A 144,179-nucleotide genomic window follows, 5' to 3' on the forward strand; every position below is an offset into this window, starting at 1 on the left:
TGCTAAAAATAGACACCAGTTTTTGGCTACAGTACTAGAGTACCACAGCATCACCAGGTAAAGATTGAGTTTAGCCATGGGAGACCTTGTAGGGACCTGGACCTGTTGAAATCTTTTGAACAGTGTTACACTATGGCAACAAATATTATCTCTGAGGATTGGGGCAGCTTCATAATTCCACCCTTGTAAGAAAGGGAGGATCAGGGTAAACCAAGTCATCAATGGGATTTCTGAAATGGATTCAAGGCATTTTTAGTGAATATCAGAGACAAGAGTTTTATGATTCACCATGTCCACACACACACACACACACAAAATCACATTCAGCTATTTCTCCTCCTTTTGAAGACATTAATATTCCTTTAAATTCACATAAGATAGCAAAATGCAAATTCCCATATTGTACACTTCACCTGTGGTCATCCTATCATTAGGTTTAGAATAAAATGTGGCAAAGATAAATGTTTAAATTACGTGGTAGCAGTAAGACTATAGCCCATTGGTCTGAGCCATTTCAATACTGACCCTTGCAAAGAACCAAATGTAAAATATAACCCTGCAAATGTGCATGGACATACGGACAGAGGTGTTCCATTAGGTATTGAGATGCAGATAAACAGTTTCTGGCTCACCTTCCATCTTGATGCCTGTCATATAAATGGGAGATATACCGAGTTCTGCAACAGTCAGCCTGGAGGATTCCTAGTTGTCATAACAAGAATGACATAACATAATAATAAGAATGTTATAACAATAAGAATGTTTACCACTCGCCTGGTAAACACTTTGTGGTGAGCCCAGGATTTCCCAGCAGTCATTGAGCAGCATCCAAAGAGCATGGAAGTTGCCCAACCCACCCTATGCCACCTCCCATGTTTAAAGGGTTTTTTTCAGTCTGGCTTCTAATGGTTACATTTTTGTCTTTCCCATCCTGTTAAGCCTTCCCTTTTGTATCCAATCTACCTCCCTTCTGGTGACTCTGTGAAGGTCAAAACACCCCCGGAGACCAACTCCAAAGGGCCAGTCTTGACAAAAACAGTTATTACTTTGGGATGCAAGAAAGAGAGTGGCTTCTGTAGAAAGATCAGGAGGGTTGAACCTGATGTATTTACTAACAGATTTTCTTTCTCCTGGGTGAGAATGGACTTATGAGCTTACTCTAGAAGCAGTCCTGGGAAATCAGCCTGGCATTTACAGGAGGCCTCGTATGATCAGAGTGCTTAATGGGGCAGTGGAATGTCCCGGTGCAGCTGTGTGAGAGCAGTTCAGGCCAAGGCTCCTACAAATGGTGCCGAGACAGAAGGAAAGCAGAGAGAGGCCCTGGAAAGACCAAGAATGACAAAGGGGGAATGCATCCAACACCCAATGTAATGTGACTTACAGAGAAAAGTACATAAAACATTCCTCGTGCTTTTGGCCCTAAACACAGGTGTCTTTAAAGATAGCAATTTGCCCACAGGAAACATGAGGTAATTTGCAATCAAATCATTTCTGGCACTGAAGTTAAGACTTTGAGGCATGTACTCATGTAGTCTCTTTCCATCAGTGTGAGGTCCATTTCCATAGAGCTGGGTGGAAAAGTAGGGGAAGCAGTGGTACAGTGTGATTTGGAAGAGGAATGGCAGCCAGAGTACTGGCCTAGTCACAGAAAGCACTGGATTTGCAACGACTATGGTCAAGAGTTTTTACTGGAAGGGGAAAAAGAAAGTTTGAACTCAAAGAGAGTGCATGGAAAGTATCTGAGGCCTTTCCTGGCTGTTTCCTGTAAAGTATGCAGACTTTCCTCCTTGCATATGCCAAGTCAAGTTCGCCTTGTGCTCCACAGGGTCCTCCTCCATGCCAGCCATAGAGAGGGGACGCATGCCTCTCAGTGGAAATGAACTGTCCATCAGAGGAGTACTACAGGCCAGGCCCAGCTCTCCTGGAAACAGGAACCTGAAAACCCTTGGTGATGGGCCACAGACACAAGGAAGGAGAGGCACATACTAGGTACACGAGCCTTCCGGAATCTGAAAAGCAAAATGTAGAGAGCGAAACAAACTCACCTATTTACAAAGTAATGTCTACAAACTGTGCCTATGTTAAAAAAAAAAAAAAGAAAAGAAAAGACCCTTTGATGGGTTATAAGAGTGCAGGCAGGCTGGGATGTGGCTCAATGACAGAGCACTTGCCTAGCATGTGCAAGGCCCTTGGTTCCATCTCCCACAATTGCCAAAAAAAAAAAAACAACCAAAAAACAGGCAGGTTTATGTATCTCTTTGCCTCTCTTAATGCTTCTGTGGGCAGGCTGCGGATGCTGCTCAGACACTGTGGGAAAGCTCAGAGCTGTGGCCACTCCAGTAGGTTCCCTTACTCATCATGTGGGCCAGAGGCTGCTGATGCTGTTCTCCATGTCACGTGTGGCTGCGGGAGCAAGTCTGTGGGTGGCTCTGAATCAAGGAGTTGCCCAGAGCATAGGATGTGACCCTGCCTTTGCATGATTCATTTAACCCCTTCACCTTAGAATTCTTTTGCAGACAAAGAAAAACACAACACTCTGATGGTTGAAAGATTTCCTTAAAGGGAGAAAAGATATTGAAACCCTTGTGCTCTGTGAAATGAGGAAAAGATTGCTTTCGGCAAGTTTATATCTGTAAGCTAATTAACTGGGTATGGGCCACTTATTAGAGGGGGAAAAAAAATTCCAACTCAGTAACCATGACCATAGTGAAAAACAATAACTGTGCTGTTCACTTCCTAAGGATCACTTGGGAAGGTTAAAAAATAGGACATATGAGCCATTTAAAATACACACTCTCTGTTCTTTCTTCTCACCATATAAAACACACACACACACAATCCTAAAGTCACTTGAAAAATATAGAGATTGCTTACAAATGAAAATACTAATAAGATGCAAAGAAATGAGCATTTTACAGAGACAGACCTTTGACGGGCTTTAATGTGAATTGTTTTATTTCAAACAGGGAACCATCAGAGGTGGTGAACTATCAGGAGAATGTTCTAGAGCATGGCACAGATGAAAGGTAATACTCACCAGCACCTCACTTGGGACTAAAAGACAACGTGGGCAACACACGGTGGAAGGAAACCAAGCACGTGTAAAAGGCACCTGGGGGGAGGCGCTGCGGCGTCTGCTGCCCCTCTAGCAGGGCGCTGTTGTGTGCTGTGATAAGTCTGGACAAAGGACATTTGGAATGGAACAAAAAAGGTTCTGATCTTTACCCAAGTTCCCACTCAGGCAGCTGACCCCTCCTCAGCCTGCTGCTCACCTGCCACGTGGCTGATGGTCTTGTACAGGGGGCTGAAGTTGCTAAACAGGAACACAAAACCTTCCCCCAATTTCAGTTTCAGCAGTGGATTCTGAAGACCTTAAAGCTTCCTAACTTGAAAACAACAACAAAATAAAAGATGGAGAAGTAGCCTGAACTTAAACAAATCAATCAAATGGAAAGGCAAATTCATAAAAATAAAAACTAGTGACCAGTCCATTAACAGTCCAGTTAAAACTGTGTCTGAATGAAGATGTTCACGCTGTATCCACAAGACGCACCAGCACAGAGCGGCTCTTGACTGTGGCAAATAGCTACCTTTTCCTTCCAACACACTGTACTGCTACTGGTGACCGCATGCCAAGTGATGAAGTTAGGAGAGACCCCAAGTTGGCAAAGGACCCAGGCAATGGTCTGCCTGATGTGGCAAGGTCTATGGGAAACAAGACTTACACTCTCAAATGATGACCGCCCCCCCCAAGTTCCCTCTCCTCTTCCTGTTTGCTCTGTACATTTTGATCTCCTAATGGAGGGTCCAAATGAGGGAGGTCCAAAGGAGTTCCGTTTCCCTTTCAGTTCTAGGCACTCTCTGGAGCATCTTTGATTAACCAGGGTCTTTCATTTCTTTCCAACTCCATTGGTGACTTTTGACTTGGAATGTCGGTTCCTTCTCCTGGAAGAATGGCTTTCGCTGTTGCCTGAATGCTTGGGTGGGCTGTCTTCAGAACCTGGCCAAAGAAATTGGAATACACCATTACCTTGGGCTGCAGGGCTGCCAGGGCTTACTCCTATGATTTATAGCTCTCCCTTTCAAGTCTACCCTGGTCTGCCAGCTAAGAACAGGCTCTTTCCTGATACTCGCTCTCCCTCTAGTGGCCTCAATAAATTAAGACCAGGCACTGAAAACCAGCACTGAATTGAGTACAGTGGGTGCTTCAGGTGTGTAAGCCAACAAGCCTACAAAATCAGGATGGTTCCTGAGGAACTTTTACACCTGCACTGTGTAAGGTAGATTGTGGTCACAGTGATGGGGACCGTAAGTGAAAGTACAAATGAAATCAAAGCACAGAGGAGGGACAATTAAAATTAAAATCACACGGTGTCCATTTTAGCCTTGCATAGGACAGATTTACCTGAGTTTCTACATCTTGAGGGGCTATACACCAAGGTCTCTAAACACTAAATTGCAAGGATTCTTAACTTTATAAAATTAAAGATCTTTTCTTTTTGGACATAGGATCTTATTATATTGCACCAGGCTGGGCTTGAACTTCTGATCCTCCTGCCCCAGCCTCCCCAGTAGCTAGGATTACAGGTGTGCACCACCAAGCCTGGCTAAATTAAAACTAATATTGGGAGGCTGACACCTTTACAAGCCAGTTCCCTGCTGCCCAAGATGTACAGCCCTGGAGTCATACAATCACATTGGGCTGGCTCTGTCTTCTGATGGTATCTTCAGTCAACCCTTAACCTAGCAGCCAGGCCAAAGGGTCCTCTGGTCCTGTGCTTGGATCCAACCTTGTGGGAAATCTCTAAGATAGTCATAAAAAAAAAAAAAAATTCTGAGTTCTGTCTTCAAAGTATCATTGGTCTTAGTCAAAAAGACTATTTTACCATTCTGAAGATTTTCTTTGACTGTTTCATTTTTCACCTTTCCATGTAATAAATAAATTTATCACTGCTCAATTCTTCCAATGGAAAAACTAGAAGATCTCAGGATTACCTCTGTAAGGGGATAGCTCTCGAGAAGGCAGGTCTATGCCCACTAACATCAGCATTCCACTGGGGCTCCTGACTGACTCCTTGATCTGGGAGAAACTGTCCTTAAGAGGGTGGCCAGCAACTCAAAATGCACACTAGCATTTGCCCAGGGTGATCTCTAATGAGTGTGGCCCTGGAAGGACTGAGGAGGGTAATTGCTCAGGAGAATTTTCTTATTCTCAGGCCCCAGTTTCCCCGGGCAACTCTGGGAACTGTTTCTAGTGTTCATAACTTCCTCCCCCAGCCACGCCTCCCATCAGCTCAAAGGAATGGACCAGTGGATCCTCTTAGTGTCACTATTATGTAAAGCTAATTCTTTCACATAACCAAGTGGCCCCAGATCTTTCCAAAACATATCCTTGAGAGAGGCCAATGGGGGTCGCCAACTACACTACTGAATTCCCTCTTGCACTGCTCCGCCTCCTGAAAAAATGTGATTAAACTGATGCACCTCTTCTGAAAGTCTTTTCCTCCCCGTACACAACTCTTCCTAACTCTTACACTCTGGACAAAAGCCAAGAGGGAGAACATTCCCATTAGGGTGCTTGAGATGGCGCAGGCCTTGTTCCGTCTCCTGCCTCCGGAAAGGCACAGCCACATAAGCCTCTTAAAAGCAAGTGTCTTGGTAGATTCTGTGAATGCTTCTTAACAGGTGACAGGCGGCTCTCAATGAGCAGGTCTGAGAACCTTCGAGGCTTATGCCACCAACACTCAAGAGGATGAGTACTGATCCCAAATCTACTGGGCCTAACAGGGGCAGAGGATCCAGTAAGGTTTTAAACAACGAACAAGGCAACGATACCTTTTGTACCTTTCCTGGGATGCCAAGAGATGTCTGGACTGTAGGTGCTGTCTTCACACTCTGAATAGGTCTAGAGAGAGAGATGGCTCAGTGAGGGGATTCAGGTGCGTCTGGGAGGAGTTCAGGGCAAAGATGGGTTCCGAGGCTGAGATCGCCAGGGAGTGACAAGAACCTCATGACTGCTTCTGGGTTAGAAAATCAAGGTTTTTCTGCTAGGTCATACAGAATCACCTTCTAGAAAGTGCCTTTAGTTCCTGAGACTAAAGATATGAGTAAAGGATGAAAGCATTATTTTTACTTTACAAAAACATTAGTAAACCCATTCACACTTATTCCCTACTTTCATCTTCCTAGATACTAAGAGGAGGGCGGGGCAGGTGTTCTGCAGATGGGAAACCTTGGCTGGGTCACAGGAAGAGGGCTGCTCAAAGCAGAAGATTCAGGAATAAACCCAGCCTTCCCAGGATTGGTCCAGGCCTCTTCCACCTTTTCCTTTCCTTTTATTAAACATGTAGTTAAGATTTAAATTCTTTACCAAAGGAAGATAAAAAACAAACATTGACCAGGCCAGCCACAGCAGGGCCAGTGCTGACAAGGCATGAACTCTGACCCAGTCAAGTTCCCACAGGGTAAGATGGGCAGAGCTCCCAGGGGCCACCCGCCACCTTCTTCCATCAGTGGCTTGGGGCCAATCCACCAAGAACAGGTGGCTATTTTAAACAAAGGCCATCTCCCCTCTCCTTCCATACCTTTTCTCGGTGACCATAGTGCTCCGCATACCAAACCATGCCATACAGGCACAGGAATGTGGTGAAGGCCTGGAAGACAAAAAAGCAGGCATGAAGCTGCTTTATAAAAGCTGGCGCACGGAAGTTCCCCAATTCCCAGAATTGCAGGGCTTCAATGGGAATTCACAGCAGACAGTTCAGCGCGTTTCTGCCACCTGTCAAAGGGTGCTGGTCACAAAATGGCTGGATATGGCAGAGATGGGACCCCAGGGGATGAGCAGGGGTTGGGGAGGGCAGTGAACACCCAAAGCTTCTGATAAGAAGGGTTACGATGAGGCCGCTCTCAGAACGCGAGACCGCCCTCAGATGTGGGAGGGTGGGTGCGATTCCTAGCAGCTGTGCAGGTTCTGTGGGAGGGGACATGTGGGGCTCTGGGTTTCCGATTTGCGTGGTCCATCTTCTTCACCCTTCCGCATCGCTGGGGAGAGTGCGAGGGGCTCAGCTTCATTCGGAAGAGGATTGCTGAATGAAAAGGAAGTTCACTCAGCCAGGTCACAATGGCGCTTGAGGGCAGGAGGACACACAGTCCTTGTGTCCTGGCAGAGCTCGGCAGGACAATGCTGCCCTTGCTTTTCATGGCTTTTCTATGTCAGGGGCCCCACCTTGACACTGGTTCTTTTGTTTTCTTTTTTTAAGTAGACTGGAAAATAAAGAGGAAACAAATGCTCTGTAAGGCCCTGAGCGTAATGAGAAAGGCTGATCAGTGGGCACCCAGAGGCAGGGTCAACCTCTCCCCGCCTTGCATCGCCATCCAACTGGCACAACGCCGGAAATGACACTCCCGAATTAAGGAAAGAAAAGTACATACTCTCAGCCCTCCACATTCATAAGTTCTGCATCTGTGGGTTCCACCCACAACGGACCAAAAATGCTTTTTAAAAACCCGTGTTTGTACTGAGTACCCACAAACTTATTTTTCTCATCATCATTCCCTAAACAACTACTTGCATACTATTCACATCATGTTAGGTATCATAAGTCATCTAGAGATAATTTAAAGAACACAGGAGGATGTACCATTGGTTAGGTGCAAATATTACACCATTTTATATAAGGGATTTGAGCACTGGTTTCTATGGGGTGTCCTGGAACCAATTCCCCATGAACATTGAGGGACGACTGTACAAGAATCCAAAATTTCAAAATATGTCAAGAAACTGAAAGTCAAGAAAAGTTTCTGGCTCCCCAGAGCCAGGGGAGAGAAGAAGGGTAGAAGGAGGATGCGAGTGGGGAGAGGGAGGACCAGCCTTACCTTCCAGGCTGCAAGTGAGGCAACCAAAACAAAGTGACAGCTTGTCCTCAGAACCCAAGCTTTGGGAACCACTAACACCAGACAATCCCATCAACCAGTCTCATTTCTCCCACTGCCTGTGCACCTGTTATTGCCTGTCATCTCTCCCCAACCATGGGACAACTGTGAAATCATGGTGGGATCTTCTCTTCTTAGGGGACTACTTTATTCCCAAGAATCACAACTTCAGATCTAGAAGGTCACCTCAGAGGTCATTGGTTATTCCCCTACATTTTGCAGAAGAGGAATGAAGGCTGCAAGAGGCGAACGGCCTCCTAAGGATGCACAGGCTTGTGCACAGCAAAACTGGAGCCAGGACGTGGTCTCTTGATAACCCTGGGTCCAGATTTTAGGGATGGTTATTGATATGAACAAATATTGATTTTATGTTTACATATCTTTATATCTCTATCCATTCATCAAACTCATCCATCCCCCAAGAAATAAAAACATCCTGAGAAAATCTAATGCCAACCACATCTGCTCTGTAAAACCCATAGTCTGGCGGGTGGAGCAAAGGCAGGCAGGGGAGGGATGGGCTGTGAACCCTCGTCACTGCAGCTTGGAGTCTGGTTTGGCCCAGTTCCTTTAAATGTCAGCAGCATTTGCTGAGGGTTTGCTGAGTGCACACTGTCCTCTTAAGTTCCCAAACAGAAAGGAGTCCCAGTGGCTTCCCCCTCCCTAGCAATGAAGTGGGAATAGTGACATGGTGGCAGGAGAACATAAAACACAAGAGCCACTGGTTCATTTTATATCAAACCCACTGAGTCCCAAGTTTTCAATTCTGTGGATATTTCAATGAAATCAATGAAGGTGCATTAAAGTAGGTTGGAAATCATAATCTAGAGCTTATATGTCCTTTTTATATATTTTCATGTTTTCATACACACACACACACACACACACACACACATATATACACATACAGTAATTATTTACCTAATGGTTAATAATAATAGATTTCTAAAAACATATCAATTATTTCAAAGTTACCATAGATGGTATATTTGTTGCTCAATTTAAGTTTTTCTAGGTGTTTCACATGTAGGACAAAATGGGTTAAATGCATATGCAAGCTGGCACACATCTATAGATTAAGAAAACTCATATTCTCCCGTTAGAGAGTTAGGCAGTGAATGAATATATTAAAATTGTAAAATGAAAATGACTTCTAACCTTTACCACACTCTAATATGTGCCCAGATTTCTAACACATGCCAACTTTAAATGTGCTGTTTTCAAGGCATGGGATGAGTGGCAAAAGATACACTACGTGTGTGTTAGGTCCTTTACAAAGAGAAACCAGGTCATCCTGGACTTTATACAGGGGAAAGGCACTGGCTGTGGGGTGGGGCTGGGAGAAGGATGGCAGGTCACACCACTAGGTTGTCATTGCAAGTTCTGACCACCAGAGGTCAGGAGCGCAGGACTCGTCCCTTCCTTGGTGCCAGATTTGGAAGGGCAGGTGGCGGTAGTGGGTCTCTCCAGCAGCAAGTAGCAGGCAAAGCTGGTTTTACAGAGGGGCCAGGCAAACACTGGCAGGTGGCAGCAACAGTGCTTATCATCATGATGGCTGCACAAAGGGCAAGCTACGACTGCCAAACCTACCACTTCACCTGGGTACATGGAGCCCATTTTATAATGCCAGGAGACAAAAGTTTGTAATTTACAGGTTTGCAGTCACACCTCTTGAAGTCTAGGCATGTACCCACTTAAAATGTCAAAGCCCAGGTCTAAAATAGCAATTGTACAGATTTTGTTTAAAGAGGGGTGAAAAGGGAAGGTAGAAAGGAACACTATGCAGGATGACAGCCAGGAGTTTGACCATGGGTGTTGGAGACCATAAGGGTGCAAAACCCAGCTTGGCTTCCATGGCATGGGAATGAGCATTAAAATTTATGATGACTGATTAGACAACGGTATCAACCAGCACCACATTAGTCTCAAGCTCTGTGTAAGTTCTTTTAAAAGCAAGTGAAATGATTAGGGGCTTTTGTTTCTTCGAGTAGTGGGGGAGGCATGGCATAACTTAATGCTCTCTTGCTGAATCATGAGCCCCCCTCACGCCTACATCAGAGATCAATCTTGCTCTTTAACAAAGGCTGTGGATATGAAAAAGAGCCAGGACCTTGTTTCCAGGCTTCTCCAATCAGTAAATGTGCAAGGCAGTGGGGACCTGCTATAGTCTGGAACTTGAATCGCTTAGTCCCCATCTTGGTACTACTGGGAGCTGGTGGAAACCTTCAAGTGGTGAGGTCTAGTGGGAAGTCTGATGTCACTGCAAAGCTGTCCTCAGAAGGGACCCTAGACCCTCTCTCTGTCCTTTCTTTCATTTCCTGGCCATGAAGTTGTTCCACATGAGGTCCCACCATGATGTGCTGCCTCTCCACAGGCCCAAGAGCAATGGAGCCAAATGATCATGGGTTGAAATCTCTAAAATGTGAGCCATATAAACTTTTTCCTACTTTAAGTTGATTATCTATTTGTTAGTAGTAGAAAACTAATAAAGGACCCCTACTCATCTCATCTAGTAGCCTCTTTTTGGGCCACATCCTTCTCCATGTCTCTCATCAATCATCACTCCAATCAGGATTCTGCTTGTCCTGGGGTTACTCCTTATGTGTCCTCTGACCTCTTAAATGTGGCTGCTGCCTGGAATCACGCTCAGTCAGCTTCTCCTCCCTGAGATATATCTTGTACCTCTTCACCTAATCCTACCCACAGCCAGTGCCTAGTTGGGGAAACACACAGACATGGCTCCTGAGCCTTCCCAGTGTTACCAGACAGACAAGAATTTCCAAAGAAACAGGATGACTTTACCTGTAAATTTGAAAGGTCTCTCCAACTCCAACTCTAAACCAAATCCACCTTCTCTTTTCATGGGCTTCTCCCATATGCCCCAGTCTGTTACTAGCACAAACTAGAAACTCTGGTGCTGCCCTCAAGTCCCTTTTCAGCTATCACAAGAGGAACAGTGTCCTGTTGACTCTGAACGACTCTTAAGCCAGACCTCTCTCTGCATCCCAACGCCTCTGCCTCAGTCCCACCTGAGCTACTCCTTACCTACTTCTCCACAGCCCCCTCTGATTGCAACTCTGGCCCCCACCCATCTTCCCTCTGGACCTGCCCAACACCTAAAGGTGTTTCTCTGGTACACAAATCAGACCACATTGTTTTAGGGGTTCTATTTACAGCCAGCAAAGCCCTTCCTAAACAGGGGTCTGATCCTCCTCCTCCTCTAACTTGCCTCCCTCCCTCCTGCCCCTCAAATAGACCCCCACCCTCCTAAGCCACTGGGCGCTCTCACTGCCTCCAGTCCGAACGTCTCAGTCCACCTGGATGTCGCCTCACGTTTGTCTCGCCAGCTCATTCCTTCTTCCCCACCCATTTGCCAAGTGTCTCGTACACATCGGCCCCTGTTCTCAAGACAGTGGGGGCATCGTGAGAACGATTCCAACTTATTCTTTGTAAGCAAGAAGTGCAAGGTTGAGGAGACAGGTATGAACAAAACAAACTCCATCACATTGACTTAAGGGGCAGGACTAAAGGTTATGTATAAAATGCACCTCAGAGGCCCAGGAGGCAATGTGGGGAGAAGGACCCTCTGCTACTTCCCAGGGACCCTGCCAGCATTACCCTTTCTGTGACCCTTGTGGCTCTCTGGTTCCAGGCAAGCATAGCAGCACCTCAGCCCATGCAGCCAGGCCACATTCCAGTCCAAACCTGAGGTGCCCATGCCAGAGGGAAATCTAAGAACAGCAGAAAATCTCCATGTACATCTGACACACACCTGGTTCCCTACATCTGGTCTCACTAGGATAGAAAAATACTTTTGAGCAGTAATTCTTTAAGTACAAAAGAGATCATTATTCCCTGATGTTGTTCAAGATGAAACAGGATGCAACAGGTTCAAGTTGCCCTGGCACAGTTAGGATTCCTAAGAGGTAGCCCTAAAAATAGACTCCACAAAAAAAGACCTGAATCAGGATTAAGCCTCTAGATCCAACTGCTGATATATAGAAAATACAGAAGACCAAAAAATATGTTGAATTACAGAACAAGATGAAATCAGTATGATTCAGACGGTGGGAAAATCTAAGGGACAAAAGAGATGGTTTCTTCAACAAATACACTGTAAGGAAAGAGACAGGAAGAGAGAGACAAAAGGAACGCCTACATAATGGGAGACTCAGGGGCATGGCATACCTGTGAAGAGTGGATAGAGATCCAGACAAATCGTTAAAAACATGGAACTTAAGTAAAAATCAGAAACTTGAACACTGATTAGATATTTGCTACTACTGAAGAATTACTGTTCATTCTTTTACAGATGAGACAATGCAATGGTAGTCATAAAAGGAGGAAAGAAAAAAAATTCTTTAGGATATATCCTGAAACATTAAAGTTGGATCTGCTTCAAAAATACTTCGGGATAGGGATAGTGGAAAGGACACAAATAGACAGACTGCCATGAGCTCATCACTGCTGAAACTAGATGACAGGTACCTGAGGAGACATCTATTCTCTCTACTTGCAAACGTCTCTAAAATATCCTAAAAAATTTTTTAAGCCTGAATTAATTTTATAGACCAAGTAAAAGTTCTTAAGTTCAAATGTAAAATAAGAACTCTTTTCTAAAATAATAACTTCAAACAAATTAAGAAGTACAGTGACAAAATGTTTAAGCTCAGAAGAACTTATTTCATTTTAAAACTGAGGAAAGTGTGGGGATAACAGAGCTGGAGCCCTGGGCCAAGGTGACGTCCCTTCTGGCCAACTCCCTTTAGGGCAGAGGCTCCTCTCACACAGACTGGTGTCCTCAAGTTAGTCCCTGGGACAGAAATTCCATGATCTTATCACCTTCAAAAACTCTTATGTTGCCTACCAACCACGTCATTTTTACATAAGCACATGTACACAGTGACATACAGTGACATGCATGTTAAAATGTACAAGGCATGATGACGAGATGAAGGAGAGGCAGTGGTTGTCTTGTTCCTTCATGGCAGTCCTTAAATGCTTAGCACCTACTGTAGGTAAAGTCCCGTCCATGAAATAAGTGCACAGGTGCTGCACCAGCTGAGGGCACCTGTCTGGAATCTGCCAGGTGACCCAATTCAGATGCTAAGTGGTCATCTGTGTTTTATTCTTGAACTTCAGACTGATGGTCAATCTGGGGTTATTATAAGAACATCTTCCTCTGAATTTCTAAGGAAACCTGATGCACAACAGAACTTCATTCTTTTTGTTTATTTCCAAGACACCAGGGAGTTCAGCTATCGCACACCTTGGGTGAAGACAGTGACTTACCACACAGAGAAGCCAAAGCACAACATAGAGTATCTGGGTCTTAGAGAAGAGATCTTGTCCAAATTTTATGCAAACAATAGCTTCCAGGAAACCAATGACCCTAATGAGATAGGAAACAAGAGGTCAAATATTAATTTCATTCAACTTTCTTTCCTTCCTTCTTTCCTTTCTTCTTGGGTACTGGAGATTGAACCCAGGGGTGCTCTACCACTGGCTACATCCCCAGCCCTTTTTATTCTGAGACAGGATCTCACTAAGGTGAACCTTGAACTTGTGATCTTCCTGTCTCAGCCTGAGTTGCTGGGATTACAGGTGTAAGGCTTCCTAACTTATCTTACCAGAAATATGCACGACTGAATTAAAAACTTAAGTGTTCACAGATTTCTGCTCCAGATACAGGTGGCAGGTACCCTACCAAATAACACTGTTCTAGCCTACTGTACTCTCTTTAGAACAATGTTTTTCATCTTTTTCTTCCTCCCACACCAAAATCTTGACCCATGGATTTGAATAGCTGGTGGCACCTGGAGTCATGTAATTTGGAGCCTCTCTTACCATCTGGGGTGGCCTCTCTCACTTCTCCTGGGGCACTTTCTCAGGCACAGGGTACCTCGCATCTCTGCCAGGCAGTTCACCGTTCAGGGTGAAAGCCTTCCAGCAGGGTCATTCAATGTCTTGAAGGCATCCATCACCTTCCTTCCCGCCTTCTAAGAACTTCCAGTTAAAATCCTCTGTGTTTACTGATAATGCAAACCCTTTATCCTCTCGATTCATAAATGCTTCTAAATAAAAAATGTTAACACACATACACACACACACACACACACACACACACACCTCTCTTCATGCTTTCCCTTTTAATTAAAATACTGAAGAATATTAGGCCTTTAAAAAGACTCAGAGGTGGAAGGCAAGAACATAGGAGGTGAGGGTTATAGGGCTGGCCATATATCCCCAAAGAGGCAGAAGAACACCACTTTCAGATGACTCCACTGTTGTTTTGTTGGTTTGTTTGTTTTTGGTGTTCCTTGCTTAATCCAGAATCTGGACATGCAGGAATTGACACACTCACATGGATATTCTCTAAAGAGGCAAGAGGGAACCAGATGACCTTGGTCCCTGTCTACTGACAAACACAAAGGTCACACATGGCTTGTTCCAAACAGTGAAATGCCTGGAATTAGAACCACTTTGTCAAAGCAGAGAGACTGACGTTACCTTTAGAGAGCTGGGGACTGTCTTTTCTCCTAACCCCAACCAGACAAGGTTTAAGGACAGCTCACTTGAATCTGTTTGCCCTCTCTCCCCAACAAAGCATGCCAGGCGTGGGAAAGTTCGTTTTGGTTGAGGAATACACACAGAAGGCTTTTCATTGTAATCCTGAAGTCCAGAAGACTCCTGTTACTTCAGCCTGCACAGTGCTGGGAAGAGAGTCTCTGGCTGAGACTTTCTGAAGAACTCCTACAATGGGGCCGGGTCGAGGATACAGTGCGCTGTCTGTCCTTAAGGTAGACAGAATGTCCTGGGTTTATTATGCTAGCTCTCTGAAAAGTCAAGCAGACTTAGGTCCCCTTTCTAAAGCATGGTGACAAAGGACTAGAAAGGGCAGGAAACATATCTTCCATTGTGACCCTCTACCCTCGAGCCACACCACTGAAATGTAAGTTTCACAAAGCAATGTGCTTCCTTTGTCGAATAGAAATTTTAGGAGGCCATTGTTTTCAACTAAGTTCCTACCCAGGTCCCAACAGGTCAAGCTAAAAGTCAAAATGGAGTGACTCATGCTCAAGTTCCAGGAGAGATAAAAACCAAACTTCCCAAACAGTCCAGTTTCAACGGGCATGATAATGAAGTTCCTTCTGCCTTAATCCTTACACACACAAAAAAGGTAAATGGAAGTAATCTGATGTTAACCAATCAGTTAGTTTCCTATTGCTGTCTCCTTGTCCACCATTGCAGGGAGAGGGATTTTGAAATGACGAATCCATTTTTTCTTTTTTGTTTCTGTTTTTTTTGGCCCTTTTCTGTCTGTAAAATCAACCTGTGCCTTGCTCATTCCAACACTTGCTCTGTTTTATAGAATGAAGTGTTACCTGATTCTAAAATTGAAAATAAAGCCAATTAAGAACGTTAACTGAATTGTTTCCTCCTTTGACATTCTGGCATTTTTCTATTGCATTTCATTTAAAAATGTTGATCAGGACCCACTCAACTGACTTCATAGCCACCTGAAGTGTTTTCTAAAGCCCAGTGCTTCTGAATCTGCCATTCCGGGTCGGATCTGCTTCAGGGTGTGGAGGAGTCTTAGTTAAACAGTTGTCTCTGCTTGTGGACACATTTCAGTGAGGAGGTGACAGCAACACAGGGACTCCCCTAACCACCAGCCACTGCCCCCCACCCACTAGGGGGAGTCCTAATCAACAGCGACCTTCTAGAAGGTTAACATTTCTTTCATACCAAGACTCAAATGGCAGCTAGTCAGAGCTGAGACCAGGGCACAGGGAGCCTGTGTTGAGCCTGCCAGCTGAGATACCACCTACCTCCACCCTGGGTGGGGGCCTCCCTCTGCACAGCTCTGCCACATGTCCCTTCACTCGGTTCCAGTGTAAATATCTGTGATCTTTCCTGGGCTGAGCCTGGGGGCCCAGCTGTAGTTCCCTGGAATCAGTCAGAGTCCCCCTCCCTCTGGTGCCTGCTACTGTCCTTATCCTTTGCAAGGTTAGAAGTCAAATAAACACGTGGGCTGCCTGAAGAGCAGGCCTGGGGGCAGGCACTAGGGATCCCAACTTGGTCCTGGTCTGCAGACCCTCAGCTGGGTCTGGCTTTGGAGCCAGCTACACTGAATGGGGGAGAAAAGTAGCTGTGACTGGCAAGGCAAGGGTCAGAGATCCTCAGCGTACAGAGCAAGACTGGAAGTAGGGTCACCCCTGACACTGGGACACAAAAGCTCCAGGCTCATGTGAAAGCTGGGTCTGCCAACAACGCCTGCTCTTGGATTCTGTGGATGCCACAGTGATGCCATGGCCGGGAAGGTCACCAGCCTGGATGCCCAATTCCCACAAATAGGCTCTGTAGACGTACAAGAACCTCAGGGGTGGGGGACCCACCCTCCAGCCAGCCAGGAGCTGCTCTCCCACAGTGGGAATGAGATGTGACCATGAAACACACTGATCACACAGTCCTACGGGAAGCCAGCAATGTCCCTGAGGTTTAGGAGTGTGGTTCCAGTTCTGATCAGGGTGAGCTAAGACAGGTTTTTGGAGGAAGTGAGAGATACACTGGACCTCAACAGAGATAAAACTACAACTGTGCTCTGGCACTTTCTTTCAGAGAACCCCTGGGTAAAGAGGAGAGGGGCAGAGGGTCCTGGAGCTGCTCAATAGTTTATGTATTTATTAGGGGTTAGGACAAGATGCCATTTGAGGAATGGGAATGAATTGCTAAAGACATCTTAGTAACTACTGCAGAGGTTTTGAGTTGTCAGTGGGGGTGCTCTGGAGTGAGGAGTGAGGAGTGGGGAGAGGGGAGTGGCAGGACACAGAGTGGGACGCAGGCGAAGATCCTGCAGAAGGAGAACTGGCTCTGAGGCTGCCCGGGCAGTGAGTGCTCAGAGCCTGCAGCAGAGGCCAGGCGAGAGGCTGAGGCCACGGTTGGTCAGCAAGAGGATGACGGTGACCTGGAAGTGCTGGACAGGGTCACAGAATGGACGAGGACACCCTACCAACATCTGTTCCCTTCAGCTTCCTTGTTGTTCAGGAGGAACGAACAAACTGTTTCATGGCTGCATGAAGAATGATAGCAGTTATGAGAAATTATAGGGGGAGAGATGGGTGGAATGGGAAGCCAGCATAGGAAACTGAGAATGGAAAAGAGGGGGAAATCTAGGTCAAAGTTTTCAGAAAAAGAACAGTTTCAAGATGGCAGATCCTGTGGAGAAGATGAAAGAGGTTAAGGGTTCTGGTCTGGAGTTGACTGCAGGGTGGAAGCATAGGTGACAGGGCGTGAGCAGGATGGGTATGACAGATGCGGAAGGGAGCTGCTGGAGGGGGCAGCTGGGACGGCCAGGCAGGTTCTGGTCCTGGGCCTCATTCTCCCCTTGAAGGCTCAGCCCAAGGACTCAGGAGGAGGGGTCACTAGGCTCCCTCCTGCCCCAGCTCAGGTGCAGGAGCCCACAAAACAGCTGTTTTTTTTTTTTTTTTAAAGCCAGGTTAATACTCTCTTTTTAAATTGATCACTCAATTATAATCAAAATGGGGAAAAAGATAAAGAGGATACTAACTGCACTTTTGGGGAATTTGTTCACACAGTGTAGTCCCCAAACTCCTGAGACCTCAAGGAACATAATAAGATCTCTCAACAGGGGGAGACCAGCTTCTCCACAGTATTACCTCCTCCCTGCTGGGGGTCCCACTCCCCAGCTGTGTGGAGCCCTGGCCACAACTTGTGCCACATGATTAAGTACCGAGCTCAGAATAGCCTTTCATCTGTAGGGGTGACATGGAAATCTGTGTTAAGGTAAATGAGCAAGTAACTTACACAAACATTTTTGGGATGTACTACTTACAGATCAGGGGGAAAGGATGTGGAACGGTGGGAAGGAAACCTCAGGTGGGTGGTCTTGTTTGCTTTACCTACCCCTCCCACTTCCCAGAAGATGAAATCTCTCTCTTTATAGGGCCAACTCTCTCACATGTTCACACCTGGCTAAAGCCTAAGATCACTAAAAGAGATAGTCATAAAACAGTTTCTGGTTATTAAAGGAAACTAGACATTTAAATAAATAAAATAAAATGAGGGCAACAGGGTCATGGGGTGAAACACAAGAAGGGAGGTGGGGGCCTGGGTGGTGAACACTGAGAGAAGAGCCTGGAAGCTCGTGTGCCCCCATCTTACCCTCCCTGGTCTTGGCTGGGTGCAGACAGCACCACAGGAGGCGCCTCTGGTCAGTGTCCATGCAGGCACACAGGCGGGATGGGGAATGTGACTTATGAAGAGGGACTTGTTCTTTTTCAGCACAGACTGCTAGTTCTCACACAATTCACAAGTGTTGGCACTACTGGTCTGGGAGTTCTCGATTCTCAATAAGGCACACTGAGTCAGAGTTTTTTGGATTTTACTTTAACCACTGTCCAATAAGGCACCACTTTCTATCACAGCACTTACTACCAGTCTTGAGCCCCGTTTACCTTTGCCATAACTACACAGGGGAACTATACTTTTTGGCTGCCCAGTCAGAAAGAAACTGTCACATCACTCTCTCTGACCCATACCTCCTTTTCCTCCCCAGGTGAAATGGTGAAGACCTTGCTGAGTACTTTTAAGCAGAAAAAAACACACATGGAAGGATCCTGTAACTGAGAAAGAAGGCCCCGACTGCTGGGGAGATCACTTCCTCCTCGGAATGGCCCACATGCCTCCTTCTAGAACACCATTCATGGGAAGTGCAAGGGCCTCCTTGGTTCAGTTCATTGGAAAAGGGAAGATGTGTGAATTCCCTCTCTTGTTACATATCACCAAACACAGGAAACCTAACCTACCTGGAAGCTGCAATGACTTGGGAGGAAAATCACCTTCCCCTACAGAATTCGTTAGAATCAAACAAATGGCCATTTGTCTCCTAGGGGAGAGAGGGACTTGCCTAAATCTAACTCAAAAATCAACATGTTTAACCTTCAATACTATAGGTAACCCCTCAGAATCTGGAATGAAAGCTCACACATGTGCGTACACACACACACACACACACACACACACACACACACACACACATTTTGAAGGACTGAAGAATTGCAGCAATTATCTCTGAAGGGTTGACTTCTTCGGGTGATCCTGAGTTTCTTCAATACTCTTTTTTGAAGTTTAATCCATGTACCTGCATTATTTCTTAACTGGAAAAAAGTCTATTCTTTTAAATTCCATTTAAAATTCTGTTGGAATTAGTCATTTCTTTTCTACTATGGGTTTTCCTTAGATTTTCTCTGTATGGTCACACTTAATACAGAAATTGGATTAGGTCTTAAATGTATGCTACCTCAGGGAACTAATCTGTATAGATTTGCTGGACATCTTGGGAACTCTGGTTGCTAAATAAGATGGTAAACTGTTAATATTTAAGTACAGAAGGACTTTGCTGAAATACTGAAGAGGGGATGGAGGGGCTCAAACTAGCTAGTTAAATAATAGCAAATAATGAGAAAGCATTTGTGCATGTAACAAAAAAAATAAGTAATAACCATGTGGCTGTATGAATTCTTTGAACAGTACAATTATAGTTTGGTATATAGCAAGTAGCTGTCTTCAGGGGTCATTCTGGTGTCAAGGCAACATGAGCGTGGGTAGGCACACGTCAGGATGAGGCCCCAAACTCAAGACACATTTGAGGAAATTCTACTGGTCCATTCTCTATGTAATTTATTTCATAAGACAAGGTATCTGAGTTCTATGTGGCAAATAGTCTCTGATTTCCTAATATTTTTTTCTAAAAGAGAGCAGTTTCTACACCATGTTTTCTATAATTTGCCAAGTAAGTCAGGGAAGGAAATGTTAAATGAAAGATATGTAAAAAACAAAACAACAAAGAAAACAGCAAATCTTGTTCACCTGCCTTCATAGGGAAATGACACTGAAAGGCACTTAACACAGGGCCAAAAAATACCACACGAAATTTAAGGGCTGACATGTTTTCTACAGTTCCTCAAAGTCAGATACTCACCCAAACACCCAGCACTGTGTTCCCACGCGTTTGCACTGTGTGTCGGTGAGGTAAGCATAGTACTGTCTGAAAGAACAAAGATGGAATTCATTGGGAGCTTCTGGAAGACCGATGAGGCGATACCTAATAAAAATCACTTTCACAGTGAATGTGAACCAGGTCCCACTTCACAAGGTCGTGCCTTGCTCCAGGTGCTCTACCTGGTCTAGTTCTATTTGCTGGGCTAGAGAGCCAGAGCCCACTCAAACATTCCTGCAAGAGAGTGAGAATTCAGAGGAGGGAAGCAGAGCTTAATGAATCACACTGCTGGGAAGGTGGTCTTGTCTCAGCAAGACGCCCTCAGCCTTGAGCCAGAGCAGCCCAGGCAGCTCCTTCAGCCTCCCTCTAAGGAGGCGATTCCACAGGGTTGGCTCCGCTATTCATTGGTTGCCTCCTCTGGCACCCTCGGGACAAGGCTGCGGATCATAACTGGGCAAATATACACATCTTTGGTTCTCAGAAACTTATGGGACCCCAGATGCACCTCACTGTCACTGAATGCCAGTGACTTTGAATACCGCTGACAAGATCAGAAAAAGGAGCTGCAATACTCAGAGTAGCACTGTCCAACACAACTATAGTATGGGCCACTGATGTCATTTTAAATTTGCCAGTTGCCATGTTAAAAGAGTAAAGAGGACAGACAAAATTCATTTTAATCATGTCATTTAAATTGATATTAAAATATTATAATGAGGTATTTTATATTGCTTTTGTACTAACTCTTTGAAATCTGGTGTGTAGTTTACATGCACAGCACAGGGCACTGGGGACTGGCTACATTTCTAGTGCTCAATAGCCACACGTGTTGAGTGGCTGCCAAACAGCACACAGCGCAGCTTAGTCTCCTGGGTACCCCCAACTCATCCCCCTCTTCAGAGGTAGCATCTGAAACAGGAGCTTATCATCATTTTAGGGTATCAGATGCTTTTGAGGATTTGATGAAAGCTTCATGATAAAGGCACATAAACAAGCACATAAAATGATGCATTTACTGTGGGCTTCAGATACCTGAAGCTCATCCATGAAGGAATGAGCAATCGCTTCTTTACCCCAAAGACCCAAGAGAAGGATCCTTGCCATGAAGAACGCAGGCTACCTTCTCACTTCACACGTGTTTTCATTACCCAATTTCCCTTTGATCGTACCTATCCCCTTATATTGCACCTTATGTTATCAAATTAAGAGTGTTCACTCAGTGTCTTCTCAGAGCAGATTTGTGTGAGCCTTTAATCAAAAAAGAAGAAAATGATGTAGATGATTTATCCTGAACCTGTTAGGGTCTGGCATTTGCTAACTAGGATCTGGGTTGAAATTCACTAGAACTGATCAAGGCATCCACTTCCACCAGCACTACCTCAAGCAGTGTAAAAGCACACAAAGTGGTTGATTTTTAGGCAACAAAGAATTATGTAGAAATCCACAGAATTTGGCAAAAAATTAAGGGGAACTCTTAAAAGGTCAAAGCATTGAATTTTCTTATACTCTAGGTTTTCTTGTAGAATGTTTAATACTGAGATTTCATGATAAACCAGTTGTGACTTGCTATTTTGTTTTGTAAAGAGAATTCCCCTTCCCCCCTTATTGACTTTGACGATTACTCCAAATTTCCAAATTTTATATAAGAATTGCTCTAAATCTTTCCTGAAAAGAATTGGGAAGCTGAAGAGTAAATTACATTTTAAACAAGGAAGGAAGTCTCCAAACTATCAAGGGAAACAGCATCTATGAGACAAGGACTTCAACAGGTCACTGGCTTATAAAGTTTCCAAGGGCTGCTGGCTTACCAACTGTCACTTTCCTATTTGGTTCATAACAAAAAAAGAGAGATGGAATTTGGGGTATTAATTACACAAGACTCAGAGGTATCTTATTTGGTTGGTAGTTCAGTTCAGGATCTGGGGATTTTTTTTTTTTTTAAAGATAATGAAGAGGTGCTGGCTAGGGGTCTCTTTGACCAAGGTGACCAAGGTGAACATCTACTTTACTAGGCAAATGACCCCTCTACTTATGTGGCTTACCCACACATCAAAGATAATGAACTAGGTAATCTTATGCTTTCTGAACTCTTTTAAATGCTTTAATTTACATGTTTCTCTGGAAGATCTTTAGTACTGCGGCTGATCAAGGCCTATACTCCATATTGCTTATAAAACCTAAATGCTATTTCTTTTTTTTTTGTTAAATATTTTTTTTTAGATGTTGATGGACACTTATTTCGTTCATTTATTTATATGTGGTGCTGAGAATCAAAACCAGTGCCTCACACATGCTAGGCAAGTGCCCTATCAGTGAGTCACACCCCCAGCCCCCAAATGCCAATTCTAAATAGGAAAAATGAAACAAATGAAAATGTTTTGCGTAGAGCTATGCTGGGTCAATGTCAGTAAGGGACAGTCTCTGAATAACATCTCTCTTTCTAAGGCCCTACCTCAAGGCAGGAGAATAACAGTATGAATACCCAGATTATTGCCGTGTCTTTGATGACGATAAGAAGGTCATTTTCAAAAGGAAATTAGTTTAATGGGGTCTAAAAAAGTTAATAAAGTATCATTATAAAAATAATACCATTTATGAATTCTATCATAAAAACTTTTGTACATTCCAATAATTTCATTTTAAGAAACCTCACTGTCACTACTACCAATTTTTAAAAAATAGGTCATGAAAGGATATAAAGAAAAAAAAAAAAAGACCAGCAGTGAAAGACTATGAAGGGGTTTGAAAATAATGAATAGTACTACCAGTGTGGCATTGATTATTCACTTTTTTTTTTTTTTTAAAGTCACAATAACATGCTGAGGTTTTCTTAGAACAAAACATTTTCTTCATATTCTGGATTCTGGATGTGTAAGTCTTTAGAATGACATTTTCATGGGAAATCTGCTAGTTGACATGACTTCCCTTATGCCAGGAAGGAGAACTTAAAGCAGGTTAATGTCCTCAAATGATAGTCGGGCTATACACAATTACCTCACTGTGGGAGCTGTGATGCAGCCAATGAAGAGAATTCTACACCAACTTAATGGATGGCTGGCTTGGAACACAAAGATGTGCTTCAAGAAGAAGGTATTCAACTCAGTCAGCTGAAAAAAGGAGGCGAGATTTGTCACCCTGGTATGTCATGTTAAATCATATGCACATATTCCTTAAGCAGACATTCTATAGCTAAAAATAAGTGGTATGTTCAAAGCATTTTCAGAAAATGTGTAGGGTCTTCCCAGGGTTGCTGTTTAAACTAGTAACCACCAGTACAACATGAGCACTCACCAACTGGGGGCCTGAGGTTGGGGGTGGGGCACATGAAGGCTCGGAACAATAGCTATTGTCATGTTTCCTACTTTGTGTGGTTGTCACTTGGTTCATGTGTGTGATCTACTGGGACCGTAAGAGAAAAATGCTTTAAGCACAGCAGAACATGATACAGGTGCTGTGGAACACCTGCATAGCCTTACAGAAACCAGGCCAGGTCTAAAGGAAGCCCAGCTGTAGACTGGAAAGCTTGTATGGAGAGATGACTATGTGCTGAGGGAGCACACACCTGGGACAGGGCAAATCCCTGACTACAGCATATGGGGGTCATCCAAGTTTCACCTGGGGCAGGGTACTTTTCCGGGGTCAGCACCTTAGTGCAGTGCACCATGATGAGCCCTTGGCAGAAGCTTGGAAGACTGGCTGAGATGTGCTACCCTCTGTCCAGAGCTGGGTTCCAGATATCAAAGGACAGAGACCACAGAAAGGTCACACTGTGCTTTGCAGTCACCATCAATAGACTGGCAGGTGCTTTTCAGTTACATAAAACATATGCTATTTTCCCACAGCACTGACTTCGAGGATATAAAATAAAAATAGCACAATAATTCACACCACATATGGGGAGCTGATGGTAACACGGGGCTCAGAGCCCTGGGAAAGGTGTGCTCTATGGAATGCTGCCAAGGTATTCCATTCTAGAAGAACCACACTCTCTCTCTCTCCCTCACAAATCCAATCGTTCTTCCTTCTAATAAGAGAAAATTCAACCTTCTTTTGTCACATTTGCTCTGTGACGAAAAGCTTAATCCCTATCCATCTTATAGTCCCGTTTTATAGAAGTATTCCTTGGTATCTACGGGGGATTGGTTCCGGACATCCAGGAACACAGAAATCTGCTATTTATATATAAGGTATGCTCATCTTCCCATATACTTTAAATCATCTCTAGGTTACTTAAAATAACTTGTACAGTGTAAATGTTATATAAATCATTGTTGTTCAGGGAATAGTGACAAGAAAAACTTCTGTACATGTTCAGTATACACATGATTTTTTTTTCAAATATTTTCCATCTGCAGTTGTTTGGATCTATGGATGTGCAACCGGAAAATACGGAGGGCTCTTTGTATTAACTTCTCCAAACCATAGTTACTTAACTATTCATTATACTTCTGTATACATAAACTCCATTTATTGAGATGGACATTGCTATTCTTAGGTATGAATAAGGAAGACTGACTTAAAAGTGACATATATTGACAATTTCTTTTCATTGGGAGTATTTTGTGCTTATGTGTCCAAAATATAATTTCTGTTGATGCTGAAAGGTCTTTCAGGCAAAATCTGGTTTCCCTTGATAAGTCTCCAAAAGTTGAGAAACCACCTAGGGATAGGAGGCTCAATAAGAGGCTCTCCCTAGAAATGAGAGATGTCTGAGAATCCTTTGCCAAGACTGTTGGCCGTCTGGATTACTTTCATTATATTAATAACTCTGCACTGGGGACAAAAGCTTGTCACCATTGGGAAAAACACACTGGAAGACTCATCATTAAAAGTGTCCCATGCCCATAGGCAGCAGAGAGCTGATTCAGCTCCCTGCACACTGTTCAAAGCAGGAACAACCGAGGAACAATTCTGAATATCACTCATAAATTAGGGATGGAAAAAGAGCCTTCTCATTTGTTCCTTTGGTACTGAAAATTATCATATTCTAAAAAGCAATCTGCTACCTAATTCATTGGGTAATGGATACCAACCGTGACCTTTTTCAGGGAATCTGTTTCTAACTTGTAGTTCAAAGATCCACATTTTAAAATGTCTTCAGAACCAAGTAAGGCCTTAGAAGTGACAACATCATGCTGCTTAATTATTCTATATGCCAAGCTGGTATGCAATACAAGTTAACATCACTTCTAAATTCCTGGAAGGTCAATGTTTTTTCCTCTAGTTACGGGCATCTAAAAAAATACCTGCCAGATGATCATGAAAAGGTATATTCCAGCCACTCTCTGAAAAGAAGATTTGGGGTCAAACCATCTGACGTAGGTCCAGCTAGCAGGAGTGAACTGCAGCACAGCTCGTTTGATCTTCCCGGTGGTGGTGTGAATGTCCCTGTAAGGAGAGAAAGGCTTCAGTGAAAATCCGAAGAAAGAAAGGGGGCGGGGCAGGGAGAGGACAAACACCAAGAGAAAAATGTGCATTGATGATTTTATAGCAAATACCAGAACTGAAAGACTCCTTTCTATTTGAACAGTCTCAGACAAAGGTCTGAGGTGGGGCTGGGGACAGAAGCACACTGGATGGGAATTTCAGCAAAGACAAGAAGGACCTGCTTACTGTCAGGGTCAGGGTATTGTGGAGCTAGAAGAGGTCTTAATTTACAAATGGGTGACAAAAGAAGCAGAGGGTCGGTAAAGACAGCAACCTGGAATCAGCCCAGAAGAACTGGGATGCCAGCAAGGACACTCTGTCTCACTAGGGTGTGTTCTGATTAAATGGCACCTGCTCTCATGGTCTTGAGACTGCCCATGTCATTTCTCTACCTTATTTTTTCTCAAGAGATGTGAACGATTTGGGTGGTTGAACATGGTTCTAACATTTCTTAGTTTTAACTCTAGAAAGCACTCAATTAAAAATTTCACATGCCCATGACAAAAATAGTCTTATATTTGAGAGAAAGAAGCTGGCTAATGTAGACTGACCTTATAAACATCAGAATGGTGTAAATTCCAGCCCTCTCAGACTAGTACAGGAGAGCAGAAATCCAAGGCAAATGTCATCTAATACCTGGCAGAGAGTCTTTAGTTCAATAAATATTGACATCAAGAATCTTTATGTCTCAGACATTGTGCTAAGTACAAAAGGCACAGGTACCAATAAGTCAGGCATTTTCTCTGGAGGGGAAGGAGACAGGGGAGAGTGGAGGAAACCAGGTCCATCCCTTCACCCATTTACCTATCAACAAGGACATACCGGGAAAATATCACAGTAACAAGATTTGCAGCACAACAGCAACAAAAACAGAGACTGCCCCGAGACTGCCTGTTATGGTTTGGATGTGAGGTGTCCCCCAAAAGCTCACATGTGAGACAATGCAGGAAGGTTCAGAGGAGAAATGATTGGAGTATAAGAATCTTAACCCAACAGTGGTTTAATCCCTGATGGGATTAATTGAAGCGGTAGGGTGTGGCTTTGGGGTATATATTTTGTATCTGGAGCATGGAGACTCTCTCTCTCTCTCTCTCTCTCTCTCTCTCTGCTTCCTGATGATGTAGGCTGCTTCCCTCTACCACATTCTTCCATCACGATGTTCTTCTGCCTCATCTCCGAGCCCCAAGGAATGGAGCTGGCCCTCTATGGACTAAGACCTCTGAAACTGTGAGCCCTCAAGTAAACCTTTTTTCCTCTATAATTGACTGTTAGTCTCAGCAGCAGAACAGCTGACTAAAATGCTGCCCCAGAACTCTAAAGGATGTATGTTTTAAAAAGGGCAATAAATGCATGGAAAGACCTAGAAGACAGACATAGAGATACGGCAGGATCCAGAAGCAGAATATTCAATGTAGTGAAGGGGTTCATTCAATTGAAATTAACCTACATTCATTTATACATTTAATGTTTTGTAAGAAAACACTAAGATTTCTTTTGTTTAGTAGTTGGGTTTATATTTTGGTAATTTGGCAAAATGATTCTGGAGTTGAATTTGAAGCATAAATGTTTAAAAACAGGGGAGCCGGGTGTCTATGTTTAAGGAATCTGCCTGATACAAACCCAGACTCCACTGTTTCTAGTTGTGTGTCCTCAGCAAATCACTAAATATGAGCCTCAGTATCGCCTTCCTTGAAATGAAGAGAACAGTGACCACCCCGGCACCGATGGAAGGTTCAGAAAAGACGCTGCTTATAAAGCTCACCTGTAGCAACGTCTAGCCCAGTGATGGTATTGTCACATTATTTATTGCCTTTCAATCTTAAAATGTCTGGTCAAAATCAGTGGCCAAAGAGAAGACTAGACAGGAAAACTGGTGAGTCAAAGGCAAAAACATGAAATCTCCCCTCATACCACACAACAAAATAAATGTGAAATATTTTATAAATTCTTTTAATAAAAAAGTAGAAGAAAATATAGGTTGACATTAATAAAAAGATGAAAAATTTTCTGTTATTTAAATAAAAACCCATGAAACACTAGATTACAAAGGGGATAACAAAATGGAAAATAAAGTCACAGTTATGGCAAAGTGATAATATCCTTCAAGCATAAGAAACACTAATAAAAGAGAAAACAAAAAAACTAGAAATCCATTATCCCACAAATTTATGTGGGATAAAATTGACAAAAGTTTAAAATAAAATTCAAGAAAACAGTGAATGTAATTATGTGTATGTGTTTGCATATATATAATATACACATACACAATAGGTTAGAATATAAATTGGTCTACTCTTAAGTATTTAGTCTTTTAAAAAATCAGAGACACATACAAAAATATGTCTAAGAATGTTCACTCTAGCCTTTCTGAAAGCAAAAACCTTGAAGCAACCAAGTAACCATAAAAGGGAACTGGCTAAATACTTCATGGTTCATTTGTACAACAGGATATGAAGAATCCCTTTAAAATCATGTTTTAGAAGAATATTGAATGATATGGGAAATGCTCATATTTTGTTATATGAAATAAACAAAATTCTAAATACAAAGAAAACAACTACTTTCCTATCACCACCACGGTCCTTCTCCTCAATGGCACATCGCTTGCCACATCCAGTTGCACTAAGCAGAATAAAGCAAAGATGGTGGCATGCACTGCCCTCCCCAGAAGCACAGAAGAGGGGCATACAACTTAACACAGAATCAAGGACAGCTTCTGGAGGGGGTGGCAAGTGAGGCAAGTCAGCAAAGAAAAGCACAAGCAGCCTGGTCCAAGAGAATATGGGCCAAAGCCCAGGTACAGAGGAAGGAGTGTGATTTAGCCACAGAGTATCAGGTGCCCAAGAGGGCATGGAGGAGGGTCCTCCCCTCCCAGTCCATCAGGTACACTTTGTCCTAAAGACCATAAGAAGCCACCACAGGGACCCAACCCAATGAACCTGATATTCTGAAGTAGTCCACTCAAGCAATGGTGTGAGAAGTGTTGTCTCTAGGGACAGGAGACCAATTAAGGTAGGGATGGGAGTCAGACTGCAGGCTGAGGCAGCAGGGAGCATCCATCTTAAATGGATGGATTTAAGAAACATTTTGAACCAAGAGGGTGTTAGGACCCTCTAAATATACAAGGGGAAAAAGAGAAAATCATAAGTGACAGCATATCCTGGACAACTGGTTGAAATCAGGTGTATAATTTTGAGTTTCGGCTGCTGACAGGGAATTTCCTTCCTCGGCATCAAGGATGCCACTACACATGACTTCTTGTAAAGCACTTAAACATATATTACAACACTGAGACTAATGTCCAAAAGGAAGAGGACTCACTTGAAGCTTGCCCAGTGGTAAGTCCTCATCTCTAAAAACCGGCAAACCACCATGCCCAGCCAGATGCCGCCGCCATTGCACAACAGGATGTCCAGAATGACTTGGTCCCACCAGCACTCGGCAAAATTGGGCAGAAGATGCATGAAGAAAAGCTGAGGAACACAAGAGATGAAGGTTGGGAAAAAAGCCAAAACCGAGATGCCATACAGAATGATACATTTCCTCTTAATAATGCATTGTTTCAGAAAAAGTGGTTTATTTTTTTCTAACGAATAAGAAAACAACCATAATAAAGTCTGGAATCTGGTCCTTCCTTTTTATAATGCACATGGTTTACAAACAACATTTATCCGCATAGCTCTCCTTTTTTAAACATTGGACTTTAAAGAGAAGACAGCACCTCTTTAAAAATAGATTACCAATGAGTTACCTTGGCTGATGACAACACAACAGGATCTGAGAGGGGAACAGGACTGAGTTTTCATAACTGACAACAAAGTACTGGCAGAGTTCTCAAAATTAGCAGACTGAGAATTCAAGCTGTGTATTTCAGAAATATTCCATAGGTGTGTAGATAAATCAGGGGAAAAATTACAAATGCTGAAATATTAGATCTTGATGACATGATACAGGCATCTGACAGCTCGCCAGGATTTCTCACACTAACCAACTCCCCATGATGACAGTCCTTTTTAAGCACCCATGATGTGCACAGTGGTGAGACAAGGTAAGCCACAGTAGCTGATCTCAAGGGGAGAGGCCAGATGTGCATCCAGCTATCCAGAACTATAAAGTGAGGTAGATGGAGGCAAGTGTTACCACGCTGACATCATTAGAACAGCATGGGGATGCAGCAGATTCACTCTGACTAAGGGCCACTGGGGAAGGCTTCTGGAAGGGAGACATATTGGAGTCACAACATTAGGCCATGAATGACTGATTTCAAGAAGTACAGATGGAGATGAAGATGGTCCAGACAGGGGGAGCAGTTAAGGGTGTTCGAAAGGTGAACAAAAGTCTCTCTAGATACTGTTTTGTCCAAAACAAAGGTTGGGCTGGTTGTCTCCAGAGCAGCATGCCCTGCTGTGTGAAGGCCCAACCTAAGAAGGAAGGTGAAGTTACAAAGCCCAGGTCAAAGAATTCTCTGGAAAGACACATCCAAGTCATTGCAAACCTCTGAAGTAACAGAATAAATACTGCAAAGTTAAGTTTCCACAGAGCATTTTGTAACCTATAAACAATATACACACATGAGAAACTTTTCTTCTTGATGCATCTGTCACGGAGAAGCTACAGGACAGCCATTACATGTGATGACTTATTGCTGCATTCTTGCCCTGGTGGGCCTTACACTACCCCTGAAGGGTACTCCCAGGTTTCAAGCACAAAGTGAACTGAAACACTGGCCTTTCGACAAGGAAGAGGAAAAACTGCAAAAGCCAGCAGCTTGTTTGCTGGAATAAAACTATGTACAGGAGTAATGGTGGAGAACACCCTTAGCATAGGGGCTTTCTGGAAAGTACCAGATTCTGGGGCAAGATGGGCCCCAAGAGACTAAGTCTGAGGAGCTGGCAGTCACCTTCATTCATTCACTATGGAACCATGGCACATCCACCATATGTAAGGCAGAGTACCTGGGTCTGGGAAAATGCAGGCATGAGTCTTGCCCTCCAGAAGCTAAAGAGACACCCATCACATGTCCAAATGGAGCACAGCTAGCAGAGAGGCAGGGAGGAATTTCTTTCAGGAGCTTAGCTCTGGCACAGCAGGCTAAGGTGAGGGGAGTGAGGAGCGGTGGGGCTAGGTGAAGGGCTCTGGTGGGGAAGGGCACAAGATCTTTGAAATGGAGCAGCACAGAGGTTAGGAGAGAGAGGCTCAGGGGGCTGGGCTGGGAGGCAGCTGTCAGGTCCCCTTCCAGCCTCTCTGGCTGGCTCAGAAGTCTGCATTCTGTTTTAAGAGCAAGGGACAAACAAAGAAATCTTAGAAGGAGGGGTCTTGATCTGAGGAGGACTGAAAAGGAGTTCTCTGGCAATAAACAGTGTGAAGACAAGTGCTTCAGACAAGAGACGACAGTGGATCAGAGGGGAGCGGGAGCAGAGGGGTGAAAAGACTCCTCTGCACTGTAGAAATGTTTTAAGAAAGAGTCTCAGGACCCGTGCACCACAGGACACTGGGGAGCAGGGCAAGGAAGGGACAGAAATCTAGAGAGCCAGTGAGGGGCAAGGAAGCTGGGAAGGCCAGGTGCCTTACATACACAAGGCCAGGCAGCTGGATTAGGATTTAGAACGTGGTGCAAGGACACGATCATGGTTGAGGAATGCAATCCTGGCTCAACCAAGGAAGCGAGGCTCAGAGTTCTAGAGGATTCCTTGTCCATACAATGGGAGTGGACAGATACCCACTGCCTTTCCTGTCCATCCTGAGGATTCGTGGTGACATATAAGGTGTTGAGCTCTGTCATGAATGATTTGAACTATGTCTCTAAAAGTCCCTACACTTGAAGACCTAAAGTCAACTCCTTGGAAGGTGAACTTATTTGGGAGTGAAGTTGTTGCTGATGTAGTTAAGATGAGGTTGAACTGGAGTGGAGGAGCCCCCAACCTATTATGACTTGTGTCCTTATAGAAATAACAAGAAGGAAGGCTGAGAGACACGCAGGGGCAATGCCAGCTGACCAGGAAGGCAGGGTGCATCTATGAGTCAAGGAATGTAGAAGATGGACAGCAAACCGCGAGAGGATGGGAGAGGCCTTGGAAGATTCTCCACAACAGTCCTCGGAAGAAACCAACCCTGCCCGCACCTTGATCTCAGACTTCCAAGCCTCCTCAGCCATGAGAGGTAGGGTAATAGAAGCCATATCTAACTGGCACTCTTCTCTAGGTTGGGGTTGGGACAATGACAGGCATTGAGGAATACACTGGGCACGTGGTCAAATTTTGTTCTCTGGGAATGATGAATAGTAATGTAAAATTGAACCATAATGAATTTGTTCCCCAAATTTTACTAAGTTTTTAAAGAGTATATCACTTTCATTAATTAAATGAGACAAAGTTTTGGTCACTGAGGTATCGTAGTTTCGATTGGGAATTCATTTTTCAGTTACAAAACCCTTTAAGTGCCCTTGTAATGCCTGAAAACCTATTTATCTCAGACTGGAAAATAGTGAGTGGGTTATCCAACCTATTTACTTCTAAGCAGATTTCCCTCATTATCATTCATGTGTCTCACTTGGGAATTTCGCTTTATTCTTTAGTTTGATTTCATTTGTTTCTCTTAGGACTGTTGGAATAGAAACACATTTCATTAAGTAAACAAGGCAGCTTTTGTATAGTTTTTGTTTTTTTAAACAAAGGTATAAAATAGTCTCATGGGATGATGTAAATACAGTTTTTCACCATGGGGGCTGGAGAATGGATTGACTACTTGACAACCTTTTTCTTCCTGCACATGAAGTATGTACAGTGTTAGTCTTGGAACCCTCCTCCCACTTCTTACCTCAGTCAGCTCCCAGGTAATACTGATTGTCCAGCAGAGACCATAACTTCGGATCAACAGGGCCTTCATGGCCCAACCCCAGAAATGCCCGAATGCAAATATATCAAAATGGCTGACAATCCTCTCCCAGGTGATCACATGGCAGTTCACAGCATATTCCTGTAGAACATGAAGGCAAACAATCAATGGAACTCCAGAACCTACGGGCTTTCCAGGTTCAGAAGTGAATAAGAGCTGCTCCTGAAAAATAATGTATGTCCTGATCCTTTAATAGGAAAGTTTAAATAATAAGATTCTTGGAGTAAATGGACAAGTCCTGCTTTACTCTGAATTGCAAATGCTGGGTTATAATGGGAAGCAAAATAATTTTACAGAGGCTTAACACATCTTAAAAAAGTTTCACACAGATCATGTCATCTGACCACAGAGCAACTAAGTTAAAGCCAGTAATGAAAATATTAATTAAAGAATCCCAGTAGATTTGGAAATTTAAAAACACATTTCTAAAAGTCATGGATTGAGGAAATCATAATAGAATTTTCTAAAAATTGAGTACCACTGATAATAAAATACTACATATCAAAACTGAAAGGATAGTTAGGTGGGATCTGAGGAAATTATAAAGCCTTAAATGTTTATATTGGAAAAGAAGAGCTGACTCACTAAACTTCAGAAATGGGAAGAAGACAGAATAAACCCTACCCAAACTATCATAATTTATTAAATACTAAATAATTTAATACTAAAAAATTCTTATGCTTGTAAGAATTTTGGTTCCATTTCAGTGTCTTTTTGTTTTGAACATATTATATATTTATGAAAACTATAGGACAATATAACATTTCCTAGGACTCTATTTCATACCCTTTCTTCCCCAAATTATTCTGATAGAAAGTAGTAAAAGCTATTACATATGACCTATTACCAGTCAAATGGAAAAATTTGACTTAGGTATCCCCCAAAGCTCATCTATGAGACAATGCAAGAAAGTTTAGAGAAGAAATGATTGGGTTATGAGATCCTTAACCTAATCAATGCACTAATCCACGGATGGGGATTAACTAGGTGATAACCGTAGGCAGGTAAGCTATAGCTGGAAGAGGCACGTCATTGGAAGTGTACCTTTGGGGTTTATATTTTGTCCATGGTGAGGGCAGATCTTTCTGTGCTTCCTGGTGGCTACATTCTGTGCTGCTGTCCTCCACCACACTTAGGCTATGATGTGCTACCTCACCTTGGGGGCCCCAGAGCAATGGAGTCAGTCATTTGTGGACTGAGACCTCTGAAACTGTGAGCCCCAAATAAACTTTTCCTCCTCTAAAATTGTTCTTATTAGGTTTTTTGGTCACAGCAGTGAAAAACTGACTAAAACAACTATAACGTTCTCAAATTCTAGAAATCACACTTTCTGAGAAATCAAAGCAAGCAGCTCAGTGCTTTCTTATCTCTCCTAAAATCCACTGCATCTAATGTCTTCTCAGGTCAAGCACATTTTGGTTTGCAAAGCTGAAAGGACTCTCTTATGCCTTGCCTCTGGAACACCCCTCAAACCTCATGTGTTTGAAGCTTGGTCCCCAGTGTAGCAAGGTGCAGAGGTGAGGCTCTTGGGAGGGGACCCTGAGCACCCTGACCTCATCAATGGATCAATCCATGACAGGCCTGTAGCTGATGGCATTACTGGGAAGTGGTGGAAACGGTAGGAGGTGGGTCCTAGTTAGAGGAAGTAGGTCACTGGGGTGTACCCTGGAAGGGTATTTCTGCTTCCTTGTCCTTCTCTGCTTTCTCTTTGCTGGGACCTTCCACATGATGTTTCTGCCTTGCTACAAGTCTAAAAGTAAACCTCTGAAACTGTGAGCCAAAATAAACCTTTCCTTCAGTTGTTCTTCTCAGGTATTTTGTCACAGAATTTTCTAAAAAGATCTACTTTTTGAAAAGCAGTAAAATGGAATATGGAATATGGAATATGATGTGGAAGTGGGGAATCTGAAGAAAGGAGGATAAAAGCCCCAACTGCTCTGAGATGAAAGTTTCTCCCTAGATGCCGGAACAGCATGTTCTCATCACAGGGAATTCCAGGTTGACAGAAACATGTTGGGGCTGATGCAGGTTATATAGTAGGTTAAGGAGAGTGACAAGGTCCCTCCATCCCCAAATTCTGCAGCCTCCTTACTCTCTATTTACTCTGTAACAGGCTGCTTAGGGAAAGGTAAAGAAGGGGAAGCTCTGCTTTCAGAAGGTTTCTTTTAAAGTAATCACAGGTTGCAGATGGCTTTCTCCAAAGAGAAATATAGGGCGATTAAAATACAGGGCATTTAAAAAAATCACAAAGAGTGAAGTGCATATATTAGCAGAATTATTAATGAGCAGATTTGCCAATTAACTACCTTCAGAAGACCCCCGAGTGTCCTGCTCCTGGGAAGCCCCCAGGACATTGTAGTTTACAGTTGAGCCTTGGAATGGGAAGGCATGGGTTGGTTCTAAGATACCCCAGAGATACAAAAATTAAAGACACTCAAGTTCCTCAGGTAAAATGGTGCAGTATTTGCATATAATCTATACAGAACTTCTTATATCTTAAATCATCTATAAATTATGACATGTACCTAAAATGATGCAAATGCCATGTAAACAGTTGTTACACTGTGCTGCTTATAGAATAATGTCAAGAAAACAGCAATAATTTCTCTGAATGCTTTTGATCTGCAGTTGGTTCAATCCACGGATGCTGACCCACAGACAGAAGGTTGGCTGGCGTGCTGCAGGAGCCTCGCACAGGTTCAAGCATGACAATCAGGATGAACAGGCTCTGTGGACAGGCCGGAACCAGGGCGTGGAAAAGGACCAAGTATGTGTGTGCCTAGGTGTGTGTGTGAGGAAAGACAAATTGTGCTTACCTCCCGACTGGTCTCAGGATGATCTTGGTGACTCCTTCCCTCCCTTGCTTGCCCAACAGATAACCAAATACCAAGTCCCATTCATTTTAACTTTTCAACTTTTTCTTTTCTCCATCTATCTCATTGCCACTAATATTTCTTGCTTAGACTTCTTTGATAGTTTTCTGAATTCGTGAAATGTTTCAAGAATACACACACACACACACACACACACACACACATATACAATAGTATATGATACTATTAATAAGTACCTGGGTCCCTACCTCCACCAACTTTTAACCACCTCCAGCTTAAGAGAGAAAGATGTTTAAGTGGTCAACCTGCATCCACTTGTGCTTCCTGTAGTCAGTTCTTTACAAACAAAATGATCTTGAGTCAGGTGTGGTAGCACACACACCTATAATCCCAGCTGTTCGGGAGGCTGAGGCAGGAGGATCACAAGTTCCAAGTTGAACTCAGCAAAAGTGAGGTGCTAAGCAACTCAGTGAGACCCCATTTCTCAATAAAATTCAAAATAGGGCTAGGGATGTGACTCAATGGTCAAGTGCCCTTGAGTTCAATCCCTAGTACACCTCCCCCAAAAGGTCTTGAATATCATAAATCAGAACAATTGCATAAGTATGTATGTTATATGTATGTGGGTGTGTCTGCATGTGTGTACATGTAAAGACATGTATGTGTGTGTGCTGGGGAAGGCGAGGTGGTTGGATAATGCATCCTTCTCAGTATAGACAGATCTCCACTACTGCACACTGTGGCCTTCTAGTCCTGTTCTTTGAATGAAGTGGTGACTTTAGAAAAAGGATTTCAACCTCTTTTGGGTCTTCTTTGGAAATTATATGCCTACTGACAGCACAGGTTCTTATCTGCTCCTTCAACCATGTGGAAATCTTGTGGGACAAGCCCTGCCTTGTGGAAGAAGCTTTCAGTTGTCCAAAGGGCCATGGGAGGACAGGCCTGCTTAATCTGTGGGTGGGAGTTCTAGCAAACCCGAGTGGTCCAGGTCTACAGCCATCTGCTCCACTTAGCGTTTACAGGAAGAAATCAGCTGATGTTCTGAACTCTTTCTTCTGTTTCCAAACTCAGCTACAGATCAGGGTATTGACTGACCCTTTAAAACATCAGCACAGATCATGTAACTGTTCTGTATGGCTTTTAAAATGACAGCCAAAGTCTAAATTGTAGCCAGCCTGGCCCTGGCAGCCTCCCAGCCTCAGGCACAGCTCTCCGCTTCTGGATCCCCACACTCTTCAGCCCGACTGCCCCGGCTGCCCTGTCAGGGCCTTCACAGGGGCTGTCCTGCTGACTAACGCCTGCCCTCCCTTGTGTCTGGCTACTCCCACTCGCCCCTTAGTCACCAGCTTGAACACGGTGCTTGGCATGGCCTTCCCTGACACCCTGGCTCGACTGGGTCCCTGCTCTGTTAACGGCTCCCACTCCTTTCCCTTTAGTGCTGTAACCTCATGGGAGCATCATGCACCCTGGATTTGATGGCGTGCCCTTGTCACAATGTATTATTTTGAGAATCAGGATGCATATTTCAATGTATTAAAATGTATGATTCTTTAAATACAAGGCTTCTTTATTCCCCTTCCAAAAGGCATACCTATAATTGATGGCTCATCTTAAGCTAGATGCTGACCTCCTGAACCCACAATTGATCTTAAGCTTATCAGGAGAAAATGGCAGACATCCTGTGCCTCCTGACACCTAAGAAGCAGTACACCATAAGAGCTGGTCTGGAGTGTGGAACCCCCATGGTTGCTACGCTCAATTTTTGGTGTATAGGAAATGCAAGGGAACAGGGAGACACTCGAGATATCCTGGAAATGCAAGCTGCAAAACCCAGATGTGAGAATCTCTATGGGGTAAACAATTTGGTTTATTCAACAAATAAACCTTAAGGAAAAAGACAATGTGTAGAGGAACCTACTGATCAAAAAGGATTTAAGAGACACATTAAATTCACTGTGTGGACCTTGTCAAGGTCCCACTTTGAATAAGTCAGTTGTAAAATACACTTATATCTGGCAACTGGGGAACTATGAACACTGAATGCATATATTGAATTGCATATATGAAGTGGTTATGTTAAAAAAAAAGATTCCATGTATTTTCAATTTAATATCTGAGAACTATTTCAAAATAATCCAGGATGGGGGAATGAAACAAGATTGGGCAGTGTTGAAGCTGGGTGATGGGAACTTGGGAATTGAAGGTTCTTTCTACTCTTCCCCACGTTTAAAGACTTCCATGAAAAAAATTTTAAAAATCATTGATACTGTCTTAGGGTTCAACAGACAAGAGTTATTTCTTTAAATGTGCCTATCCCTGAGCTCCAAGGGATAGGGAAATGACCACCTGCCCCCCACACCCCACCACCATCACCACTCTAACCAGCAGCATGCCAGCAAGTTGGAAAGGTTCAGTCAATGTTAACTAAACAAAAGACTGCTGCTGCAGACAGACTGATTTATAAATGAGTTCTGCCCTCAGAGTTTGCCTCAAGTTTAGAACACATATTTAATAAAAATCAGTATTTTATTTTGGTGCTGGGAATTGAAGTCAGAGCCTCGTGCATGCTGAGCATATGTCCTACCACTGAGCTACACCTCCAGACCAGAATCAATTTTTAAAAAGCAGCAAACTGTCCAGGCAATTAGATGAGAAAATGCCTTTGATACAATTTCAATGATCCCTCAGTCCCAATTTATAAAAGAAATTATAAGGGAAAAATGGGAGTCTGGGTTTCAATGTGCCAGCATCCACCAAGATCAGGAATGGGTAGCAGGGTAAAGGAATGGGAGAAGCAATGACCCTGGGGACCAGTGAATCAAAGACATTTGTCACACAGAAAAGAATTTCGTTCCATAAATCCAACGAGGTCAGAGGCATTTCTCTCCTGTCACCAAAGAACAGGTCCTTGCAATTGTGAAAGACTGCTTTAAGGAAGTAGAAAGTGATGAGTGATAAAGAAGAGGCCCTCAGCCAGAACTGCAAAGAGCTTCAGCTTTCTTTTGCTTGGCAACAGAGAATTAGCCAATATGGGACAACTAGGTTTTAAAGCCACTTGCAGCTATTTTGGAGCTGTAGTCGTGACATTCAGATGTCCCTGTGAAGTCAAATTCCTAAGGAAGCTAGATGTCAAGAGCATTATTCAACTGAACCTCCTTCTACCAGCTCTGAGAGCTGGATCAGCAGAGACACCAGGTCCACAGACTGCCTGTCAATTTGCTTTTGTAATGGGACCACTTTTGGTCAAAAGCCTAAAAAAGTTGTTTGGGAAAGTACTGTACCTGATAAATCATTCTCCCAATTTCTATTTCCTAAGCCTTCTGTGAACAAAAAGGAGTAACTATAATAAACAATCCATCATCAGGAACTGTTATTATCCTTACTATTACCATCTAGAACCACCATTTTCATTAATGTTACAGTTTGGATCTGAACATCCCTCAAAGTCCTTGTGTTAAAGGCTTGGTCCCCAGCTTGGTGCTATGGAAGGTGGTTGAACCTTTATGAGACGGGGACTTGTGGGATATTTTAGGTCACTGGAGGCATGTCCTAAAAGGGGAATGTGGAATGCCAATCTCTTCTTGTTTCCCAGCTGCAAAATGGTGAGTACCTTCTTCTGCCACCTGTATGCTCCTGTCACAATGTGCTGCTGCCTTACCACAGGCCCAAGCAACAAGGCCAACAGACCACAAACTGAAGGCTCCAAAACCAGGTGGCAAAATAAACCTTTCTTCTTTTTAAATGATTATCTTAGGTAACTTATTACAGTAATGGAAGGCTGACTAACACAACCATCATCATTACAAGCTACTAAGTTTTGCCACTCTTCTCCTTAAGTAAGAAAACCCCAAATGAACTTTGCTTATAATTTCTGCAGTTATTTTTGCTTTAATTGTGTCTCTTAAGAAAGTTAAAGATAAAAATTTAGAAATGCCCTTTCAAGAAGAGTCTTACCAGTGTCAACCCTGGTAGAATGATTACTGCTTAGATCGTTTATTAAGTCCCTCATATTACTTCCTATTTCTCAAAGTCATTATGTCCATGATCCACATGCGTGATCTCTCTCCTAAGTACCACCAGGTTTTAGGCATTGGAAAGAAAAAAATAGAGAAAAAAAAAAAAACACCAAATATTAGGAATTGGAAAGAAAAAGAAAAACAACAACACCTTTTTTGAAAGGAAGCATACAGTATAAAATAATGGGATATTGATTTTCGTCTTTGTCCTTGGTTCCTAGCGTAGAGCTCTTTTTAAAAACCTTATAATTTTCTGAGCAATAGGGCTGCTAGGTGTCTCTTTTGTTTGGTCTTTGACCCTAGTTCCTGACACAGAGCTCCTAATCCCTTTGAATTTCCTGGGTAACAGGAGTATTTTTGTTCTAATTGGGCAACTCCTAATGGGCTCCAGAACGGGGACTGGGCACCTAAAAGATCAAGTCACAGCCAGAGGCTTGACGTTTGCAGCTCCACCCCTCATCTTCTGGAAGAGAGGACCTGGAGATGTTAATATCCGATTAATAATTGACTGTCTGGTGACAAAGCTTTAGTCCCTGAACTGTGGGGTCTGGAGAGCTTCCAGGTGGTGAACACACCCATGTCCTGGGAGTGGCCCACCCCATCTCCAGGTTAACAGAAGCTCCTGCATGCAGACCCTACCAGGCTTCGTCCTGTGTACCTCTTCATGTTTCTATTCCTCCACATTCTCTTACATCCTTTACAGTAAACTATGTAAATGTGTTTCCCTTAGTTCTGTGATCCGTCACAATAAATTAGTATTGGGGCAACCTCCTTCTTGTGGCTGCTGGTCAGAAGCACAGGTGACCATGGAGGTTTTCAATTTGCATCTGAAATGTAGCTAAGTACTATGGGACTGAGTCCTTAACTTGTGGGAGCTAACACTAATTCCAGGCTGTGTCAGAATAGAACTGAACTCTAAGTTCTAAGCTGGTGTCAGGAGAATTGTCTGGAGTGGGAGAAACTCGCACATCTGGTTAGAGAAGGGTTCCCTGTGAGTGTAGAGGAAAAAGCAGTTGATTTTTCCATACACATAGTCTCTTCAGTAAAAAAGTCAAAATACAGCACAGCCAAGAATAAAACATTTGTGTGTGTGGTTTAATAAAAATAACAAACGAAATGGCCTAAATCATGACAAGGGCCCCTTCGTGGCCAACAGGTGGAAGGCTCTTTGCACTGGAGCTGAGGCGGTGAAAGCAGACAGCTGAGGATGACGGGAAAAGCAGCCTGAAGGCCTGTGCACCTGAGGCCCCGTGCAGGCCTGGGTGGGCCTCAGGAATAATACAACTTGGTTTAGCTCACACCAACTCTCCAAAAGAAGTGTTACTATCCTCACCTTATAAAAAGGGGAACAGGATGACAAACGCTTTGCCCAAAGTCCCATGGTAGACAAGTGACAGACAGAATCAGGCTATCTGACGACACTCTTTATACTCTTCCTAGCATACACCTTTGCTTCATGGGAAGATTTAATTCCCCTTAACTGTGTCACTTCTGTAAAACCATGCAACTCAGTGGCCTGCCCAGTGTCCTGGTTTTGAGCTATCTACTCTGGAAAAAGGAGAAGGAACAACTTAAAATATGAAGTCTACTATCTCCCATCCCCAAGATGCTACCAACTTCTCTACTGGGTTACTGAAGAGTACATACCATGATATCTGCTTCTCTGGTGGCGTACCGAAGATTTGGATCTAGCCAATACATTAGGGATTTAACCTGCTCGAAATTCAGGAATAGGAGGAATACCAGGAACAGGAAGTAGAGTACGCTGAGTCCTGACAGAAACAAAAACAGGTTCAAGTTTAGGAGAGATAGGAATACACATCAGACTTGAATGACTATTTGCCCAAACCTGCACTAACATTGCAACACAGACGGTCGAGATTCCTATCACCGACGGTGTGCTCTTTGATGAAGGAGCCTAATAAACAGTCCTAACTCAGATTAAGAGAGGTCAATAAGACTGTCACTGAGAAAATCATGTTTAAGCCGAGCCTTGAAGGACTGGCTGCCAAAGGCTATGTAGGGAGAGCGTTGTGGAGTGAGTGTGATGTTTAGGTAGAGCAGAGGATAGGTCCCTGGAGGGAGATGTCGAGGACCAATATGTGGCTGAGGTGCTGGCAGGGAAGGAACAGGGCAAGCAGCAGTGAGGTGAAGTTAGGGCTGAGGCCACAGCAAGGATTTCTGATTCTTCTCTTCAGGAAAATAAGAAGAAATGAGATGACTTTGGTGATATTTTCTGAAGCAACTGAGTAGGCAGGAGGTGCACATCCCCAACCTGGGGACCACTTTTGTACTCCAGGTTGGAGCTCTGAGGGGGCCCAGGGCTACTTCTCTAAGATTTGTCCTCCATTTTAGTCCTTGCAGGCATGACCTTACTGTCATATCACAGCCTAACTGCCATCCCAATAACTCCACCATGTTGCTTAAAAAAGAAAGGCCAGTAATACATTTTAAGAAGGTAAAAGCCTGTGTATTATATTACATTTCAGAAAGAAGAATTCAAAACCAACCACTGGGATACTGTCTTTTTTTTCTGTTGAATGCATTAGAATTAAAATGTTGAAGTAGGGCATCTGGACACTGTGATACAAATGACCTTGGGTCACAATGCCCATCCAAACGGGGCTCAGCAATAATCTCCAATGAGCCGCTCCAGAGAACGTTTGATGCACAGAGCGCCAGGCCACCTGGCAGGGAGTGGGACTCAGTCCTCAGGGAGCTTGCAGAGGCCTGGAGGAGCAGGGTGATGCACACGCTTGAGTGCCAAGGCCCAGGGAACACGTTTTAAGGCACACTGGTTTGAGAGCTGTCTTAGGTGTGCACTTATGACCCAGACACTTTTACACATTTTCACCTTAAATGACCCCCCGCTGCACCTTTTAAAATAATCATCCTTTTGAAATAATTATTTTAAGACAGGAAGCAATCATTTGTGGTATGGGGGTTCTTAAAATGACCTTCTTGGTTGGACTTTGAGTTCTCTGAATCCCCCAATACTGATAAGCAAAATTGTGTATATGTGAATTCATGTATTGGGGAAGGGTCAATGATCTCATCAGATTTTCAAAGGGCCCCATGTTCTTGGGTAAGAAAGAAAACTGCTCATTACCTACAATGATTCATTTGAAATAGGGAAAACAAAACAAAATAAAACAAAACCCTCAGATGTGCCCGACTAGTTGAAAATAACTTAGAACTTAAAGCAGTAATATTAAGTCCATAGAATATAAGGAAGATACAGCCAGAACTGACTATCTATCTATCTATCTATCTATCTATCTATCTATTCATCCATCTATTTATTGGTACCAGGGATTGACCCCAGGGGCACTTAACCACTGAGCCACATTCCTGGCCTTTTTTACTTTGAGACAAGGTCTCCCTAAGTTGCTTAGGGCCTTGCTAAGTTGCTGAGGCTGACTTTGAACTTGTGATCTTCCTGCCTCAGCCTTCCAAATAGCTGGGATTACAGGCGTAATTACAGGCTACTGTACCTGGCTCAGGATTGGCTGTTTAAAAATGTAAATATAGCCATGTCACTCCTCTGGGAAAAGCCTCTTTACATTTCCCAGTGTCCTTTGCCCCCATACTCCGTATGCTGGTCCACAAGCCCTGGATGCATCTGTCTGTACCCTACCTTGTGATCTCTCTCTTCTCCCTGGGTCCATGGCTCTGGGACCACAGTGGCCTGGAACACACCACCTTTCTAGGTGGGGGGCTATTTTGGCAGTCTTTCTCTTCACCTGGAACACCTCCCAACCTCGTGCCTCTGCAGAGTTAGATCCCTCTTTACAGCCAAATCTTAGATTAAGTATCACTCCCTCAGGCCTCATGCTGAGGAGCCCACCCAGTAGCTGTCACCTCACCTGAGATTAACTAACTTCCTGACACTGAGTGACTGCTGATCGTGATTACTGATTTAATAGTTCATTCACTATGGCTGCTCTCCTCCCCTGACTGGATAATGGCTCCCCAAGGCAGGCTCCCAACTGACTGGTCCTCCTCAGTGGCCTCAGGGCCTGTCACAAAGCCATACTCCATGAATAATTGTTCAGTGAAGGTTCACTGTTAAATTTAGAGATGAAGAATTACCTATGATCTCTGAAGGGTGAAAGAAAAAAACAAACCAAAAAATAACCTTTAGTGAATTTTCAGTTTTCAGAGTGCTTTTGTATTTTTTACACAAGTTACATTTTCTAAAAGTGCCCCCTCAAAAAAAGTTATTTGATGTCTTATTTAGGTAACACTGAAGTCCAATGCCCTATGTTTTGAAGCTTTATTTTAAATCCACTTAGGTGATTTGACCTTTGAACCACAAAATCAAGTCAATTAAGATACTCAATATTTAAATGCTAATCAATAAGCTTTAGTTCAAATCGGGGCTCTTAGTCAGAAGACTCCTCCCTTTTTCATCTTTCCTGTAATAACATCAAAAACATTGAATTGCCAGGTGTCCTTTCTCTCCTGGATGCAGACAAGACAAACGTGCTGACAGGATGCACTTCAGCCTGCACTATACCAGGGGCAACGGGAAGATGCTCATGGAAAACACGCCACGTTTGCTTCAGTCAATTCTCGGGCACATGAAGAGACAGCAGTAGCAGGAGGGGACATGTGGAGTGGAAGCAGCTCACCTGTTCAAAACATCATTACCCTATGTACATGTAGGATTACATGAACGGTGTGAATCTGTATCATGTACAACCACAGAAACGAAAAGCTGTACCCCATTTGTGTACAATGAATCAAAATGCAGTCTGTAAAAATAAAAAAGGATCAAAAAAGGAAAAAAAATCAGACTATTGGTGCAACTGTGCACCTAAATAAATATTCAAATGGGAATGAAAAAAAAAAAAAAAGAATCTAAGCCACGTAAGTGTTTTATACTATGTCAAAGACGTTTAAGAAAAATTTATACCACGAATACCAAAAAAGCAAATATCTATCATAAAGTGTTAACTGTAGAATGGTAAGTCAAATTGCTATAATGATGCTTGAAAAAAAAAATATTTTAAAAAGTAGAATCTATTTTTACATCAATTAACAGAACTCACCAAAAACCATTCGCCATAAGGCTGGATGAGGTCGGGTAAATGGACCTGCAGAGAGAAGACATGAAGTTAGGGTGAAGTGGTTTAAAACAGAAGTGTTTTCTACATACAGTTAATAAAAAGCTCTCTACTGTTTTTTTTTTATTTCCCCTACCTACATAAACACTTTAAGGTCAAAGTCTAGGTTGAAATGTTTCACCCACATTTCACCCATTACCATGGTGGTCCCAGGCACCAATCATAACAGAGACTTTTAAGCTTTGTCCTTTAGAAGTGGGAACATAATTTTCCTGGGAAATGATGTTGTCACAGTGAAGAGGTCACCAGGCTGGCATTTGAGTGTGTGTAATACATGTTGTACCTTCACAAGGAAGATCTCACACACTGTCCCAGAGCCAGGGACAGAGGTTCAGGACAAGTCCAGCTGTGTGTGTGCACCTGTGCACATACGTGCACGCTCACACGGGGCTGTATATAAGAGAGAGTGGTAAGTGTGTGAGAGAATGAAAACGAGAGAAGAAACACTGTGCTTTGAAAACAAACCCTGAAGCACTGGCAAATGCCAGCACAGGGGCTTTTGATGATGACCTGTGGCACCAACACACCTCTAACGTGGCAATCCAGTTCAGTTACAGATTCCGCATTACTGAAACAAGATTCACAGGACACGGCGGCCTTACTCAAATGACACACCAATGCTTTCTCTTCTCCTGAAGATGGAGGAGGGGCGGGGGAGGGAGAAGGAAAGCCAGCTAGCTAGTCAGCTCAGCCCTGACCTACTAAATCAATTTATCACTGCTCCGGTGGGCACTGATTCTATTTGGGGGCCCCACACCCTTTGAACAGGCTTCTTATACTTGGAGAATTGCCAATGCTATGAATCCCATGCCCAGGGAGACACCAGAGCTTGTTTTCCAGACTTCTCCAGCTAGGGCTCGTCTTCGGTTGCACCTGGGCTGGACTTGGCCTCAGCAGTTGGTGATTGTATGGGGGTGTGTGCAGAGCTCTCCCCTCTTGTCTCCAAGTCTGATGAGCAGGGACATTAGCAGGACAGTGGAAGCTCCACGTGGGATACCCTGGAGGCCCTGGCAGTGAGAATTTCATTAGGGTCCATTGCAGAAATGACAGTGGAGCCGAGTTTAGCTAAAGCTGGCTGAGCTTTCCTCCTTAGAACATTTCTGGGTGCAGTGCCCGTTCCTAGAAGTTTGGCCTGGGGCCTGGTTTCTAAGTACTCCTAGCTTTGTGAACCAGTCCATATTCTTGAACTGGTTCTTCAATGAGCAGAGTAAGCATCTTTGCTTGCAACCATGAATCCTGTCTAAGGCAAACATTACATTGTTATTTTTATTCTGGAATTTCTTCTAAAATCACCTATGAAGATGGAAGGGAAGGAGGGAGAAGTAAGTTCAATTATGTTTCAATACAATCCAATGAAATCTTAAAAAGATTACACTGAAACATAATTGATCTTCTTCCCTTTGAGGAATCAAGTTCATATTATGAAAATCAGTTACAAGAATTCCCCACCACCCTTATCTGTTCAGTTCCTGAGTTTAAATAGGGACAATTCAGGGTGAGTGGGTTCGTGACAGACCCTACTTTATCCAGATGTGCTCGGTTCTTGGGTTTTGGAGGACAGTAAGTGAGTACTTGGAGGGTCAGGGATTCACTGAAAAAGTGTCTCCAAATCTATTCCATTTCTCAGTTCTGGGGGTGAGGGTTCAAATAAAAAAGAATACCTGCATTCCTTTTTAATCAGCTGCTCCTTTCTCAGAAAAATCACAGGAAAGCATATAAACCAGAATCCCCTTCCAGATAATATAACACGATTGCTTTTCATCAGAAGTCATTAGGAAAATGGTAGCTAAAATTGCCCTCCTCTAAGCAATTTTCTAAGTGCTCTTCCTCAGTGTTGGCTGATGGCTCTTGACTTGTCACCACAAATGGCTTTTATATTATGGTGGCTGCCTGGCTTGCAAATATTACTTCCTCAATGCCATTAAATTGACCTTCTTGATGTAATATGGGGACCACAGCTTTCTCTATGGTTTCCTTTTAATAAGATCCAACTTGAAATTTTAGGACCTGTTATTTGGCTTGCACCAGAATTCCATGACTGATCAACATTTAAAATCATAAAAATGGTGTTATTCTCAAGGACCCTCATAATGAAAATAGTCAGCAGTGTTTTTGTGACTATGCTCCAAGCACCAGGCTGTGGGAGGAGACATTCCTTCGAGTGATCTCCAAGTTGTCCTGAGGACTGGGTGATGAGGGTGCCACCATCACTCCTGCTGTGCAGATAAGGACACTGGCATGTGAAACTTGCACAGGGTCATGCAGCTCATCGGTTTTCAACCCAGCTGCCAGATTCTACCCTGTCAGCAGGCTGAGTGGTGAGGAGGACCTGTTTGCCTCCAGAAACTCCACAGAACAGGTCAGCACAGGAGGAGAGGGAGCAGGAGTCAAGGGTATGAGCCAGAAAGGTTTCAGGGACAGCAGTACAAGGGAGAGAAAGGAGAAAAGGGAAATTCGAGTTGGAGTCCCTGGAGGGAAGCGGGCAGTGGAGGGCTCATCACACCTTTGCCTTAACAGTATGAAATCCATAAATGATGTCAGGGAGAATGGGGAGAACCAGGGAAAGGGCAGGAAAGCCTCCACATATGCAAGCCAGGGGCTGCCCTGACTCGGCAGGTGGGAATTACTAGGGACTTTTGCTTCCAAAGGGTAACAAAAGCCTTTGGATATAATAGTAACAAAAACCCAGCCCAGGCTTTATTTCAGTCATGGAATCTGCCTCCCCTAAAGTTGTTAGGCTTGTCATAACTGCCTGTTTTTAAAAGTACTGAAGTTTTTAGGGTGGCAAAATTTTTTATTGCTGCTATATACCACTTTAGTAGCAATAACAGTACCATCTTTACCACCAAAGACAGTAATAGCACTTAAAAAGAGAAGTCCAGGATGAGGCTGGCTGGTCTTCTATATTATGAACCTTGACACCTGTGCTTAGTAGGTCACCCCCATTGGACACCTCAGTCAGGTCACCTCTGAAGATCCTGAGAGCAGGGGAAATGCACAGGAGCAGGCGCGCACTCCACAGCACGGCCCGCCCAGGCAGGTCAGTGCTCCTTGCACAACCCGAGAATGCTGACTTTATCTCAGCGCCTCTCCCTCAAACCTGGCTTCCCAACAGACTTTCCTCAGGGGGTTCGTAAAGGCTGAAGTTTTCTTTTCTTCCCTCTGACTGTTGTTATGGTTTTGAAATTATTAGCAGCTGTCCACCTCATGATGGTCTTTCAATGGGGAGTTTGTGCTTTCTTTCTGATTTAAACAAAGCTTTGGGCAAAAGTGAGGACCTTTGGTGAGTTTGCTCATTTTCTCAACTGTGCAGGAGAAATGAGGAAGGTTTTTAGGGCAGCGATACAGAAACAAATTCTGTTTTGTTTCTTCTAGATTATAGATTTTTACATTTAAAAACTACATGTTTTGTTTTATCAACCTCTCCATCTAGAACACATAATTATCAATCAGATATTAGAGGCAAGCTTCATATCAAAATAAACCAAAGGCAAATGTCTTTGTCATAAGAACTAGCATTTAAAACTCCAGCTCACAAACTATAAAATAGGATTATTGCTTGACTTACCAGAAACAGTTACAGCTATGAATAATTAAGTTCAAAGGACTACACCTTAGGAAAGTTTAATTCTTTTAATGAAAATCAGAAGTTGCCTGTCCAACAGTGACACATTAGTATCCTCAGGTCAGAGGCCCCCTGGCAAGTCCTCTTAGCTGCTTCTTCTCTTGATGATTATTATTTTAAAGTTTAAATTCTTTTAGGAAAACCTAGGATAAAATGATCTTTAAGCAAATTTCAAACCTAAGAATTATTTAAAAAAAAAAAAGTACTGAAGCAGGAGGCAGAATGGGTGAGAAAGGAATTTTTTAATTTTTAAATTAAAAGAGAGCAAATCTGGATCATTTTTAGACTGTCAAGATACAGTTAGCATGATCTCAGCTTAAAGAAGGCAAATGAGGCAGAGAACACATGGAATGACAAACTCAGGACAGTCAGGAAATACTAGTATTTAACTCTCCTCAAGACACCATTCAGAAGTGTTAAATGGTGTTTCTCTTGCAGATGAGAAGAAGCTACTTCTGTGACCTTCTACCCTAGAGAATTCATTTCCTAATTCAATGTATGTTTCCTGAGAAATGCCTGTGGATCAGGCACTATGGGTATAGACGAGGTTGGCTGGTTTGGGTTGACAAGGACAACTGGCCTCAGGGAGCTCTCAGAAGCTGGAAGAGAACACCAGAAGGTCAGCAGCTGAAAGAAATCTCAGGACTGACATGGACTCAAATGGGCTTCTAAGTTTGACAAGGGGGTATAGTTGAAATTACATGTGCACTTGAGGGTCATTTTCTATAATGGGACGGAGATAGCATTTAATGTTTTTAAGAGTCCAAGGGGGATAAAGGAGAATGGAAAAAAAAAAAAAAAAAAGATGGTAGGAGAGAAGCATGAAAGCATGAAGTAGGCACGTCTCCTCCCCTCTGGGCATTTCCTGCTAGTCTTCTTCCAGCAGTAGGAAGGAACCCTGAAGTCTAGTCCTGCCATACACACTGCTGATTGCCTAGTGAAATTTTAAGTGCCCACTCCCTTCTATTTAACTCGGGTGAATTCTAAGCCAATGGAGGCAATACTGGGCCTTTGCTATCTTTCAGTCAATAAGTATCTATTGAACATGTACTTTTCTGAGTTCTATAAATGCCTGTCCTCAGATCTAGCTGGAGAAGAGGCCCAATTCTAGTCCAAGAGACGTATTAACGAATGTGCTAGCAGGCTTCTAGAAAGGTGTCTTCTCTATTAAATAAGAGATACCCAAGAAGAGTTCATGTCTTCTTCTGTTGGACGCTGCCCACTGCTATATGTCCAGTTTGAGAACATTAGAGCAAAGAGGCTCCGGCTAGGACCACCATGTTGATGTCAGAAGAGAAAGAGGTGAAGACCCTGGGTCTTCTCATGCCGCTAAGCTACTCAGTTAGCCAGGCCAGGAGTCACCCTGCCTTAGAACGTTTTGTTCCATAAGAAAGTAAACATTTTCTTATTGTTTAAGGCATTGTGAAAGGGCTTTCTATTACTTGAAGCCAAAAGTATCCTGACTGCTATAAAACCCTGTGGAGAAAGTCAAGGGCCTTCTTTGCTACTTAGACTCTACAAAGAGAATCTCAGAGCTCCTTTCCTGTGGAAGTTGACCAGTTCTACACAGATAGCACACATGAACTCCCACACGTGACGTGAGACACATGGTCGTAATCAAATTTAGGCCTAGACACAAACATGCAGGGCAGCCTTTACTAGGTCAAGGATAAATGCCTCAGAAGTTGCCAAAACAGATTCATTCTGGGCATGCCATCCACTGCAGACACTTCCCCAAAGCTGCCTTTGAAAGAGAAGGCAAGTTTTGGGCTCCATTTCTCCTACCGGTTTTCATTACTTAATTTGAAAACATTTGCCAACTGTGGGGAGAACAGATGATAAGGTAGCAAGCCTGAAGCAAGAAGAGGAAGGTATATTCTAATCAGAGAAGCGGTTATTCCGCACATTGGCTTTTGGAAAGGCCACAAGTGTAAAAGCTGGCATTTGGGGAGAGCGCAGCAGCTGAGGAAGACCTCTTCCCCGTGGCCCTGCCAGCTCCGCTTCTCCTCCACTGGCACCTCCCAAAGCTATGCCTGATTTTAGAACATTCAATAACATTCTTTCATGCAGAAAATGTCTATTCCTACTAATCTAATATAAAGTGTGAATAACTAGATCTTTAGAAAACAAACTAAACACAATGTGTGCCTCGATATCCTCCCTTCCCTAATGCTGTAGTTTGAATGCCATTTGTCCCCTTGAGACTCATGTTGAAATTTGACTACTACCGTGACAGTGTTGGGAGGAGGGGTCCTTAGGAGCAGGTGGGGTCATTCATGCCACTCAAGGCCTGGGAATGGGTGAGTTCTTGCTCTCACTGGTCTGGATTCGTTTCCATGAGAGCTGGTTGTTAGAAAGCTAGGCTGCCCTTCCCATTCTCTCTTCCACTTATCCCTTCAGGCCCTTCTAACTTCCACCAAGTTCTGATGAAGCATAAGGCCCTCGCCAGATGTAGCCACCCCATCTTGGACTTTAGCCTCCAGCACCGAGGGGCAAAATAAATTTCTTTTCTTTATAAATTACTCAGTCTCAGGTATTTCAACATAGCAACATTTCAGAACTAAGACGCCTAACTAATGTTCCAATTTCTACCACACAGAATAATGAACTGCCATAGTTCTTTTCTCTACCTATCTGAAAGCTTAGTTTTGGCATGTTCTGCCTACAGAGTGGCTGAGGGGAAAGGACGAGAAGGCAGGAACAGAGTAGAAGAGGAGAAGTGGGAAGGCGCAGATCTATATGCTAGCTTCTGCCAGTCATGGACCACACCGGGGCAACACAGAAGCATGGACCTCACTGTACCCAATCTGCAGGATCCAAAACACACTGGGTACAGACCACAATCTGAGGTAAAGGAAAAGCCAGAGACTGACAGAAGGAGACAGAAACATTACATAGGAAGACGGAGGTAAAATACTTCACAATGGATGTAATATGAGCAAAGACTAGAGCAACCCTGAAGAAGAAAAATGCAGAGCCAGGGCCCTAATACCAGGCTGACAGAGTGGCCAGGTGGCCTCTGTGGATGACTGAAGGCTCTGGGTTTCAACTTTCTCATCTGTAATCTGAGCAGCCTGAACTAGAAGAGCTCTGCAGGTCCTCCTCCCTTTGTATGTATCACAAAGTCACACAGCTGGGATAAGCACATGACAAACAGCATCAGGCAAGCTGACAGTTTTGTCTTTCCACAATCAACACTAAAGCACACCCCACAGTGACAGACTGAACAGGCTTGGTAAACTTTGAAGATGAGAGCGTTTCATCAGGAAATGGAGGACTGAACCGCAAAAATCACACAAAACATTACTTCGAATAGATTTAAGGCCCTAAACTTCAGTGCTGTTGGTGCCTTGGGAAAAACCTCTGTGAACGAAGCCCCAGTACTCAGCTCCTGCTGCAGCTTCATCAAAGGGATGGCTATAAAATTGGGGCAATTGAGAGACTATCTTTTATAGTCCTCAAACTTCAAAAATGGTTCTGAATTTAGAAATAGAAAAAAAAAAAAAAAAAAGGAAAAAAAGTAATCTTTAAGCCATAAAGAAATAACCATTGAGAACTAAGCAACAGATAAACTGGGTGAGAAAAGCAAAGACTGGAGAATGAACCTGATATCTCTGGACTCATGAGTTTCCTGAGCATATACGCATGTACTGTGCTCTGCTGAACTCACATGGAAAAAGAGACAGATGGAACAAGGGGACAGAAGAAATAAGAAAAATACAGGAATAAGGGCACAGACCAATAACAAAATGCCACAGACTAGCAACAGAGAATAAGCAGTAGGCCTTTATGGGACACAGAGGATGGAAAAGCCAAGGAGTCATCGCTACCTTAAGTCAACTGTTCATGCTTCTGAGGCTCCAAAACTTCCCTGGAGGCTCTGGTCCTTAGCTTTGTGTCAGTATCTAACCTGAGAGGAGGTCACCATCACCCTGCATCGAGTTGTTTCTTACGCCACCCTTTGTAGGAAAAGGCTGGTTCCAGAGCTCAGAGTTGCAGCTGGCCACATCTGCCACTCTACAACATGGTACCCTTGAGGGAGAGGATGTGCTGTGTAATGTCCAAGTTCTCCTTCCAAACCTAAAATTCTTGTATGTTAGAGACCGGAGGGAAAAGAAAGTTGGTAAATCACCAAAAAGCTGTTTGACAGTAGGGAATTTTCTTAGCAAATTCTACAGCAAGGTGGATAAGGTTCACCTTGTCTTCATGTCCCAATAATTGTGCATTTTCAGAAACATCAATCATCATGGAAAAGTCAAACTATATTTGTCATATTTGAATAAGATATGTAGGTTTCTATGTAGTGAAAGGTTTTCATCAAAAGAAATTTAATTTAAACGCTTGAGTGGTTGGAAAGTTAAATTCAGCTTCCAAATACCTTGGTCATCTAGAACAAATCATTCTTTAAGAAATTCAGAGTCATGAATTACTGGCTCAATTGCTATTTTACCGGCAAAAAGTCTATGTTCTTATAAACACAGTACTTCAAAAGAGAAACAAAACTATAAAACAAAATTCCACAGCTACCATCATGGGAAGCCTAAAGGACTTGCCATGAAACATTTCTAGACAGCATATAGTAACATTCATGATGAGCTTCCTATATTACACGTTACAGTCTACTGAACAGCATAGAAGGACAGAGACAAAATGTATCTTGAAGCATGACATTTAAAACCCACACTGGACCCTGGAACATAACCCAGGAGAGAAAGAATGAAGTACTTTTAAAATATCAAATACAGGAGTGACCATTTATAAATAGTTATAGGGAACATGGACAAAATATTCTACGGAGGTCTTTCAGGAATAAGAAAAAAATTGAAGCAACTGTAAGAGGCGATTTAGAAGAAAGGTATGAATCAATTGGAAGCGTGGCTAAAGAACAAATTATTATTATTATTATTATTTTTTTGGTACTGGGGATTGAACCCTGGGTACTCTACCCTGAGCCACATAACCAGTCCTGTTTTTTATTTTGAGACAGGGTCTCACTAAGTTGCTCAGGGTCCTTCTAAGTTGCTGAGGCTGACCTTGAACTTGTGATCCTTCTGCTTCAGCCTCCTGAGTCACTGGGATTACAGGCAACCAACAACAAACTTATTTTTATAAAAATAACAAAGGCTTTCCCTCATTCTCTCTATACTCATTATGAAGGGGAGATAAAATTCACCAGTAATAATTATCTTTTTTTCCTAAAGATAAAAATCATACTTCAAATGTATAATCAACAGAGTTGTGAGGAAAGGTCATTTGGGATGACAAATTGCTTGAGTAATTCTCATTACAGCATTGACCCTGTCCTTAGCAAAAAAGAGTAACTCAATAGGAATTGAGTATTGTATGACTCAGCTGATAATAATAAAAAACAGTAACAGAAAGAACAGCTGACATTTATCAAGGGCTTATAATTTGTCAGTCACTGTTGAGTCTGCTATGGGTTGAATGTGGTGTGTTCCCCAAGGGGTTCATGTGTTGGAAGCCTGGTCCCAGCGTTACCACACTGGGTGGTTAAGGGGTGGTAGAACCTTTAAGAGGTGGGGCATAGTGGGAGGTCACTGGGTGCTGCACTCAAAAAGAATTAATGCAGTTCTCAGGAGCCCTGGTTAGTTCTCTTCCAAGGGTTATTATAAAAGACAAATCAGGCCCCTCCCCAGTCTCTTGAGCTTCCAGTCTCACCATGTGATCTCTTCATCTCGTAAGTACTACTATGATGCCATCTGCCATGATGTGAAGTCAAGGGCGCCTTGATCACAGACAGCACTGCGCTGTGTGGACCTTCAACTCCCAAAACCGTACTACATCAAGTCTATAGCCTCAGACGTTTTGTGATAGCAATGGAAAACAAACAAATACCACAGTGTTTAACATATATTCATTTAGCTAGCCCTCGCAACAGTCTCTCCCTATTATCCTCTTTTTATAGAAGAGAAACTGAAGCACTCTTAGAGATTAGGGGGCTCTTCTAGGGCCACAGAGCTAGACAATAGCAAAATGGGCCTCCGAACCTGTGCTCCTAACCACTACACAAAAACCGGATTATTCTTTACTCCATCTTCTAGTTTCATCTTCTAGATGATTCACATCTCAAACGAGTCAGAAGGACACAATGCACAGGCGAAATGCGATAACATTACATCACTTACCATTGGGGAAAGCCAATACGCTGATGATAAGGAAGAAGAAAATGACAGAGAGGATGCCTCTCCAGATGTTGTCTTCTGGAACAGAGTCATCCCTGAAAACAGAAAAACAACGTTTTCAGATTCGCACAGTAAACCGAAAGGAGTCTGATCTCTGCACTCTTTAACACTAGGAGGGAGACTACTAACTTTGCTTTACTCAGTAGAGTTATTGCACACATAAATTACTATTCACTAGTATTTCCTAAATCATAACTCTCATAATAAAGTCCAGATTTTAAAGAGAAATAGCTTGGGTCTGGAGTGTAGCTCAGTGATAGAGTGCATGTATGCACAAAGCCCTAGGTTCAATTCCCAGTTCAAAAAAAAACAAAAAAAACAAGGCAATTGGCAACCTTATACACCAACACACATTCTACTCAGACATGCATTTAAAAGTCACTGCTCTTGAAAAAAGAAATATGCGAAAACCTAAAGTTTATTTTGGCTTTTGGTTTGAAGAAGAGCTAAAGATGACCCTCATGGTATAGAATGTGGCAAACAAATTTTTCAGGAATCAGAAAGGAAGCAAAAGATCATAAGGAAGAAAGCAATGCAATAAAATGATATATCTATTCTTAAAAATGAATATCCAAGACATGCATGAAGAAGGGGAGAAATGCTGGATCATAAGAGAACTCCAGGGAAAAAAATTTGCTAAAAGAAAATCAAGAGAAAACAAAATACAAGATTTAAAACCAGATCAGAAGCAGAATTATAAAGAAAGGAGATAAGCATCAGTTTAAAACAGAAGTGAAATCAGGTATCAGCTTCTGTTTAGCCAAGCTAAGTTTCTGCACCCAATTAATTAACTTCCAGAGTTATGACAGGTTTGAACACAGATTCTGAAATAAGAGATAATACAAAAAAAAAAAAAAGAGATCATACAATGTTTCTTAGATCATCATATGCCCCAATAGCACTAAGGAACTAACATTGTTAACCTCATAACAAAACCAAACTACAGAATCAGACTTCATCTTATAGAAAAGTGCAATTTTACTTTAATGGACACCATAACAATTATTTGCCCAGAGGTTGTGAACATGGCCATAAAAATGCCAGCCTAATCATTCACAGGGTCCTTGTGATACCCCTTTGGCTTCAGCAGGGAAACTCCATATTCACAGGTGGGAACACCAGCTTTGACTAAAGAATGGCTATACAGAAAGGACCACAGTGTTCTCATACAAACCAACATCACATCACTGATATCAGTAATGCTGGTGACAATAATAACAGCTCCTGTTTATCAAATATTTGCTGTGCACCAAACATCCAACAGGCAGTTAATCAACATGATCTCTGTCACAACCAGTTGCAAAATATCAAAACGAAGTGACAACAGCCCAGAAAGGTTAAGTTACTTGCCTAAGGCTACATAGGTTAAGAAGCTGCCAAGTTAGCATTCAAACCCGGTCTGCTAGCCCCCGAAAATGATGTTTCTCCTATGCCAAACTGCCTTATGAAAAGACTGTCACCCAAAATCAGTCTGTGTCATATTAGAGGCAAAGAAAGGGTTGGTAGGAAAGACTTTGATAAGATACACAATATGTAAGTTACAAATAAAAAGAAGTCTAAAATTAATAACTGCTGTGTGGGAAAAGAAAGAAGAGTCCAAGATTCACACTTCTTAACAAAATATATTCTGGATGATTGGAAGGATTAAAGATTAAAAAACAAACAAACAAACAAACAAAAAACACTAGAAGAACTAATGAGAGACTTGACTAACAAATAAAAGCCAACAATCTCAGAGTGGGAAAAACTTTCTGAAGTATGGTATGAAATCCAGAAAGAACCCACACGGCAAAAGAATCAATAACAAATACAAGGAAAAGTGACAAATGTGAAAAAAAATATTTGCAACTCATAAAGACAAAGGACTAATTCTTCTAATACACAAAGCACTCCCTCCAAAATGGGTTCATAGAAAGAACAATGGACATATAAAAACAAAAATCTGAGCAAAGCATAAAGTGATTACTGACAAGTTGGGATATCCAATGGCTCTCAGACAAGGGAAAAGTTGTTCAACTTTACTCATGGGAAGAGATGGACAAATTAAAATAACACTAAGAGGCCATTTCTTTTTATCTACCTCATTGATAAAGAAAACAATGACTGAGCTGGTGAGGATATGAAGAAATAGGTAAATATGCACTCTTATATGCTGAGGGCAGTAGTATAAATTTGAACCTCTTTTATGGAGAGCAATTTGGCAATATATTACATTTACAAATGCATACACCCGGTGACTAAGCTATTTCACTTCTGGGAATTTATCCTTCAGATATATGTACAAATAATATACGTACCTGTTTGTTCCCTGTGAAATTGTACATATTCACAAAAGACTGGAAACAAGCTAAACACTCGCCAAAAGAACACCCCAGTCTCATGGTGGAAAACTTGGCAGAGTGAAGACCATTTTTTAAGAATTGACCATTATGAATAATTTCAAAGATATCATGAAATAAAGAAAACTGCAGAACAGTGGGTATAACAAGCAACTATTTCTGCATGTGAGGGGACATGTATAAGTTATGACTTGTGCTTACAGCTGCAACGACTATCTGGAAATCTACCCAAGAAATGGTGACACTGATTTTTCTACAGAGAGAAGAAATGAGGGACTGTATAGGAGATATGGAGGGAAGACTGTCACACACCCTTTGGAACAACTTGGATTTCAGTGAGCCCATTTTAAAACAAAATAATTAAAATTTGCAATTAAATAAATGGTTACAAGAAATCAGCAAACCAGTCTCTTAAAAATTATCTACTAGTCAAAATGCTTAAAAACATACAGCAGCACTAAATTTCAAAGAACTGGAGGTCAGTAATAAATAGGACATAAAACCAACAAAACTGCAACTTTGTAAATCTTGAGCAATTTTATTAGAGAGAATCAGATGGGTGGTCTAGTTTCAGATAGGAAAAAAGGTGATGAAACAACTAATAAGTCTGAAAAGTTGGCAGTTTCATATTTGTCCAGTTAGAAAAAAAAAGCATCAAAAATGGACTAAACACACAGTACAGGAATATCAAACTTCTGTGAAGATCAGGGTGTGGGTAGGTGATCTTGGGAGGAAACCTGAGATCTACCTGATTGGGTGCCCCACCTTCACAGCCTTGTAAGTTTCCTGAGTGCAGAAAGGGTGCTTCTGTGGCACCTAGCACAGCCCTAGCTGACGGGTGCACCCTAAGTGATGGGTGCACCAAAGAAGCCAAATGCACGGGGATGAGGCTGCCCAACACCCCTGGCCTCATAGCAATCTGAGAACACGTGGCCCTTCTGTAAGGCCTGGTATGAGTCCATTTTTTCTAAACTCCAAATACCCCAGAGATATAACTGTATACCAAAGTATACAGAAATTTCCCATGGTTAATCATAAAAAGGAACTTGGCCATAAAGGCCACATAGTGACACTAGAAACCCCACACTTAGGGACGAGAAGCAGTATTCATGAATATCCACTATATTCTGTGCCCCACTAAGCATGCTAACTGCTTTGCACGTGAGTTCAATCTTTATAGCACCCTAAAGGGAGAAATGATCATACTCTGCATTTTATGATGAAGTTTGGCTTCAAAGTGCAAGTTCCCTCCCTTGTAGGAGGCCTTGGTGTGGTGACAAGGAGTATAAGCTAGGGCAAGAAGGCCAGCTGTGTGACCTTGGGCAGATTACTTAATCTCTCTGTGCCTGTTTCCTCCACAGTTAATAGAGGCTGGTAAAAGTCCTAACTCACAGGATCATTGTGAGGCTTAAACTGCTTAACAGAGGTACTTAGAACAGTGCCTCACACAGAAGCGCCTACTATTACTAGTTCTCAATTCTGAACATTCTTCGTTTATGTCCACTCATTCCTTCATCTAGTTAGTGTCTATCACTGGGTAGGGACTATGTTGGGGGCTGAGATGAGAAGACATGGCCTTATTCTTACGGGGATCATGATTTTAAAAAAAAGACAAGACATAAAACATTTCCCATCTTGCTGTGCAGGAAATGTGTTTGATTTATAGGTCCTGAAAGCTAACAGAAACAGACAAAAGCCCTACTTGGGGTGTTGGCATATGCCTGGCCCCTCTCACACAGGCTTTGTGAAGGGGCAACGAACGTAGTTCCCACTTCTCAGGGGAGATCATGCATTGTGGCCCTCATCTTGACTGTTCCTGGCCTCAGGATTCTCCTGCCCTCAGACACTTTGCCTTATGGCAACAACAAAGAAGGAGGAGACTTTCAGTCCCCAGTTGGGGTACTGTGTCTACTCCCTGATTTCTATTCTGAGTCTGCTGTAGCTACTAACAAGACAGCTCAGTCTGCAGCCCCTGAGCTTCCCAAAGAAATTCCTGGGAATTTCTTTACCTGCCCCCACAGTTCCAAAGGGAAAGATAGAGCCAGGGATACCTTTGAAGGATGAGAGAAATGAAGCTTTTGGCTTCACATCTTGCCACAGCCAACACTCTGAGAGGTCAGTGCAATTTGGTGCCAGGGACTGGGGAATGCTACTTCTAGGTCAAGGTTGCTACATTCAACAGTCATCACCCAAACTTACAGACTCAGGGAGGCAAAGTCCTCTTCCCTCTCTGCTAAACTTTGAGGGTGCTCTCAATGTGTCCTGGGATGGCACTGACCACAGACGGTGAAAATGCTGAAAATACAGCTTAAAATAAGCCTGCAATTGAAGTTCCACAGGGTGCAGGTCCTCCCTGTTCCATGGAGATACCTCCCATGCCCAGCGCAATGCCTGGCACACAGCAGGCATCCTCAGCATAGTGGGTGGTAAGAATGTGCCAGATGATATGGCAGAATGGGCCAAGCGACTCAGGGAATGTGAGGGGGAATCACAGCCAGAGTCCATTGACAGTGACTTCTCTGTTTCCTTGCAGAGGGTTAGCCACAGGGGCCGATGGAGACCACCAGCAAATAGCTATAAGCCCAATCAGGTTTTCAAACACCTTGATCTCTTGTCAAATACTGCTTCAACTAGTACAGGGAACTACCCAAAGACAATGTTCTTAAAAGCAGAGAAAGTGTAAGGAAAGCCCTGAGAAAAGGGGAGGGAGGGAGGGAGGGAGGGAATGAAGGAAGGAAGGAAGGAAAGAAGGAAGGAAGGAAGAAGGAAAAAGAAAAGAAGAAATTCTGCACTCGGAACAACTTTTGGACTCAAAAGTCAGACTCAGATCCTGTATCAATTCAGATTCCATGTCAATATAATGTCTAATGTCTGACTATAGGCAGTAGATACGGAGACTTCACAAAACCAAAGCCAATTCCATTCACTTCACACAATCTTTGGACAAGTCTCTCCTTGGCCAGTCAGCTGAAAATGTCTAGCTTTCATCATGACTCCCAAGGCTTCTAGGCTAATTATCCTTTCCTGCTCCCATCTTCTCCTTCATTACCTTTAATAAGAGTCCTTGAAAAGACATACAGGGTCACATCTAGCCACCCAGTCACTGTTAAGGACCTCTCTCCCCATGGAAAACATAATTTTGGGTGACACAGCAGATCCATGTCAACCAGCTCTGTTATTATCTTTAATGCCACATTCAATCAATTTTAAAGGAAGCTATGATGTTTTTTGAGAATTAATGCTGAGATATCAGCTAAAGAAGAATGGGTTTCTTTTCCCAAGCTCTTATTTAATAAATGATTTCTTGCGTTCTATTCACTCAGCATTTACTGGGCACCTATTACAGAATGATTAAGATATTTGGCCTCAAGAAATTAACATAGAAACAAATATTACAATAGGAGAGATACCATAATAAAAGGCATTTAGAAATATAATAACATTTCTTCTGTGCTTCTTGGAATATAAAGAAAGATGTCCAGGAGGGGAATCATCCAAATGGGTTGTAAAGGGTGCCAAGGGCTTGTGGGTGGGCAGGAGGCGCCAGGAGGTGCTTTCCAGGGAGAGAGAGAGCCACACTGGGTGCAGGCCAGGGAGCTGTCTGGGCCCGCTGGGTGTGTTTGTGTGGCCAGTGGAAGAGTGAGTTGGAAAAGGAGACCTACCCCTTAGAGTTCAGAATCCGGCTTGCACTTTCCTATAATGTAGTAGGCTCCAGTGAATGATTACAAGCAGGGGACAGATGAACTTACGGTTTTGTCTTAAAAAATCATGAGGGCAGATGTGGAGGATGGGCTGCAGGGACATGGAGTCAAGGTCTGGGAACATGCTATTCCAAAGGGCTGGGGGTTTGCTGAGCTTAGGCTTGGACAGAGGAGAGCAGCTCCACAAGCTGCGAAGGCCCAAGGAGTCCTTGATGAAGGTAAGCCAGATGGTGAACCCCAGGATGGCAGAGACCTGGCTAGGTGTAAAAGGGACTACTGAATTGAATTAACTGGGATGCCAACACTGAGGAAGCAGATCAGACTGACTGGACGAGTTCTGGTTTTTGGATTAGCCAAGATTGAAAAACAGTAACTTCCCTACAGAAATCTGGAGCAATAGGGATATCACAAAATAAATTGTGTTAGGTTTGGTAACAGGATTATGGCTGAAGTGCTAAACACAGTTATTTGAAACAGACCAACTTGAATTAAGGTTGTTTACTAAACAGGGGTCTGAGAGGCAGCAGCTCCTAGAAATATAATCTCTCTGGGGTAAGGCACCATCTAACCCAAATAAATACTGAAGTCACCCAAGTGCCCATTCACTGCGGAGGACCCAAAGAAATATAGGGTACATTTTTCCCTTTAATAAGTTTATAATTTTACTACAGACAAAAAACATTAGAAGTTTAAGAAAAAAATATTAAAAGATGATTATTTAAATCCAGTTTTAAAACTACGACTCAAATAGTAACTAGGGAATAAAAATAGTAAAGATCAATGTTAACTGGACCTCAACTGACACCTAACACAGCACTGTATGTTCACCTCCAGTTTAATCCCAGTAGTCCTATAGATGATCAATGAATACTGCTGGTGTTAGGGAACAAGGACATCTAGGACGTTTGTTCTTGAGAGAGAAAGAACATGATGTATATAAGGAAACAATACCAAGACAACTGAGTCAGCATTATCAGGAGACATTTTCTAATAGGTGTTTATATGGCCAGAAGGGAAAGAAGAGGGAAGGCTGGCAAGGACCCACAAGAGAATCACACAGAAGGTCAGAAACATGGCCCAATGATAAAACAGCAAAATTGGAGAACCAAAGCCAGTAAAAAATATTACTGACAATTAACTAAAAACAAATAAATCAAACATCTGTCCATTTCCCTGTCCTTGTCTGTCTCCTTAGTTCCATATCCAGGAGAAAACTAGCAGAGACAAATTGCTAACCATTGAAGTACAGTCATCTGCAGGAAGGCAATCAATCTCTTCTAGGCATGGAGTAATTTTTGTTGGGCAAGTGCTAAGAGAGGCTGATTGACTCTTTGATGGCAGGTGCCTCTAAATGAGAGGTGGGCTTCTATTAATATGATTTAGTAGATTTTTATGTTTTCAAATCTAAAGCTTGAGTTTTGACAACTAAGGCCATTCAGTATTTCCAAGTTTCCTCACCTTCAAAAGTACCACCTTAAAAAGGGAGTATGAAGGTACTCAATAATTATTACACACTAAGCTGAAGGCAAAGGTTTTCCTTGCCTCACTTTGGCTAAACAAACTTATAAACATATACCTAACCATCTACTTTACAGAAAGATTTATTCTAAAAGATGGCAAATGGGCTCTTTTGGAATCTCAAGGAAAGGATGAGGGGGCATCTGACACTTCTAAATGATGGTGATAGGGACAGGAGATTTAGACACCATGGTTTAATAGTGAGTTGATCTAGTTGCTATTTGTATCGGTTAGCTTTGCATCACTAAAATATAATACCTGATACTTATACAGAGGAGGCTTATTTAGCTAGTTTGGGGCATTAGGAGTCTAAATGGAATAGCACAGGTTCCATGGTGAGGAATATCCCTTTGCCACATCCCTTTAATGTGGGTCAGTCATGGTGAAGCATATATGATTACATCTCAAAGCAGAGGTAGAAAGTGGAGGACAGGTATACTCCATTTAAAACTGGTGAGATTTCAGGGGGTTGCACAAGAGCAGCTCCAAGTGACCTAAGAACCTCCCACCAGGCCTTACCTCCTAAAGGTTCTAACACCTCCCAATAGCAACATCCTGGGACCAAGCTTCCAGTCACAATGGATCCTTGGGTAACACTCAAACCACACCCAAAACGTATGTGGTATCACTATCTAACCAAAGAACTACTGACAACTACTGTCCGACTTCCATGCAGAGGATCTAATCCTTCACAATCTAAATTTGTGCTGGGTCTCTGCAGCATGTGACATCACCCAGGTACTGCTTCTCACGTATCAGTAATGATGCCCCCCAAATAGTTTGTTGTTTCAGAAATTAGTCTTTGCAAAACAATCTAAAATGTATTTTAAAGGCTTTACTGAAAGAATTGTACCAGAAAGTTATCTAACTAAAAATCCTTATAAAATAAGTGTAAGGTACTACAGATAATCATTATGAATGATCATGTAGTGAGTAATTTTCAGTTCAATCATTACTTTTAATCTTTCTGAAGATAAACCTATCATTATATTGTCCCACTTAAAAGTGACACAAATTATAAAAAGATATAATAAGTATTAACTATATTAATGGTGCTTATGATTTTATATAAGGTGAAACTTCATATTAATTATTCTTCATTATATAATTTTTGTCTCTTTATGAAATTAACATAAGAAATAAAATTGTTATCATTTTGAGAAAAGGCCAGAATCTGAGGCCAGAATCAGATTAGGGTTTTTAAATTATTTCTGACAAATGGTTAAAATTCATATTCATTTTTCATACTTTCACTGCTACAATTTATCAACTGCATTGGCAGAGTAGGCCATAAAAGAGAAATTCCAGAAGAATGTGACTTTCAGTATTGAAGATTTATTTTGAAAGGGTCTATAAAAATATGAAAGATAAAAGGTTGAAACAAACTGCTCATTCTTGCTTCTAATCATTTAAAATAAAATAGTATAATTACTTCATTAATTTCCAAATATACTTCCTCAAAATTCCACCATTAAAAACTCACATATAAAATAGTTAAATTGAAGTTTAACATGTATATTATCCAATGTTCATTTTTTTAATGCCTTTATCTTTTTGCTCAATTGCAGAGAACACTGTATCTTCAATCGGTAACAAATATAGAAATCATGTAATAATAATAATGTCTCTAAGTACTTAACTTTTACTAAGCACTGAACTAAACACAAATTATCTAAAAAGGAGAAGTTAGTTTTCATGACAACAATCCTGTAAGGTATTGGGATCTTCATTTCACACACAAATAAGGAAACTGAGGTTTAACAAAATTAAGTGGTTACATAGCTATTGAATGGTAAATCAGGTGACATGTTGAAGCATTTGAGGATAACCATAATGAAGGTTAAGAATAATTTCTCTCCAAAGCTAGAAATACAACTGGTTAGATAATGTGAAAAGGTCTGGTCTGCATAGCATTAGGAGTCTTTACAGTAACAGTAGCAGTACCCTCAGTTATTAAAGAGCAAGTGTTACCTATGCTTTGTACCTTTAGGTGATTCCTGAAAATAAACATAAGAAACAAGAGTCAAATGGACTATGGAGGTAAAAAAAAAAAAAAAAAAAAGTGTGATGTGGGAGGATATTAGATATTTTATGAAAATCTGACAAGTTGCAGTTATTCCCAAGAGAGGCACCTCTGACACTTGGGGGGGGGGGGGCATGACAATTTAGTCTTTGGGGTACAAATTTGTCCCATATTTCACAAGACTTTTAGTAGCCTTTACTCTCCCATCCACTAAGTACCAGAAATCTCCTCAATACATGTGATCACCCAATGATATCCCTAAACATTTTCCCCCAACCCTGATTAAGAAGCACTGATTGCTGGGAAAAAAAATCAGTAGAAAAGAATGGATATTAATTGGGCATGGTGTATCAGGTACTCTGCTCAATGCATTCACACCTATTTATTTAGTCTTCTTAACCCTATATGAAGGTAAACACATATTTTATTACCTGTATGAGGTAGATACATATTTTATCCCTATTTTACAGATGTAGACTCTGACACTCAGAACAACAACAACAACAAAAAAAACAAAACAAAACAAAAAAACCAGCCAGTTTCAAAACCAGCAGTCTGGTTCCAAAACTACACTACTCTGGGTTAGTCCTTAGAGCCTAAATGGTGTGGCAAGCATGACTTTTCTTTCTTTAAAGAACTTCATTCAGAAAACAGAAATTGTTTTAAATAGGAACCAGGATGTGTGTGTGCCATTAGGAATCAGGCACCAATTAGCTCCCTGGTTGGAGCTCAGGGGCCACAGGTGCAGTCCAGAGTCACATGGTATGGGTGTTCAAGAGTTGGGCTGGGCAGCTCCTGTGAACAGATATTAGAAGTGCTTTTGAGCATGTGAGTGTGTATGTTTTCAGGGGGATAAGCGTTGGGTTATGTTGTGTGAGGCTTATGTGATTTACTTAACACGTTTTACGAGGCACCAGGCACCATTATAACTGCCTGACAACATCGCAGTTTGGCATGTATGTCAGGTGAGGAATGGCTAGGGTGTGCACTACATGGTAGGGCTGGTGCCCGTGCAGCAATGTGCATAGAAGGTGACAGGTGTGCTGTCTACAGCAGCAGTTAGTGTTGTGGTATAGCTGGGGTGGGGGGACGGGACAGTACACTAGAAGATGTGTATGCAATGCATATGGGAGGTGCTGCACCCAAAAGACCATGCGGTGCATTTTATGTGTGTGTGTGCCAGATAGTGCTGAATACTGGAGGAGTTACACGGGAAGGGATCTAGGTTGTGTCCCGGGCCTGTGTGGTGCGTGCAGGAGCTGTGGACTGGGGTGTTTTATGTGTGTAGTGGTGGGTGCTGAAAGTGGTGCAAACGAGATGATTCATGCGGTGTGCTGAAAACGGACGGGGGCTGGAGGGGCTGCAGAGGAGGACGCCAGTATCGTGACGTGTGCGGAGTGATGCTGAGTGTGAGTGTGTGTGTGTGGACGATCGTGCTAGGCGGCCCGAGTGTTTTCCTGATGTGGCCGAGGCGCTGTACAGGAGAGGTGGTATTGAGAGGTGGGGTGTGGGGAGTAGGCTGGACGTACAGTGAGACACCGGGCGGGTGGAGAAGCTGTGTGGGCGGTGGGTCTGCGAGTAAGTGTGCCTGAAGCGCCAGCCCGCTTCCTCACCCCGAGCCACTCGGGGCCACCCTCCCCGAGACCGCCTCCCTCTCGCCTCTTCCCTTCGCCCTCCCGCGCGCCCCCGCCGCGACCGAGCCCGCCCCACCTGGTGAAGGCGAAGTACATGAGGCTGACGATAGTGAAGCTAAGCAGAGTGATGGTGTGCGGCCGATAGAAGAAGTCGATGGTGATGTCCTCCACTTGCTGCTCGTTGATCATCCGGAAATGCATCTTGTAGTTCACATCATCCTTGCTCAGGGTCCGGCTCCCCACGCAGGACGCCATGGCCCGTCTCCCCGTTCTGCCGCTGCCGCGGCGGCCCCGGCCCGCGAAGGCTGGGACCCCGGCTGTGTTGACGAGCCGCAGCGGACGAGCAGCCGGATGGCGGGGCCGGGTCTGGCGCCCAGCAAAGGCTGGGAGCAGAGGGAAGGACAGGCGCGGGAGGGCGGGGTCGCGGCGCCGTCGACTCGACCTGGGGCGGGGGGCGCTGCCGGTTGGCCGCCAGCGGGCCTTCGGGCCGTGCCATCTCTAGGCACTCTGCTAGCCTTCAGACTGCCACTGCGCGGAGCTCAGGGAAAGCATGAGCGAGAGAAGCGCAGCTGTGGTTCCCATCAGGCCTTTTCCCCGGCTTTCAGGGCGCTCCCCCCCCGCGCAGCCGCCAGATGGTCTCGCCCACTCCGACCGCAGCCCACGTGGGCCCAGGAGCTCGACTGCTAGGCCCTGCAGGCCGGCAAGCCGGCGTGCTGGGCGGCCGCACGGGGCGCGCGGCCCAGCGAGCCCGACAGCCACCGCAGGACCCGACAACGCACACGCCTCGCCACAGGTAAAGCTAGAGCCCGGAGCTGGAGGGGCGCGTCTCCGGCGGGGCTCGGGGCTCGGGCCCCGGTCTCTCGCGTCCAGGTGGCGCTCGCCAACCTGACGGCCTTTAAGTCTCCCTGGCTCCATGGAGGGAGTTTGGTTCTGTGTGGTCTATATCCCCTGGCCGATGAGTTGGAAACGCAACCATGCTTGTTTAGTAGTGGCTCTGGGAAGACGCAGGAGGCCCAGCGTGTGAAGCGGCTTCCTGCGGAAGTTCGGTTTGAGGAACTAAAATGGACTGATTTTAAACGGCCTAGCGGGGGCGACAGCATTGAGAGGCCCTTTATTACGAAGCCTCCCCTTAATCCCTCTTTCACCTCCTGAATTCATTTATTAGTTACAGAGGTAGAAGTCTGGAACCCTGAAAAACAGTCTACTTCAGTTCTTAGTCCTGTTCCTAAAGAAGCAGACAGTTGAGAACGAGTGTACGATCTATTAGTGTTGAGTTTTTCAGGGTGTTTTCTTCCATCTTCATGATCAAGGGCCGTGTTAGAAGACTTAACCATTAAACTTCACAGGGCTTATATACACATTTGCAAATGCCATGTCCATTTTTGAATACTGTGTAGGCAAGGAAGTTGACTATACTTGCTGTTGATTCATTTCCTTTCAACAAACACTGAAGCATAAGACTCTGGGCTGGTGGGGATAGTCACTGGGAGGGTGGATCCAGAGATAAGACCCAGCGCTGCTATCCTGAACGAATAATAATTAGGTGTTAGGACATATAGATAGCGGAGAAGTGGTAATGTAAAGATAATGCTTTTGCAAATAAGAATGGAAGGTTAAAACCAGTTATATTCACAAAGGTCTTTTAACGCATGTGGATGGAATTTAAAAGTGAACCTGGCAGATGTGGAAGGGATATTAATTTGATTATAGAGAGAGACTCGAGTGAATTTGGGCTGGGGGGGGTGTTTGCTTTGAGGCAGGACAATTGTGGTTGGACAAACTTTAATGTCTAAAATGCTAAAGCTGATAAGGACCTAAAGATCATTTCATTGTACCCTTAGCTTTTACCAAAAAAAAAAAAAAAAAAATGTATATATATATTATATGTATACACACACACACACTATTTTGGCACTGGGGCTGTAGTTCAGTGATAAGAGCTCTATCTCTACCACCCATTATTTGAATAATGGTAATTGTACCACTATCATGGGCTAGACATTTGTTAGACCCCTATCAAGGTAGCATAACTACCTTGGTCTTCTGGCTCACAATTTAGTGTCCTTATGACGGGGGCAGAGACAGATTTGGAGGCTCCTTTCCTGCCAAAATTTAACAAAAATCACCTGTCCCATAAGGTTATTGGGAACACTTACTTCCTAAGACCAAAATGAAACTGAGACTTTCACTTTTAAAAACCTTTTTCAACAAACTCCCCCAAACCACAAAATCTCCAAGAGATTAGACCTTCAAGTATTTAGTATAATGCAGAGCATAAAACAAGCTGAATTCCACACTATAGAAGAACAAAGCACAAAGTTGTATGCAGGAATTAATTCACAGAATTAATTATTTTTGGTTGACTAGTCAATAACAATAATGGTTAACATTTATTAATCATTTCCCGAATGCAGAACTCCATGCTGTGTTTTATATGGATTATCTTTTTTAACATAAAATTTACCTTTCTAATTAGCTGGCTAAGTGTAAAAATATTTCATATTCCTGGAGTTTAAAGTAGCAACAGTCCTTCCTGTTAAAAACAACTTTTTCAGTCAAAATATACATTTGTGCCTGTCTGCTTTCTTATTTGTTTCTGTCACTTTGTTTTGCTTTCTATTTCGACCTTTTCTTTTGAAGGCTGTTCTTTTTCTTGTTTCCTGCAGAGAAACAGAATTTGACAAAACTATTTTTGTTCAATTCCACTTTTAAGAACAGCTTCATCTGTGAAATAATCAACAGGGACAGCTCTAAGAATGAAGCAAGAAATAACCTTCCCTGTTCTACATAGCAATAATTATATTGTGATGATTCATTTAAGACAAAGTAGGTTTCTTTCTGTTTCTTTTGTGACTGTATACATAAAATGCATTTGAATAATTCAATATTATTTTGATTAGCAATGTTCTCCTTAAATGTCCTTCAAACCAAATTCAAAGAATACTTAATTACCTCACTGTATTTAAAGAAAAATGATTAGCAGATGATTCCATTCTGTGTAATTTGAACATTTACAAGTTTTTGTTTTAGTGTTTTTGTTATACCAATGATTTTACTTTTTGCTGTTAAATTGTAAATCTTATCTTTATTATTCCAGTTCAGAAATTCCTGGTTTTTGGCTTATAACTAAGATGCCTTGTTTGTGACTTTTCTTGTATATAAGAAACATTTCATTACTTTAGTCATCAAATGGAATTAAATACCTTTCATTTAGAAAAAAAAAAATTCCAATTTATGTTTTTGTTGTTTGAATACAGTTTTAAACATTTAAGTAAATTGAATTTCTCTTTTGATAGTTTTTCCTTTGTAGATTACGTTAGGAAAAATGGCCTTGTCAGCCCAACAGATACTTAGAAGTTTCAACTCAATTAAATTGAGCAGCTTCATTAATGCCATACAACTCACAAAACGTTTTCCAAGACCAAGGAAAACATGGTTACAAAGCTCTTCTGCTTGGCCTCAGATGTCCTGTGACAATTGTTTTCTCCAGTGGGGATTTAAGACTTACAGAACTTCCTCCTTATGGAATAGTTCCCAGTCTACCAACTCAAGTAGGCAAGAGAATAATTCTGCCCAAAGCACCCTGCTTCCTTTGGTGAATGAGCAGTCAGAGAAGACACAAAAGATGCCCTGCTCTGACTCCGATCTGACTCTAGAAGGTAATATTAAACTTTTAGAATTTCTACACTTCTGGTAGTTTAAACAAGCTATCTGTTTACATTCTGCTAGGCCATTTCTAGTCATACTTTGTACCAGGCAGGAAAAGGAACAATGCCAGCTCTATTCATTTTATACTTTGATTTTATAAGAATTTGTGGGTTAGTGTGTATAAGATTATTTTATACATATAAAATAAATTATTTTATATATATATAAAATCATATATTTTTTTTATTACATTTGCTTTCTAAATGCTTCAGTATTTAGAGTATTTAAAATTTTTTTCTTTTGGGACCAAGTATGATGACACATGCCTGTAATCCCAGCTATTGGGAGACTGAGGCAAGAGTATCACAAGTTGCCTGGGCAACTCTGGGAGATGCTGTCTCAAAATTTAAAAAGAGCTAGAGATGTAACTCAGTGGTAGATTACATGCCTAGCATGCATCAAGCCTTGGGTTCAATCCCAGTACAAAAGCAAAACAAAATTAGATTTATTAGGGTATAATTGGTATCAAATAAAATCCATATTTTGGGGTATACAGTTCTTTGAATTTTGATGTATACGTTTAGTTGTGTAACAACTACCAGTCATCAACTAGAACAGTTATATCACTCCCAAAGTTCCTTTGTATTGCCTTTTAGTGAGTCCTTCCTTTCTAGTGCCTCCGGTTCTAGGAATTCAGAATTTCACCATAAATGTGATGATATTCAGTTATGTAGAATATGAAAGAAAGAGAGCTGGACCCAGGGAAGAGAGAGTGGCTAAAAAAGTGGGAGGGTATAGGGTAGTCAGTGAATAAGACAAAATATGGAACAAAAGATTGTGATCCAGAATCAATGCTGGACCAGAGGAACCCCTTAGCAAAAGACTACAGGTGGTAGAGACAGTCAGACATCATCTTAAAGACACCGGAAAATAACTAGGAGAAGAGGGCACTGCATTAAAGCAGAATTTTCAGAATGTCATGACTAACCTATGTGATTCAGGCTGTTGGAATATTTTGCTCTTTTGGCCAAGTTAATAAGCTATAGTAAACTAATTCTCTTTCTCAAAATATGCTTGAAGAGCAGTTCATCTCTAACATTTTTACCTGTCAATGAAAAGTGAAAGTGTGTGTCTTGAAACTTACCAACAAATTTCTTACCTTGGAGAAACAGTAGCTGATCTTTCTAAGTAGTCATAACCTACCTCTTAGTACTTAGAATACTCTTTTCGGATTTCTTGAACATTTAATTCTGAAGTGATGTCAAGATTTAACCAGCAAAAGACACAAACTAAGGAAGAAGTGATCTTTGGGGAAATAGTTTGAAGCATATACACTGGAGCATTAATTTGCTTCTCTTTCCCACATGGCTGACTTCAAAGAACTGGATGATTTGCCTCCATTGTCTCCATTGCAACCTCTTTCAGAGGAAGAGGCTATTCAGATTGTTGCAGACCCTCTACTGCCTCCAGATTCATTCACACTTCGAGACTATGTAGATCATTCTGAGACTCTGCAGAAGTTAGTGCTTCTAGGTAAGTTTGACTGACCTACAAGTACTTTAGTGCGCTATTTTTTTTGTTTTGTTTTTGTTTTTATTTTTCTGTTTTGTTTTTACCTTACTCTTTAGCATTTTAATCTTTATCAAAGTAGTATATACACATGTGAGCAAAAGTCAAATAGTGTGAAAGGCCTCCAGTGTAAAAGCATATTCTGTTTCATTCTTACTGACCTTGCATCCCGTTTACCAAAGGTATCTACTTTTATCACTGTTTGTACTTAACTGCCACATTTTAAAAGCAGTTGTTTATAATACTATTCCTTGTTTCATCAGTTTTAGACAACAGTTGATCTTTTATGTATGCACATATACTTTTCCTATATTCTCTAAAATTCTCTCAGTATATTACATTATAATTTTTAGATACATCATTAATCGGTTATACATCATTAGTTGGTGATCACATTATGACTGTAAATATTGTTAGCTACTCTAACAAGAAGTGTACTTACTATTGTTTTCCTTCCTATGTAACTTTTCTTTTTCTGGGAATTTTTCATTTGATTAAATTTCCTTGTCTCTAGGGGCAAATTTTCCCACACCTTCCAATAACCTCTCACTACAGATTTCTAGTCAGTATTATCACTGCTGTTTTCGCCATCACTTCCTGACCTTTCTCCTGGAGCCTGTGTCCTAATTTGGATTATTTCTCTCTTGGCTTCTTCTCTAACTATCTTAGCTTGCTGACTAGTTGCATCTGGATAGTGAAAGGGCCAGGTTATTTTTAATCTAGCCCTTATTTCATCCTTTTGATTGCCTCTTCCTGGTTGTCTCCTGCTTGCCTTTCAGCTTCATCCCTTTTTGGGTTGGCCAGCTCTGACAACTGAAGAAGTTAGCTTAAGTTTCAGTAACTTTGAAAATGTTTTCTTTGACCCTGCAGACAGAGTGGTCCTCCATTAAACTCCCACTTCCTTCCCTTCTTATTTTGAGTCTAGCATTTGGTAATGTGTGACGATTGTTTATACTTCTGTTCCTGTGTTGAATTAGCTGAATGTGACACAAATATATATGGAATGGCTTTTGTTCATAACAAACGTCAAGTATCCAGAAACATCTAAACACATACCCTAGAGTACTTGGAATACAAGGATGAAAGGTAATGTACTAAGTCCCATATCAGAGGTGCAATAAGGTTTTTCCTGAATCCACGTAAGTGTACATCAGTAAATGAAGGGATAAAGAAAACATGCTGTACACAGCGGAATACTATCCATTCTTAAGAAGGAAATTCATTTGCAACAACATGAATGAAGGACATTATTCTAAGTGAAATAAGATAAGCACAGAAAGACAAATACCACATGATCTCACTTACATGTGAAAACTAAAAGAAAAAGTCAAACACATAGTAGCAGAGAGTAGAATGGTAGAAGGAGGAGGCAAGTAGAGGAAGACATAAGGAGATAACGGTCAGAACATACAAAGTTTCAGTTAGATGGGAAAAATAAGTTCTAGAGGGCCAGAGTGCAGCATGGTGACTATAGTTAATGTTCTGTATATTTGAAAATTGCTAACAGTAGATTTTAAATTTTCTTGTCACAAAAAAAGGTGAGTGTGTAGAAGGTGAATATGTTAATAACTTTATGTAATTATTCAATAGCATATACATATATCAAAACATCTGTTTTACCCCCCAAAATACATACAATAGAGTATCCACTGAGTTCAAAGGTGAGAGATGACATCTACTATGAGCAGGAAAGCCAGTTACCTTTCTTTTCAAAACAGCTTTCTTTGCCTATGGCAGCTGCTAAAGTGATGCAAGACAATCCTAAGCTGCAGTCCTTACCTGTACACAATTTACAGATTTCACAGCTTCGGATATGGTTCCGCCGTTCCTCCTTCTATCGCTGATACTCAGAAGCATTGTCTTAGAAGTAATTAAAAGATAGTGACTTAGAGGAACTGTGATTGCTTTGCCAAACTGTGTTTTTGAGTACTAAATCCTAGTCCTTCTGTTTGCTTTGCAGAGCTGTTTCTGCCTTTTTCTGCTTGTTCTGTATCCCAGGAGGCCAAATGTTGTCTGCTGGAGCTCTAGAGCAGGAGGCCAGCTGGCTTCTGGGCAGCTTCAGCTGGTGGGAGGTACCTGCAGGACAGAGACTAGAAGGACCTACTGAGAGTGTTTCCCATGTTTCCTCCCTTCTTTGGGTCCTGTTGCTTTCTCCATGACAACAGCTCCTCCTGAGCAGCCCTTCCATAATAGCTTCCCTATCCCTCTGGACTCTGTTAAACTCTGGCCTTCATGTCTCTGGTGCTGTAAGTGCCCTCCAACGTTCCCTTTTCTCTGCCCAAGCATGCCACACTATTGAGTCCCTTCCTTAACATTCTTTCCATTTGAACTTTCTAGGGCAGTATCTGTTGCCTGTCAGACCCTAACTGATAGCTAAATATGTGTAACTGTACCTGAATGCAATGGTATATTTGTAATTACTGAACTGTTAAGATAAAGCCCAACTAGACTGCTCGTCTACAGTTCGGATCATATGTACTACTCATTTTTTCTATCCCCAGTGCTTAGCAGAAGTCCTGGTTCATAGCAGGCATTCAGTGACTGTATTTTCAGGTTAATGAAATCATGAGTGAAACCAAGTGATTTGACTGAGCAGGGTGCTCTCCTGATGAGATTCTCTTTTCCATTGCTATTAAAAAGTAGCTTTTCAGGATTTCTGCTTTAACAGTTATGATGTGACAGCTTGTGCTGAGCAAGGCACGTCAACACATGAAAGCTCTGGTATTTACTTAAATTTGAAGTCTGAGCCCTTGGTGCTATTTTTAAAGTTCCTCTCTCCCAGATTTTTGGAACTGGTTTCCATCTTGTTTCTTTATCCATCAAGTAATTGGATTTATTTTGTATAAATATTATTATTTTAAAATTACAGATGAATTACATCTAGTTGTTTAAAATGCATATATTACAAGAAATAGATCTTCCATCCTCTTTACATCTTCATTTCACTTCCCAAAAGTGACCACTTACTGAAATGATTAAGTTTTCCAGACCTTTTTCCAAACAAATATGAATCACACAGAAAGCCATTCATATATCTTATATATACATATATATAAGATGTATACATAAGATTTTTTATTTTTTTATACCAGGGACTGAACCAAGGGGCACTTTACCATGAGCCACATCCTCAACCCTTTCTTTAAATACATATTTTAGTTTTAGAGACAGGATCTTGCTGAGTTGCTAACAGCCTCACTGAGGTGCTGAGGCTGACTTTGAACTCACAATCCTCTTGCCTTGGCCTCCTGAGCCACTGCATCTTATTTTTTTGAAGTTAAACTTAATACTGATTTTTGAGTTCTCTGTTTTCTTTCAGTAGTTAGTATACATTTAAATTCTGAATCTATCTGGAATTAATTTTGCATGAGACACAAGGAATTTTTAATTTTTTCTGAAGTATGGTAAGTGGTCCCATTATATTTTAATGAATATGTTTTCCTTATTGATATAAAATACCATTATTAGTGTACAGTGAATTACTTTATCCTAGTTCTGTTTTCTAGTCTTCATTTTGATGTGTGTGTGTCTGTGTGTTCTGTTTTAACCTGTTTTGCTAATTGTTGTTATTTGTTTAATATCAAGATATTTGGATCTAAAATTATATTTGGGTCTAATGTATTTGGACTTACGAATACAAAAATTTATTTTTTTGATCATGTTTACCATTATAGAAAGAATGTTTTTATTTCATTATGTTTATATGTAATACTATAAAGTTATTTCTACCGGTTATTTTTAATCTGAAGACATATTTTTAAGATTATGAAATTTGAGTCTAAACTTAAGGTTTTATGTTACCTAAATGTTTATTTGAAAGCTGTTGGAGGGGCCTTTGATTTTCATCTTCTTAAAAGTCAGATAAAAGAGAAAAGAATGAAATGCTCAGTTTTAATGAGAATTTTGAATTACAGGTTCTTTGATTCTCTGCCTAATTAATGCTGAAATCTAACTGTATCTGAAAGCAAAGAATACTTTAAAATATCAACTTGCTTTCTCCCTTTTTGACTCTTACATTTCTTGTCTTGTTTACTTAGATTACATTAGATTAGAAAGGTTTGTAAAGGTTGTGCTTTCTGCTTTCTGGGGTGTTTGAGAGTTGTATATGTTTATCCATTTTCACTCAGACATTTGTGAGCCCCTTTATCGTTCTTGTCTCTGCAATAAAGACCTGGATATGTCTATTGATCAGTAAGAAATAGGGTAATTTTTATTCCCCTTTTGAAGGGGATCATGAACATATTTTTTAAATAAAGATTTTAACTAAGGGAATGATTTAAAAATTGCAATGTAAGAATTTATTCATAGAGTTTGTACCCTGAAGATTTACCAGTTGAGCAGTTACTATAGAGATCATTAAGGGATCCCAAATATCTTTCAAACCATATCCCAGAAGTCATAGACAAGGATGATGATCCAGTGATTAGTTAATTGTCTTGGGAGAAATTTAGCCACAAATACTTGTTTCCCTCTACATGTCTTTGATATAAATACTATAATTCATTTTAATTCGTTTTATTTCTGCCACCAGTTTAGCTTGCAGATATTTAGAAGTTTCTATTGTCTATCTCAGTTCTCCTTTGAATAAGTTATTCATCAGTAATTTCTTATGCTTATTTGTATGAATTTTAATGACTAAACTAAAGTGATTTTCAAACAGTGTTTACAATTTATTGTAGGAGTGGATTTGTCGAAGATAGAAAAACATCCAGATGCAGCCAACTTTCTTCTAAGGCTGGATTTTGAGAAAGATATTAAGCAAATACTCCTGTTTCTTAAGGATTTGGGTTTAGAGGATAACCAATTGGGACCATTCCTGACTAAAAACTATGCCATTTTCTCTGAAGACCTTGAAAATCTTAAGATCAGGTAGGACTTTTAGAATGATTTTCAGATAACCTAAGAAGTGGCTGTAGAGGAAATATATGTATAAGAAGTTTTTAAATTCTCTGTTGTACAACGATCTACTGAGATAATGAGCATGAATGTTATTTTTTTGTTATGGATTTTCTTTTATTTAAATTATTTATTCAACTGCCCATTATTATTTTATTGTTTCATCTTATTGCTAAATCAGTACTTAACTATTTCTCTTCAGAAACTGGCATAAGTTGGTTTTTTATAACTGAACAAAATGCTATATCTTCTGAGATATAACCCTTAGTTATGAAAACATAATCTTGTGTGGTTTTTCTATATCCAATTTTTTTGGGGAACTGGGGAGGTTCTGGATTGAACTCAGGGGCACTCAACCACTGAGCAATATCCTCAACTCTTTTTTAAAATTTTATTTAGAAACAGGGTCTCACTGAGTTGTTTAGGGCCTCACTAAGTTGCTGAGGCTGGCTTTGAACTCATGATCCTCCTGCCTCAGCCTCCTGAGCCACTGGGATTACAGGTGTGCTCCACTGACCAATTTTTGATATATCCAATTTTTGATAATAGACATTTGACATTCTCTTGACTAATTATTGTATAATATTCTTAATCATGTCTTAAGTTAACTATTTTGGTGGTTCCTTTTTTTCGTCTTTAAATAGCACTTTAATAAACATGTTTGTACTACATTCAACATTCAAAGAATTACTGACTGTGAGAGTAGTGAGACAATGTTGATCTGTGAGTGAAGGTCCTGCTAGACATCAAGAACCACACAGTAAGACAAGTCCCTGTCCTGGAATTAACATTTTGAGTTCATCACCACCCCGCTCTCCCATCTAAATTAGTCCACATTCCATGATTTGCTATATGGGGTCACTATTTACCCTGTTATCCAGGTCAGAAATGCTGGTGTTAACTTTGGCTTCTCTTCTTTTAGCATCCACATCTAACAAATCACCAAGGCCCATAGGTTCTACCTTATTTTCTCTGAAATCAATCAGTGTGTTTCTCTTAATCTCCACTTGAAATACTTAGCTTCAGGTCCCAATCATTTCATACCAGGATTACTGCAGCGGTCTTCTAGTTGCCTTGCTTCTAATCTTGACCCCCAGACTATTTTCCACACTAGTATTGAGCCTCCCTACATTTCAGAAAACTTTGCTATTTCTTATACCTTTTCTCTGAATTAGGAAAAACAAACAAACAAAACGTATTCCTTGCACTGAACAACTTGAGCCCTTATGTATTCAAGTCACTGGGCTGGACTCCAGACAAAACCTGTGCTCTGCCCGGTCATGCAGCTTAGAGTCTGGTGTGATACAGACAGGCAGTCACAATAAAGGGGAAAGAAAGTGATTCCAGGAAGCTCTACATCCAGTGCTGCTCCCCCTGGCTGTCAGGACACTGATTTCTTTCCCATTAGTCAGCCAGCTTGCCCTGTTGCTCAAAATTTATTCCAAAGAAGTATCAATACCTCACAATGGAGATCCCTGTCAAAGGCTATACCATGATTTTTATTGTTCTTGTTGTACATGGTAGGCACAGAGAAGTTCAGTAATTTGCCCGAGATTAAGAGTTAATGTTAAGCAGCAGAGCTGGAATTCAAACCCGGTTAACACAACTCCAGAGTGCTGGCTACTGCACCATGATGTTTCCCTACGTTTAATAGTGTGAAGGAAACTTAAACTTTAAAGGAGCTTCAGTTACCTGTCCAAGATCACACATTCTCTTAAGAGCTGAGGGATCTTCTCTAATGTAGTTTGATCTGTGATTACTAAATGGGGCTAACTGTCAAATTGAAGTGTGGAACATTTTTTAATTACTTAGAATTTTTTTAATAGGAGTACATCCATCCATATGTATCAAAAGGACATATGATAAAAAATAAACTTCTGAATAGGCAAGGACATGATAATCTTTATTTAATCAAACTTAGTTTCTGGCTCTACTTTGAATAGCCATTTTTATTTCTAGAATTTATATAACACCACTGATTTCATGTACTCATTTCCTTTTCAAGAAAAATTTTAAATGTATAAAAACAATTATCTACAATTTTCAAAGAATAATCTACATTTAAATTATTTAAATTTTTTTTGCTCTGGTTGGCTTTATATCTTAATCATTATTGAAAAAAATCACCACAATGTTGACAGCAGTTTTAATAATATTTTAGTCAGACACTGAAGCTGGCTGCCTACCATCCCCCCAAAAAAGTTATCCTATTTCCCTCCTACTTCTGCTTCTTGGCCTTCTAAGACTCACCTAGGGAGAAAGATACTACCAACCACCCAGCACAGTCCATACTACAGATCTATCTAGTACCCTATTGATAAACCTCCACGGTCTTCTGGTCTTTCCTGTCACAATCCTTTAGTGACTTCTATACACCTGATTTCACAAATATTATCTGTAGGATAAATTTCTGAATGTGGAATTGCTAGATCAGAGGACATATTCATTTGCAATTTTAATAGATATTGCATTTATCTGAATTGTTTTTCAGTTTATACTTACCCCAGTAGTATTTAGAAGTTCCAATTTCTGTATTAATCATCACTAATACAATGTTATCAACTTTATGATTTCTTTTCATTTTACAAATAAGAATAATACCTTATTGTTAATTTTGGAAACAGTGTTTTAAACAACAAATGTTGGAGTTCTTTTAATGTTCCAAATTACTTTATATGTGTTGAATTCCTATTTAAATTTCCTTTTCTTTAAATTGTATGTGGCCTTTTCCATTTTTTCTTTTTCTTTTAATTCTTTTCTTTTTTTTTTTTTTTTTTTTTGTGGCAGGGATTGAACCCAGGAGTGCTGTATCACTGAGCTACACCCTGTTCTTTTTATTTTTTATTTTGATAGGGTCTTGCTAAGTTGCCCAAGTAGGCCTCCAACTTGTAATCCTTCTGTTTCAGCCTCCCAAGTCACTGTGATTATAGGCGTGTGCCACTACACTTGGCAACATTTTTAATTGGGCCTTTTTTCTTTCTTGTAAGTGTTCTTTTAAATAGTAGGAACATTGGTTCTTTCTTTAAGGCATGTTACAATTATTTTTCCCAGAGTCATTTTTCTTTTGGCTTTTATAGTATTTCTTTGTATAATTAAATTTATCAATTATTTCCTCTGATGCTTCAAAGGAGCTACTTTGAAGGAGTAATATTCATCTTACTAAAGTAATTTAAATTCTGATATAGAACCATCATAGCTTTAGATGTAGGCATGTTACACTCAAATTTGTATTAGCACTAATTATTTGATAATCCAAGACAAATTATTTAACTTCTTTGAATCTATATTTCTTCAAATGCAACGTGGATAATTTATCTGGTTCACAATGTTTTTTATTTTTCTGATAAGAATTAAACAAAATCACATCTTGATACATTTTAGGCATATAATAAAACTACCCTTTACCGTGTTTTTAGATTTTAAAAATGTTGTTGTATAGTTAAACTTTTTATATTATACTATCATGTTTGGGTTCTCAGAAACTTGGAAAAATTTCTGAGTTGTTAACAAAACACATATTAAACGACTGTAGTAAAATTATTTATGAAAATGTACAGTTAATATGCTAACATTACAAAAATTCCACTGGGCATGGTGGCTCATACCTATAATCCCAGTGGTTCGGGAAACTGAGGCAGGGGGATCGAAAGTACAAAGCCAGTCTCAGCAAAAGTGAGGCGCTAAGCAATTCAGTGAGACCCTGTCTCTAAATAAAATACATGGCTGAGTGGTCAAGTGCTCCCCCCCCCAAAAAAAAATTCCTTTCTTAGTTATAACCATGCTTCAGGGGTCCTTGGTATAGAGTTCCAGATCTCTTATATTCTTAGTTGTTGTTTTCTGTTCTTAGCAATAAAAAAAAAAAAAAGGATAAAGTTCATTTTTTCTTACCAATAACTCATATTAAGTGAAAAAGGAATCTACCTGCTGGTGGATTTCAGAATTGTTTTCTATTTTCAAATCTAAATGAAAATCATTCTAGAACTTAGTGGATAAATGTTCAGTTTTATCCATGTTTGGGCCATTATTACAGAATGGTTTTATTCTCTTTTATTTTTTCTATTACACACCATTTTCTATTTTATTTTTTATTCTATTTTATTTATGTTTTATTTATTCTTTATTTTTTCAAGTTCTTCAAAAGTGTGAAGCTAGTACATGTTTATCATATGGACATGTATTTTTATTTACTTCTCTAGGGTGACTTATCTACAATCAAAAAATTTCAGTAAGGCAGATATTGCACAGATGGTCAAAAATGCCCCATTTTTGTTGAATTTTTCAGTGGAAAGACTGGATAACAGATTGGGATTTTTTCAAAAAGAACTTGAACTTAATGTGAAGAAGGTAAAGAATGAAGAGACTGAACGTTTTCTTGTTAGTACATTTAGTGACTGTTAAACTTTTGTTTCAAACAAATGCTGGCTCATCTGAATCGTATAAATTCTTGGTATCTTATGTAAGCAAATTAACTACACTACTAGTTTAAACATAAAACTGCATCGTTTTATAGTATTCCATCAACTTGGAATCCTTAAGGTTTGTTTTCAATATTTGTTTTTTTCCTCAAACAGCATTATATTTTTCTGAGATTCCTATCATTTGTCTAGTTGAGTCATCTTTTTAAATTTTAGCTTATTCCCTCTAATGCCTTAGTTTTCCAAACTAGGTAAAAATGCGTATATACTAATAATAGATTGTTTTGTCTATAACTGCAGACTAGAGATCTGGTTGTTCGTCTTCCAAGGCTACTAACTGGAAGTCTGGAGCCTGTGAAAGAAAATATGAAGGTAGGACAATGTAAAGCTTTGAGAAATCATTTTCTTTCTTTATGTGTTTAATCCCTTTGAAAAGAATAAATTTCGACTGTCATCTTAAAGAAAATTGGATTTTAAAATAATTTTATTTTTAAAAAGTCAAAAATATAAAATATAATATAAAAATATCTAGCAAGCAACTTATGTCATTTAATGATATTTTCATATTTTTTTTCAATGGCAAAATTTTTATTTATATTTTCATCTAGGGAAACAGAATTTCTCCTTTGCTTTTTTCTTTTTTCATAATTTATTTTGATTCATTGTAACCAAATGGGGTACAACTAGTTTCTCTAGTTGTACTGAAGTAGAGTCATACCATTTGTGTAATCATACATGTACATAGGGTAATAATGTTTGTCTCATTCTGTTATTTTTCCTTCCCCTACCCCTCCCACCCCTCTTTTTCCTCTATACAATCCATCCTTCCTCCATTCTTGCCTCCCTCCCACCCCCCATTATGTATCATCATCTGCTTATCAGAGAGATCGTTCAGCCTTTGGTTTTTGGGAATTGGCTTATCTCACTTAGCATGATATTCTCCAATTTCATCCATTTGCCATAATTTTATTCTTTATGGCTGAGTAATATTCCATTGTGTGTATATACCACAGTTTCTTTATCCATCCATCAATCGAAGGGCATCTAGGTTGGTTCCACAATCTGGCTATTGTGAATTGAGCAGCTATGAACATTGATGTGGCTGCATCACTGTAGTATGCTGATTTTAAGTCCTTTGGGTATACGCCAAGGAGTGGGATAGCTGGGTCAAATGGTGGTTCCATTCCAAGTTTTCTAAAGAATCTCCACACTGCTTTCCAGAGTGGCTGCACCAATTTGCAACCCCATCAGCAGTGTATGAGTGTACCTTTTTCCCCATCCTCGCCAACACCTATTGTTGCTTGTATTCTTGATAATCGCCATTCTAATTGGGGTGAGATGGAATCTTTGGGTAGTTTTGGTTTGCATTTCTCTTATTACTAGAGATGTTGAACATTTTTTCATGTTATCTGTTGACTGCTTATAGATCTTCTTCTGTGAAGTGTTTGTTCATTTCCTCAGCCCATTTATTGAATGGATTATTTGTATTCTTGGTGTGAAAAGTTTTTTGAGTTCTTTATATATTCTGGAAATTAGTGTTCTATCTGAAGTATGAGTGGCAAAGATTTTCTCCCACTCTGTAGGCTCTCTCTTCACATTGTTGATAGTTTCCTTTGCTGAGGAAAAGCTTTTTAGTTTGAATCTATCCCAATTATTGATTCCTGCTTTTATTTCTTGGGCTTTGGGAGTCCTGTTAAGGAAGTCTGGTCCTTTAAGCCAACATGATGAAGCTTTGGACCTACTTTTTCTTCTATAAGATGAAGGGTCTCTGGTCTGATTCCAATGTCCGTGATCCATTTTGAGTTGAGTTTTGTGCAGGGTGAGAGATAGGGGTTTAGTTTCATTCTGTTGCATATGGATTTCCAGTTTTCCCAGCACCATCTGTTGAACAGACTATCTTTTCTCCATTGTATGTTTTTGGTACCTTTGTCTAGTATGAGAAAACTGTATCTATTTGGGTTTGTCTCTATGTCCTCTATTCTGTAACATTGATCTACCTGTCTATTTTGGTGCCAATACCATGCCGTTTTTGTTACTATTGCTTTGTAATATAGTTGAAGTTCTAGAATTGTGATACCTCCTGTTTCATTCTTCCTGCTAAGGATTGCTTTAGCTATTCTGGGTTTCTTATTCTTCCAGATGAATTTCATGATTGCTTGCTCTATTTCTGTGAGGTATGTCATTGGGATTTTAATAGGAATCACATTGAATTTATGTAGCACTTTTGGTAGGTTGGCCATTTTAACAATATTAATTCTGCCTATCTAAGAACATGGGAGATCTTTCCATCTTCTAAGGTTTTCTTTAACTTCTTTCTTTAGTGTTCTGTAGTTCTTATTGTAGAGGTCTTTTCACCTCTTTTGTTAGATTGATTCCCAAGTATTTTTTTTTTTTTTTTAGGATATTGTGAATGGGGTAATTTTCCTAAATTGTCTTTCAGAGGATTCATCACTTATGAATAAAAGTGCATTAGATTTATGAGCATTGCTTTTATATCCTGCTACTGTAATGAATTCACTTATGAGTTCTAGAAGTTTTCTGGTGGAATTTTCTGGCTCCGCTAAATATAGAATCATGTCATCGGCAAATAGTGATAGTTTGAGTTCTTCTTTTCCTATACGTATCCCTTTAATTTCTTTGGTCTATCTAATTGCTCTGGCTAGAGTTTCAAGGACGATGCTGAATAGAAGTGGTGAAAGAGGGCATCCCTGCCTTGTTCCAATGTTTAGGGGTTATGCTTTCAGTTTTTCTCCATTTAGAATGATATTGACGATGGGCTTAGCAGAGATAGCCTTTACATTGTTGAGGACTGTTGCTACTGTCTCTATTTTTTCTAGTGTTTTGAGCATGAAGGGATGCTGTAGTTTATCAAACACTATCTCAGCATCTATTGAAATAATCATGTGATTCTTAACTTTTAAGTTTGTTGATATGGTAAATTACATTTATTGATTTCTGGATGTTGAACCAACCTTGCATCCCTGGGATAAAACCCACTTGATCATGGTGCACTATCTTTTTAATATGTTTTTGTATGTGATTTGCTAAAATTTTGTTAAGAATTTTTGCATCTTTATTCATTAGGGATATTGGTCTGAAATTTTCTTTCCTCCATGTGTCTCTGTCTGATTTTGGTATCAGGTGATATTAGCTTCATAGAATGCATTTGGAAGAGTTCCCTCCTCTTCTATTTTGAGGAGTATTGGAATGAGCTCTTCTTTGAAGGTCTTTTAGAGCCTGGCCAAGAAACCATCTGGTCCCGGACTTTTCTTTGTTGGTAGGCTTTTGATGACTTCTATCGCATTGCTTGAAATTGATCTATTTAAATTGTGTATGTCCTCCTCATTCAGTTTGGGTGGATCATATGTCTCTAGATTTTCTATTCTGTTGCAGTATAGATTTTCAAAATAGCTTCTAATTATGTTTTGTATTTCAATCGTGTCTGTCATGATATTTCCTTGTTCATTCCAAATTTTAGTAATTTGAGTTATCTCTTGCCTTCTCTTTGTTAGTGTGGCTAAAGGTTTATCAATTTTGTTTATTTTTTCAAAGAACCAACTTTTTATTTTGTCAATTTTTTCAGTTGTTTCTTTTGTTTCAGTCTCATTGATTTCAGCTCTGATTTTAACTATTTCCTGTCTTCTACTACTTTTGGTATTGATCTGTTCTTCTTTTTCTAGGGCTTTGAGCTGTAGGTTAGGTTATTTATTTGTTGACTTTTCCTTCTTTTACTGAATGTGCTCCATGAAATGAATTTTCCTCTTAGTACTGCTTTCATAGTGTCCCAGAGATTTTGATATGTTGTATCTTTGTTCTCCTTTACCTCTAAGAATTTTTTTTTATTTCCTCCCTGATATCTTCTGTTATCCATGTATCATTCAGTAGCATATTATTTAATCTCCAGGGGTTGGAGTAGTTTCTGTTTTTTATTTTGTCATGGATTTCTAATTTAATTCCATTATGATCTGATAGAATACAAGGTAGTATCTCTATCTTTTTTTAAGAGTAGCTGTGTGGCATAACATATGGTCTATTTTAGAGAAGGATCCATGTGCTGCTGAGAAGAAAGTGTATTCACTCATTGATGGATGGAATATTCTGTATATGTTAAGTCTAAATTTAATCAATTGTGTTATTGAGATCTGTGGTTTCTTTGTTCAATTTTCGTTTGGAAGATCTGTCCAGTGGTGAGAGAGTTGTGTTAAAGTCAGGTAGTATTATTGTGTTGTGGTCTATTTGGTTCCTGGAATTGAGAAGAATTTGTTTGACATACATGGATGAGCCATTGTTTGGGGCATAAATATTTATGATTGTTATGTCTTGCTGATTTATGCTTCCCTTAAGCAGTATGAAATGTCCTTCTCTATCCCTTCTAACTTTTGCTTGAAGTCTACTTTATCTGATATAAAGATGGATACCCCAGCTTTTTTGCTGAGTCCATGTGCATGGTATGTTTTTTCCCATCCTTTCACCTTTAGTCTGTGGATGTCTTTTTCTATGAGATGAGTCTCTTGAAAGCAGCATATTGTTGGGTCTTTCTTTTAAATCAAATCTGCCAGCTGTGTCTTTTGATTGATGAGTTCTGGCCATTAACATTCAGGGTTATTATTGAGATATGATTTGTATTTCCAGTCATTTTGGCTTATTTTTGGTTTTTAACTTGACTTGGTTTCTCCTTTATTTGGCTATTCCTTTAGGGTAGTTCCTCCCCTTGCTGACTTACATCATTGTTTTTCATTTCTTCCTCATGGAATATTTTGCTGAGAATATTCTGTAGTGCTGGCTTTCTATTTGTAAATTCTTTTAGCTTTTGTTTATCCTGGGAGGATTTTAGTTTGTCATCAAATCTGAAGGTATGTTTTGCTGGGTATAAGATTCTTGGTTTGCATTCATTTTCTTTCAGATCTTGAAAAATGCTGTTCCAGGCCCTTCTAGCTTTTAGGGTCTGGAGTGAGAAATCTGCTGATATCCATATTGGTTTCCCCCTGAATGTAATTTGATTTTTTTTCTCTCACAGCCTTTAAAATTCTATCTCTATTTTGTATGTTAGGTATTTTCATTATAATGTGCCTTGGTGTGGGTCTGTTGTAATTTTGTACATTCGGTGTCCTGTAAGCCTCTTGAATTTGATTTTTCATTTCATTCTTCAGATTTGGGAAATTTTCTGATATTATTTCATTGAATAGATTGTTCATTCCTTTGGTTTATTTCTCTGTGCCTTCCTCAATCCCAGTCATTCTTAAATTTGATCTTTTCATGATATCCCATAATTCTTGGAGATTCTGTCCATGATTTCTTACCATCTTCTCTGTTTGGTCAACTTTGTTTTCAAGATTAAATATTTTTTCTTCAGTGTCTGAGGTTCTGTCTTCCAGGTGTTCTATCCTATTGGTTATGCTTTCTATGGAGTTTTTAATTTGGTTTATTGTTTCATTCATTTCAAGAATTTGTTTTTTTTTTTTTTTTTTTTTTTTTCAGAAACTCTCTCTCTATTGAAATGATCCTTTGCTTCCTGCATTTGCTGTTTTAACTATTGATTGGTACAATCATTCAATGCCTGCATTTGCTCTCTTATCTCATCATTTGCTTTTCTGATCATTTTAATTATGTACATTCTGAACTCCCTTTCAGACATTTTTTCTGCCATGCTGTCATTGAATTTTATTGATGTAGCATCTAGTTTTGTTTGGGACACTTTCTTCCCTTGTTTTCTCATATTGCTTGTGTATATTCTCCGCTAGGAGTGCAAATCTGAGGTATTGCAGTTTCCCCCTATAGACTTATAGTGTCCCTGCAGTTTTCCAATATCTCACCTCCTAGTCTTCAGTAGCCTGAAGTCTTGGATGAACTTGATAATGCAGTGATCCAAAAAGGATGCTGCCCCTCTGTGGATGGTGTCCTCCAGGTGGGGTATATTCCCTGCTAGTGGTTAGAGGCACCTCCACGTGTTGACAGTTGGTTAACTGCAAGGGCACTAGACTGCGGGCTGGGGCCCGGCTGGTCTGGGTCCAGCTCTCTGGTCCTACCTCCCCAGCTGATATTTTCATGTGTTGACCAGGTGTTACCACATCTTGCAGACACTGGTAGCTGTTAGTGGTATCTGGAAACTGCTTCTGTTGCTTGGCATGAGAGGCTATGTCTCTGTTTCCTAGTCTATGTTACCAGTCTGTGAAAATGCTTTGTTTGCCCATCTTGAGTCTTTCTATGTCTTAGGGCATTTGGAGACTGAGTCTGAAAGTCTCTTGTGAACAGAGCAGTGGGCAGCACATTGCTGTTCTTGACACCTGTGCCAATTGTCAGCTGTACTTCCATCACAGAACATATCAGATATTCCTTATTGTCCTTCCTCCAAAGAAAAGTATGACACCAAACACAACTGACTAGTTAATGTACAAAGTTGTTGAAGTATCTAAAATTATATAAGGCCTATTCTCTGAGGTACTGAAGTGTTTCATTCGTGGATAAAGAAAATATGGTATGCATACACAATGGAGTATTACTCCGCCATAAAGAATGGGCTTAAGACATTTACCAGTAAATGAATGGATCTGGAGACTCATACTAAGTGAAATAAGCCAGTCCCCAAAGCCAAAGGTTGAATGTTTGCTCTGACATGTGGAAGCTCATCCACAACAAGGGGCGGTGGGGGAGGGGGGGGGAGAATAGAAGTTTAGTAGATTAGACAGTGGAGAATGGAGGAAAGGGAGTGGGGATAGGAAAAGGAAAGACAGTGGAATGAATCTGACATAATTCTCCTGTATACATATATGAAAACACAGTGAACCCCACCATCATGTACATCCACAAGAATGGGATCCTAACTAAAATAAGATATATTCCATGCTTTTGTAATTATATCAGAATGGATTCCACTGTCATGTGTAACTAAAGAGAAGCAATAAAAATAAATAAATAAAGTTTCATTCTCAGTCAGTGCTAGGGAGAGGAGCCCCTGCTCTTGTGGAGCTTAGACTCTGGTGGGATAAAGTAAGGAATATTAAGAGTGATGTCTTGGTGGGGGAATGATGGACACCTATTCCCTGTTTGAGTGTTTAGTTTTGTCATCTTTTGGAACTTGGACAGGTAGTTTTTTCAATAACATGTATGAGTGTGTGCTTGGGAATGAAAGCTCAAAAGCACTGTGGAATCTTACTACTGGTCTGTTTGTACCTGGCCCATCCACCAGCCTGCCCAGGCCACCCTTATGCACTGTTATGTTACTCCATCTCATAATCATGCTGCTCCTTCATGATGATCACCCATCATTTTTGGAGATGGGTTTGAAATTCAGTTTACCCCAGAAACAGTAAGTAGTAATCCCTTGAGGGCATTGACAGGCTGTCCCCAGATTTTAAAATGTCATTATTTTAAATTTTGAAAGAATCAATGTGTCCTTTGACATAGTACCAAAATTATTGTTTCTATTCATGACTTATAGAAAATTAATTTTCTTGTAGGTTTATCGTCTTGAATTTGGTTTTAAGCATAATGAAATTCAACATATGATCACCAGAATCCCAAAGATGCTAACTGCAAATAAAAGGAAACTTACGGAGACTTTTGATTATGTGCACAATGTGATGAGGATTCCCCACCACATCATTGTCAAGTTCCCACAGGTATGCAGCTCAGGGCTCACTCTGAGAAAGCTACCCTTGCCCTGCACTCGGGGCTGCCGTCCAGGCGCATAGTGTGGTGCACCTGTGGGATGTTCACAGCTGCAGGGCAGAGGTCCACATCTTCTGAAGAGAATTAGTGATTTGTCTGTGTCTCTCTGGTTGCCACCTTCCCCTCATTTCTGTTGGAGTCAGGCAGACAAATCTACTGTCTCTCCCTTGTGTTTTTCTCCATTTCTCTCTAAAGATCCTTTAAATGCTCCATGAACTTTTCATTCAGTCTTAAATCTATGAATTAACAAGTGATATTGTAGTGCTCTCCTATCAAAGCATAAAACAGTTCTAATTTGTCATTATGCCAAAGCCAGTTACATTTTCTAAAGTAATCAGACATGCCTGTTTACCTCCTGAGTGGCAGAGACCTTGTCTGATTCACACATGGCTGAATCCCCAAGTCTAGACCTATACTTGGTACTTAGTAGGCATGTAATAAATATTTGTTGAGCAAATGATCAACAGGTAAATGACAGAAGAAACTTCATTAAAGTGATTCCTTTACTCTGGGCTAGGCATGTTCCTGTTGGTGATATACAGAGGAACAAAAGAAATATGACCTTAGGACAACCCCTAGGACTAGACTGCATTTGGTCCAGTGCCTTCACATATAGCAATGTTTATTGGCCTATCATACTATGAACGGCCCTTAATCCAGGATTTTCCTGGCACATTATAATAACAGTGTTAGAAACTACAGTTGTATGAATTTGGCTGATGGAGCAATTATAATGTAAGTAATTTTCAACTGAAAATCAGTGACAATTTGTTTACCCTGGTTTGGTTGATAATTCAATGACAGTAGATTACGATAAGAGAATCTGACCTTTGTCCCCTCTAAATCCTAGTGGTCTAGTCATTCACTTTGTACATAATGAGCATCTGCTGTGTGGGCACTAAGGATATAAAAATCAAGCAGATATGGCTGCGTTCTTGTGGAACTTAGAATGCAGTGTGGTAGACAGGGTTCTAAGAATATGATTGCTTTACATAATGTTAAATTCTTAATCAGAGGACAGGTAGAAGTAGGAGAATCATAGTAAGAGCTCTTGAGTGCTTACCATGTGCCACTCCATCTCCACTGCTTTCCTTGTACTAACTCATTATAATAATTCTGACAACCACCAGATGAGGTACTATTTTTAATACATATTTTAAAAATGAAGGAAGTAAGCATAAAGGGATTAAGTAACCTGCCCTAGGTTACCAAGTAGGGACAGAGCCAGGATTAGAACTCTGGCAGTGGAGTTTAAAAACCCACACTCTTTACCAGAGTACACAACCACCCTGGTGTTGGTGTTTCTCAATTAAATAATGAGTGGCACTTAACAGGTTGAGAGACCTTCCCAGTGGAGGAAACTGTAAACTGACAGGTACATCACAATCATTTGTTCAAACCCAGTCATGCAACTGTCATTTCCAACTTGGGATTCTCAGGCTCCTGAGGTCTGGGTAGTATTGTAAAATCAAAATAAAACATTAATGGGGAAGTACATTAACTGACAGGCTATGAGGGGAACTGGTAAAAAGGTTAAGTTTTTGGCAAATGTTTTAAAATTCAGTGGAATGAAACTAATTTTCTCATGCAGAAATGGTTGTGGTTGGCATATATACCTTAGGATTAATTAAAAATGGGGAAAGAATTATAACTTCATAACTGGTGAATTCATTTTAAAGAAGAGGTTGCAGAAGGTGAAAGATAACAAAAGCAGTTTCAGAGTCATGAACATGAAATCTCTAAGGAAGAAGGAGGTTATATTCAGGGTCCCCTTAAACCTGACTCTCCCCTCCCAACTGGATTTCAGTAATTCTCAGGCTAGGGGACTTTTTTTTTTTTTTTTTTTTTTTTTTCAATCCCTAAGACTAATCTCATCTCATGAGATGAAATTTTTGTGACAATGGCAAAGTGATCCTTGGTGGTCAACAACATCCCCCCACCCCCCCACCCCCGCCAATTCAGTGATAAAGTAACCTTGAGTTATTGGAGAAGCAAACATAATATCTGGTCAAAAGCTATATAAATGCTTCAGACTATTATTTTACTTAGGAAATTAATCATAGTTTGGGAACTTCAGAATCACTTGTGGTTTTGTCTCATATAATAATTTTGTAAGCCAAAAGTTACTGCCTAGGAGCCATACTTGGGTGGGAGGGGGTGGGGGGGACATTAAAAAAAAAAAAAAAAAAACTAAAACTAAAGTGTCTTCCATCTTCTTTAGCAATAATAATGTTGTAATGGGAAATTAAGTTACCAAAAATGAGGGCAGAACAGGATGTCATTTGTTTTTACAGAGACAGAAAAAGGATATGTATTGTTCCAAAAGCACACCAGCCCCATGCTGAGTTAGCACCCTGTACTTTTTCTGTTATTGTTCTCAAAGCAAAGTTTCAACAGTTTTGCACAGTGTCCTTTCCAAGTCAATTGTTATTATTTTGTTTCCACTTGAACACTGGGAAAGAGGCTCGGAGGTTATGTGCCATGCTGAGTATTCTCACTGTATCTGGAACGGGCAAGAGAGGAGGTCCAGAACTCACAGAGTAGGTCACCTGGGTGTCACCAGAAGCCTCCCAACAGGAGGTGTGGCCAGACCTCCTGTTGCACCCTCCTCTCTTGCAGTGGGCTGTAGGGATTGGGCCTGCTTCTTATTCCTTTTTAAAGTTGCTCCCACTCTCCCTACTCATTAGTAGTTTTAACCCAAAGTGGGGAGACATACTTTCCCTAGTTGATCCCCAAACAGATAAAATTCATTTTATTTTGATTCCAGCAGAGGAGCAATAGGAATTTTAGAAATAGGGAAGCTTTTCAGATTAGGAAACCTTACAGATTTTTTTGCTAACATAGATCTTAATCATTTATTGGAATCATCTAGAAGGCTTGTTAAAACATTTCTAAGCCCTATTTTCAAGTTAGTTTTGGGATGAAGCCTAAGGATTTACTCTTCTAATAGATTATCTCTGGAGTAGCCCTTAATTTATTACTCTGCTTGTTAGCTTTGAGTCCCATTGTAATTATAATTTCTTATCTAATGATTTTAGTGGGGTGCTAGGGATCAAAACCAAGCCTCACATATGCTAGGCATGTACTCTTGAGCGATACCCCTTGTCCGTTTAATCGTAATTTCTTAACAGAAAATTTAGTCCTGTTGCATTAATCCCATTTACTGAGTATGTGGTCAGTATATTTGTTGACCTACTAAAATATTTGGCCAAGTAAACTTGAAATTTCATTTTTTATTCTATAGTGTTTTTTAAACTTTTCTTTTCCAGGTATTTAACACAAGGTTGTTTAAAATCAAAGAAAGACACCTGTTTCTTACCTATTTGGGAAGAGCACAGTATGATCCAGCAAAACCTAATTACATCTCTTTGGAAAAATTAGTATCTATTCCTGATGAAATATTTTGTGAAGAGATTGCCAAAACCTCAGTACAGGACTTTGAAAAATTCTTAAAAAGTCTTTAGTTTTCAATCATTGTTAACATGTAATGTTGTAAAATGAGCATGTATGAGTAAAATATATTTTAAAATAAATGCCTCAGGTCTCAATTGATGTTAGAAACAGTTTCTTGATATTATTACATATTTGGATACATATACTCCGGTAGAACTTTATTACAAGATCCTTGTGACTTAATTCTTATTTTACTCTCCTCAGGAAGGAGAGAACTAAAATATAACAAGCTTAGAGAAAAGAAGTGAGAGTTTACGATACACTGGTACTTTGTCCTTCTGATGAAGATGAGAACAGTGGAAGGTTTTCCTGCTCTTACACTCACAAATCTTTTCAAGTGGTTTCATCACTAGATGGCTTTATTTCCTTTAAAATGTTACGAGTTTCTAAAGCGTAGTATACCATTCATCTAATAACTACTATTCAGTGCTCCAAACACATTTCACTTTGAATTATCTACAGTGTTACCTTGCTGAGCACAGATATTCAAAGTTGCCTGTAGTTGACTACTAAAATTCAGGAAAGGGAAAGGGACAGGGAGGAAAGTTTGAAGAGAAGTAGGGACAATAAGACTAACAGTCATAATAAAGTGACTTACTTCCAGGAAGCAGATTTATAGCATGAATACCCTCACCACGTATGTTATCCTGGGCAAGTGATTTCATCTCTGAGCTTTGCTTCTATATTTGTAACTGACTATCTGCCTTAGGATCACCAGATTGAGTAGACTTAATATCGGTGGTGCCCAATGAACCATACCTATTATTTACACTCTTTTTTAAAAAAAATATTTGTCAATAGATCTTTTATTTTATTTATTTATATGCAGTGCTGAGGCTCAATCCCAGGGCCTCACACGTGCCAGGCAAGTGTTCTACCACTGGGCCACAACTCCAGCAGTGTTATTTACACTCTTGAGAAGTTCCTTCTCGTTATAACTGAGCCAATGAGATTTGGCCCATGGGACATTATCAAGTAGATTCTTGATAAGCATTTGGACATTGAGATTTGTCTTCTTGGAACCCTGAGCTATTATTTAAAGAGATCTAGTCATTCTACTAGAGAAGCTAGTTGGAAAGAAAAAAGAGATGCCTAGCCAAACCCGTTGGTCCACCCATGCCAACCAAATGCCAGATGTGTGAGGCAGCTATTTCAGTGAGTATTCCAGCCTTAACTATAGCTGGATTCAGAAATGGGAGAAATTGATTTAAAGCCACCAACTTTGGGGGTGATATGCACAAGGGTTTGTAGTATGCCTGATGTCCTGAAAGAAATGAGAAAGTTAATTTGTAATTGGTCAGAGTCAGGTATAATGTCCTTCCTGTTAAAGATATTTTATTCATTCATTCAATAGACATCTGAGGTCCTAGGACACAGTGGCAAAGATGACATACATGTGTGCTTTCAGAGAATTCTTCAATGGATGAGGTCAATAAACAGGAATCAATGAAGAATGTACTGCTGGGAGACAGCACGGAACAATCTTGCCTGGTCTTCCTACACCATAGAACTTCATTTTGCCTTTTGAACAACCCACTCATAACAGATTAGGTTAGCTGAGCTACACAAATGAACCCTCCTAAAATCCCAAGTGATTTAAAACCATACACATTTCTCATACATGTCTCTTGGGATCACAAAGGCTACGTTCCATGTTGTTTTAGTTATACAGGTCAATGTATCCCAGATGTCTCCACTAGGACTCTATGACTGAAGAGTTGCCAATCTATGTATGGGGAAAGGCATTTTGCAAATTTGACACATCATACATAAGGGAGTATAACTTCTCATTCTTCTGGTTGTACATGATGTAGAATCACACCAGTTGTGTAATCATTATGTGTACATGGGGTAGTAATGTCCAGTTCATTCTATCCTTCCTACCCCCATGTCCTCTCCCCTCCCTTCACTCCCTTCTGCCTAATGCAAAGTACCTCTGTTTTTCCCTAGCTCCCCCTTATTGTGAATTAGTGTTAGCATCATTATATTATAGAAAACATTTGGCCTTTGTTTTTTGGGATTGGCTTATTTCACTTAGCATGATAATTCACTTATTGACAAATGCCATAATTTCATTCTTCAAGGCTGAGTAATATTCCATTGTGTATACATACCACATTTCCTTTATCCATTCATCTGCTGAAGGACATCTAGGATTGTTCCATAGTTTGGCTATTGTAAATGGAGCTGCTATAAACACTGATGTGGCTGCATCACTGTAGTATGCTGACTTTAAGCCCTTTAGGTATAAACCAAGAAGTGGGATAGCTGGGTCAAATAGTGGTTCTAGTCCAAGTTTTCTGAGGAATCTCCATACTGCTTTCCATAACGGTTGCACCAATTTGCAGTCCCACCAGCAACGTCTGAGTGTACCTCTTTTCCCATATTTTTGCCAACATTTATTGTTGCTTGTATTCCTACTAACTACCATTCTGACTGGAATGAGAGGAAATCTTAAGAGTAGTTTTAATTTGCATTTCTGTAATTGCTAGAGATGTTGAACATTTTTTCATATATTTGTTGATCGATTGTATTTCTTCTGTGAATTATCTATTCAGTTCCTTAGCTCAGTGCCTTCTTTAAAAAATATTTTTTTAGTTGTTGATGGACCTTTATTTATTTACATGTGGTGTTGAGAATCGAACCCAGCGTCTCACACATGCTAGGGAAGTGCTCTACCACACCCCCAGTCCCCTAGTGCCTAACTTTTAAAAGGACAAAGAAGTGTAATCCCTACCCTATATCAGGAGATATTCAACCTAAAATAACTTTTGAATCAGCAATACTACCAGGCTCCAGGCTTAATGCCTAGAGGAACTGAATTATGTGACAATCCTGGGTATCTGATCCCTTTACATAGGTCTTTCTTCTCTGGCCACTTCCACCCTGTAACCAGCTGCTACTTAAAGGATAAAGAAGAGTTTATGGACTACCTCTCCCTTTGTAAAACAATGTGCCAGTGTACAAATTATTGCATTTCTTCATATCTTTCAGACTTAACCCTTGCTCATGTAGGCTGGAAGTGGCCATTCATTAGTTTTTAGGGCTGCATAGAGGACAAAGTCAAAGGAAGAAATTATGGCAGCAGAGACAGAAGAAGAAAGAAGGCAACATAACTAAAATTGGTTTGTGACTAAGATCATTAAATAACACTTCAAATTTACAAAACCAAGTTCTAAATTGTCCCAGGCCTCAGCTTAGAACTGAAAGAAAAAACAAAAAAGTAAGGTATTATTTGGTAATGGTGGAAGCACACCAGTAACTTATCAGTCATGCTAATGCCATCAATTGTTTTCTGTCCCTAGATTTTTATGCCTCAGACTTTACATGTTGAGCTTAGAACTTCAAAGTGGAAAAAAATCTATGTACTTACTCTTTTATATATGGAAAATCTACAATATCTCTTAGATTTAATATTTTTGAAACTTTTTGAGATGCTGGGGATTAAATTCAGGGGCACTCCACCACTGAGCTGCATTTCAAGCCCTTTTGTATTTTGAGACAGGGTCTTGCAAAGTTTTCCAGGCCAGCCTTAAACGCTCAATCTTCAGCCTCCCAAATTGCTGGAATTACAGATGACCACCACCAGGCCTGGTGATAGTTTAAAACTTTTTGACCCAACATGTCATTAAAAATGGTTTGATGTAGAACTTCGGCTGGAGAAACTGAAGACCAGAGAGGTTTGGTTCTCTATGAGATTAGTAGTGTATCTCTTATGGCTCTAGAATTAAGGAGGCTTGGATTTGTATCTGGATTCTCAGATTTTCGAAGAATCTGGATTCGTAGTGGTGTCAAAGAGGACAAACTATTCAATCTTTCTGAATCTCACCTTCCTCTCTCTACAAAGAAAATAATCATAGTACTTACATCATAAATTAAGAATTGAATGAGGATTCAGTCCTCCATTTCTGTAGGTTTCACATATGTGGATATGAGTCCACTCATATGTGATGAGTCCATCAAAAATATATGAAAAACACTGCATCTGTATTGAATATGTACAGACTTTTCTTGTCATCATTCCCTAAATAATACAGTATCACAACTGTTTACATAGATTTACATTGTGCTAAATATTAAAAGTAATCCAGAGATGTCATAAAGAACACAGAAGATGCACTACTTTTATAAGAAACTTTAACATCAAGGATATCCTCTGGGCTGGTGGACCCAACCCCCCAACCCATGTGGATATATCTGAAAAACATTACCCAAGTTCTTACAGCTAGTAAGTAACCGAACCTGCACTAAAGCCAGGTCTTCTAACTCCTCGCCTAGTGTTCTCATGGCACAAATCTTGGAACAGCATGCAAAATGCCCACTCTACTCCATTGACCTCATCCATTTAGGGAGGTACAGCAGATGCCTAACGCGGGCTGTCGGAGCTGCGCCTGCGCGGATGTCCTCCCTTGACTCGCGTCGTGACGTAAGGCGCCTGCGCACCGCGACCGGCGCGTCCTCTAGGACGTACCCAGAAGGCAACGCTTCGCTCCCGGGTCAAAATGGCGACCAGGCCTGCTGGTAAGTTACGGGGGTAGTTTCTGGTGGGCACTGCGGTGCTCAGCCTTATTTTCGCAGCGACTTTCTCTTTTTCTGATCTCCCAAAATGGCCAGGTTTGCGACGTAAGGGAAAGTGGCGGCTCCCGTTCAGCGGGCTTCCCTTTTCCAGGTCTGGCTGGCCTGAGGGTTGAGATGACCTGCTGCTCCGAAGGTGCCAGTGGTGACTCTCACTTCCCTGAGCGCCAGCTGCCGCTGCTCGGCGTCCTTCCCCTCAGCCCTTGGAAAGTTCAAGGACGCAAAGAGATAATTAATGGGTGTCAGCCAAAGTGAACCGAGTGCTTACTAAATGAGCCAAGTTCTGTCAATTGCATTGGCTCGATAAATTCTACCACTTGAGGTTTCTTTCATGCCTGGTAACAGACAATGGTTATTGGAGGAAATGGAATTGGAGCCCTTGTTCCGCCCCTCGAGCTTCTCCCTGGGAAATAGAGGTAGCTGAGCAACGTTTACAGTGAGGCTTCAGTTTAACCTTGGTTTATCTGCAATGTGAGCTTATCTGAAGGTTTGGAGAAGCCTGTGTGTGTTGTAGGAATTGGAACAAACACATTTATTATAGAGTACATTGCAGAAATTTTCGGAACATTTAAAGTAACCTCATGGTGTTTTTTATTCTCATTTTTCTTTTTGCTAATCTCTGCCCTTTGACGGTATAAATTGGAAGTTTGTAAAATATTGGACCCTTTCTTCATATCCCCAACAATTATGAAACCATTAATGAAAGATTGCCAGATAAATCTGTTAACCTAAATGACATTGAGCTTTTAGGGAATGGAGAAGACATATAAGAATTTATTAATTAATTAATCTAACATATTTGGGGCATTCTGTGGTGTGTTTGGGAACCATATATACCTAATATTAGTAGCTAACTCTGGCTCTGGGTGAGATCACTTCTGTAGGCCTGCTTCTTTTTATTTCTTCCTGAAAGTGATATTATACATAACTCTTAATTTCCAAGGAGATTTGTTAATGCCATGTTATCCATAATGTACTAAGGAGTCAGGGCGTGATGGGGTTATAGTGAAAGGAGAGTTTGCATTTCTTCCTTGGTAAGAGGCTAGCCCTAGAAAAAAAAAATTCAAAAGAAAGTTTAAACTTGTTCTAACTTCCTATCTGTACCATATCTCTTTGTGTATATCAGGAACAGTCATGTCTTTAGCCCCTACTGGATTATCTCAATGAGGCTCAGCTTTATTCCCCCAAGAGTTTTAACATTACTTATTTTTTTTTCAAATATTCATTCTCTTGAGGAAAGTTAGCTGCTTGGAAAGAGGAAATGGGTTTCTTTTTCTAATCCATATTAATGTTTAAATTACTAACTTATGGTACTAAAAATCCTTCTAGAAATATATATATATATTTTTAAAAAGGATAGCCAAGTCAAATAATGGTAATGTTGACTAAAAATTTTAGCAGATGAGTCTTTAGACCTGTCGCTCTATTCTGAAATATCACCCTTATTTTCATACTGTTTTCTTTGAAAAGACAAATTTATAGTTATTCCTGTAATATATTTTGTAACTAACAATGATAGAAATCTTTCAAGTTCGTTTCCTGTCTCCCACTCCTTCAATTCTAGTGGTAGCAGGTGGACATAAGGACCCTGCATGTTGTATTTAAGCTGGAGTGGCAATAATATACCTATGGATCATATGTACACTTGTGTATGAGCTCACCCTTTTCTCCCATGACTTGCTACATAATTTTTTACCCAAAGTTACTTTTGTTCATAAAAAAATAAGCAGTTTTTATTGAAAATGTATAGAATATAAGTTTTTGAAAGGAAATTCCTTCTTATATTTGTAAGAAGGTAACTATAGGAGTGTACTGACTGTTTATCTAACACTGTGTTCATGGAGTGTAAGTGAACTGGAGCAACTAACTGTGATAATTACTAGTTGCAGCATCAGGCCGGTGGCTGGATGGTGTTCGAAAATGGTATTATAATGCTGCAGGATTCAATAAACTCGGTGAGTATTTGTGTGATCTTCTGTTTTCTTTGTTTTCCTCCTCTTTTTCTGAGAATAGTGTTTTTATATGATGTATTATGGTTGCAAAAACACTTTTGTTTCTGTGTACATCAGAAAATTTTAAAATTAGACCACACTTCTTTGTTTTTTATTCTTTTTGAGAGAAGAGGGTTGAAATCCTCTAAAAATGTTTGAGATGGAAACAATTTATGGTTGCAGAACAATTTTCCTTATGTTCTCCCTTATGTGAACATTAAATCAAAACATTTTTTCCAAATATTAAAATTGAATCACATCTTAAAATGTGACATGACATTTTTAAAAAAATCTTTTTAGTTGTAGATGGACACAGTACCTTTATTTTTATGTGGTGCTGAGGATTGAACCCAGTGCCTCACATGTGCTAGGCAAGTGCTATACCACTGAGCTACAACCCCAACCCCCATGACATTTTTTTGAACTTTATAATTTGCTATGAACTTCATCTTTTGCTGTTGAAGCTAATGGAAAGCATTATTGGATGTTACTAGGTCTTTGGTTCACTGACATTTTAAGATTCTTGATCTCTGATTTGAAGTATAAGAAAGTAGAGATGTGGTTTATAGATAGGTGTTCAAGGACAAGCTAAACATTTGAAATATTTTGGAATTGGATTAGATGAAATATGCAATTTGTGATGGTGATCATAAGAGGCCCATATATTGTTTCAAGAAATAGCTCATTATATTTGAGATGCTTTAGGTTTTAAAACATCATACCTGGTGATTTAAACTCTTGATATTTCAACCTGTCTTAAGCTATAAGTCATACAGATATTGTACTCTTAAAAAAAAAAGAAGAAAAAGAAAAATCACTACTTTTTGAAGTGCATATTTTATCTAACCCTTTTATTTTCTATCATAGGGTTAATGCGAGATGATACAATATATGAGGATGAAGATGTAAAAGAAGCCATAAGAAGGCTTCCCGAGAACCTTTATAATGACAGGATGTTTCGCATTAAGAGAGCCCTGGACCTGACCATGAGGCAACAGATCTTGCCTAAAGAACAGTGGACAAAATATGAGGAGGTAGAACAACTTTTGTATGTCTGACATTGTTGGCTTTTAAGAATGGAATATTAGAAACAAAAGAAGCACATTCATTTGTGTAGACTTTAGAAATCTCAAAGTTGTACCAAATAAATATTCTTTTAATAGCCTGGGTAAGTTAATAAGGAAAGCATAGGCTCCATTTTAGAGAAAGGTACATTGAGACTAGAGGTGAAGTGATTTCCAGAATCACTAAATAGGTCTTAATATAGAAAGTCAGAAATAGAATCTTTAGTCTTCTGCTTCCCAGGCCATTTCTCTCCCTCTATAGTTGGCTTCCTACTCAAAAACATTTTGGTGTTCATACGAAGGCCACAGAATGGTCCTCTGATGCCCAGGAAGGATTTGTGAAGCATAGCCTCACCCTTTGATCTGCACTAAAACCAGACAAAACCCTATGGACACTGATTTCTTTTTCTTCCCTGATGGACTTCCCTCTCATAATCTATGAAAGCAGCTTATTGTAGTGTCTTTTTGGGGTTTTGCATTTTAAAAAGTATCTAGTTCTTAATCTGGTTGAGATTATACTTTCTTAATATAACAGTACATGTGTTTTAGAGATAAAAGGTAATTAATTTTGATGTTTAAGACCAATTAAGTGTTTGAGATATATCAGTATGTCATGGTAGAATATAATATTTTTCTTTTATTTATTCTTTAGGATAAATTCTATCTTGAACCGTATCTTAAAGAGGTTATTCGGGAAAGAAAAGAACGAGAAGAATGGGAAAAGAAGTAATCATGTAATTGAAATCTGTGGATATAATTGTCCTCATAGATTTCTATGAAGTTGGTTAAACTTGAAACATACAATTTAAAAATTATTTCGTCTGCATATATATTATTTTAAATAAATGTCTATCATAAGCATTGTTGGAGTTTTTGACTTCTAAATCTTAGCCTGATAAGTCCTGAATTCACTTATCTGTCAAAATTCTTTCCAGACCTTTAAGATATTTTAAGTCAGTGTTCAACTGCTTCTTGGAAATCAGAGAGGCCACTTGAATCTTTCCCTCATTGTTTGGATAACCTCTTAGTTTTCTGAAGGATATAACTTTCTACCAAGCAGAATCACCCCCATTAGATGACCTTTGTTGACTGCAAGATACTTGGGAGCTGCATCAAGACCTTACTTGGCAGATATGGGATGGGGCAAGAAGCAAGAGCACTCATGCAGAATGACTTTCAGCTTCAGAAGAGACTGAATGAAAAAAGGGAGACAAACAGCTTCTTAAACCCCTGCTTTCCAAGTAGATTTATTTTGTATCTTTCTATTAGAAATTGATTGTGTATACACCTCAATATGAGTATATCTATATGTGCCCTTGTGATGATAACGTAGGTTAGAAAACCAAAATAGATAACTATAAAAATATGCAAATGCAAAAAAAAATTGTTATAAAGTATATTGTAAGATTTGGGTACTAGTTCATTTAAAAGTTTTAAGATTGTAGGCTAATTTTTAAAATATACATTAGAATCATTCATTGTCCTCATTTCCATCCCTAAATTCTGAAATGCTTTTTTCGGAGGTGAGAGCATGGAAACCATAGTGAGCCAGGCAGGAATAGTAGGACCTGTGGTGCTTGGTGTTCCATGCCACTGCTGTGTGAGGGAAGATATACCATGAAGGACAAGACAACAGGGTGAGAAATAAATTTTGTGTTATGTTTAAAATTCATAAAATGTGCTGGCATATTTGGTTTTTTTCACATAAAGAGTTTTGTTTGAAAGACATTTTTGACCTTTGCAACATGATCATAAAGAGCAATTTAAAAGTTGTGCTAAAATATTGGAAAGCCTTGTTAAATTCTATAAGAGGGCTGGGATGTAGCTCCACAGTAGAGCATTTGCCTGGCATGTGCGAGGCCCTTGGTTTGACCCCCAGTACTGGAAACACATTTTTTTCCTTAGGAGACTCCGATATTCAGACTGTATTTTGAAATACATAATTCTGAAAATCGTTCTTGTTGATTCTCTTTATTCTGACTTAGATCCTCATTTGATAATAATTTTGCTCATGGTAAAAGCTATTCTTATAATCATTAATTTTTAAGTTCTTTTAACATGTAAAGTAAGACTAAGGGAAACACTGAAAGAATCAGTTGACCAAGGTTGAGGTCTGTCATGAACAGGGGCTTCTAGGTTATCCACCTGCTCAAAATGTGACAGAACAATAGAGCAGCCTCTGACTGGGAGAGTTCCTCCTAAAGCCAATTGTGCTTATTCTATATTGCTTGATTACTTTTTTTGGGGGGGGTGGGGGGGGTGGGGTCAGTGGTACCAGGGATTAAACCCAAGGTATGCAACCACTCATCTTTATCCCTAGTCCTTTTTATTTTGAGACAGGGTCTCGCTAAGTTGCTGAGACTGGCTTTGAACTGTTGATCCTCCTGCCTCAGCCTCCCAAGTCACTGGGAATTACCTTCATCTAAATGAGCAACAAGTTCCCAGTGACTCAGGAGGCCAAGGTCAGGATTGCAAGTTTGAGGCCAGACTCAGCAATTTATCAGGTCTTAAGCAACTTAACAAGACACTGTCTCAAAATAAAATTGTTAAGAAGGGTGTGGGGATGGGGAAATAGTGGTTAAGCAGCCCTGGGTTCAATCTCTGCCCTCCTGCCAAAAAAAGACTGTGTTATCAAAGATGTCCTGTTAAAAATCATTGTAGGAGTGTCTGAAACAGGCCTGTTATTCTGAAGACAGAATAGGAGAGCTGATTGTGGATCAGACCACACAGGCCTCAGTGCATTCAAGTTAACGTGTAACTTCAGGATTATGCTTTAACCTCTTTATACCTGTTTCCTCTGCTCTAAAATGGGGTTCATGATACAACCTATTTTATAGGACTTTTGTGAAAATTAATTCACTATGTTATATGTCAAGCATTTAGAACAATTTGGTACACTGTAGGTGCTGTGTAAGGGTTCACTTCTTTTTGTGAATGGATGGAGAATAAAATATTTGAAAAAACAGACTATCATTAAGTCTCACTTTTCATCCATCTATTCCCCTTGAATGTCTGACTTCCTTGAATGAAGTACCCATTAACTGAGATGAGAAGAGGAGGAATTGGATCTGTATGACAGCTTCAATTAGACAAAGCCTGGCTAAGACTTTACTGCCTGCACCTGTTTTGTTTTTCAGATTGACAGTATTTCAAACTTCCAATACATCACATCCTGCTAATTTGCTTTGTACAGTTTAACATGTTAGATACCTTATGTTGTCCAAAGTTTGACATAGGTCTAGGTTTTGAATGTATATCTTTCCTAGACCTTGAAGGAAAATAGGTTCATTTACTCAGAAGTGTCTATGTTCTATTTTTCTATTTTACTGTACTTTCAGTTCCATCCCAAACCAGATAGTTGGCTGATGTTCACTGTCGTAGTGCACTTCCTAGTAATACTTCAACCTTCATGTTGCCAAGGTGTAGAAAGCAGAGAAAGACATGTTGGGGCCTCATATCCCAAATGCTGACCTTGTTCCTAATTGCATGTTGCCTGGAAATATTTGATAACATCCCTGAACTAAGTTCTTGTGGCCTAAATATTTATGTGATTCTCTATGTATGGTACAAAAATGTTAACTAAAAAAATCTTCATTTACAGCACCTGTGCTTTTTTTTTAAATGCTGGAATCTTAATAAATTGTGAAGTGTAAATTGTAGTAATAATCTCATGTAGCTTTTTAAGTGATCACTTTTATTTTTAATTCTTTTTTCTTTTGGTACTGAGCAATTGAACCCAGGGGTGCTTAACCACTGAGCCACATCCCCTGCCCTTTTTATATATTTTTTTAGAGACAGGGTCTCACTAAGTTGCTTAGAACCTCGCTAAGTTGCTGAAGCTGGCTTTAAACTCCCAATCCTCCTGCCTCAGCCTCAACAGCAGGTGGGACTACAGGCATGCACCACCAGACCCAGCCCATAAGGGCTCCCTGTTAAAGCATTAACTTTGCATAACTTCTGGCTTTCTAAGAGATCCAAAAATAAAAGCTTGGGCAGAGCCCTCAGCTCCTATAGCTATAATAATCCTGCCAAATTCAAATTGAGATGTTTTTAAAATATAGACATCCTCTGTGCAGCTTTGAAGTAATTAACTGAAGTACTTGGAATTTAAAGGTTAGGTGAATGTAAAAACTGTCATAATCAAATCTTTGACAGCCTAGTGGATAAAAAGCAGATGGGTTTACCTGTATGGAGGAGCGCGCACTTTAGGAACTACAGCATCAGAGAGGAATACAGTTACAAGGTGAACAAGGTGAATGAAACCTCTTCAAGTTGCGGGAGCCCCTTTGTCAGAACAAGGACTGAAATTCTGCCACTAGGTGGTGGTGTACTACAACTTTACCACTTGAGGTACACCACACTGGAAGATTTATCCATTTTGTATCCTACCAACTCCCTCCCCTTCATTTTTCATGATGACAACACCTTAGAGGTTTATGGCCACCAGGAGAATTTACTACTAAGCTATATACTGATGTAATGAAATCTAATATATGCTGTGCAATGAATTATGAGATGTTATTTAGTTTCAGGATTTTACTACTTAAATCAGTTATGACCATATTTTCTTTTATATGATTGCTCACTCTTTAAAAATACCATATGACTGTATAAGGAACACCTAATAAAGTCTGTATATGTTAAAATATAAATTTTAAAATTTATTTGCCATAATTTTTAAATTCTGGTTTTATGAGTGTTCATATTAAAAGCCGTAACTTGTTAGAATCTAAGATCTCAGATGGGATGGTGCCTCTAAGTTATATTTTGCTAAGAACTTTTATTGTGTGTATTAGCAATTGAACAGGAAGAACTGAATTATTTACAAGATAATTAATTTTTAGCCTAAATGTCCAAAGAATCTGTTGATATTTGAGTGGTTTTGTACAAACTACTTAAATAGTCATTCTGAATTCTGACTAAACCTCCTACAGTAGAAAGAATGTTTTATTTGTTTAACTTTGTATTTTAATACATTTGCCTATTTTTGCATAAATGCCATAAATGTGATTTAAAAATAAACCCCTGTGAAACTTCTGGTAATGATATTCAATTGAATCATTGTTCTTTTAGTATTCTAATTATATTAAGGAAAATTTTATACATATCTATGAAAACTGAATTTACAAGCCAAACCCCAAATGATAATTACTTGTTTTAGAAGAGTCAGCTTTCTTTCTTATGCACGCATTAAGATGTGGTTTCCCATTAAACTAGAAACTAAGATCTGAGACCAGCAATTTGACAAGGTCGTTAACCTTTATAGTTGGGATTCTTCAGCTATGAAATGGGCAGTTTGACTGCAAAGTCTTTAAGACTCATTTCAGCACTAAACCTCTGGGACTTAGTTCTGTACTTCATCATTAGAATTAACTAATACTGATTAAGTACCAGCTTTGTACCAGGCATTTGTTCCTACTTTGTCCCTTTTCATCTTCCCTGCAAACTTCTGGCATAATTATTGTTAAATGATTGTAAGGAAGAAAAAATTTGTGCTTTGAAAGTTCATGTCTTTCTATTTCAGTATATAATTTTAAGGGGTTTGGGGGAAGAGAGTGTATGCTTTTATGTACCAGGCTAGTCAGAAGCTAGGTGTAAGACAGGGCTTCTCAAACTCAGCACTATTGACATTTCAGGCTGGATAACTCTTTGTCATGGAGAATTGTCCTGTACATTGTAGAACATTTAACATCTTTGGCTTCTATACACTAGATAATGGTACCCCCTCCCCACTTCTCCTAGTTGTTAAAAAAAAAATTAAAAAATTTAAAAAAATGTTTCTGGATATTGCCAAATGTCCCCTGGGGGAATGGAATTGTCCTCAATTGAAAACCACCAGTGCTGGGAATGCAAAGAGAGAAAGAAAGATGGGGAAGACAAATAGGTAATTAAATAAATGTGTAAACAAATATGTAGATTATATGTAATAATTAGATGCTGGGTGTTCTAGAAACATGGAGAAGGGAAACTAACCCTGGGGTCGGGGATCAGGGAAGACCATCTGACAAGTGATTCCAGAGGAGTGAGCAAAGTTAGCCAAGAAGGAGGCAAAGGGCTTTCCTAGAAGAGAAAGATGAACAGAAAAACTTTCAGGCACGTAAGTATAAGTTTGGCATCGATGGAGTGATGTCAGCTGGAGATATGTGGGAGATGAAACATGAAAGGTAGATGCCATATTGAGCTGCTTGGACCTCACTCTTGAGAAGCAAAGTGAATAGATTGAAGGAAGTGGAGATGTTCATGCTCTTTGCCTATATGTCTACTTCTATTTTCACAAGTTTTCCCTTATTTGTTTGGTTTTCCTCTTAGCCCCACTTTTCCCTCAAATTTGGGTCAGTCCTTATCTACTTGTGTGAGGCCTTTATATATTTAGACAGTACTCCTTTCACTTAAATTTGCTGAAATGATAATATTTCGTTATTTGAACTTTATTTTTATTTTTTTTTAATGTCTTTTCAACTTTGTTCATGGTGGTTTTCGTCAAATGAAAGTTTCCCATTTTCATGTGGTACAAACTATCAATCTTCTCCTCTGTGGTTTTGTCTTAAAGGTCTTGCTTTGAGGAGGCCTCCCTTTACTCCAGGGTTATATAAATATCCAGTGAGGTTTTCATTCATTCCTTTTAGCTGTAAGAAGTAAAGCCATAAATCTTAATTCCCTATGGAATTTAAGTGTATGGTGTGAGTAGAATATATTTTCTCAATAGATAACAGGAGATCCAAGGCTAGATGATCAATTAGTTGTACAGGGGAATGGACCTTACAAAGGGAGGTATGAAAGGGATCTGCTGAGGGGGATGCAGGATGGTAATCAGCACCTTCTGTGAGTTTGTCATCCTATAAGATTTTTTGCTGTGCTGGATATTCCAGACCCACCCTGTCCTTCTCCATCCTGCTGCACACGCCAGGAGGCTGCCCCATATGGACTACATCAATAGACACCCTTTCCCTCTGACTCTGGCTTGAACTTGGCCAGCAGTAGAGTCACCTGTAGGAAAGGGCAGATGAGAGAGAATGGGGTATTTCTTCCCCAGCCTACCTCCTGCTTGGTCATGGACTGGCACTGGTCACACTCCTCTGCAGAAAGTGACTGCTCCTCCCATGCTCCACCCTCCCTTTCAAAGGGAGGCTCTCCCTATCAAAATTGGCTCTACTTGAGCTTGCTTGCCCCTGATGTTCCTTAGTTGCCAGACTAGGTGTGCTTTCTTTCCCTGCCAAGACCCTGGCTCATAGACCTGGCTCCACCTGAGAGTAGTCGGGTTGTCCCATGGAAGCACCAAATGCTGCCACTTAGAACAGGTTTGGGATCCATCCCTGAGAAACCTTATACACTTGCTTCTCTGAGGTTGGCTAACTTGTGCCCCTGAGTCAGTCTCCAGGAGACCACACAAGTTCCCATTACAGGGAGTGGCCTTCCAAAACCTGTTTCCTACCACCCCCACCTCTGCCTCTACCCATGACAGATCTGCTTCCAATCAGAGACTTACTTTCCTACATAATTTAATGCAGGTAAATGCCAGTGCTAAAAAGATGCCATATGATAGAAAACAGAAGTTTCTCCCATCCTGACATATTGCTGTGCTCTCTTTCCAAACTCTTTCCTCCTGTTTAACTCCCTCATCCCCGAACGCACTGACAAATTCTGCCTCTAAACTTTGTTCCTCCTGTTCCTGATCCCCTGGGATGCTGCTGAGTGGGTGACACTCATAACCCTCACCATTCTCTCTGCTTTACTTTAAGGCAAACACTAAGTTCTTACCTGCTCAGAGCAGCTCTCTCTGATCTCCAGACACCTGACATTTCTGTTTTCTTTGGCTTTCTGAAGTACTTATTGCTTCAAACAATCATGTTACTCAATAATAATGAATCCTATTTACCTACTTGTTATGGCTTAGTTCTGGAAGTTCCCCCAAAGGCTCATGTGGGGTAGGGAGGGAAGGAAATCAGGAGAAGTACCAGGTGGGTGGAGGGAAGTCTCCCTGGGGACTTAGTCCCCAATGCACCAATGTTCACAGGTGGGACTTTGGGGAAGTAATTGGATCATGAGGGCTCTGACCTCACCAGTAGATTAGATAATTGGGTGGCATTAATGGGAGGTGGTGGAACCTGTAGGTGGTGGGGTCTAACCGGAGGAAGTAGATCATTTGGAGTGGGCCCGGGAAGACTTTACCTTGTCTCCTTCCCCTCCCTGCCTCTGCTTTCTGCAGATATGAGCTGAGAAGCTCTGTTCCACCATGTCTTCTCCACCATCATGCTGTGCCTCACCACAGGCCCTCAGCCTTGGAGCCAGCTGACCTTGCACTGAGACCTCTGAAACTGCAAGCCAGAATAAGTCTTTCCTTCTTTAGGATGCTTCCCTCAGGTGTCGTTGCTGCAATGGAAAGCTAACATGTTAGGGTTCTCTGGTGCCTTTCATGGTCTCAGGTGTTCCTTCTTGAGATGAGTACCAGTACCTTTGTTTGACAGAGGAAAGGCGTGAAGCGACTGGTGTAAGATCACAGTTAGCAAGTGAGCAAAGCGAAGTCTGAATTGTCTGCCTTGATATTGTTATGCTGTCCTCTATTTAAGATGTACAACATGATGTTTTGATACACATATAATCTTGAAATTGTTGCAACAGTCGAGGAAATTAAAATACCATCACTACACATAGTTAATTCTTTGTACATGTGGTAAGAGCACCTAACATCTCTCTTAGCAAATCTTCAGTATATATGCAATGTAATTAACCATAATCCTCATGCTGTACATCAGATCTCTAGACTTATGCATAACTTGCAAGTTTGTACCCTTGACATACTTCTGATTTCCTTCTCTGCACACCCCTGGCAACTACCATTCTACTCTCCATTCCTTTGTGTTTGTTTTTTTTGTTTTGTTTTGTTTTGTTTTGTTTTTTGTTTTTTGTTTTTTTACATTCTTCATATAAGTGAGATTATGCAGTATTTTTTTTTCTGTATCTGGTATTTCACTCAGCATAATGTCCTCCAGGTTCATTCATATTGTTGCAAATGACAGTTACCTTGTTTTTTATAAAGACTGAATAATATTCTGTCACATATATACATCACAATTTATTTATCCATTCATCTATCACCAGACACTTCACTTGTTTCTATAACTTGGCTATATGAACGAAGCTACAATAATGAGGTAGTGATTTATTTTCCTTTGGGTGTATACCCAGCAACAGAATTGTTGGATTATATGACAGTTCTACTTTTAATTTATTGAGGAGCCTCCATAGTGTTTTCCATAATGGCTGCACCAATTACATTCCCACTAACAGTGTACAGAGTTACCTTTTCTCCTCGCTTTCACCAACATTTGTTATCTCTTATCTTTTTCATGATAGCCATTCTAACATATAAGAGGTGATATCTCATTTTAGTTCTGATTTGCATATCCCTGATGATTAGGGATTTCGGACACTTTTTCATACACTGTTGGCCACTTGTATGTCTTCTTTGGTAAGGTGTCTATTCAGGTTCTTGTTTTTTAATTGCCTTTTTTTAGGGTTATTTTTAATGTTATTTTTTCAATACATGCTGTTCACACTTATCATTACATTTACAGATTCAATTTCAGTTTGTATTCATCTTTTGCATATACTTTACCTAAACTCTATCCATTAAATGAAATCTTGAGTTTTAAAAGTAGTGTGAGTAGTGTACTTTTTCTCTGAGGGGATGACATTTGAACTATGCCTTGAATATTGGAGAGAAGCCACCATTGGAAACCACCCTGGTTCTCAAGCAGGTCTGTACAGAGAATTACCTAGGGAGCTTAAAAACAAATGAGAAATCAAACCCAAAATAATCTGATGCCTGAGTACACTCTGAGATTCTGAATTAATTGGTTCAGGATGCAGCCCAAGATACAGATGGCTTTAATGTGTAATTAAGACTAAGAAACATTGATCTAGGAGAAAACACTCCCAGTGAGTGCAAAGACCTATGATAGAAATGTCCTGGGGTGGTTGATGAAAAGCTTATGGAGAAGGTCACTGTGCTGAATCCAAATGGAGGAGGGGAAGTATAGACCTTGGGGTCAGAAAGGTAGGTACTATTCATATGCAACTGGAAGTCTGGAGAATTTTGAGCAGTGAAATATGATTATAAAGCAAGTAGCATTTATAAAACTACCTCATTCTTTTTAAGGAATGTATACCCCTCTGGATTATGGATGTACTATAATTTATTCAACCACTTGCCTGTTGATTGACATTTGGCTTGCTTCCAACCCAGTGCTCTCACAAATGGAGCTGCAGTGAATATCCTTGTGCACTTGTGCTTTTGAATTTTTGTGGGATAGAATCCAAAGGTTTAAAAAATTTAGATAGGGAACATGGTTAGTGGAAAGGAGAGAAAATCATTTAAGATTCCCCATCATGCCAAGGAGAGAGATCTCTTAAGCTCAAGTATCTTGAATGAGTATTCCACATCAGCCTGGGTCAAGCCAGGTTTAGCAGACCATCAAGATTTTGCAACCCGCCACTGGAGTGTCCTACAATAACACCAAAGTGTGAGAAAGATGGTCACACCCACAGTTACTGAAATGAACATTTCATTTCCCTTTAGGTTTTTAAACTGATCACATTTGTGCTGCTTTCAGTTCCATCCAAGTTTAGCTAACATATTGTATGTTTAGTCAGCTGTTTAAAATCCTATCATAAATCAGAACAGAATTTTCCTTGTAGAGAAATGTACTTTTAAAAAAATAATTTCCATTGTTTAAAGAAAAGGAGACTAATAATGAATGCTTCTGTATCTATTCAAAGGTTTGTTTTCTTAATTCATTTCCAATATTTTGCACATGTTGGCATACAAATAAGTTTTGATTTGTTCATGCAACTAATATGTATTCATACATGGTACTTAGTGCTGGGATCCCAAGCTGAATCCCATTCAGTGCTTGACCTTACTGAACTGTCAGTGCTGGAGAGGAGAGAGGCCAGTAAGCAGAGAATCACAACTCAGGCAGAGAGGGCTTCTTGGGAAGCAGGGGATGGTGTGGGAGCGCATAGGAGGGCCACCTAACCTACACTTGGCTGGAGGTTAGAGGTGAGTAACGTTCTGTGCATACTAAACAACTGAAACTGACTTTTGCTCTTCATTTCTTTGTGACTAAGACAGTTGTAAACTCTTCAGTTCTCATCATTTTTTTACTTATGAACAGCACACTGCTGGTGGGACTGCAAATCAGTGCAACCACTCTGGAAAGTAATATGGAGATTCCTCAGAAAACTTGGAATGGAACCACCATCTGACCCATTTTTTTCCACCTAAAGGACTTAAAATCAGCATACTATAGTGACATGGCCACATCAATATTTATAGCAGCTCATTCACAATAGCTAAACTAAGGAACCAACTAAGTGCCCTTCAACAGATGAATGGATAAAGCAAATGTGGTATATACGCAATGGAATATTACTCAGCCTTAAAGAAGAATGAAATTATGGCATTTGACAGTAAATGGATGGAACTGGAGGATATCATGCTAAATGAAATAAGCCAATTCTAAAAAACCAAAGGCTGAATGTTCTCTTTGACATATGGATGCTAACACACAATAAGGTGGGGAAGGGAAGAATAGAAATTCATTGCATTAGACAAAGGGGAATGAAGGGAAGGGAGGAGGGATAGGAATAGGAAAAACAGTAGAATGAATCGGATGTAACTTTCGTATGTTCATATTTGAAAAAACGACCAGTGTAACTCCACAGCATGTAAAACCACAAGAATGGGAAGTTCTACTCCATGTATGTATGATGTCAAAATACACTTTACTCTCAAGTATATTGGAAAAGAATAAATAAAAAATCTTAAAAACCTGGTACTAAAGCAACACATCAGATGCCTTTTATACATGGAAGCACACCCTACTGCAAATTGGTTGAGAAGGTGAGGAACACGGGTAACCACTTGCTGGAGCGTGCTTCTGGGATTAGATGGCAGCTTATGTCTTTCTCTTACTCAAATATTTGCAGCACCAGGTAATAACAAATGGATGGACCAAGAGAAGGAGCAGTTATTTTGGGGGGAAAAGTACATTTTTCTTTTTTATTCCTCCAAATTTCTTTTCTTTCTAATCCCCACTGATATAAGATTTTATTAACCATCTTGACTCTTGAGTTCTAGATACAATACTTAGCTGTCTGACGCATGTTTAATCTTTTAACTATTGAAACTGTTATCTGAAGATCAGGAAAAAAAAGTAAGAAAACAGAATTGCCAGTGAACAACTGTTTCAAATTATGACTTGGTTGACTTAAAAAGCAAAATATCAACATTAGACATTAACACTTCAACTTGGAACTTGGTCTTAGGACTTGATGGAATTTATAACCTCAGTTCCATAACTCAATTATTCTAAGAGAAAAAGGTGAATGGACTTTGGTTCAGAGACATAAGACAGGGGTTTGAAAATAGAATTGGTGGAAATAGTTATTTAAATATAAAGATATTCTTTTTTAAAAGAATCTCTATTTTAAGAAACATTTTTTTAAATCTAGGCATTGCACCTCAGTTAAACAAAAATAGAAATATAATATTTTTAGGTTTCTCTCTGGTACTTTAGAAAATCTCTAAATTAGTCTCAATCTAAGATTATCTGTACTATGGGACCATTTGTCTGCAGAACTGGGTATTTAACTCAGGAACTTGCAAACACTAGGCAAGTACTCTACCCTGAGTTTTATCTCTAGACCTTTTAAAGTTTTATTTTGAGACAGGCCTCACTAAGTTGCCTATGGCCTCCCTAAATTGTCCAGGCTAGCCTCAAATTTTCAGTCCTCCTGCTTCAGCATCCTGAGTCACTGGGATTATAGGTGTGCACCATCAGACCTGGCTCACTCTGGAACTTTTACTTTGACAGTAATTACAAACTGTGGTCACCTCTGCTGTGAGTTAACGGAAGTCGCTTAGTCTAATCAGACTCTAAAGACACTGTGAAGTATGGACATGCTTGCCTTTTCAGGAAAAAGATACAGACAAATCGTGGCTATATAAAGGAGTGGAATAGTCTGGATTCCAAAATTCTAGCAGAGTACTGCTACCCTTCAGGCAAGGACACGGGTGAGATGGTCATGGACAAAAAAAAAAAAAAAAAAACCCATCCACCCTAGTGACACAGTGACATTAGATTAGCCATTTGGGAATGAGGTGGGGAATAATTAAAGTGTCCTGTTGTATAAGGTTTAGAGGTGCCAAGTGGTGAGAGGGAGCACTCCCTGGGCTTGGTGCAGGCCTGGCAGTCTCTCTCTCTGTCTGTCTGTCTGTCTCTCCTTCCCTCCTCTTCTCTCTGTGCATAGATATTTTTTAATGGTGTTGGCAAAGCCTTATAAAATGGCATCTGCTTTAGATTGAATATTTTTGTACCCCTCAAATTCATATGTGGAAACCGTAATGCCCAATGTCATGGTATTTGGAGGTAGGACTTTTGGGAGGTATTAGGTCCTGGGTCCTCATGATAAATTAGCATTTATGAGAAGAGACACAAGAGACTTGCTTCCTCTCCCTACTCTCCATCACGTGAAGGAAGAGACGATAGTTGACTATAAACCAGAAAGAGGGTCCTTACCAAACCCTGGGTCTGCTGGCGCCTTGATCTTGAACTTAAGCTCCTCCAGAACAGTGAGAAATACCTGTTTTCTGTTTATGGTGTTCCGTTACAGTTAGGACTGAAGAATCCAGCACCTGATAGAACTTTTGGCTTTGTTGTGATCAGCAAACTGTTTATCTTCTAGTCCACAAACTGAATTCAAGCTGCGTGTCTTTGATGGGTCCCGAGATGGACACATAACTCCACTCAGCACTGGTGTCTCCACCCACTTGCACCAAGCAGCTGGGCCTCTCTCCCTTCTCTGTCATCAGGATTCGCCAAGGACAGTGCCATGTTAAGTACCCTCTCGGTCCTTTCTGATGGGTTGGTTGGTTGTCATGCTGGCACATAAAGACCTGTATTCCTGGAAGGACCTGGTCCGAGGAACTAATGAGGCCGATGTCCTCTCCTGTGTGTGTTCTTCCAGGCAGCCTTTACTTGCTGCCCTTCGACCATGGGAATGGGTATTTGTGGGGGAGGGTGGTGATCAGAGTTGACCAGGTTGCTTGGCCACTCACATACCTTTACTTAGGACAGACTGGACTGTGTGAGGGTGGGTAGGGAGCTCTGAAGTCAGATTTCCCAGGTTCAAATCCCAGCTCTGCTTTTTATCAGCTATGTGACTTTAGGCCAATTACTTAGTCTCTCTGTGCCTCTGTCCCCTCATCTATAAAAACTAGGATGATGAGATCACTCATTTCCTAAGATGTTGTAGTTGAGCAGGCCTCCCCACAAAGCAGGGCCTGACACTTAGTAAGTAATCCATTGTGATTTCAGACTGTGACACAGAACTCAACATTCACCTTGATCTTCAAATTTGCAGAACTAAAACAGTTCCCTTCAGATTTTATTAATTCTTTTCTACATGAAGGGAGCAATGGTGGAAGGAAATGGTCTGTTTTGTCCACTGTGGGACAGGCAGCTACAAGGAAGTATGACCTGGAGGGTAATACTGAGCAAGTGGACCTGGGTCCCAGGAAGTCCATGGCTGACCTCTGGGAGGGACAGTGAGGCCCCAGCTTCCTCCCACTTCCCCAGACGTCCCACCCTTCCAGGGGCATGTCTGCCCATGACTAGCTGATGGTCAGAGACAGGAGAGGGCCTAGGGTCCATTGTATTGCTTATTAACAACTATGAAGCACAGCACCCTTCTAGCCTAACATACCACCTGCCGTCTCCTCCCCCACGTGACCACTGACACCCACTGGTCAACAAAGCTTTGCTTGTGTGTTGGATTGTTAAGGGGGGAAAGTCCTAGATTTGTGCACTGGTAAAGAAAAAATTATCTGGCCCAAATCTTTGCCTCCCGTTGTCAACAGCAGATCAGTGGCTTCCCAAGTTTCCCGACCACAGAAAGTCGAGCTTCCCAGCTGTAGCTTTCTGGGTAAGGTGAGACTGACCTCAGAGTTTTGTATTTATCATTAGATTTTGCCAAACAAACCAGCTTAATGAAAAACATGGAATTGAGACGTCTTCACAGGGCCAAAGCCTGAACAGAAACTTGGCATTCAGCATCCATTTGTTTCTGAAATACCTCTCTTGTCCTCTCCCTCTTCTGTCCCTTGAGTGTTTAAACGTTTGAATAAAGATTTCATTCAAAGGGAACTGATTGGCTCTCCCACAAGTGGGGTGGAAGATGCGTCACTGAGCGTCAGCAGCACGCGGAAGGCAGGAAGGTGGTATTGCTGGCACCGATTATGTCAAGAGATCAGCTTTCTCTTTTGGCTGGAAGGGTTTTGTTATTAGAGTTTGTTTAAAGCTGGAACCCTTAGAGTCCCTTTCTGAATAGCACCATCAGCATCTTTGCTTTAAGCAGCAAAGACGTTTCTTTCCCCACCTCGGATCTGGCCTTAAAAAACCAGACCATGTCAGTTGGCTTGTTTTGGTCTTTCGCACAATGAAGTTTTCAGACTTTCTGAACACTTGGAAACTTTACCCCTCAGTGTGAGAGCTCTGATTAAGAGACAGGTTTTAAAGATACAAGACAAACATTAATAAAGCGACAAATACAACTTTATCAGCAACCATCTGCATTAAAGAGAACCTTACAATTAATCACTTAATAAGATAAAGGTTGGTAAGGATGGAGGTTTAGGGGCTGTAACAAAACTCTCTTCAAGTCAACAAAACTTTGGCGCAATTATCTTGTTATGCTCTTGCTTAGCATATAGTAACCGAACTGAGTCAAGGGCAGAAAGGTAAAAATTAATCAGGGATGATGAAGAGAGAGAGGAAACAGGGGTGACTTTGGAAATGCGAATTTTAGTAGGAGGCAGGATGGTGATAGCTTTAATTCAAAAAGAAGGGATAGGTTTGGGGATTAAAAAAAAAGATGGCTCTGTGTCAGATGTGTTGAGTTTATATCTTCACCAAATCACAGCATCTATGAAGACCCCAAGACTTCTCATGTACTTTTATCTCTAGAACACTTATTACCCAATAAATGTCAGATAAGTGGATAAACTAACGGGCTAATGGCACCACATGGAAATGTCTACTGTATAGTGAGAGAGTGAATCTGGTGCTCAGAGATTGGCAACATTAGTTTGGGCAAATCCACAGAAAAATGATCACTGAAGCCCTTGTGGCAGATACTTTAGAGAGTGAAGGATCCTGTACACAGATGTGGGGGATTGCTTCAGTTTCATTAGTGTCAATCTCCTGGGAACCCTCCAGTCTCCCAGATTGCAGGGGCCCCTGTGACTTGTCACAAGTGCCAGACTTTGAGTATGAATCTCGGGATTGGAAGTAAAGAAGAAGTCAATGATCTTCCTATAAAATATCAGGAGGTACATTGTAAATGGAAAGAGCAAGTCTCAGAGGAATTGTGCCACACATTTATATGCAGGTTCAAGAAGAGACACTCGTCCAACCTTTTCTTGTAAGTTTGGTGACATTCTCGCTATCCAACAACACTTTGTTTGCAATGTTTTCCTGAGACTGTGTGACAATGTTCTGGGGTCAGTTCAGCTTCTCTCCTAGATTAATAGGAATCCTCCTTGAAGTAGGAGGTCACAGGACCAAATGGAGTTCCAGGTCTAGGGGTTCATGTCATCTTGAATCATTCACGAATCTTTTGATTCTTGCAAACCTGTAGTTAGTACCATTGCCAGTTGACTTCATTGTCTTGGTCGTCATGGTCAATGTGCTCGGAGTAAATTAAGGACACATCTGGAGGTAAGCATCATGAGTACGTCAACATCTCTTAATATCAGAAGGAACTTGAATGATCTAACTGCTTTCTACTGTCTTGTTTTAGCAGAGAAGACTGAAGGTGCAAAGGCCTCATGGCAGGAATGAGCTTGGTCGACATGAGACATGGCAAGGAGACCAGTGAGTGTGGAGAGGAGGGAACTGTGTAAAAGGAGCAGGATGTGAGGTCAGAGAGGTGATGGAGATAGATTATGTAGGGCCCTAAAGGTGTTGAGTAGTGTCTGAATATGTCTATTTCCTAATCCTTGAACCCTGTGAACATTCTCTTATATGGCAAAAATACTGTTAAGAAAAATAATCTTAAGTAAAGGAGCTTGTCCTGGATTATCTAGGTAGACCCTCAATGAAGTCACATATATTCTTATGGGACAGAAACACTGAGGAGTAGGTAACGTGAAGATGGAGCAAAGAGTTGTGGACACGAGCCAAGGAGTGCCAGCAGGCACCAGATGTTGGAGAATGCCAGGATTGTGCTTGTCCCTGGAGCTTCCAGAGGGTTTGTGGTCCTTCAGACATCTTGGTTCCAGACTTTCCACTGGACTTTCCACCTCCAGAGCTGTGAGGGAATAAGTTTCTGTTGCTTTAAGTCACTAAAGTTGCGGTATTTTTTGGTGGAACTCACAGGAATGCAAAACGAGAGATTGTATTAAGGGATTTGACTTATTTTCTGAGTGATGTGGGGAAACCACTGAGGGGTTTTGAGCAGTGGAACAAGGTGACCTTACTTCATTTTTTAAAATGTCACTTTTAGAACTGTACTTGGGTGGGCAACACAAGGGGCAGATCCAGTGGACCAGTGAGATCTGATGTGTGGAGTGAGAGAAGCAAGGATCAAGAATGACACCAAGATTTTTGACCTGAGTCATGAGAAGAGTAGAGTGAGTTACCATCACTAAGATGGGACAGACGGTGGTAAATCTGGTGTAGGTGGGCAGATGGGTAGAGCCAGGGATGTGCTCAGTAGGGGTGCCTGCTAGACATCCAAATGGAGATGCTGAGTGGCAGCTGATAATGTGTGTTCAGAGTCCATCTGAGAGACTCAAGCCAGAGATGTAAACCAAGAACCAACAGCACATAGGTTTTGTTTACAGCCAAGATCAGTCAGCTCTGAAACAAGTGGGAGCAAATTTTTGTTTTATCTTTTGTTTTAATGGATAGGACAACCACACAGCAGGACTGACATGAATCTGATAGTCTGGATTACTGAGTCAAAGGAACACAAATATCTGCCTCTAGATGTCCATGTTCACCATGCTTGCCTCCTGAATGTGTCCTTAATTGACTGAATACATGGACCACAACCACCAAGATGATGGCGTCAGCTGGCAATGGTACTGATACAGACTCACAAGAACGCAAAAGACTTGAGAATCTGTAACTTTGTACAGTCAGTCCAAACTCCTCCTTTTGCAAAATACTGCCCAGTCTTCAAACAGACCTCCACAAGCACGGTTTGAGCAAGAACTCTGTCTGATGCTGAGTTCTTTCTCACACCCAAAACAGCACTCATCCAAGAGAGGGAAGTCTTCCATTGAGACCTGGGTAATAGAGTCTATTTTCAATTCCTTGTTTTTTTTAAAAAGATAGATTTATAAATGGTTAAGGTTAAGTTTAAAGAGTTGCAAGAGCAAACCAATTTTTTTCCGAGAAAGATGCAGCTATTTTGAAGACAATAGCAATGACTTTACCTTCACAGTCACTGTGTTTTGTATACCTTTTATATTTACAATTGGTTTCAGTGACTCTCATCTTTATTATCATAATTACTTCCAACATGCCTCCTCTTGAAAGGGAACCTAAAAATACCAACCAAGAGGCAAAACAAATATAAAAAACAGAGAAAGTAAAATAGCTTACTTATAAAAATTTTTTCTACTTTAATTCACTTCATTAATTATATAACCTTGTGTGAATCTGATATTCATTTGTTTAAATGTGACTGGAATCTCTAGAGGGGCAACAAGGTTGTTTTAGTTAGCTTTTTCATCACTGTGATCAAAAGACCTTACAAGAACAATGCAGAGAAGGAAATGTTTATTTTGGTTCAGGGTCTCAGAGTTTCAGTCCATGGTTGGCTGACTCCATAGCTCTGGGTCTAAGGTGAGACAGAACATCATGACAGAAGGGTATGGAAGAGCTCAGGACAGGACAACTAGGGAGAAGAGAGAGAAAGCTCAGCTCACCAAGGAGAAAATATAAACCCAAAAGGCATATTCCCAGTGACCTACATCCTCTAGCTACACTGCACCTGCCTACAGTTACTATCCAGTTACTCTATTTCAGTGTATTAATCCACTGATTAGGTTACATCTCTCATAATCTAATCTTTTCACCTCTGAAAATTCTTGCACTGTCTCACACGTGAGCTTTAGGAAGACACCTCATCTCTAAACCATAGCATTCAGCTCCTGTCCCCCAAAATATCATACCCATCTCACAATGCAAAATACATTTATTCCAATTCCAAGAGTCCTTGTAGCTTTAACAGTCTCAGCATTACCCAAAAGTCCAAGTCCAAAAATCTTCATTTCAGACTCAAGGCACACTCTTAGCTATGAGAGTAAAGTTCAAAGAGAGCTACATATATCCAATATATAATGACACAGAGTAAACATATCCACTTGACAAAGAAGAAGTTGGGGCATAGAAAGAAGGGATGGGACCAAAGCAAGACCAAAATCCAGCCAGTCAAACAAGTACTGTAGCTCCACATTGGGCATTTGAAGCACATGGTATTGTAATGATTTCTCCAAAGAGCTTGTATAGCTACACCCCTACTTCCTTGCTGGTTGCTGCCCTCATGGCCTCTCTCTTGGCTTGCCTCTGCTCAATTCCTCCAACTTTCCTCTGCAGATATCCAAAATTATTAATAGCTCTTAATCTTAGGGGTCTTCAGTATTCTCACATCTTCATGCATTACCCTCTCAGAGGAAGCCTTCAGGGATTTTGACATTGCTATACTTTGCCCAGCCTTCCAGGTCTACCTTTGAAATCTTGGTGGAAGCTTCTGTGATCCCCTGACTCCAACATCCTGTAATTCAATAGAACGAGCACCACAAGGTTGCTGACAAGGTCTGCCATCATCTCAGTCATTAGCCAAGACTTCTGGGATCATCGCTGCAGTAGCTTCTGAGTGCCTGGGAAACTGAGCACAGTGAAATAACTTCCTAGGCCCCCTTGTGCAGAGTGCCCCCATGGTCTCTTCTCAAAGGAGTTTCCACTTTTCCACCCTTGAGCCTGTGATGGGTGAGGTCTTGCCAGTTCCTGGGATACCCTTAAGTCATCTTTCCTATTGTCTTTTGTGCAAAGTAGTTAGCATTTCTTTAATGATTATAATGTCTTTAACAATCACTACTTCCTTAGCCCTGGTTTTACTTGCACTTTTCTGACTACACTGTGTTTTTCAAATCTTTTTGCTTTGCTTTCTGCTCCTAATTATCACAGTAAACTTGGCTAAAAACTGCCAGCAATATCCATGCCACTGCCTGAATACTGTGCTGTCTTGAAATTTTCTCAGCCATATTAATTAGTACACTACCTTTAAATTCAATCTTACAAAAAGTCTAGGACATGGGCAAAATGTGGATGACTTCTTTGCCAGAACATAACATGAATGGTCTTTAGTCCAATTTCTAATAGAGTCCTCATTCTCTGGAACCTCATGAGCCCAATATTTACTGTCCACAGTCCTATAGGTATACTGATCTTTGGTGATAAATGTTTGGTGGTAGATCATAGATGTTGATGTCAGAATTGTGTTCATATCTCAAGTTTGCCCCTACCGACCATGTGATCTTGGGCAAATGACATTGACTCCCCTAAAATAAACCCAAAAGGAATTGAGGGAGAGAGCTGTATGGCTCTGGGGGTAGAGGGGTTTTGGAAAGTACAAAGATCTGAAGTGAGAATATACATACATACATGATAAAGAAATGGACAGGAATCCAGTGTGACTGAAGCAGAAAAGGCAAGAGAGACAGTGAAGGAGGTTGAGGAGAAGACCAGGAGTCAGATGGTGAGTGACAAATTGGCATGTGAGTCTACGTAACACAACACAAAAGTGCTGGTAATACAAATCTAACGCTTATGGGCTGCAGGGGAGGGCTTTGTTACTTCTGTTTCGGGGTTAGACAAAGCAAGTGTTTTGGAGCTGGGGAAGGCTTCTCAGGTAGAAGTAGAGCTGAGTCATTCTAGATGCTCAGACACTGCTAAATGTTGAGGACAAAGACACTGAGTTTACAACCTACTGATAATATGAAACAAAATGTTTGTCCTGATTAAACTTTGTAAAGGGTACAATCCAGTCCCAATGAGGAGAAGGTCAATGGTATGTTCAAGTCATTGGGTCACCTGTGCACGGTTTGGTATTGGCTCAAATTAATTTCAAGGTATGCTTCTTCTAACTTGTCCAAGGAGGTCTTCTTTGCTGACATGCCACAAAAAGACCATACCTCCATCCTATCGCAGATGTGAGTGAGCAGAGCTGTTGTTCTTTCACAACATGGGGCAAGCTCTTCTGCACTGCAGTTATGTTCCCTTGTGACTTTGGCCTTCGATTGGTATGGAGTTTCCTGTGCACACCAAGGACTAGCATAGATTGTAAATGGACACTGTTTCAGGGGGTGACTGCACATCCTCTTGCAACAGGCCATCCTGTTAAGATGGGAAGTGAGAGAGGGAAACTGTCACCTACCCAGAAGGTGAGAGACGGCAGGTATGTAAAACTGTCTGTGAATCACGAAAGTCCAGGCTTGAATTCCAGTTCCACCCTGGGATACCTCGCTTTGGGTCAATAACTGATCTTTGGATTTTATATTACTTGTCTGTAAACTGGGCTAATAATCATATCAATCTCACAGTGTGGTTGTGAGGACAAAACAAGTTAATGCTTAGAAAGCAATAGCACAATGTCTGGTGCAAATTAGGTTTTCAAGAAAGGTTAGCCGTTTATCTCATTAGACTACATCTCACCAAAGCGGTATAAGGGACAAGTTTGAACAGCTTGAATTTGACATGGTTTACTTGTGGGACCCAGAGAGCACTTTGAGCAGTAAGCTGAAGTGATCAGACCCCACAGTGGGTGGTACTGAAGATGAACTGGAGAAGGCAGAAAGTGTGGTAAACTTGTGGACAGCAAACCCAGGTTTCTGTTTCGTGGCAGCTGGTGGCAAAGGGAGGGAAATTGTTCAAAGGGAAGTTTTAGTACTAGTTCTCAGAAAGGTTGTGAATCTTTGCTGTCAACTGATGTAATGTGTCTACCATTAATTCCCAGGGAGTTGGGTTTGGTTCTTTGTTCTGGTCCAGGGCTTAGTAGAGACAAAGCATAAAACCTTCCTGAGCTGGTCCCCAAGAGTGGAACTAGGACTGTGCCTTTGCTCAGATACCACCGATGAGACCCTTTGTCAACACCCATGTCATGAAAACCACTTTACCCATAGTCTTTAAATTCATCCTCTGGTTAGCTCTTTCCCCCACTGAGGAAAACACCAATACCCCTCACCATGCTTCACCATGCCTGGTACATAGTACATACCCAATAACTATTTCTTGGCTGATAAATCAATCTATTTTCCCCTAATCAAATATTAAATTGTAATCTGTTACTAGGTAAAATGCAAACTCATCCTGTAGACTGGGTCTGTTGATAAGGTTATTTGGCCACTGCATAGCCATTTCAAATTTACAGGCCTGACCTAGAAATACTTTGAAAAATAAACTATTAAAGATTTTTCACTTCACATGCATTTTTATTGGACCCTGTGTGCCAGAGAAGTGACACAGGAGGGACAATAATTGAAGTGAGCCTTAGTAACTTGGCTTTTGAAAGTTATAACTTGCTCTGGGCAAAGAAAAGGTGGGAAAGTGATGAGCAGAACCCTTTGCAGTTGAAAAACTTGAGGCATGAAGACTCATCGGCTGAATTTTACAGCTAGAAAATGGTAGAGGAAGGTTAAATGGTTTAGTCAATGAGCCACATTTAGGGACATGTGTCAGAGATTATTAGTGACAACTTTCCAATGGAATTCATTGTCTGCCATTAAGCAAGAGTTATTCCATTGTTCCAGCACAGAACTCAACAGAAAGGGGGAGGTGGCAAGAAGAAGATGATTAAGCAGTAAAACTCTTTTAGAGGGAGGCGAAAATGTGTCCAAAGTATATAGACAAGGAGAATATTAGAGTGAGCCAGAAGAGACCCAAGGAGCTACAACTGTTTAAATAAAATTGCCATTTTATATTCACAATGGGCCAGATTTTATCCCTGTACAGCTCTGTAGGAATTCTTTGGAAAGGTTCCTAACTCTAGAATTACTTGGTGGGAGTGAACTGGGGCCCTATGAAAATGATCCTTGGTGATTTTATGCAACTGCTTTTTAACCACCTATTAGACATGGAATTACTTTTCTTCTGGTCCCACACTGGCACAGCTCTGGGCCAGGTAGAGATGCCCCTTCAATAAATTCCATATACATGAACTCGACTTTTCTTTCAGTTCAACCACTTTTGTTAAAAAAAAAAAAACTCCACTGACTTGTGTATTTGTTCAACTACCCGAGCATACATATTCATTTCTCAGAACATGTGCACTATGCAAAGTTGGCCCAGCCATATAAGCTTATAAAGTCCGGCACATGCTGTAAGAATCACTTAAGTAAGGAGGATAAAAAAAATCCTAGCAATGTCTACATACCTAGAGAATCAGATTGCTTTTACTGTTGCCTGTTCCTTGTTATGGGCAGCAATTACCAAGGAAGATCATTCTGTTCCCTCCTGCTTCATCCATCTGTTTTATCTATTGTAATTATGTCCTTTCCTCTGATATTTTAACATTTTCTTGCAAACTTGGTTTTTCTTTAAGTTGTTCCCCCAATTCTGGGAGTTGCTACCCTCTTCTTTAGTTCTCAGTGTCCCAGACTCACTGTCTATAGCAAAACTCTCTCACCTTCCCCCCGGCTTTCTTTTCTAAACTCTTACTGATATGGTGACACAAAGATGAATACATCACAACTTTTGTCCTCAAGAAACTACTAGAATGTGGAAGTGTGGAGATCAGGAGATGTGCAGAAACACCTGGTGGACATGTATCTACTAGTGGCTGGGGGGACTTATGGAAGGTCCGTGACATTTAAGTGAAGTCTTAAGATACACAAGCAGCCAGGGGTGGATGGGCAGAGGAGGACGCGAAGAAGAAACCCAGGGCAAAAGGGATGACATAAATGAAGATAGAGGTGGGATATAGGCAAGTGGGTGCTGCAGGGTCAGGGGTGGAGCACTGCTCCTTAGGGACAAAGCAATGACAAAGGAGGAGGTGGGGAATTGGGAGGTGGTGTGACATCGTCAGGCCTGGTCATGCTTAGAGACTCTCCTTCTAGAGCCCCTCTGTACTAAAATGTTGGGGAATTCTGTTCCCAAGAGAAAGCCTGCTTTCTTGCAGACATGGGTGTTAAGGATACTTGATCACTAAGAAGTAGTTTTCATGGTGAGATGACTAGAGTCCTTAATATGTATGAAGTTCCTGGACACAATTCATAGCAAGGGCTTGATTTTCATGTAGATGAGTTTAGGTTCAATCAAGTTGTTCATTGATTTATTCAGGTTTTGTTACTGCTATGGCTTGGATGTTGAATGTCCCCCTAAAAGTTAATGTGCTGGAATTGCATCCTCAGGGCAGCAGTGTTGACGAGGTGTGGACCTTGAGGAGACGGAGCCTACTGGGAGGTCCTTGGGTCATTGAAAGGGATTAAGGTAGTTCTCATGGGACTTGGTAGTTCCCAAGGATACTTGTAAGAGGAGCAAGTCTGACTCTCATCTCTGCCTCTGCTTGCCAGTTGGACATGTGATGTTTCCCACAGGTGCTCTGTCATTTGCTAGGGGGTCTTCACCAAAAGTCTACACACCATTTGTGTTTTAGCCACCGAAATTATGAACTAAATAAACCTCTTGGCTTTATAAAAGCAAAGAGGCATCTCAGGCATTTCATTATGGTGATGAAATGCTGACTAATACAATTACATTATTACCTACAATGTGCCAACCATTTTCCAGACACTTGGGACACCAAGATAAATAAGGACCAGCACATCTGGTCCAGGGTATCATGTTCTCCTTTCAAGGTAAGTCCTAAGAGAAGTCCCCTCCCTCATGGGATTCATGTTTGTGTGCATATAGTCAAGCAAGAACTGGTGAAGTGCCCTGATTGAGGCTTGCATCAAGTAGGGTAGTGGAGAGGTCACTTGTGTACAATGCTGGCATTCTAGAAGGACCTTGGGCAGGGAAGTCCAGACTCGAGTAGACTGTTCTCCAGTGATCACCAGCTGTGTGTGACTTTGCAATGGTTACCCCCTCTGAATATGTTTTCCTGCCTTTGGCATGGGATCATGACATATACCTTAGCTGTTCCAAGGATCCCAGGAGTCATAGATGTGCCTGATGTATCATTGTCAAAATATGTTTCATTTCAACAGACATTCTTTCAACACATTTGTGTTCAAGTCTTAATTATCAAAGATAAATAAGACAGTTTGAACCTTAAGGAACTCATCAACAATTGTTAACTCTTTTCCAATAATTACAGGTGCAGACTTTTATTTTCATGTTTCAGTTTCTTGTCAATAAAATGAGGTTATCTTTTCTGCCTTTCTAACCTCTTCCATGGAAGTTCTTAGCACATAATAGTTTCAATGTCAGCAAGTAGTGGAAGAATGAAAAGCTCAAAATATAAAACTTAATATATATTCTTACATTAGGCACATATTCTGAAAAAAAGTCACCAAGCAATCAAATATCTTCTTTCTGGGTTTCCACACTGCTGGGGCTTGAGCTGGGGGCAGCTTCGGCTCATGGAGCTGCAGGTTCCTGCACACTGACTTGTAGGACATAGAAGAGCCCTGGGAAAGTTTGATGGCTCATACCCAGAATACACCTACATCTCCCCAGTGCAGAGACGATGGCAAGTTGATAGGAAACCAAGGTTCTACTTCTCCCAAATGCTGGTGCTACCCAGGCAGGGAAGCAAGAATTCCACAAGCCAAGTACCCTTTGTTGACCATGATGGTGGTAGGCAGGTGGAATGAGGAGAAGCCTTCCTTTAGGCTTTCATTTCTTTCTTGTGATGTGTTACTTGTTCATCTGTTTCATGGGTCCTAACTGTTAGCCAGCAGTTATGGGAAAGTCATTTGGGTCAATCCATAGAGACACTTAAGCATCCAGAGAACAATAATAATATCCTGGATAAATCCCTTTCTGTTACACTGTTTTCCTGCAGAGAAACAGAAAACCCAGCATTCTGATGACAGTCTGGCCCCGGGGGTACATCCACACCCCCTGAATGACCATTTCAGGGACTCATTTCTGAAAATGATTTCTCTGGAAGACCGCTGTGCCTCCCTGCAGGTTATAGCCTATGGAAGGCGGCCCAAGCATAGAAGTTGTTGAACATCTTAGATCATTCTCAGTGATGTCCCAATGAGTTTGAATGAAGCAGAATCTATCAAATGATAATTTAAAAAAATATTTTCTCTCCCTCTCCTTCCTTCCTTCCTTCCTTCCTTCCTTCCTTCCTTCCTTCCTTCCTTCCTTCCTTCCTTCCTTCCTCTTATTTCCTCTTGTTGGTGATGGTGCTGTTCTTCTCCTTCTTTCTCCCCCACCTCTTTCTCCCCTTCCTCTTCTTTTTCCTCCTCCTCCTTCTCCTCCTTCTTCAAATCAATCTTTCTAGGTGACTTAATTGAGTTTTAACTCATCATAAATCTTGCCGCATAATCAAGAGAGTCCTGTTAAATGAAACTTCTGCAGTTCCTCTCCAAAAAACATTGCTTAGGAAACTAGGACATGTTAAATTTGCAAACCATGATGTGGCCAACCTTCCTGTGTAGACCGTGGACTGCACCTCCATGGTTACAGTGTGTAACAAGAGATTTCATGAGTTTTGTAATGACAGGTTCTGGGCAATTCTAGATCCACTTGGCCAGTCTACTGCCAAAAGTAAACCAAGGAAAGTAGATGTGGTCTCCTCCTCTTCTTGTCTATCCCTATGACACAACCTAATCCAGTCTTTCATGCTAGCTCCCAGGTTCTGTCAGCATAATGCAGTAGAATATTCAAGCAAACAGAAAGTTGAATAGGATATAAAATAGAACCTCCTGGTGAACTCTGACCACAGTGTTTGGATTGCAAGGAATGGAAACTCTCAGTGTAGTTCAGGAAATGGGGATTCCTATGAAGTAGACTGAACATACTGGAATCCCAAAATGCCAGGGGCAGGATTAGGCCTCAGGGAGCCGAGCACAGCTCACAGCCTCTCTGGACTGGGGTTTCCGAGTCTTCATCCTCTCACCTGGTTTGGCGGCTTCAGCTCCACACATATAATCCACCCAGCACCCTGGCCTGGTCCCTTGACCCATTACTTCCCATGACCTTGTCCTGCAGCTCCCGTAAGCCCCCGATAGCCATGGTCTGACCCTACATCTTGCATCACCAATAGTTGAACCACTTCCTACATCTGGATTCCTAGCTCCCTGCATCCCTTTGGTTAGTGCTCCTTCTCCAAAAATTCCTCTTGTTATCTGTTCCTTGGATCCAGTGCCTGAGCCACATGGCAGTGGCATGCCTGGAGTCCCAGCTTCTCTGGAGGCTGAGGTAGGAAGACGGCTAGAGCCCAGGAGTTTGAGGCCAGCCTGGGCAACACGGTAAGACTCTGAGTCCAACCAAGACCAAAAGTGACCTTGCCACCTTTCCACTGTGGCTCACCACTGCTTCTTCTGCTGCAACCTCCTTACCCTGCCTGGATCCTGCAGTCCATTGCAGTGTCTCTGTCTCTTACATAACCTTCAACTCCCTGGTCTCTCTTTTCCTTTACTATCTTCACCTAGAAACTCCCAATTTTGAAAAAGCCCAGTGCTTTGACCACTCTGCCTACAGTCCAGCTGTGACCTCAGCCAGAGAACCACACGGTCATGCTGATTTTTTTCTTCTTTAAATTTATGACTGTCAGCTGCACATGGTGGCACATACTTTAAATCCCAGTGATTTGGGAGGCTGAGGCAGGAGAATCTCAAGTTGAAGGCCAGCCTCAGCAACTCAGCAAGACAAAGGATTGGTGGCATAGTTCAGTGGTAATGTACCCCGGGGTTCAATGTCTAGTACCCTCCCTTGCCAAAACAAGACAAAACAAAAACGACAAGAAGAAAAACCTTTTGACTGTGAATCACAGTGGGCTCTCTGCACATCTGGAGATCTTATCACCTTTCCCTGTAATTCCTTCCTCCTGTCCCCCAGGATAACACTTTCTCTTTCCTCCTTAAACAACTCTCTCCTCCCTGTCACTGAGGAACCTCTTTTCTCACTGAGCAAAGGGAAGCACCAGAAGCTGCTTTGTCGTTCTGCCACTAGAACGCTCCTGTGCCTGCATGGATCCATCTGCCCCGCTGTCCTAAACTGCTTTCTCCTTCTTGGTGTCTCATCTGTGGTGAGCTCCTTCCCCGACTGGGACACTAGGCCCTGCCCTTCTCCCCTACCCAAGACCTCTGCTGCGACTCGTCCATGCCCACGTTCTGTAAAATCTTCCAGCTCTTCAGAAACTCCCCCTTGACCCACGTCCCCTAAATAGAGCCTCACGTCTCTTTTTCCTCCATGGCAAAACCTTTGCCAAGGAATTCTGCACTCCTGCACCTCCGTGCTCATCTCCCACACTTTCCTCAGTCCTCTGACACTTCTCTGAAGTCCTGCTCGGTGAGGTGGCAGTCACCCTGCAGCCACAGGGGACCCTCCACCTGGCAGCAGCCGCATCTCTGCTGGCCGCCCGCCCTTTCCCGTGCTGCTGGGATGCCGCGACCTTCCGCTGGCCTCTTCCCTCCCGTCCACTTCACGTGGCGCCCCCTCACCTGCCTGGTTCCTCTTCTCCAGCCGTAACGCCCACCGTGGCCTCAGTATATGGTTTGACAACAACAGCAACGTTTCTGCGCGGATGAGTCCCCAGGTCTCTCCTCCGAGTTCCGCAGTCCATGTGCCAACGTCCTGCCCTTCTTGCCCAGCGGAATGTCTCCAAGTCATCCCTGCGCGACGCGTCCAGCCCAAGCTTTCCGCTCCTGCCGCCTCCCCCGTGCCACGCGTTTCTGGTTCTGGTGAGTGGCACCATCTCACCTGGTGAGTAAGCCCGACGTGAGGGATGGTCCTGAATTCCTTCCTTTCCCTGGCACCCTTATCCAGTCCGTCGGCTGGTCCTATCAGCTCCAACCTGCCTGGGTCCAGCATCCTCTTCTGTAAAAGGACACCTGTCCATCTCCCTTAACTGAGAGGCTTGATTTGGATTTTGGAATATTGTCATAAACAGACATCTTGGGACTGGGCTCCATGTCAACACGAAATTCTCTCGTGGTTCCTATAACCTGAAGGTCATGTGCAATATTTTTAGTGGGGCCGCATTTGGACGGAGACTTGTCGCGCAGGATGTCAGGTGTAGAATTTGCTTCCTGTGGCATCATGTCAATGCCCCAGAAGTTTCAGATTCTGGAGCATTTTGGATTATTAGATGACTGATACTCAACCTGCATTAGGATTTACTTTTAAGTTAGGCTATGAAGTTGACTTAAATGAGATGGGGCTGAGAGGTGTCTGCTGAGAACACAGTGACCAAGCAACGAAGGTTAGTCTCCTGCCCCTTTCTGGTAACTGCAGACCTCCTGCTGCCCACTCCATCAGAGGTCACACCACCAAGTGGCCCTGGAGGCTGGTCACAGTCCCCCCCACCTTCTCTCTCCATACTCAAGGCCCAATAATTATATCATTCTGTGACTTATGCTTTACACAGCTGGTTGACATTAATTTCTAATATCCACATGAAATTGGTGTGATTATTCCTATTTTACACATTAGAAAAAGGGAGAAGCTATGTGACTTGCCTAAAATCATAAACCAATTAGTGACAGAGCTGAGAATGAGACAGAGAGCCTGTAGTATGAGATATTTCTTCCCGTGCCATGCTGCCTGTCCAGCACGGAACTCAGCTGCCACCAGCCACGATTCTCTTCTGGCTCCTGCTCCAGATCCCTCCTTCCTCTGCTTCCTCAGCCACCAAGGTCACGCCTGCTCCTTTCTCTTCCTGCATAACTCTCCCACTGAGCCTTCCAGCCTACGATGGACTCTCAGACTAATATTTATTGTTTTGTTAATTTGCTCACTCATTACCTCCATTTCTTCGGACATTTACAGAGTGCCAACTGTATACAGTTCATAGAATACAAAGATGAGAAGGTTCTAGACCTTAGGATGGAGAAGCCCACAGGTTAGGATGTGATTCCTAGCTGGGCAATATGCCCCTGTCATCGGGCAAGCATTTGTTCTTGGGGTATCAAAAATATTAGTGAATGTTTTGTGGCCTTCCAAAGCTCAAAATCGTCTTCCCTGGTGTTTCTCTTGTTGGGTTGTCTTGAGTATCACACCAGCAGCACTGAGGCCAAATTCAGAGAATGGGTACAAAATGTATGTGAGACAGTGCTCTGTGACATCAGTGCTAGGAAACTGTGGTGAATCGGTGGTGGTAAATCGAGGGCTTTCTCTCAACTGATGTCCTGATCTGGAGATCCTAATGTGAGAGGTGGCCTGGATATGCCTACGGGCTGCTGGTGGCTGCCTTGTGAATATTGTTTGCACCTGATCTTCAGTGTCCTTGTCTTTTAGAACTGAAAACAGTCACATGTTAACCCACGCACTTTCATTATCCTCTTAGTAAGCATCTTAACCTGGCACTGAATTAAAACAAAAAAAAGTTAAGCCTTGTACTTTTTAAAGGCACACACATTATTATATACTGAAAATTATGGTGTGTACACGGCACAAGTTTACATGCAACATGAGTACACAGTGCACAGTGCTTCTGGGTGTTACAGTACCACATTGTGGGTGTGAACACCCACAGGGCAATCAGCACTACCTGACTGCAAGTTGATCTTGTGCCACGTGGAGTCCTGGAGCCAGCTCTCCTTATATCATCTATGGACAATATCGCAGAATGGTACTGACGGCATAAGAAGCTCTAAGTGGCGTCTGGATGTTAGACACAGGTGACACTGCTTTAGCGACCTGGTCCTGTCGTTTCCTGACTGGAATGATTTGCTTCCATATTTCTTGCAGATCCCAACAAACCAAGCACTTCCCACCTCAAGACCGTTATGTTTTCCTCTCCCTAGAACGCTCTTCCTGCCAGAGCATGGCTCGCTCGCTCACTTGGTTCACGCCTCTGCTTAAACCCAGGTCCTTGAGTGCCCACCTCTCTCGACCCCTTACCCTGCTGCTGGTGGGCCTATTCTCCCTCATGGATCCTCCCCACACCTGACATTGCCTTATGTATCTTTTTGGTTATTTCGTTTATTTTCTGTTTCCCACATTAGACTGCAAACTTCATAGGACAGGGTCTTTAATTTACCACTGTGCCTCCAAAACCTCCAAACTAGAGTTTGGGTGTTTTCTGAATATGTAAATGAATCCATGAGGAATGAGGAAGCCAAGTTTGATTCTTGGCTCTAATGGAGCCTCAACCTGGACAGTTCTTTTTCCTTACTATAGGCAACTTCTCTATCTGAGAAAAGAAACGAAGCACCTGCAGAAAGCACGCATTTCTCTCTCTGATGCTTTCTCCCTGGTGAGCCCCCTCCACTCCTCCCTCCTCCCTTGCTGATCCTGACGTGCATGCCGCTGAAGTCTGACCTCAGGAGCACAGGCTCTAGTGAAATGTCCCTGGACACACAGTCTTTGAAGGTGCCTTCTTCCCCTCAAAGAAAGAGAAAGAGCCACCCATCACTTGGTCAAACACACTGGGATGGGGGTGAGTCTGTCACCCAGCCCGCCACCAGGTGTCATGGTCAGGCACGAGTGACTGTGTGCCCGCAGGTCTCATCCAAGTGCGGTGACAGCCTTCTCCAGGAAGGTCATGCAAAACATTTCTCCTGGAATATATCGCTCTAATCAATTTCAGACCTGGCCTTAGATGTCCCCGAAGCTTCCCAGGAACCATCTGAATGTGCATTCCCGTGAGATTCTAGCCCAGGACACCAGAACACTTTGAAATGAAACGGCCTGATGACTTTAGACATTGCTATGCACATATTTCTAGGGCGACCTAAAAGTACAATGTAATTTCTATTGTACAGCTGGGGGTTGTGTTTATCTATCATGTGAAATGGCAGAAAAGGAAACACACATTGATTTTTGCAAATGTATAGTTTTTATGGTCTCTAAAGAAATGAAAGAAATCAGAGACTCCATTTGCTACGGCCATATGGAATACAGTGCGAGAAAAATTTACCAGCCTGCTAACCTGCAGTTTCTCATCTTAAATCTTACCTATGAATTGTGTTTTCGTCTTACCCTTGGAAATCCCTTGAACATTTAAATGAGGGACTCACTTGCTTGTCCATTTAATTGTAGTTCCGTGCACATACCTTTTCAATGGGTTATATTGTTTGAATCTTTCTAGCTGTGAATTTTTCCCCTTGTCATCCCTATTTCTTTTGGGAAAGTGAGTAGGTCAGGAGGAGAGATGTCAATTTGGTTTAACTTTTGTGTTGATGGCAGGGGAGTATAAAATGTGAGCTTTGAAGTTGGGCAGACCTGGATGGAAATCTTGTATTCTCTACTAGTGCTGTAATTTGGGGCAAGTTATTGAGAGAGGTGGTATTGAAGAGTGTTTAAGAACATGGGTTTCTAGGTCTGACAGCTCAAGTTTAAATCTCTGCTCTCTTATTTGTTCTGTGATTTTGGACAATTGACTTTACCTCTTGGAACCTCAGTTTCTTCTTCTGTGAACTAATGCTTACTTCACTGGGTGAAGATTAAGTGAAGTAATAATGTATGTAAAGCTTTTAACACAATTTCTGGGAAACAGGGTGCAATAAATGTGGTTGTTATTATCATCTCCATCTTCACTAATATTAATTGTGCTATTAGTTGAGATCATGTAGTAAGTTTGCAAAGAACTCAAAACAAAGCAAAACAAAATAAACTCTGTCAAACAAAATAAGCCAGGCTGGGGCTATAGTTCAGTGACAGAATGCTTGCCTAGCACATGTGAGGCACAGGGTTCGATTCTTAGCACCATATAAAAATAAACAAATAAAATAAAGTCATGCTATCCATCTATAACTACAAAAAAAAATTTAAAAACAAAATATACCAAAGTACTTTTCTACGGTGTCAAAATGTGTAGTTGTGGGCAAAGTTGAATCAAGCTGAGTGATGGAGGTGGGTGGTGATCAGCTGAACCACAGGTTTCCTGAGAAGAGTGGGTCTCATCTTTGGCTGCATACTGGAATCTTGTGGGTGGTTTTCAAAAATGCCTGGCTATCACCCCCAGAGACTGATTTAAGTGGTTTGGAATACTGGCTGGGGATGGGGTTTAATACATGCCCCTGGGGATTCTAACGGGCCACCGAGACTGAGAGCGACTGCTTTCCAGGTGCTGTTCACGGCTCTCAGATCCTGAGTGACAATGGCCAAGCCAAGACCAGGCTCTGATGTCTGTGTGGAGGAAGTCCAGCTGGGAAGTTTCATCCCCTGACCCCAAGAGTACCTGTTGCTGCAAGAGCGAGAAGGTGTCCGTTCACCTTGCTGGGTGTCCAGAGAGGAAACAAGTGCCTGGCAACCTCCCCACTCAGGAGCCACTGACCCTGCATCTTGTGGGCACCTCCGCCTACTCCTGTCCAAGGCTGGCTCCGAGGCACATGCGGGTCTTCACACCTTTGAAAGCATGGGTATTCCCAAATGCTGGTGTGTGTGTGAAAATGAGTCACTATAATAAATTTCCAGCCTCACCCTTATTTAACCACATTCAACATAAATAGCTGACTATTGTCTCGGGAGGTGGCACTGATTTTGAGAGCACCTCGAAGTGCTCCAAGCCACCAGGTGGCGCCATGTTGCTAAAGGCCTTCAGTTTGAGGGTTACTCAAGTCCACCCTCAGGATCAGTGGTCGTTATTTGCCAGTGGTAGCCTTCTGCCCTGCTTTGGGCAGCGCTCACAGAGTCAAGGATGTCTGGGATGGGGATGTGTCAAGCTGGAGGGAAGAGACTCAGAACTGTGTCCTTCAGGAGTGAGGAGTTGCAGCGAGGGTAACACGTCTGAGAGCCAGGGCACTGGAGCGGGAACCAAGATGTGGGTCCAAGCAGGGTGTTGTGTACCAGGAAGGTACCCCAGGAAGGTCTCCCCTGGGACCTTGGGGAGATGCTGGTGAAATGGCCCATGTGCCTCCATTCTCAGGGGAAACAGGCGCCAGAGTGAAACCGACAATTATAATTGTCTGTGTATCCATGGTAAATCATTTGCCTTTTGCAATCCTGGATACATCAGTTAGCTGGAGCCAGTGACTATTAACCCACCAATCTCTTTCAATCCACCATGAGGTCTTGTCCACGGACACCAGGTCCTTCTGGAGTCTCCTTCCTCTTTGCTTTAGTTATAGCTTCCCGAACCAAACCAACCTTTCTTCCCGTAGTGTACCTGCCTCTGAGGAGCCTCCTCCACTCTTGCTGGTCAGAGCTCATGACATGGGACTGATGTGGCCAGCTGTGCTGGAATCCTTTGTTCCAACCTTAAATACCAGTAGTTAGTAAACTCCCCCATCGAGAAGGGTGGGTAAAGTAGTCTACACCAAGGTGGGGCAAACTTAGAGAAGCTTAGTGTTCTGCAGTTCTCTTGATGTTACTTGCATTTTTTGTAAGGAAAAATGGTATAAGGATAGAAAATTTTAAATTGAATTGTAGGTACCTGTCGTTAGACCAATGACAGATGAATTGAGAATTTAATCTTTGTTAGGGCTTTTCAGAGTGTGGTCTCTATTTGGAGTAGCTCAGAAAGCCAGTTTCACTGGGGGAAGAGCCAGAGGGTTGGGGGAGAAAGAAGTCTCTGGCTACTCTGGAGTTGGCCTGAGGTGTGAGAAGATCAAGGGAATCAATAAGTGTGAACAGGTTTATTTTAATCTGCAATGTGCAAGGTGAACACAAGTGGCCCAGGGAGATGGAGGTGGGGCTGAGGACTCTCCTTTGGCTTCGGGGACCTTGGCAAGAACTGCCAAGGCTGAACTGCCTTGCAGGGAGGTGGAGAGAGTGGGAGTAGACCTCCTACCTCCTTCTGCCTAGCCAGAGAGCAGGCTGGGGCAGTTAAGATCAGCAGAAAGGACTCCTGTCACTCCCCATGTAGTCTCTCGGGTGGGAAATTTCCTGTAAGAGACCTATGCGGGCCAAAGTTGCTGGATGTAGGCTGAATTTAAATCCACTTCTTAACTACCACTTAACCTCAACCTCCTTTGGCCTCAGTTTTTATATCCATAAAACGAAGCTGATAATGCCGACCACACAGCAAGCTATGCTGATTAAGTGGGTTAGGTGGGAAGTACCAGATACAAGGTAAGTGCTAAATAAGAGGTGGTTAATTAAAAGACATAAAATGATAATTGCACTTATTAAGATGGTACCTATCAAAATCTATTGTGAGCATTAAAGTGTTGAGGGTGATGTTTGGTATTGAACGCATCCTCAGGGAAGTTAATCGCTACTATTACTGTTCTAATGGATGCCCCGGGACCCAGGGGAAAACCCAGAGAGGGAAAGAGAAAGGTGGGGCTGAAGATTTTCCTGTTCTAATGAATCCACTTGAACACGAGCCTCATGTGTTTGCATTTCTGTTTGAGGTTTACTTTGAGGGTTTATCCGTCATTGTTTTGTATTCATAGATTCTCTCCTATACAATCAGCACTTCCCACCAAAGGGGAGCTCTTTTCCACCTCCACCTGCCTGTCCCCAACTCCATGCCCCGTCCCAGGTCTTTGAATCCACACCTGCTGAGGCAGCAGCACAGACCGAGTGACCTCCTTCTACCCTGAATACTCCTTTTAGAAACGTGATATCACCATGACACTTCCAAAGATCAGATTTCCTGTGCTGTCCTGTACAGAGCCTTTCATCCTTGACATTGACCTCAATTGTTTTTCAAATGAGAGAGAGAGAGAGAGAGAGAGAGAGAGAGAGAGAGAGAGAAGCCATATGACATCTTCTTCAGAACCCTTGGAGCAGAATCTCAGGAGAGAAGAGAAGGTGAACATTCTGTAAAGAGCAAAGGAAACATCAGGTCAGCGGAAAGCAGAGGAACGAGGTCATCCCTGCTGTGTGTGAAGGCTTCGTACTTTCAGCTCCATGAAGAACAGCATGGCTGCCCAGTAGAGGGGTGGCTTCCTCCTTCCAGGGCATATCAGACTGGAAGCTCAGTCCTGCCTCTTGAGCGCTCATCGATGACTACTTATTTAACTCCTCTAGCTTTGCTCCTCATCTTCAAGATGAGAACCACCACCACCACAGCCATGTGTTAGGAGTGTTTAGAAGGGTTCTGAACATAATAGCTTTCTTTCTGTTTCTCACAGAAATACTTTGTTGCCACCCCAGGGCCTTTGCACATGCTTTTTCTGCTGCCCAGAATGTTCTCCCACCAGGTTTTTGTGTAAATAACTTTTTCATCATTCAGGCCTTAGAGCAAATGTCTTCCCCTCTAAGGGGCCTTTCTTGATCACCATAAAGAGTGGCCATCCTGACACTTTTATTGCATTTATTTCATTCTATTGTTGACATAACACTAATCATTATTTGAAGTTATCTTTACTTGTTTACTTGGTCAGTATCTATCTTCCCTGCCTGGAATGTAGGTTCTACAGGTTCATATCCATCCACAGAAGCATGGTGCTTGCCACATCTGATGTATGAATAACATAGTAAAAGCACCTATATATTCAGTGCCTGCAACTCAACGACATATGTGGTATTAGTATTTAACCAGGAAATTTCTATCATTCTCTTGACTTATTCCCAACAATTCATAGTTCCTAGGTTTGTATCATAGACAGCAACTTTAAATTATGTGCTACTTAACTCTGGTAAAACCCATCTTTGATGAAGAGGGGTTTCTGAGGGACATGAAATCCCCCTGATTTTTCTAAATATTCCAGATGTTATGCTATCAGAAAAACCATGAACTTGTCCTTTCCAAGAGTGGCTTAAATTAGGTTCAGTGGTTTGTTTTGCTCCCAGCTTTCACTGAAGGATGCCGTAAACACCAAGTGAAGACTCATCCGCTATACAAATCATGTTAGGAAGATGGTGCATCTCAGCCTCAGGAGCCAGTATGAGAAACCCCAGTGTTTTCACTTTTCAAAATTTAATCTTTTCAAAATTTAATCTTTGGAAAAACGATCAGTTCCTTTAGGGCGCTAGGATGTATTTTTGTACCCGAAGTCCAAAGACAAAAAAAAAAAAAAAAAAAAAAAGACCATGTTTTCCTTTTCACTTCAGTTACCAGGAAGCTCAAAGTCAAATATTTAACTCACATATAGCAACAGTGCTTGCTATGTAGTTGGCCAGCATACTTGTCTTTATTCCCCCCCTTAGTGTTTATGTCATGCTCCCCATTCATCTTTACCATAATTGATCTCTGGGGAGATAACGGGCTCAGGAAATGGACAGATATCAATAGGGGCTGAACAGTCAAAACATCAGTCTAATCACATCGCAGGGATCGTTGCTACCACAACCCCTGGACACAGCCTCTGCCACTGAAGATGCGGAGTCCTGAGTGGGAGTGTCCACTTGGCCAGGACCAGGCACACACTGACCTCACAGCCAAGAGAACAGTGCAGAGCCAGGGTCTGTCCTTCTGGTTGTCTGTGCAGGAGACAGCCCTGCCTTCGTACCCTAACACAGCAGGGAAAACCATGGGCAAGACCCTCAAGTATGGGAAAAGGGCACAGAACTTAAGACCTCAAAATGCTTGTTCCTTAGAGTTTATTTGCATTGTATAGATTTCTTTATGCATCTAAATCTTTGTGAAATGAAGTAGGACAGGAGTAAGTCAGCACATATACATAACCACGCCTCAGGGCGAACCAAGCCTCTCATTTGAATTGAAAACCAGCTCCAGGTCTCATTCACTAACACTGGGGAGAAGTTCAGTCTAAGTTACTTTCTGTGGCTCCTTTTTAATTCTTTGGACTATCAAAGACCGGAAGTCACAACTTTTAGAAAAATAGAGGAAGGAGGGGCCCTTGTCCGGCGCACGCTCCGTTGTGGTTGCCCGGGCAGGACGTGCCCACTCTCTAGATGTCCACACCTAATCTATGGGCTGACTCACTTCCGGTGGAGGAGGTCGGGCGGTACAATGGCTTCCCCAGCATGCACGCGCACAGAGGCCCCCAAACACCTGTGCGCCTCCTCCTCTCTCCACCCTCCCACTGTTTCTCTGTGTTATTAACCACCTTACACCCAAGTGCGCTGTGCACACAGTGCAAATCCTCTTGGACTCCATCTCAGCCTGGATATGAGGGCCACTTGGAATGTGGCACAGCCGGGATTCTCCCCAGGGGAAGGAAGCGGGTGACATTCCACGCTTTTAAACAAGAAGAAGGTTGGTTTGACCAAACTCTTCACAGCCACATCCCGCGATGATGCTGGGATACCAGGCCGAGTTTCCAGGGCAGCAGTGTTGGTCTGTCCTCAGCCCAAACAAGGACAGAACGTGCAGGGGACCCTGCAGGCTGCTGCCCTCAGGGAGGCGCTGTTCACTCACCTGCCTCCACTGCTCCCGCGCGGGCCGTTCGAGACTAAGACGGTCATGTTGCCATCTGACCGCTAGAGGGCGCTGCTGGCTCGTTTCTGGACTGTTGGCCGCAACTCCAAACAGTATAAGAACCTAACCGGTGTGACGTCCTGAAATAAAACCCAATGTAGATGAATGAACAGAGACTGAATTGTGGATTTAAAAAAAATGTGCTTTTGTTATGTTAAAAAAAACGTAATTAATTTCTTATCAAACACTGGCTGTTTGCCACTTTGTCCTGTATGCCCCATTGAGAGATGAATTTGATGAGGTCCTTTTCGGGTGGGAGGGAGGCGCTGTTCATGTTCTTGTGAGAGATCATATAAAAAGGAATGGCTGTACCAGAGAGTAAAGAGTGGAACATAAACGGAGCAATGGGAAGACAAGAAGAGAAACAAGTCAGTACAGAGGATTAAAGGCACTCTGTTAATTCTGTACCTAATCAAGCACTCATTCATTCAACACATACTTTTTACTGACCTCGAGGTATCAGGCATGGTGAGACCCTCAGCACTTAGGACAGACAGAAACACTTCCTGCCCATGTGGAATGCACATCCTCTTTCTTCCTGTTGGCCTGAAAGACAGGAGTTTCTTCCTCTCTCCTTGATCTCAATCCTGGAACCAAATAGGTCTTATGTCTCCTCAAAAAAGGAGCAGAAACAATTTTTGTTGTTGTTGTTCCTAAGGGCTACTGATCTGTGCAGAAAGGGAGGAAAGGATCACCAGATCCAGAATAGTCCAATAGCAGTTGCCAGAATCTACCTGGGACAAACTTAAAAAGAAATCAGGATTTATTGGAATAATGGTTTGGTTTAGAGAATAAAGGAAACTATGTGACCAGCCCAGCCTTGGGAGTAGACCTGGGGACCTTAGAAACTGAACGCAGCTTTTGTTTTGGTCAAGACTCTTTTGGTCATAGGTGATACAAACCCAACCAATCTACCTTTGGTCAAAGGGACACTGCTGAATCACAGATTAAAAGAAGTAGGGAGACCTGCCATTGGGACTCACCTTCTCTCATCTGCACCTCTGTGGGACCTGGGCTCCATTCTTTCCTGTGGAGCGTCAGCTTTCTCTGATGGGGGCAACCAAGGTCACTGGCAGCTCTTTGCTGAAATCTTGTCAACTGAGTCATTAGAGAGGAAAGGAGTCATCTTCTCCAACTGTGTTTAGAAAAAAAAATGGCAAATGGTCCTGATAAGCTCAGAACCTGTTTTTCCTCAACCAAATTACAGCGGCTGGAGGAAAGATAGAGAACCCCATTGGGTCCCATGTCCTTCTGTATAGAGAGGGTAGGAGGTGTGGGAGGGGGAGATGGATTTCCCCTCAGTCCTACACAAATTAAAAAGAAGAAGGAGGAAGAGGAGAGGAGATAAAGGAAGAGGAAGAGGAGAAGGAAGAGGAGGAGGGGGAGGAGGAGGGGAAGTTCTATTTGCCAGAAGAAGGAATAAAGGATGTTGGGTCAACAAAATGACTGCTGGAGAAAATGAATGCTGCTGGAAAAAAGATTGGGGAGGAAATTGACAAAACTTCCAAAGTTTTAGGTGTGGGTCACATGCATTATATCTCACATGGTCACATTTATATTTGAAACCAACTTCGATTTTTTTAAAAAGAATTTCTCCCCAAAGTTCCACTGTGAGGTTTAGTTCATCCCCCAGGAAGAAAGAGGAGAACACAAAGACTGTAGTGGGGAAATACATTTACCAATATATGGTTTCTTTTTAATGTAGTATACTAAGAGGGAATTCAGTTTTGACATTTTGTGGATGATTGTTTTATTGAGCAAGAGAACTTTTATATTGCATCTTGAGGTCTGTCACCAAGGACCATATTTCTTTTACCATGAAGAGTCACTTGGATAATCTTTAGGATGATCAGAAAGGTAAATACAAGTAGGCAGCCACTGATCTTGGGTGACAGGAGTTTGGTCAAAGGATGCTCTTTCCAACACTGAAAGTTTTGGATGAGGACAGAAAATAATGCACAAAGGTAAAGAATTTTCTTAGGAGAAAAAGAAATCAAGATCTACTGTCTTTCTTTTCTGATGGACTGAGAATGGCTCAGTTGAGACTCACTGGAGGAAAGGACTCCAAGTCCTGTAAAGAGAATTCATATAAAGGAATAGGGGGTAATTTATACTGATCCAGTGTATATGTGGATCTGGGAGTCACTCTTGACCATGACATCCTGTTAGACGGGGCAGGGCTGAGATGGATGCCTGAGCATAAACACAGAAGCAATGAGAGGAGGGAGAGGAAAAGCCCAGCTCCTTGGAACTCAGTGAGTCTCAGGTGCTTAAGCATTCAATTGGAAGAGTGGAGGAGGTAAGAGCAGAGAATGAGGAAATCTGACTGAGGGGTAGCATTGGCTAACCTGTCATTGGGGAGGTCAAATGATTTTTTTGACTTGTATTTACTTATTTATTAAACTTATTTTTGCAGCTCTGGGGATTGAAACCAGGCCTCTTTCATGCTATACAAGTAGTCTGAGCTACACACCCAGCCCTGATTTCTTGATTATTTAAAAAAGTCGAACTAGGCACAGTGGCACATGCTTGTAAATCTCAGCTACTTGGGAAGTTGAGGCAGAAGAATTGCAAGTTCAAGGTCAGTCTGGGCAACTCCATGAGACTCTGTCTTACAATAAACATAAAAATTACAGATGTAGCTAGCTCAGTGGTAGGGCTCCCTTAATTTCAGTCCTCAGCATGAGAGAGAAAGAGGGAAAGAGGGAGAGAGAGAGAGTGGGGGCGGGATATGAGACTTTACTTGGACATCAGGCTGATGAGGCAGTTCCTTCCAGAAACATTGGAAGGAGTAAAAATTTGGAAACTAATAATAAAAAAGAGATACAGAGTCCACCTAAAATTTAGAGTATGGGCTTGGAAAGCAATCATTTTTCGGGAATAAGATTTTGAGTATGACATCTAACATGTCACCTCTAGGGAATGCTAATGTCATGTTATACTAACAGTTATTGTGGCAAAACTGCATTACCTGCTAGATTGTCTCCCTAATGAATCGCATGTAATTAGAGAAAGACTAGCCTTTGAACCAACTCTACTAATCCTCTCCCTAAAATATCTAGTCAGGACAATACAAGAGACGATGCAGATTGCCGAGGGCATCCACGCTAGCCTTTCTGCATATGCATATATGTGTATATACTTGGACTTTAGGCTGGCACATGCCTGTAAATTTCAGCTACTTGGGAGGTTGAAGCAGTAGGATTGCAAGTTCAAGGCCGGCCTGGGCAACTTCCGGATACCCTGTCTCACAATAAACATAAAAATGACGGGATGTAGCTAGCTCAGTGGTGGAGCCTCCCTTAGCTTCTGTCTGGTTCTCATTTTTTACCTTGAAGGAATCAGGCCAACCACATGTTAAAATATATGTTCAACATTCAACGAGTTTAGCTAAAGACTCACAGACACAGCTAGCTGTCGGTTTAAGGGGTTTTTCTCCAGCCGTGATGATGTTAGCCATGTGATTGATGTTTGACTTCACCCGGGAGGCGTGGCTGGACAGGCGGGGCCCTGGCGGGTGCACTGGGTTGGCTACGGAATATCATTAACAACAGTAAGAAATTCTGTGCTGAAGAGTTCTGGAGGTCCGAGCACATATTTCCTCGCTCAGAAAATTCTTTCAACATACTTAGTTTGTACAAACTCTAAATGTCACATATTTTAAAAATCCGTTTCTGAGTTAAGAATGTTTATTAAATATCCATAATACTGAGAAGAAGGAAAATACTGTCAGAAATCAACCTTTAAAAATCTGTCTTTTTTAAAATTATTTTTTGATTCATTGTACACAAATGGGGTGCAACTTTCATTTCTCTGGTTGTACACAAAGTAGTCACATCATTTGTGTAATCATACATGTACATAGGGTAATGATGTTCCTCTCAGTCCATTTATCTTTCCTTCCCCCTCTCCCCATTTCCCTCTACACAATCCATCCTTCCTCCATTTTTTTTTTTTTTTTTTTTTTTTTTTTTTTTTACTTTTAAAGATTGGACAGCATTATTTATATCAGGGTAGGAATTTAACCTGATTCAAAAAAAGTAAACTCTTGCTCTCAATATTTTTGCAGGCTTACATAAACCATCAGTGGATGCTGACTATGTGCTTGACTGTTGTTTTGCATGGCATTGTCCTGGGCTTTATGTCTTTTGAGTACTAGTAGGAGAGAAAAAGAGAGTTAATTTGATTTATATGATAAGGAATCAGGATTTTGTATTGTTTTTCTTTGAAGCAGGAGGAAGGGGTCAGGTGGAGTAATGAATAGGAGATAGGATGTGGAATAGAGGTGACCAGTGAACAGGTTGCAGGGGTGGCCCAAATGAAGACCCTATAAGAACCAAGACTCCATGTTGCTCTTGATTCATCTGCGGGGCCAGATGGTTGTCTACCCTCCCGAACCTTCAGGACAGCCTTATGTACTGTGGGGAACCAGAGGTCAGAAGCATGATAACTGCATTCCAGGCAGGGTGACAAGACAAGGCAGTCAGGACAGAAGGAGGCAAAAACAGGACATTAGAATAAGAGGAAGCTGGGGAAACACACTGCTCCAAGAATCCAGAAAAATACCAGGAATTGGATGGATGCTGACGTCCCCCATGTGAGATGGAGGTTCCAGACATTCTGAAGTTAAATATTAAAGAAAGATCACAGTGGCAAGGTTGCCTGGCACCCTGATGGTCGGTCATTGAGTCGCGCTCATCTCTGGCACTCAGTTAGGGCTTCCCTTGGATTTCATCCATTAATTTCCATATAGATACTGAATTCCTTGGTTCTAACACTTGTTAGCATACTCAGAGGCTAACCAGTTTGGAATGAATTTTTCTAGATCAACAAATCTCAAAAACAGTGATGTGATGGAAGAGGATCAGGAATAACCAGGTTAAGTTTGCTGTCTATGTATTTGAATTCTAACGGAGTCTCAAATTAAAAAAAAAAAAAAAAAAACCCACATTGAACCGTTGCCATGAAGATTCCTTCCAGTTCTTTGTGGGGGAGAATGGCAGCTTGAATTAATTGGCCTCAGTTATTGGTTTTCTTTCATCTCCAGCCATGTAGGAAAGATAACCACAGGACTGTAGTAATTATAGTCATCAGGGTGATTTGCTAAAGGTAAACCCATCTGGTGGAGTACAAGGGATTCTGTAAACATTTTGTCAGTTTGCACATTTTGCAGACAACTTTTAAGGAAACATCAGCTTGTTTAACGGGCTTCCTTGGGTGAGCTCTGTCCACGGAGATACTGACTCCAGCCTTTAATCCCTCTTTCATTTAAGCTGATGCCGCTAATATTTTTTCAGCCATCAATCATGTGGTTGTTGCAACCTTCCTCGGGGAAATTTGAAAGCTATGGTGAGGGCTGAGGTCCTGGCTGGGGGTGGGATGGTTTTCCAGGGGGTGGTAGCAATGAACAGCCCCTTCCCATCACCCCCACGACTCCCCTTCTCCTCCTTTCTCCTGGTTCTTTTCCCTGGAACCACTGAAGTGGTTCAGATAGGCGAGTATCTGGGCTGAGAATGAATAGATAGAAAAGGCCTTTGCTGATGTAAACATTTATTCCGAAAGCATCAAGGAGGGTTGTTCCTCCCCAGTTTTTAATTTTCTAGATATATATGCCAAGCTAAAAAGTGTGGCTGGGGATATGGTTAAGTGCCCCAGGATTTAATCCCTGGTAATAATAATAATAATAAATAATAAATAAATAAAGTGTGCAAGAATCATTCTAAAGAAGTGCTTTTTAAAAAAATGTAACCACCTCTGTTACAAGAATTTCACAGAGCATCCCACAACACACACACACACCCCAAAGTTTTCCAAGAGTCTATTTGTACTATGCACAAAACCTTGTAATGGTTTCTTTCCTTTTCCCTTCTTTCCTTCACTCCATTACCTCTCCCATACCCTTCCCTTCCTTTCCTTCTTTCACTTTGAAAACTGCAGGTTACTCCTTGTTACTCTAATATCATTAACCCACTCTACAACCCACAGTGTATAAAACACGGTAATCTAAGGCATTTGGCATTGGGCCACAGTATTGAAACCCAATTTGTTTTTAATCCTGATGCCTGGGTGGTGATTAGAAGAGAGCATCAGTTGGGTGCAGTGCTGCACACCCATAATCTAGGGATTTGGGAGGCTGAGGCATGAGGTTTGCAAGTTCGAGATCAGCCTGGGCAACTCAGCAAGACCCTGTCTCAAAAAATAAAAAGGACTGGGAGTGTAGCTCAGTAGTAGAGCACCCCTGGGTTTAATACCTAGTACAGCAAAAATAAATAAATAAAATTTACAAAAAAGAAAAGATTGAAAGAGAGGGCACATCTCTTAATTTGTTGGAGGCTCTGCTCTTGGATCCATTTTTCTCCTGGACTGTTTAGTCATCCTTGACAAAATCACTATGAACTTGAGGAAGGGCATCCACCCTTCTCCTATCTGGTTGACTTGGAGTCAGGAGACCAGCTGTTGTCCCAGCTCTTCACTGATTGTGAGACTTTGCAGGGCCCAGCTCTGAGACTCACTTCTCTTGTTCATAGCATAATCATACTATGAACAGTTAGGATGTGTCGATAGCCATTCTCTATTCTGAGCATTTTATGTGCATTCTTTCATTTAACCTGTGAGTTAGATGGTATGCTGACCCCTGCATCATAGCTGAAGAAGATTGGGCCAGGGAAGGTTCTGTAACATGCCCAGGGGGATGGCTGCTGTGGTGAAGCCAGGAGTTGGGCCTGGACAGCCTGGGCCAGGACCCTGTACTGCCTGTTCTGGGCCAGTTAACAGGGTGATCTCTGAGGCTTTCTCAGATCTGACTTTCTGTGGTTCTCCTTCTTATGGTGATTAGGAGTTTCTCAAAATGGAACCTCCCCAAGATTATCCTCTCTATGGTTCTTGAGGGGAGTTCTATAATACATGGTGCTACAGAAATGGAACTTCCACTGGACAAACTCCAACCATCCTTTCTTACTCTAGGAAGAGGTGTGTGCAGTGTGAATGTGCCTAAAGAACATGTTTGGCAGGAAGGCTGGAAAAACCATGCAAGGAGGTTTTCCCCTTTTATCCCTCAGATCCACATGGACATATCAGTTGCTGTGTCTGTTATGGTTCTGAGCAGAGGAGAGAGAGGAGGTAGGCAGGCCAGTA

General features: G+C 41.4%; 3 protein-coding genes across 6 annotated transcripts; 2 read left to right on the plus strand and 1 right to left on the minus strand.

Annotated features, from left to right (window-relative positions):
- Nucleotides 1–2,929: 2,929 nt before the first annotated feature.
- On the minus strand, nucleotides 2,930–65,704 carry Ptdss1 (phosphatidylserine synthase 1). 2 transcript variants are annotated; one of them, XM_047554348.1, is made up of 13 exons: nucleotides 65,374–65,704; nucleotides 54,026–54,117; nucleotides 44,180–44,224; nucleotides 40,773–40,897; nucleotides 32,198–32,356; nucleotides 28,703–28,854; nucleotides 25,201–25,342; nucleotides 22,949–23,061; nucleotides 19,937–20,002; nucleotides 13,225–13,324; nucleotides 6,585–6,653; nucleotides 5,836–5,905; nucleotides 2,930–4,000 (listed from the first exon to the last, which is right to left on the minus strand). In XM_047554348.1, exons 1-13 carry the CDS (start codon nucleotides 65,550–65,552, stop codon nucleotides 3,891–3,893), a joined length of 1,422 nt encoding a protein of 473 aa, XP_047410304.1. In that variant the 5' UTR covers nucleotides 65,553–65,704; the 3' UTR covers nucleotides 2,930–3,890. The 2 variants fall into 2 exon arrangements, with proteins under 2 accessions (XP_047410304.1, XP_047410308.1); XM_047554352.1 differs by lacking the exon at nucleotides 5,836–5,905.
- A 231-nt stretch (nucleotides 65,705–65,935) lies between these two features.
- Mterf3 (mitochondrial transcription termination factor 3) lies at nucleotides 65,936–91,041 on the plus strand. 3 transcript variants are annotated; one of them, XM_047554354.1, is made up of 9 exons: nucleotides 65,936–66,090; nucleotides 67,964–68,123; nucleotides 68,594–68,956; nucleotides 70,326–70,478; nucleotides 75,194–75,383; nucleotides 79,607–79,754; nucleotides 80,126–80,197; nucleotides 87,283–87,444; nucleotides 90,763–91,041. In XM_047554354.1, exons 3-9 carry the CDS (start codon nucleotides 68,623–68,625, stop codon nucleotides 90,955–90,957), a joined length of 1,254 nt encoding a protein of 417 aa, XP_047410310.1. In that variant the 5' UTR covers nucleotides 65,936–66,090; nucleotides 67,964–68,123; nucleotides 68,594–68,622; the 3' UTR covers nucleotides 90,958–91,041. The 3 variants fall into 3 exon arrangements, with proteins under 3 accessions (XP_047410310.1, XP_047410315.1, XP_047410312.1); XM_047554359.1 differs by having other exon boundaries at nucleotides 65,961–66,090; nucleotides 68,011–68,123; XM_047554356.1 differs by lacking the exon at nucleotides 65,936–66,090 and having other exon boundaries at nucleotides 67,947–68,123.
- Nucleotides 91,042–95,383: 4,342 nt separating this feature from the next.
- Nucleotides 95,384–99,437, plus strand: LOC124960250 (cytochrome b-c1 complex subunit 7). The gene is made up of 4 exons (XM_047518950.1): nucleotides 95,384–95,467; nucleotides 97,405–97,476; nucleotides 98,380–98,546; nucleotides 99,229–99,437. Exons 1-4 carry the CDS (start codon nucleotides 95,449–95,451, stop codon nucleotides 99,304–99,306), a joined length of 336 nt encoding a protein of 111 aa, XP_047374906.1. The 5' UTR covers nucleotides 95,384–95,448; the 3' UTR covers nucleotides 99,307–99,437.
- The last annotated feature ends 44,742 nt before the right edge of the window (nucleotides 99,438–144,179 follow it).

Source organism: Sciurus carolinensis, chromosome 1 (genome assembly GCF_902686445.1).
Source record: "Sciurus carolinensis chromosome 1, mSciCar1.2, whole genome shotgun sequence".
Classification (NCBI taxonomy): Eukaryota; Metazoa; Chordata; class Mammalia; order Rodentia; family Sciuridae; genus Sciurus; species Sciurus carolinensis.

Bases quoted from the DNA above. Each gene is read 5' to 3' on its own strand.
- Ptdss1 (XM_047554348.1), bottom strand. From the start codon at position 65,552: ATGGCGTCCTGCGTGGGGAGCCGGACCCTGAGCAAGGATGATGTGAAC. The intron at 44,225-54,025 runs GTAAGTGATGTA...TTCTCTCTGCAG, and splicing joins CGTATTGGCTTTCCCCAATG to GTCCATTTACCCGACCTCAT. The intron at 40,898-44,179 runs GTGAGTTCTGTT...TGTTTCTGTCAG, and splicing joins CTTATGGCGAATGGTTTTTG to GACTCAGCGTACTCTACTTC.
- Mterf3 (XM_047554354.1), top strand. From the start codon at position 68,623: ATGGCCTTGTCAGCCCAACAGATACTTAGAAGTTTCAACTCAATTAAA. The intron at 75,384-79,606 runs GTAGGACTTTTA...TTACTTCTCTAG, and splicing joins CTTGAAAATCTTAAGATCAG to GGTGACTTATCTACAATCAA. The intron at 80,198-87,282 runs GTAGGACAATGT...ATTTTCTTGTAG, and splicing joins CTGTGAAAGAAAATATGAAG to GTTTATCGTCTTGAATTTGG.
- LOC124960250 (XM_047518950.1), top strand. The intron at 97,477-98,379 runs GTGAGTATTTGT...TTTCTATCATAG, and splicing joins TGCAGGATTCAATAAACTCG to GGTTAATGCGAGATGATACA. The intron at 98,547-99,228 runs GTAGAACAACTT...TTTATTCTTTAG, and splicing joins AGTGGACAAAATATGAGGAG to GATAAATTCTATCTTGAACC.